The sequence below is a fragment of the Schistosoma mansoni genome, chromosome 1 (assembly GCF_000237925.1).
Source record: "Schistosoma mansoni strain Puerto Rico chromosome 1, complete genome".
NCBI classification, from domain to species: Eukaryota; Metazoa; Platyhelminthes; class Trematoda; order Strigeidida; family Schistosomatidae; genus Schistosoma; species Schistosoma mansoni.
In genome coordinates this window covers 49,653,278-49,797,456 of record NC_031495.1, presented here as the reverse complement: position 1 = coordinate 49,797,456, position 144,179 = coordinate 49,653,278, and the positions used below count along the sequence as shown (strand labels likewise).

Below are 144,179 nucleotides of genomic sequence, written 5' to 3'. Positions count from 1 at the left end.
ACAGTACGCAGAACAAGATAAAGGTTCAGGTACTCGAGAAATACGACCAACTTTCGTACGCCCAACTTGTAAACGAAGAAACCAATAACAGCAAGTACATTTTAGATTGATTTACTTTGTTTCCAGCGTGGCTAGCACCTAAACCAACTGTCATGAGGACGTGTGCCCTGCATGTACATCTGGTAACCTTACCACTGAAAGATCCCCAGTTAATAGCGGCATTTTATGAAAGAAAGACGCTTCACTTGTTTCACGGTGTAGTAACGACAACGTGTGTTCTTAGAAGTCTATAAGCTGAAAATAATAAGTCACTATTGCTCAGACGATCAGAGATACTGATTGCGCCCTCGATAGGTTTAGAGGTTTCCTACTGAAGATACGACTAGTATTCTGATTTTATAACCTGCTACCAGTAGCACTTTCTATATACGAAGCTTTCCCCCGACCAATGGAAATCAGAAGTCAGATGAGAAGAGGTAGGAAAGACATATTTGATATTTTATCGACATATTGCGAAGCGTTTATTCTAAGCTGGTTAGTGAACGTAGGAGCTGTGTCCCATGCTGGATCGAAACGTGATCTGGTGTGGATGCATGACCGAAAGCCTTCAGTTAAACAAGTCCACTTAAACAACGTGGTCAGCATCCAATGTCGAACACTTAGAAAGCTATTGATTTTGGGGAATTATTTACAGCTACAGATCACTCCCCCCCTAGTGAGGTAGTGATGCCCCTAAGACGTGACCAGCCAGAAGTTTAAACCTAACGAGTTTGTCGTTGGTAAACACTCTTCTGATAGCTTGCTATGTTTAGCAGCGTCTGGTCGTCTTTCCTTACACTAAGGGACCATGAGGTAAAACATAGCAATAAAGAAATGAAATACAATGAAAATTTCGGTTCCTTGTGAAACTTCGTCGTTCTTTTGCAGCCGTCCTGGAAAAGAGAAAAAATAGAACGGGTGAGTGCATGTCGAAAATACACTCGTACTTGCGTAAGGGCACAAGGTGAGCGGAAAAAAAAGTATATATATAAACTGATACACTTGCGACAGCGTAAAAGCGATTAGCAAAAAAATGGGTTTTTTGGGTTTATTTTTATAAAAAAATGTATACATATACCCTCATAAGTAAAAAAACGTTTTTTTTCAAAAAATAAATATATAAAAAATAAGCATATTAAAACAATTCTTTTTTTTATAACAAATAATGTAAAGGGAATTCGAGATAAAGTTTGTGTCCTATGTGCAATAGTCGTTTAGATGTTCTGGAAATCTTACTCTTCTTCCAGTACGCGTTGTTTTAGGTTTATTTTCCGATGTTGACGAAGTATCAAGGTGTGTGTCGGCTGTTGTGTGAGGTACTACGAGTGTAGGAGCCATATCGTTCGAATGTACCGAAGGAAATTCGACGTAGCTAGGGTTTGCTTCTAAGTACGCTGCTTTTAGGCGATCGATACTGATGCTATCGTTCGTGCCGTTCTTATCGACTACATAGTACTTAGGTTCACGTTGAAGAACTTTGAAGGGTCCTTCGTATGCTGATTCGAGAGGTCGCCGATGTGAGTCTTGACGAACGAAGACGTGTGTACTATATCGTAAGTCAGGTTGAACGAAAACGTCAGTTGATTGAGGTTGAGTGTGAGCAGGTTTAACTGAACGCATTGCGTTGGCAAGCCTGCTCGTGTAAGAGTTTAGTTCCATGTTCAATGAAGAAGACGAAGGATCCACGAATTCTCCTGGGAGTCGGAGTGTCGTTCCATAAACGAGTTGAGATGCAGTGTATCCAATGTCAGCCTTGACTGCATTGCGGATACCTAGCAAGACGAGTGGAAGAGCGTCTGTCCACTGTGAAACGTTTGTGGCTGATAGGGAAGCTTTAAGTTGTCGATGAAAACGTTCTGCCAACCCGTTTGCTTGTGGGTGGTAGGCGGTCATTCGGAAGTGCGTGATTCCTAATAGTGAGGTCAGACAACGGAAAAGTCCAGATTCGAACTGGCGTCCGCGGTCTGTAGTGATGGTTGAAGGGCAGCCGAAATTTGCAACACATCGTTCATTGAAAGCGCGAGCCACTGTTTCGGCAGTAATTTCCTTAATCGGTACTGCCTCTAGCCATCGAGTGAAACGGTCTACGCATGTTAGGAGATATGAGAAACCGTTTGAATCGGGTAAGGGTCCTGCCAAATCTAGATGAACGTGGTGGAAACGAGCGTCAGGGGTTTTGAAAGAGCCTAAGGGACATTTGTTGTGTCTTATGACCTTAGATTTCTGACAGCTTACACAGGAGCGTGTCCACTCTCTCACGTCTTTATTCATACCAGGCCAGCAAAACCGTTCGGCTATAAGCTTGATTGTTGCACGGACACCTGGATGAGATTGTGCAACGTATTGAAGACGTTGTGTCGATAATATTTTGGTACTATTGGACGATCCCTACCTGTAGATGTGTAGCAAAGTAAGGTTTCCTTACCTGTTCCCATCTGCTTAATACTTAGTTTAAGAGTTGTCGAGGATAACTCATGCTGAAGATCAATGTCTTCTTTTAAAAGCTGAGCGAGTTTAAGAAGGTCGATCCCTTGGAAACTGTTCAAGGAACTTATTCGAGACAAGGCGTCTGCGACTACATTGTTTGCTCCAGAAATGTGTTGTATGTCTGAAGTAAACTGCGAAATGTAGTCGAGTTGTCGAGACTCTCGCGGTGAGTACTTGTCTGAAGATGAACTTAAAGAGAATGTAAGAGGTTTGTGATCGGTAAAAAGCGTGAATTCTCTTCCTTCGATGGAATGTTGGAAATGCTGTACAGCACAATACATAGCTAGGAGTTCCCTACCGAAAGTGCTATACCTAGATTCCTCGTCTAGCAACCGTCTCGAGAAAAATCTTAAAGGTTGCCAAGAGTGGTTAACCCATTGTTGTAAGACTCCTCCGATTGCTGAGTCGGATGCGTCTACGGCGATACTAATGGGCGCTTGAGTGTCCTGATGAGCAAGCAGGGTTGCTTTAGCGATGTGTTCCTTAACTGTGGAGAATGCTTTTCGAGCGGTGTCGTCTAGACTAACTGTTTTGCATTTCCACGAAGTTGGTCGGTTAACGGTTTCATAAGGGATGCGCATTTGGGTATGAACCGTCTGTAGAAACTTACAAGTCCGTTAAAAGTTCGCAACTGCTTGATCGTGGTCGGTTCTGGGTAATCCAGAATGGCCGCCACTTTGCTCCTAAGGGGTCGGATGCCTTGGGTATCAATAGTGTGTCCTAAGAAGTCTAAGGAGTTTGTTCCGATTTGGCATTGCTGAATGTTGACAGTGATGCCATGCCTTTGGAGTCGATCGAAAACAATGTCCAGATGCTTGAGATGCGATTCTCTGTCCGGACTTGCTATTAGACAGTCATCAACATACGCATGTACGAAGTTGAGACCTCGGAAGACGTCGTCGATAAACCTTTGGAAGGTTTGAGCCGCATTTCTTAAACCAAAAGGCATTCGCAAGAATTCGTAAAGACCGAAAGGAGTGATGATGGCGGTTTTAGGAACGTCGTCAGGTGCCATCGGTATTTGGTTATAAGCCTTAACTAAGTCGATTTTTGAAAAGACAGTTGTACCTTTCAAGGTAGCTGTCAAATCGCGAATATGAGGCAACGGGTAACGATCGGGAATGGTATTAGCATTCAGACGCCGATAATCACCAGTTGGCCGCCAATCGTTGCTGTCCTTTTTAGGGACCATGTGCAATGGGGATGACCATGGACTATTTGATGGTCGAATTATCCCTAAGTCTATCATATGGTCGAATTCGTTTTTGGCTAACCTAAGCTTTTCGGGAGCGAGTCGACGGGCTTTCGAGAATACAGGTGGTCCTGTAGTCGAGATGTGATGTGTAACATTGCTGGTTACACAAGGCAATTTCGGTTGCGGTTGATATATCCCGGAGTATTTGTCGAGTAATGATTGGTGTAGGGGGTCTATGGTGTGCTTAATTGTGACTGGGGATAATCTGCAACCAGAAAAAGGAGTTACGCAAACGGATAACTTAGTGTTTCCGTCTATTAACTTTCGTGAACGTGTGTCGATGAGTAGATTGTGGTATTGTAACAGGTCTATACCAATGATTGGCATAGAGACATCTGCAACAACGAAAATGCAGTGTATGGGTTTGCGTAAACCCACGTTAAGGTAAACGTACCTTTTGCCGTATGTAGCGATCGGCTTTCCATTTGCCGCCTGTAAACTTAAAACAATCTCGCGAAGTCTGTCGTTGGGACTTGCTGGAAGAACGCTAACTTCTGTGCCAGTGTCGACGAGGTAGCGTACTTTCGCGGTCACATCCGTGACGTATAAGAAGCGGCTATGTTCGCCGGCTACGGTTGCCGTTACCGCTTGCCGGCTTGGAAGTTTCCCGAGTTCTTTTTCGTGTCAGTCGCCTTAGAGATCGGGTAATTGCGGGGCTTCCTGCAATTTCTAGAAGATTTGCCATACTGGTTATGATACCAGCACCAGTCGGGGTTGTCTGTCTCTCGACCACGAGAGACAGATCGCTTACGTGAAAAGCTTCTTCACGCGGTTCTTGACCGACTACAGTCATTACGAAATGTAAGCTATCGGGTTAGTGTGTGACATAGTTCGGCTATGTCAGTCTGAGTCGTTTGAGGTTTTTCTTTGACTGAAAAAACCTCGGCGCTAGTGGATTTGGTAATTTCTAGAATTCGATCGGCAGATGCAGCTAGTTCGTCTACGGCGTTGTTTTGGGACGAGACGAGAACTGCCTGCACCTGTTTTGGGAGTTTGGATAAGAAAAGTTGTTTGAATAGGCCTTCGTCGAAGGTTCTTTGACCTATCACTTCTCTCATCCTAAGCAATATGTCTGTCGCAGAACCATGTTGCGGGTCGATGTTATGGAGGAGTTGGTCTAACCGTTGTCGGTCGGTTAGATCTCCGCGTTTTAGAATTGATCGTTTAAGACTTTCGTAAGGTTTGGAAACGTCACTAGGAAACATACTAGGTGTTACGCACCTGTTAAATTCGCGCGGTAACGCCTTAACTACCGCGTGGAATTGCGTGCACGAGTCCGTGATTCCGTGTCCGCAAAAGTTAGCTTCTGCGTAGCAGAACCAGGACTCGATATTGTCAGGCCAAAAAGGCTTTAACTGAATCGAAGGTGGGGGAATAGATTTTAACTTAAGAACCTTAGGTGTCTGTTTCGCCATAGTATTATTAGAACGAAAAATATATGATTAAAATATGTCCGAAAAAAGGTATATCACAATATTTATAAATCAAATAAAGGAAAACAATTGATAATGAAGTTTCAAAAAGGAACAGACTCACAGTTTATTCGTTTGGTGTACCAGATCACGTCAGGTTCACCACTGAAGATACGACTAGTCTTGAAGTTTTGCAACTCTAAACCAGTAGCACCTATGTTCGAAGCGTTCCCTAACCAGTTGAAATCAGAAGTCAGACGAGAAGAGGTAGGAAAGATATATTTGACACATCAATATATCGAGAAGCGTTTACTCTGATCTGGCTAGCGAATGTAGGAGCTGTGTCCCACGCTGGATCGTACCGTGATCTGGTGTGGATGCATGACTGAAAGCCTTCAGTTAAACAAGTCCACTTAAAACAATGTGGTCAGCATCCAATGTCGAACACTTAGAAAACTATTGATTTTGGGAAATTATTTACAGCTATTTAAAAAGGACAGTGGTATTTTTCCTCGTTGAGTAAATTCTATTGTTTTGATCGTTATTAACGTATCAAGACTACTGTTTTTATACTTTGATTGAATTTCTTTCAGTTAAAGTATTCTATTAGAGTATCATCTTTGGTATCCTAAATAGTTTTATCGTCGGTACTCCAGAGTACCTTTTTTTCCCATTGTGTCTGTTAGTACTTTGGTCCTAACTGTTTATAGTTTTTTTTCTACTTATAGTCAACACTCACTTTCGCATCCTAAAATGACTGGAAGATGCAACAAAAGCATTTGCCACCGCCCAGGATGTCGATATCCTGTTGATAGCGGCATGCAGTGCGATGAGTGCAAAGGTTGGTACCACGATGTTTGCACGAATCTAACACCTGCAGCTTTCAAGCGGTTTAGTAAAAATGGATGTGTATGGCTATGTCAACAGTGCTGTTTGGATGCAAATAGCCTGCTAACCGAGGCCATTTCAATAGTAAATGCCGCAAAAAAGTGTCTCGGCAAGCGCGGTCGGGATACATCAGTCAGAACTCAATCTGTCGACACGCAGATTGACACAAGGCAGGCCCAAGTGAGTCCAAAAACTGCCGACCCACACCCTACTAAGGAGGAAGAACATCCTCCAAAGAGGACTGTTACAACCAGAAACTCGCGCAAAAAAGTCTCTTCTGTCCCTCGTATCAAAAATGGTACCCAGAAGGGAACTTCAGGAAGCCGAAACCGCAAGGCTCGATCGGTTTCCAGCGCGAAAGATGACCCGATCTCCCAAGTCGTCCTGACTCTTCCGGAATCCCACAGTACGCCTGACGCGAATGTGGTTACCACTCCAAAGAACGTTGGCGATTGGGTACGGGTCGTAAGAAAAAAACGCCAAAATGACGTAAAAGGAAGTCATACCCCCACCAAAAGGGTCGACAAGCCGAGGTCTGATCACAGCGACAGATCAGTCATTCTCCATAGAGTCAAGGAGAGTGACAACTTAGAACCGAAAGCTCGTTTTGAGCATGACATTGTGTTGATAAAACAACTACTCAACCAAGTTATGCCCAAAAACATCCCCGGAGTCACCTTGCTAAAGGTGTATAGATTAGGAAATCTAGCGCATCTGAAACCAAATCAGTCTAGACTACTCAAAGTCGTTTTCAAATCCCCAAACGAACGCGACTTAATCTTAGAAAATGGACACAAATTAAAGGGTTCAGGAGTTTTTCTCCGTAAGGACTTACCGTTGGCGGACCGTGTTAAAAGACGGGAAGCCGAAAAGGAACTACAGCTCAGATTAGACGCTGGCGAAAAAGACCTGAAAATTGTAAATTTTCGGGTTGTGAGGCTTCGACAGAGGATGATGCCGAAGCCACTCTGGGTGAAGCACGAGGCCACCTAAATAGGCTTCGGATCTGTTATACCAACGCCCGGAGCTTACTAAATAAGCTACCGGAACTAGGTGTACAGATTGACTCAACTAGGCCAGACATAATCGCAGTCACAGAAACATGGCTGACGCCGTCTATAGATAGTAGGGAACTTGATTTCGATGGTTTTACATTGGTAAGGGCCGATAGAATACAAACGCGTAAAGGAGGGGGAGTAGCTCTATTCATTAGGAATGCTATTCCATTCACCATTATCGACAGTGTATCCCATGAGAGTGGGACGTATGAATTAGTTTGCTGCCGCCTGAAATGCAGGGGACAAGAGTTACTACTTAGTTTGATCTATCGCAGTCCAAGCTGTGAGGCAAACGAGGTCCTGCTAAGCAGTCTCAACACTTTATCACGAAGTGATCGATGTCTAATCTTAGGGGACTTCAATGCACCCATGGTGGACTGGGGAAATCTTCGGACTGAATCGTCAGCAAACTCCTTCGAACAGGAACTAGTTGATGCGATAATCACTTGTGCTCTAGTGCAACACGTGAAGGAAGCAACTAGGTACGACCCGGGTTCTGCATCATCCTTACTAGATCTTATATTGACTCATTATGAGGATGATGTTGCAAACCTGGATTACATGCCACCCCTAGGCAAAAGTGATCATGCAGTTTTAAGCTTTGACTTCCATATAACTGTCGATCACGAGTACGCTTCAGCTCAATCCAGACCTAACGTCTGGAAAGCAAACATAGCAGACATCATGAAATCAGCATCATTAGTAGATTGGAAATTAGATCCAGAGTCATCAATCGAAACGGCTTGGGACGTATTCCGGAATTTATACTTAAAAGTTACCACCCCCCACATCCCTTGGACTACACCTAAGAGACCGAGAAACTCCCCACCGTGGTTCAGTAGGGAGGTTCGCATCCTTCTCCGTAAAAGAAGGAAAATGTGGGACAGATTTAGGTTACTGGGGACTGACGAGGCGAAATCTCAGTATCAAAAGGCTCGAAATACCTGTGCCTCGACCCTCCGTAAGGCCCGAAAGCTGTACGAAGAGAAAATCGTAAGGGAATCCATAGAATGCCCTAAACGCTTGTATTCGTATATAAGCCAAAGGACAAAAAGAAGAAGAAATGTTCCTTCATTATGGGGAGACAGTACTGCCACATCACTAGTGGAGGATGACTTTGGCAAAGCTCAAGTATTCTCTAAATACTTTAGCGATGTATACACCATAGAAACACCCTTCTCACCAGTCCATGAAAATCCACCCACACAAGCACTGGACAGCGTAACCATTGAAGAACTCGATGTTTTTGGTCTGCTAGTTAAGCTTGACATAGGTAAATCCACTGGACCCGATGAACTGCATCCTAGGTTACTAAAGGAATTAGCTAACTTTGTTGCGAACCCTTTAAGTGTATGTTTTAATCTATCCGTAACCCAGGGTCGTCTACCAAAAGACTGGAAGAACGCCATAGTAAGTCCAGTCTTCAAAACAGGTACAAAACATAAGCCTGAGAATTACCGACCAATTAGCCTAACTAGTGTGGTTGTTAAAATCTTAGAAAAGATTATTCGGAAGGAACTGTTAAAGTATCTCGATGAAAACCGGATCCTCTCGGAAAAGCAGCATGGTTTTAGAACAGGTTACTCTTGTCTCACAAACTTATTAGTCGCTCGTGAAAGCTGGTGCGCTCTTAAGGACCAAAAATTACCTATAGACGTAGCTTACATCGATTTCAGCAAAGCCTTCGACAAAGTTCCGCATAACCGGCTGTTATATAAGCTAAGGAATGTCGGGATTGGAGGCAATCTATTGATGTGGATAAAAGGCTTCCTAGTTGGGCGTCAACAAAGAGTAAGGGTGAACTCCAAGTTGTCTAGCTGGGAAACTGTGCTTAGTGGAGTCCCCCAAGGTACAGTTTTGGGGCCAGTGTTATTCCTCCTGTACGTAAATGATCTCCCTCGTCTACTATCGTCATCGGTCTTACTCTATGCTGATGATGTCAAGATATGGAGAGCGATACAAAGCAAGAGCGATAGCTTAGAACTTCAAAATGACCTGGAGAGATTATCTGAATGGTCCCAAACCTGGCAATTGCCGATAAACACTTCCAAGTGTATTGTGATGCATATTGGCCATCAGGGTACAGATACATACACGATGAATAACACTGAGTTACCTATTGTTCAGGCACACAATGACTTAGGCGTCATCGTTAGTCAAGACTTAAAGACTACTGCACACTGCCGTGCAATAGCCGCCAAAGGTTTTAGGACTTTATGGTCCATACGCAGGGCTTTTAGGCATCTTGACGCTAAAACGTTTCTGACTTTGTATACAGTGTTCGTACGCCCTAAACTTGAGTACTGTATACAAGCAGCTAACCCCTGCCTAAAAAAAGACAGTGAACTCTTGGAAAGAGTTCAGAGAACAGCAACTAGGCTGATTCCCGGAATAGCGAAGCTCCCGTATGGTACTAGACTGACCAAGCTAAACCTATTCCCGCTGTCATATAGAAGAATCAGAGGTGACTTGATTATAGTTTTCAAATTGCTAAATGACAAATTTGCACCTGATATGCCCTCATTTTTCTTGTCTTCCAAAACAGAAAATCTACGAGGACACTCCAAAAAAGTTCACAAGCCCCGAACGAATTACTTGTCAGCTGACTACCGACTTTCCCATCGAATAATCAACGAGTGGAATTCATTACCTCAGCACGTGGTTGAGGCTCCATCCGTCGACTCCTTCAAAAGAAAGTTGGATCAGCTGAGAGACCATCATTGCCAGGACTAACACAGGCCACCAAGCCTCCTGTCCTTTCCAAACTGAAACTGAAACTGAAACTGAATTTCAACACTCTATAGAACTAAGCTGGGTATTAGTTAGGAGGGATATGTAGCACGTTGTGTGCAATCTTGGGCACCTAATATTCAGGAAAATACACGCATTTAGCTCTTTTGCAAAGCTTCGCTAATTTGGTTTCATTATGTTTAACTGCTGTCAATGCTTTTCCTGGCGGGTTCGTTGTCGCCTTGGGGACTACGTATTGAACTACATGTTTGTAACACGTTAATAAACTGTTAGTTTCGCCAGACCGATGCTGGAAAACCTTGGGATGTTGGATTCTCCTTCTGGCGACCCAAATGCTTTGAAGAAAGATGTGTCTGACCTAATGGCAGATGCGCGTAAATCAAGGAAGGCAGTATTCAGAAGAACAATCGATTATAATGCTTCTGCCATCAATTACCTTCAAAACAGGATTTGGGTCAGTAGGGACTTAGACCGTCCAATGCTTCAGCCGGATTACTTGTGGAGTCCTAAGGTAATATTAAATGGTGGCTATTCCTACTTGTCAGTTGTGTCCTCCTAGGAGTTATATGGACTCTCCCATGAATTGCGTCATGTCGAAGCCTGTTCGTACATCTACTAACAAAAATAAATGCCCCATATATTGCGTTTGTGTAAGTAGACACTTTTCTTACCATTTCGTAGTGGACACCTGAAGGGAGGCGGTTGATAACAGGAGCTTTCAGTGGTGAGTTTACTTTGTGGAATGGTTTGACGTTCAATTTCGAGACTATTTTACAGGTGAGGCATTTTATTTCTTCGTGTTTATGACGATTTTACGGGCCCTGGTTTTGTAGTCTTATTGATCCCGAATGATCCTTTAGTCGTACACCGAATTTGTAAATATCACCAGTTCGCTTTTTGTACGTATATTATTGGATTATCATCATGCCCGTTAATGAAGGGTTAGTAAAACTCAACAATATTTCGGTTGTAGAAAGTAGTGCTTATAATCACCTAGGCTATTTTATGTTTCACTGTATAGATGGCTTACAAGGATAAGCACTGCATACGTTGTCTTCAACGTGAAGTTCCTTGCAATTGCCCCACTAGTTGCATTGCTAATTGTATATTCCTGTTGCGCCCAATCCCCGACTCACCGTTAAGATGAAGTTTACCACCAGTCTTGTCACATACTCGTCTCCGTGTCAGATCCATTATATATTTGGACATAAAGTCCAGGGTGATTTTCACTTCGATTGGTTTTAATATTCCTTTCATCATGTTTATTCAGTCTTCTGAAAACCGTTCCCGTTAACCTTTCATCGAGGAAGATCCCATAGTACCAACTAATTCGTCGCATTCGTGCTTCTGATAAATCACCATGTAACCAAAAGATGCTTTTATTAAGCGTATTGAAAACTAAATCCCTACTAGTTCCTCTTACATTGTGGACTGCTTATGGTCGCTGTGTAACTGCCAGATAATCTCTTTTTATATACTTACTAAGAACGACAGTGTAAATCAATCAGTTTGTCCAGATGTACCGTTTCATCCTAAATATGAAGTTCTATGAATTTCAGTCTTCGTTCACTCTTGTGTTATTCTAACAAAATTTTACTACTGGTATCAGTAAGCAGCTGCAGTCTGGACTGTAATCATGTTTCTTATCCGTGTTCCCGCTTGTTTTTATTTTTTATTTATTTTATTTAAACACAAATATTGGTACTAGGAAGCACCAGATAAATATGCGCCTCACAAATCTCATTTGATTTGTGTGAGGCTGTGCTACTGCCCAGGTGCCCAGACTGAAGCAGGTGGTTTTCTTAGGGGACCACACCCCGAGCCTTTGACCTGAAGGTCTAGTCCACAAGGCAGTGGAGCATCTTAAGGAGATGCAGTTCCATGGTAGCCGGTGACCAACGATTGATTCATACGCCATTTGTTCCTTCAGGATACTGTAACCCATGTGCACCCTTGGTTTGGAATTAGGGTTTTCTAACTCCCCTAGATGGACTATACGTGTCCACCAACCCGGTTAAAGCGCCTTACATTCGCTTTTCGTCCTCACAATTTCGTAAACAACAGTAATGCCACGAGAAGGGATTGAGTAGAACTTCCCTGTCAGAGGCTATATATTCGCGTGGCCATGTGAGAGCATTTTGAGAGGGAGAGCGAACTCTCCCCACTCTCGGCCGTACCAGGGTATTTGGAGGCAAAGTGAAGGGGGCACCCGGGTATGGCGGCTTATTCCTAATTGGGTTCTCATTTATTATACTTGGGATGTACTCATAAATTTCATGGAAAGTCATTAGTTCCTGGGACTTGCCGTTCCAATCAAATTTTCACCCAAAAATATCTCTTTGTGAGACTGGTAAAACATCGGTATTTATAATTGCGTGTAGGATGTGATCTTCATGTATTTTGACGCACCACTTCTGGCTCAAAGGACCTAAAGGGGGACTACAAATTCTTTTGTTTCTATCAGACATGCTCATCAGGTCACATTCTGTGACTAGGGAGATACCACTTCAGTAATTTCAGGTTAACATTTTGAAAAGGCAAATAAACCTCTTTTGTATAGGTCATTTCTGGTTGTACTTACCAGAGTACCCATATTTTGTTAATGATTTGGACCTTTTACTGCGCGTATACTATGCAACACAAATAACTGGATTGGCTAGGATAAATAACGATAATTCTTCATCACTATCATAAACCCATTTTTGGGGAGATGTTGAGTAGCTTTCCATCAGATCGTGGTATCGTTTCCTGTGTAAATGCTATGACTAAAATATTATTGCTTATTTAGGGTAATAGCCTAAATTGCATATTCACATATATTTGTTGGGTTACGTATTTTATGTATTACCCAAATGTATTTTCTAGTTCTCATTCCGAGGGGTCCTCACATGTAGTTCTGTTTAGTATTCGCACTAGGCTTGTCTTTGAAAATGAAGTCACCGTTATTCATAACAAATTTGTTTCGGGACTTATAAAGTGTGATAGTTTACTCAAATATTTTTTCTATAAGTGTCGTCTCATTACTCATTGATTTAGCCACCTTGATTTCTTGTTAATTTTACGGTGAAATTTCTTATGTAGTGAGTTATTGAGCTATACTTTTTACCACAGGCCCATGAGTCGCAAATCCGTTGTATGAAATGGTCTCACAACGAAGAATGGTTACTCACTGCTGATCATTCTGGATATGTAAAGTATTGGCAAGCTAATATGAACAATGTTGAAATGTATCAAGCACATAAGGAACCAATTCGTGGCGTAAGGTACGCTTTTCCTGGTTTGGAATCATCTTGTTCAGTTTCAACAACTTTGACTCTACATAAAACGATGACGATATTTAACAACTGTCTAGATTTATTTTACAAATTGTACTGTTTATTTTTAAGCACAAAATACACCAGTTGTAAAATTGTAGGCCTAATAAAGGTCTTATATATATTGCTCGTAGCTTGGGTAGTTCGAGTTTTGCATTACTTTTACGGGGATATTTTGGTAAAATTGGGGAAAGTGTTAAAACATAAGTTGGTTAAGTTATTGAGGTTGTAAGAAATCTATTCACTTTATCACTTTGCTTCTAAAGACGCAAAAGAGTTTTAATGACATAAATACTGGTGTCTTAAAACATTTTCTGGGAGCTAGAAATGGTTCATGTTTTACAGGCAAATCTATTAAAGTATTTCTGAATGATATTACTTGACACGTTTAAGTTTTGTGAGTAAAATTAGACGCGATAGTAGCTCTTGTTTAGTTGATTATCGGAAATGTTTTCTAGCCTGTAGTTACCAGATCCAGTGACTCAGTTAACTGAGATTTGCCAATACTTTTTTGGAATGTATCTCTTTAGGATCATAATGAGGGTGGTGCAATACTATTGCAGTGTATCTAAATGTAACCACTGTGTGCATTTATTTCCCTAGAATCTGTTAAAATGGCTGCCAAAATTAAAACAGTGAGTTGTAAAGGAGTTAGTTATATTGAAGTTGTAGTATAGAAATTGGTTTGCGGTTTAAGTATTCTGTCACTTAAACTAACATTTTATCGTCGCAAGGTTCAAAACAAGAATGTATGATGGTCATTATTTGAATTACTTGCGTTTACCGACCGATAGCTGTGCACTTCTGAATATGTTAGTACTAATTTTTCGTGAGTCACGCTTAGCATATAAAAAAGTTGAGATGAAGTGTAGGTCCATTGTATTTTCACTATGACTATCAGAATATAGGTTGCCAGTATTTGTTTACCATCGGTGAATGGAACAGTTTGTCTTGTATTTTGTTCAATTCATAGAAATGCGCTTTCTGTACAGCATTACTCCTAATTAATATTTCTGTTCTGCAGTCCATTTTCAACCCCTTATTTTGTACTTGTTGTTTATGACTACCGCGTTATACATCGATCACTTTCCTGTTTCAGAATGAATCATCCACCGTTTGCCGTATTAGTAGCTTTTTGTTTTGCAATCGATATAGAAGCAACTTCCTTTTTATATATTTGGCTCGTTTATATAACAGAGGACGTCAACTCTTTTCTGTTATGACATCTAATCTTGGATCATACATTTGTGAGAATGTGAATACGAGGGTTTTTGAGCGTCACTCAACTTCAAACATATTAGTCCCGATCTTTGTAGAGGTGTAAATAGAAATAAATTATCTAAACAGTATTATTTCAAAAGTCATGCTCATCTACAAAGTATAGCTAACTCCTCGTCAATAGACCTTCCGATTAAAGTTTTCTGGTTTTTCAGAACCAATAATTGTAGATTGGTTTCTTCATCCAAATACCAGATTAGAGTTTGTAACGGATCTATTTTTGAACGTTGTATTCCCTAGTCGTCTAGACGTATTCCAAAATTTGCCATATGTCCCCACTTCCTTGAAGCAGTGTCAGCTTTGTCATATATATTCATTTACTATACGCGATAAACATTAATTCAAACAGGTAGTTATAGATGTATATCATTAAGCCACTGGTTTTGTATGTTCGCCGTTAGAATATATGGGTCTCCTTCCAAGTCATATTTTAGAAAGATGAATATAGTCCATGGACAGTAGGAAACTTCCCTGAATTAATTTACGCTTGTGGTAGAGTTTTAGATGACTAGGATTGAATGCTAGTCCGTCCACCATTTTAGGTTGACAAATTTCTTGTTTCAGTTAGTTCATTCCGTTAATGGAAGTGGTTTGTTAACGTTAGAAGTAGCTCAGTCTTAATATCACCAGGGTGTACAATAATTTGATCATTTTGAAGAGTTACGTCACTTAGGCTGCGTTTATCTTCTCTAGGTGTTTTTACTTATTCACACTTGTTTTTCAGGACTAGCATATAAATCGGAACTGTAGGAAATAAAATCTTAATGAAATACTGTCTTTTATCATTTGTAGTTTCTGCCCATTCGACAATAAATTCGTTACCTGCAGTGATGATTCTACCGTACGTATTTGGGATTTTCATCGTTGTGCTGAGGAGCGCGTGCTCCGAGGTGAGTACGGTTAAAATTGTCTTGCCAACATGCGCCTCAAAATCAAAGTCAATTAACTACATTCCTAGCCAGTTTTTATGTTTATCAGCTTTGGAAAATACAATTCAAATAAGGTTTTTGGGATTTGAACTAGTCGTTTGTAAATTTGTGGTTGTAATTGGTAGCATTCGTTAATGCATGAAATTCCAATTTCATGTGTTTGCTCTCAACTCTGCTAAGAAGTCGGGTGCTTTTTAAAAAAATCTTGTTTCAACAACCCGAGATATAGTCAATAATGATGAAGGTTTACGCATTGGTTTTTGAATAAATCAAAACTACAACCAAGATAACAATTTTAGTGTTAGATTGCCTATATATAACTACGTCACACTGAAAATAAGTTTTCTCCGGGGGGGGGGTATATACGTATGTTGTGACAGTTTCAGTCGCAATAAAGCTATGTTTTCCATCCACTGAGAGTTAGATTCAGATTCTCAAATCAGTTGTTGGGATAAAATTCTACTGCTGTTTTCGTATTCGCGTACAATACTTGTCCTTAGTAAGAAAGTTTGACATTCTGTCATTAAAGGCGAACGAATGGTTTTCAGTTGATTAGGAAAAGCTTTAACATACCAACTAGTTGTGGATTGGTGACCATCGTATTATTCAATTTAGAAGTCTTATTTACTTGGTATTTAGCAATTATTTTCCGCCTTTTGAAGATATCGAAATTCTGTATTGGGAATACGGCTGAAACTTCGGCTCACGATTCTTCCCATGTATTCAGTGTCAAAGCTAATCTCTATGGTATTGGTATTATACATTTATGTGCACTCTCAATCAGGTTATCATTGACTCGGTAGTAGCAAAGAACATATGGACGAAGACAGTCCCATACTTTTAGGTACGTTTAATAGACCGTTCTACGTGCATTTCAATTGACTTCAGAACACAAGGAAGTAAACTCTCGTTGAGTATGGTTTCACCATGATAATTACCTCATTGTTTAACTTAGATTCTTTTGATGTTCGAAAACATTCTCGGCATGATAAAGGTGAATGATACGGATAGAACAATATCCACTAAAATTAGTTTCGGTAATATCTTTGTTGAATTTTCAGTTTATAAACTACAAGTTGTAACTAATCTTAACTTGATAAAACTGAATAGTCCGCTATACAAAGTCAAATTTGACGTGTTTTTACCATGAAACATGGTACAGAAAGGAATATGAAATGAGATGAAAGTGTACTTCAAATAATTAGAAAAGACCATCTATTTTGCTTACTTATTCTCCCATACATTCATACTTGTGTAACCACAATAGTTACTTTGATTTTTCCATGCTATAACATAATCTATGGTCTAATACATCAGTTTTAACTGTCCACTCTACTTAAGGTTTGGCAAAAAAAACAGACTAAGACGTGCTACAAATCCATGAAGTCACTGTCAAGTGGACTGAGCCATGTTGATAGGTGTAGACTGCCTGGTTGGGATCCGCGAGATGATAACAACCGATGGTTAGGGAGACCTTGAATGACATGGCTCAAAATCGTTTACAATGGCGAAGGCGCGTCCACTCTTTGTTTTCTGCCAAATTCTGATCTTCTGAATTATCCATGTCCCTTTCTTATTTCTCTTTCCAAATTTATTTCACTGGATTATACTCCTTGAATAACTGTTTATACTCTTACTATTTCTACCACTATGGGATTTGAATCGACAACTGCATCTCTGTGCTAATGTGGTATGGCAACTCGAACTGATGTACGTACGTAAGAAGTTCTACGTTGTGACTGACTGATTGAATGTTTGCGAAGAATATCCAGTTACTTGTTTCAAATCAAAATGTAGCAAATGATCCTTGTTTATCAGCTACTCTTTTTTAAAGTTGACCTCCAATATTACAGCTGCATTCTTTTGTCAATAAACATACATTTTATTTATCATATAAATTCTTTATTAATAAGTGTTCATTTTAGTAGAGATAGTGTTACCATCTACTGCGACATAGTATAGGTCCTATGTGTAGTAAAACGTACGAAACATGTGCTTTTCTTTTAGGTCACGGTTCTGATGTTCGTAGTGTAGCTTGGCATCCTGTCCTTTCTCTCATAATATCTGGTAGCAAAGATGCACAACAACCTATCAAATTATGGGATCCCAAAACAGGCGAATCTGTATCTACATTGTAAGTTATCTCTAAATAAACAAAGTCATTACTCAGATATTGATATGCTTATCTCGAAACAATTAAGAAAAGTTGGACTATTCGACATAAATATTTCCCTCACTTCGTTAGGCGTAATAGTTGTATTTATCTGCTAACATTTTTGAATCCCATATATTTAAAACCAAATGACCTGTGATCAATGATTAAGTTTGGTGAATGATGTGATATTTTATCAAGCTTAATTGTAAACCAACACAATATGACTATTAGTCATCTCTTTTTACGGGGTTTGGATTTTAAAGATTAGTGCCTTCAAATTCAATTACGATGCAGTTACTGGAATTTAGAGTTGTTTGTTATCGCAGTACAGTCTACATCAGAATTTTCAAGTTTCTCTCAATGAATTAATGCAAAAGGTACTACATTTTTAAGTGTTTGCTGAGATGTTGATGTGTATTCTAAATTTGGTTTAGTTCATATGGTCTTAGGATTTAAGTCTGTCGTTGATAAAAATCGCGTTAAGGAAGTGTCTCCAATTATCAAATACTTATGTTACAAAGTATACTTCTGAGTAACTAAAAAAATACATTTCGTTTAACTATATGGTGGTGATTATACAAAATTCATTTGTTCCAGAGGAAATTTATATACATTGTTAAGAGTATCTGGTAGCAGGATCTTCACGATTAACCCCTAGTAGGCCACATTGTAAACCTTGTCTGAATGAGTTCACTTGAACTAAGACAGATTCCTAATCCAAAGTTGCACACTGATTAGGTGTTTTATAATATTTCTCAGCAATTTAACTTTTTCTATCCATCAGTAATATACGAAACAAAAATATAGGTATCACTAATCACACTTAACATGGTTCATTTGTAGGTATGTACATAAAAATACATGTACAGATGTTTCGTGGAATGATAATGGCAACTGGTTCTTAACTGCATCCAGAGATCATTTGATTAAATTATTTGATTTACGTAATCTTAAATCAGAGTTACAAACTTTTCGGGGTCATAAACGTGATGTTATGCGTGTTGCATGGCATCCATTTCATGAATCCCTGTTTGTAAGTGGTAGTGCTGATGGTGCTATTTTTTACTGGCTCGCTGGGTGAGTCTTTTAATTTTTTTCCTGAAGTATTTGTTGTTTCTTATAATCATTCTTTTTCAATCACACCATGCAAAAAAACGAATTTTCTTTAATGTTTATTTGTCAGCGACTTTTCATACTATACCTCAGCAGCACAAACTCCAATATAAAACTACACAATCTTAAGTCTTGAAAATTAAACATTTTCATTGTCTCTGATACCATGCGTGACTCGAACACCACTTAGTGAATGTAATTATTGACTCAGATTTACGCATTTTGTTTTTTTATGTATTTGCTTTTTGTAAAAGTAGACCATCAAACGGAAACCTGGGTTAGCTTAAAGAGTCCAAACAACGGTGTTCATAAGTTTAGTTCCAATTGGAGAGCTAAAAGTAATTACTGTCCAATAGTAAGTACGTACATTACCACAGTTTTCCTGAGTGAAAACTGTACCAAATTTATCGAGATGTACTAGTAATGTGTTTTAGTTGGCAAACGAGTATTTCCAGTAAGTTTTTGGTTTATCATCCGAAGGAGTTATCAGAAACCATTTATCTTAAAAATCAAGTTGATGCACAGCTGTGAAATCCCGCTTATAAAGTTTCTGATGAGCAACGCTTATCTGATTTCTTGCGATTATATCATGTTTTCGTTATATTACAGCACGAACAATTGTTTTGCTTCTGTAGTTAATCTTTTGACAGTCTAGTTTACTATAAATGATTTATAATGTAACTTTGTGAGCATTAGACTAATAAAATGCTGTTTATACAAAGCTAAGAGTCCATATTACAATTCACTCATCAAAATCCAATGCTTTATGTCAATAGATATTGCATAATATACGTGCTATACTACTCCAGATGTTTTTAACTGCGCCAACCAGTGAATATCTGTTAAACTTAAGTGAAAAGTAATTAGATGCAGTGACTAATTTTTATGCTGATAGTTTGTAAAGCTTGTTGATTTTAAAATTTATATCGTTATATTCACCTGAATAGGACGGATACTGAACTTGGAGCTGTAGACAACGCTCATGAAAGCATGATTTGGAGTCTCGCTTGGCATCCATTTGGACATATTTTAGTTTCTGGGGCAAATGATTTTGCCACGTAAGTGCTTTTAAAAATGACATGACTCATCATTTATAGTTCTTATGCAATAAAATACCATTGTAACATAGAGTGACTTAATCGAACCAATAAGATCAGAGTTGGTCAAACTCAACCCAAAACCCAGTACGTGTATAAATCGGTTCAAATTGCCATATTACATAAGCACAGCAAGATGAAATTGTTCATGGAAATCCCATATTAGTATGGCTAGTAACGATATTAGTGGTAATTAAGAAATGAATAGACATCGAAGACACGATTCAAGAAAATATAAATTGATGAAATAAAATGATTATGATGAATTTAGATATTTGGGATCTAAGGGAAGACAAAAAGTAAATGCATGTGCACCGCTGCAAATGATTTTGAGCCATGTTGTTTAAAATATTTAGCCATTGGTTACGATAATCACGCGAACCCCAATCAGGTAGTCTGTACCTGTTAACATGGCTCGGTTCAGTTATGGATGACTTCATGAGGTGATTGGTGACACGTCTTAGGTTGGCCGCCCCTAGCTTTGTCCCAACCTACTCTTGTGGCAAACAACATCGGCCGTCGAGGTAGGTGGAGATTAAGACCAGAATAGAACTGTCAGTTTCACACAGCTTGTAACAATGTCTTTATTTATAGGATCATTCTTTTTTCTGATATTAAGGTTGGTGTTTAATTAGTAACTTATATTTCCTAGTAATTAAATAGTTACTTCCTATATATTTTTGTTCGATTAAAGCATTTTGGATGTAGTGTACATTTGACTTACCTACGGATTGTGATTAGCTGTATATAACTGGTGTATAATGCCAAACATCTTGTTAAATAAGTTCCTGTGTTCTCCATAATTATATCGGAGAAATGTTATGTAACTTAACCAGTCCCTCTCTTTTTCGGTGACGGGTGAAATACCAGTAAAGTAGTCAAAGCCTCACACTGCAAGAGCTTAAAAACTTATAGATAACTTCCCTTCTTGTCTTGTAATAGATCTGTGAGTTTCCTAGCTAGTTATCTCAAGACATCTCAGGTAGCGAGGTAAAAAATCAGTTGAAGAAACACATAACAGCCCATAGGGTGGGAGGTTTTTATGAAGCTACAAATGATGAACACATTTAAGCCGTTCAATTACTTTCTTTTCTTTAACCGTTAAATTCTTTGTTGCAATAACTTTCATTTCATTCGCGTCTATACTCTACTGTTTTCGTCTTCAGGTCACGTTCGTTTCTTTAAAGTATGTTCTGGTTAGTGCGAATAATCCATCAGCGAAGTCCATCGTGTTTCATGTTTAAATTGATTAGTATTATCAGTTTTTTCATACTCAGAGCTTACAATCTCTTAACACTTCTTGCTTTCTAGAAAATTCTGGACGCGCAATCGTCCAGGTGATGTTCTCAAAGATACAATTAGTGCAGTTGGTTCAGACAACCTTGTTCAAGCCGCTAGTGCAACGAATTTGTTAGCTAACACATATTCATTTGGAGACCCAGAAGTTGTTGATAATTCACTTAATATTGACTTGTTTAAATTACTCACCGAGACACCTATCTCCTCCAACCGGATAGATACTCTTGATGATTTAGCATTTTCTACTAATCCAAATGACTTGAGCACAACTGAGATACCCGGACTTAATGAAGGACCAGTAACAGATTTAAACATAACTGATACTGATGATCCTGAAGAGCGTGAGAAAAACAAACTCCGGAGTTCTAGAACTATTCCAAAGGAATTTGCTGCCAACTGGGCAAGTACACGGATCACAGCAATGCCAACTGTAATGATGGCCACACCTAGTCCATCAGCAATCGCTGCTGCAGCTGCAGCGGCGGCTGCCGCTGTCAGCAATCTGAATGCAACGCCGCAGTATTTACCCCCGGTTAAACCACCTGCTTTGAATAAAGAAAGGCTAGCGCAAAGGGCTGCCCCAATCAACCCATCAGAACCGGAAGCTATAGTAGATCAAATACAAGACAGAGGTTTTTGTAAGCCCAACCAAACACCCTTTGTTGAGCAACCAATTGGTGAGATGAGCAATGGCGTTTCCACTCATAAATATGACCAACCACCTTTCTCAGAAACACTGCCACCGAGGGGTTTGGAACAACATGTACCGATTCCTGAACACAATGTAGACATCAGAAATAATACAAGTGAGTTATTTGAATTTTTATATTTTCTGACAAAGTGGATTGTCATATAATATTATTGTCGATCCCACCCTATTCCAACTTCAAGTTATGTAATTATGCAAATCTTAACAATCTAGAACAGTCACTGCTTGCACTATAAAGGCAACTACATTTCTGATTCATTTTTATTACTAACACTAGACCATCAAAAGCGCGTTGCTTCGTGCCTCATAATACAGTGTCTTGAAAATCAGGAGAAATAAATAGCATTAAGTGAGACAAAAGTAACTAGAAATTATGCATCCAGATGTTATATAGGTTACCTATAAGACCTACCGCCGTTTAGTCTCGTTTCCACTGGGGCAGTTAACTTTTTAGATTACACCAAGAACTACTTGCAGTGGCGATCTTTAAAATTACAAACATGATGTTCAATAAGTATATTTTTTGTTATATCCCGATGAGTAGAAAAACTGTATTTCTGAAGTTTTGTGACTTAATGTAAGCCAGTTCTTCAGAGTAAATAAATGACGGAACTGAATTAACACAAGTTTAAGTAATGCACAGGAAACAATGCAGAATATTTTTAGTACATCATATTTATTGGTACCTTTTGTTGTCTTAGCTTTCTTAGCATATAATCATTCAGTAATCTTGAGTGCTGTTAGAGGTAAATTGTAGCTCCAGGAATGACCTGCGTCCACACATGAACTAAGGATAGGGAGTGAAGTAGTTGAGCGCGTCGACAACTTCACTTATTTTGGAAGTCTGACCAACCCTAATGAGTTGGTGCATGACGAAACCTTTGCACGGATTCAAAAAGCTCGTTTGGCTTTTGCCAACTTACGTCACCTATGGCGAAAGTGAGATATCCGTCTATCTATTAAGGGATGAGTATACTGCGCAGCAGTTCGTTCTGTCCTACTTTACGGTTGCGATACGTGGCCTTTAAGGGTAGAAGATACTCGTAAGTTACTAGCATTTGACCACAGATGCCTTAGAAAATTGCTCGCATCTGCTGGGATCACCGGACAAGTAATCGTGAGGTATTAGGAAATGATGGTAAACCAGTTGATGAGGTTGTAAATCTTCATCGACTGAGATGGTTCGGCCACGTGTTACGTATGCCTGAACACCGAGTCGGCCAAACTAAAACGTGACATCAGTGCTTGAAGTCACTAACTCCTAGTCTGAGCCATGTTGGTAGGTGCAGACTAATTGGTTGGGGTCTGCATGACTATCGTGACCAGTGGTTGGAGACTATGTGACAGCTCAGAATCGATCAAAATGGCGTAGGTGTATACACTCTTTATCTCCCCTTAAACCTTGAGATTAAAATTGCTTCATATCTGTCTTCCTTCCTGTACTATATCCTTATATGCAATCTTTCTCTTATACATTACTACCATTAAATTAACTACTTCTATGAATTCGGTGTTCATCTTGTTGTGCTAATGAGGTATGGCAACTTGGGGCGATGCATATATGCGTCTGATCCTTCGTTGTAGCTGACTAACTGACTGACATAATCATTCAAATTGTCCATGTATTAGATAGTTGAGACTGTAATTGCCAAATGGTAATGAGACTGGATGTCCCTCTTATATTATTGTGTAAGCATTTATGAAATGCTAACCAACTTTTCCTACTAGTAGATAACTGAGGTGTAATCTGCTTTTGTTTGTGGTTTAGTGTGCCTAAAACATTTCCTATTCTTGGGATTGATACTAGGTGATAAGTTGGATTTTATGTATCTCATGACATGAACAGCATCCATACTTCATACTGTATTCAAATGCTACATAATAAAGTTATTTTATTTGTATGATATCTGCTTAGCTTACTAGATCAAAACTAGGAAATTTGCATTATTATTTCTGCGCTTACGAATCGTATTGCGTTCAACTATTGTTTTAGACCCATCATTAGACTGGAATCAACGAAATGAAGAGCTTCCTTTACAAAATGAACACAACGTACCTTTACAAACAGAACAACCAAACAATATATATCGCGAGCCGTTTAGTGGGCCTCCACAACTGTATAACGAACAAGAGAACTTTTTGGAACCAAAGCCATTTCCCAGGCATAGAGAAGACAGAGATTACAGAGATCATGAACACAGCGAGCAGTTTAGCCGGCCTTTCCCTGAAAATGACCATTACTATAATGGGCTCCCTGGTGGTTTCAACAGTGGATCATCACATGGCCATCATAATCGTAATGTGATTCCTAGCGATCAAATGCATCCAGGAGAAAGAGGTCGACCATTTTCTCCTAATGTGGAGAAATATCCGTACGACCGAAGGGGTGATCGACCTCCGCCAATGAGGCAGAACTATGATGAAGATAGTTGGGGTAGGAGATGGCCGGATAACAGAAACACTCCTGATCGGTTCGACTATCCCCAGGGTCCACCTAGACGTCCTCCGCGAGAACACAGGCCGCCGCATCCAGATTTTTATCCTGATCCCCGACATCCACTCCCTCCTAACTTTGTCCCTCCACATAAACGTCCACCTCCAATGGGACCTGGTGGTCAACCGCCTGACCATATGAGAAAATATCCCCGACAAGACCCTTCTCGAACCAAACCACCATGGACTGGATACAATCGGTGGTAGCCCAGAATTAAACAGTCCTTGTACAGTCTGAGCAGCACTGATGCTGCTCTTCTCCAGTTACATTTTTACATTCTTAATAAATGCTTTATGCATATTAAATTTGTGTAAACTACTTTTTCACAATGCTAGCTGTCACTGGGATTTTGAACGTACACTTATAATCCGTACTAGTATTGCGTACATAAGGGAGAACAGCATATTTTTGTAATAATGTAATTAGTTAATTGTTTCAACACCGCAAAATAAATCACAAACATGTCTGACGAGGGGTTTTTGGATTGAAAATATGTGGACCCACGGTGCTACACTGTTTTCATCATCTAGAATAGCAGTAGTTTGTTCAAAAACTGACAAATGGGGAGTGGACAAATTCAGACACTCTTGATAGGTTTTGAGCCGTCTAATGAACATCAACTTTCTCGGTAATCCGTAAATTTGCCGTACGTAAACTGAGAATAAGTGTAAATGAGTGGTGTTGGTTTTTTACACGGTCTAAACGCTTTACCAGCGTAATTCGTTTGAGTAGAATGGTAACGATAAACATAACGGATTACTCAGTTACACTGGCTAAGTCGCTTCCCACGCATAACTGTCGTCTGATTGATGTTGTTCTACCACATTTGTGCAATAATTTAAAACGGAATACTCGCAACTTAGATCTGTGTCCAGCTCTTATACTCTACAGCTACTGAGTATACTTCTCAAAGTAAGACTTGTTTTTTAATAACTGGCCACAACCGTATATACGTAAACTAGTTAACGCAACTTAAGAACTTGGAAATACTCGATTAGTTTATTTCCTATCATCAATCTAAGTATATGAGCTGACCAGTCCTTCGCTATCACTCACCAGGTACAAAACATACGCCAAACATAACCACGATTTTTCACCCAAGTGACTGCATTTCGCCTCTGTAATGAGGAACTATCTCACATACATTAGTAATTTCTGTAAAAAGAAAGACCATAGTTATGCAATTACCACTTGCTTTTGCCATATCTGAACCCTGGGTTGATGCGTAAAGATATGTATATATCAGCAGTTTTATAAAAGTGAAGTATCTGTAATGCATATTATCAGAATGGTCAATTTAAATTCCCTTTTATGAGTAAAATGTAGATGTTGCGTTTAAAAGTAAAAGATAGGCTTTTAAGTTTTATGAATGATTATAACTTGACTTATACATGTACAATCAATCAGCTATCGAAAAGTTGGATTGGAAAAGCAGACGTTCTACTGATTTATTCTAACCAACCGTGACATATAGTAAAGCAAGAGAAGGATTGAAGAAACAAGTTGACATTGCTACTTCCTATGAGATAGGTTTCCCTCTTCTATAATGTATTTTGTGTGAGTCCCACGTGCAACTAGCTCCCCTGACTGTTCGTTCACGAATTTGATTTCACAGAAGGCTATACGGTTCCCTTTCTTTAGTATATATGAATCTGACCGAATCCATGAATCCAATTTTCCTGGGTTTATAAATCTTCGATAATTTTTAGTTAGAATATATACATATACAATGACTTACGATGCTTCAAGATTAACACTAACGTGTTTCATACACCCTAATCTCATCAGATCGACAGAAGTTATAAAATCGATAGCCCCAAGGATGTATCCACCATGTAAAGTGCTTAGTGAGTTGGCTTCAGAATTTGTAACTTTGAATCTACATGTTAGGCAGTTATCTGTTAGTGAAACAGCTTGGATTCCTCTGAAAACCTGGTTAAATGTTCCGTGGCTTGTCAACTGTGATATAATCTGGTTAATGACATTCAAAGACATCTGAAATCAGATCACATGCGAAATAAGAGTATACAACTGTTTAATATCAATTTGCTCGATGCGTTTGAAAAAAATACATTATATAAACGCGTCCAGGAGAAAGAGGTCGACCATTTTACGTTATTCTTACTTCTTGTTGAAAGTGCGGTTTCTGTCCAGTAGTTCAGACACCTAACATAAAACTACTCCACCAAGAAACTAAACTTTACGAGTCATCGCAGCATATGTGACAGTCCTCCGAAGCGACTTTACCGGCAAATATTTCGTTAATGTTTGGCTACGAGTTTTTAAATCAAATATAACAATCTCAGTTTATGTATAATGAGAATTCGAGTCTGTATTTCTATCAATTTGATCTCATCTGAGTAACACTAAACGAACAGTCCGTCCGTTATTTTCTTCGATACAGAATTATGTACCACTGAAGTAGTGTTTTTAGTCCTTCATATTCCTAGTCTGTAATATTGGGAATTTAAGTGTTGATAGTTTCTGCTTTATTCCTCGTCTTTTCCAATCTTACTATGGATATTTTATACCTCAATCAGATATGAAAAGCTTTGGGGTTTAAACTACAGACAACAATTGTCGTCTTTCAATGTGATTATTCTAATCTTTCAGATCACTTATATTTATTAGCTTAGTTTCAGTCTATCAGAAACAAGTCCGTGCTTTGATTGCAAAACAGGAATACCAGTATAATGGATATAATATTGCAAACAACGTTGTTTGCTGTACAGCAATAAATCAGGTATTGAGCTTGCTTTTAGATTCAAAAAGTCCTAAGATTACTGAGAGATGAAATGATAAGTTCTCACATGGGCAGTATTTTAAGTTATATATATATATATAACACGTGGAATCAGCAGTTAGAGAACAGCAGTACAGATCTGAAAAACAGCACAGCACACAATGTTAAACGAGTATTTCACACCAAGAGAGAACACAGTGGGAATCACGAGCCTCTTTATTTCAAAATCAAAAGGCGCGGTGCGCGAGAGTACAGCGGGAAGAATCAGTTTACAAAGTAGTCTTATGAGTCATCCTGTAAGCTTAGTGTACATAGGGCTTGCTCTTCTTCCTCTAGAGAGTTTATGTTTGGTCGCCCTGCAATAGAAAGAAAACGGAATGCATTAGTATATCATACATAGCAATTTCAACTCCGTTACATATATATATTCATAAAAGTAACAAACTCTTATAGTTTGACTGACCTTGAGTCAGCTTTCAAAGGTGCAAGTAGTAGGCCGAGTGGTAAACACCAACGCAATTTATTTAATCTAGCATGAATGACTTATTGAATAATTCGGGTCACGCCAAAATTACTTTTAAATGCCGTCATTGATGGCTCATTTGATTAAATATATATGCTACTCAGGAGTAACTGAACAGAATTCCCATTCAGGTTTGTCTGTTAGGGATAGAAAGCGTATGGCTTGTGTCAGTATTTTTCTAACAAGCTTCTGAGAGTGCCTAGTCTCGTTCCGAATGAATCAACTGGAGAGGTGGACGCTACTTCTTTAGGTAACAGGTTCCAAGATCTGATGACTTGGTGTGAAAACCTCTATGACACAGCTTTTTCGTTCTTAGCAGTTGTACTTGCCTACTATGTTCTCTGGGTTGTTCTGGTCTTGTAGGAAGAAAAAGGAGGATGTATGATGTCCAAAATCACTTCTCAGCATTCTATACATCAAAATCAGACCACGTCTTAAGCTGCTCAAGGACGGAGTAAAACAGAGGTCTAGTTTTTCAGGCCGCTCCTTTTATGGCAAACCCCAGAGTTTTGAGATTGCACAGGTAGCTGCACTTTTTACTTCATCCAGGATATCCTAGTCATCTTTTAAGCAGGGGCTAGCAGCCTGAATACAATTTTCAAGTTTCGGACTCACCAAAGTTGTGAATACCTAACCTGGTGAAGGTCTGTCTTAAGACCTATAGGATTCTTAACCCTTTAGCTGAGACCTCGCGGTAGTGATTCGTGGTCTTAAGATCATATTTCACTGCTGCCCCCAAGATCATTACGAAACCGGACTACGAGCTTCGAGTCTTCCTCTTTGTTGTACTATTCACTTTTGTGTCACTTATGTACATTAGCCATTTCTAGGCCGGCTAACCAGAACTTCCAAGTTCGCCTGAAATGCACATGCAGCCGAGTCTCCTGTTATTTATCGCTAGATCTTTACATCATCAGAGTACAGCAGCATCAGGAACTGAACTATACTTTTGGGTTCACTTACATACAATATGAAAAGTAAAGGACCAAGGACAGAGCCTTAGGATACTCCACTAAGTTCTGGTTTCCAGGAGAAGCATTTAGAATTTATTTTTACTTTCCATCTACAACCTACCAAGAAACCCTTCACTCGTTTCAGAAGAGGTCAAGAGATTCTTAGATTTTTCAGCCTCAAAAGTAGTCTAATTTTCTTCTTGTCAAATGCTTTGCTGTGGTCAATGCAAACAACATCCACTGATTTTTCATTATCTAGAGCCTCTATTTATTGCTCTATCGCTATAAGGAGATTTGTTTTGCAAGATAATCCTCCCCTGAAACCCTTTTGTTCGCTGTTTAACAAGCTGTTGATTTCTGGGAGTGCCATTATGGCCTTCTTGATTATTCTTCCCAGTATTTTAACTGCACCACTGGTGAGGCTGAAAAGCTTGTAGATTGATCGCAGTTGTCTTGATACTGTTCTAAGTAACGAGATGACAACTGCATCCTTCCAGTCCATATGCAACCAACCTTGGCCAAGAGATATTTCGAATATCGTAGTCAACGGGGCAGCGATACATTGTGCAATTTATCTCAGGATTTTAGGGTATATTCATTCGGTTCTGTTGACTTTTCCGTGTCTGGGGATCTAAGGGTCTTGAGTACACCTTCTTAATCGAAGTTCCAGAAGGCATGTGAGCCAACTCCATTTACTCAAGTGTTGGTCGATATTTACAGCCAAATAAAAATAAGTTACAGACATGTGATTAGTAAGATGGGAAATAAACACACGCGCTTACATAATATCAGTCAAGTTTGATAAGCGGATGACTGACAAGGTCAAAATGCAACTCAAGAGGGGTGAATAAATTGGCCTGTCTGAAAGCCAGGATAAGCTATGTGGATTTAACATAGTAACCGACAATACACCATCGTACAATTCTGACGCCAACCATTTTTCTGAGATAGCAATGACATAACAGTTTTCTGTGTTTTATAAGTTTTCCAGTTCTGTCATTTTATTCAGTGGGTTGAGAACATATGTATAGTATATTTTTAATTCTGTGAGAAATCTTTCGTGTACCACACAGAGTGGTTTGAAAACGTTCTGCTCCTAACGCCTATCACGTGAGAACTTTTAAGTACAAGGGATTTTTACCTTTCCGGCGACGCTCGTTTATTTCTAACTCTGCTGATCGTTTCTTGATAAGATCCATCAGGCTCAGGTCTACACGGACATACTTTCCAGATCCCACCAGACTGATTGAATTTTTCAGGATGATCGGTTTCACTATTTGACGGAAGCGAACGTATCTTTTCGGAGATGGCTTGCCTGTGCGCTTTCGTAATCCTCTTTCCGTTCTATTCCATAAAGCTAATGAGTGATGACTCTTCTTACGGTTTTTGAAATCAGCTTGGTTATTAAGGACTTGTTGTGACTTATATTGTTTTCGAGCCCAGCCTCCAGTCTCTTTTAAGAAGACTCCAAACTTGTGAAAAATAACTGACCTCTCTGAATGGTCTATTTTGACGAGCTTCGAGGTTTTTTTTCTTGAACTTTTATTTCCACTGTCCAATTTGACAACAGCCTTTCAGGTCTCACTTTTTTCGTCAACGTTATTATTATTATTATATATCCCACTCAGTCGAAAGATGTATAGTAATTGTGATGTCATCACAATTCAAGAATCTTGGTTAACTGATTTACAGGTCGATTGCTCAGGATCACTACGTGATTTCAATATCTGTCGTCAGGATCGATCAAGTAATAAAAAGAGGTGTGGAGACAGTGTAGCCACGTTTGTAATCGTTAACTGGTGTCGATCAACTTTTGTGTGTATCAAGCTTTCAAATGACTTTATCCACTGTCCAACTTTAAGATGCCGTCATAAACACTTGAATAAATACAAATATGTTTATGTTACCCAAATCTACGTGACTCCAGACTGCACATCATCTGCGCTGTCTGTTTTCTCCATTAAGCTCACTTTTTCGTTGTTATTACCTCCAGGGGTTCACTTTAATTTGCATGTGGTATTTCAATTCATGTGGCTGTAGCCTTCTTTAATCACCAGGTTGCCAAAATGTTGCAGGTTTTTCCATTCGTTTGGACGCTCATTTAGAATTCATTTTCACCTATGATGTGGGTACGTATATGACTCGTAGAAATGCTCCATTATCTAGCTTGGATCACTGTATAATTCGTACTCTACCAATAGTATGTGGAAAACATGGAAAGAGTACACCCTAACACCAGAACAAAAGTCATATTTAGGAATTACTCAGAAGAGAATATTCAAAATCTGAAAAACATGTTCCATACGACTAAATGAGAATCGTTTACAGATGATTCCCTGGAAAACACTACTGATGTTATCACTCGGTATCCTGAATTCTGTTTTGATATTTGTTTTCTCACTGACTGACTTACATCTCCACAACTGAAACGACTTCGGAGGGTAAAAGAAGGAATGTACAAGGAGGAAAAACTATTGAATTTCTCAAGCTAAATGCTCTAATAAGCATAGAGATCATCTGAATGTTTTTGACTTAAATAACTCTTTTGTACGTCAGTAATCTGATGTCATGCTCCTCATACCCACAAGTTTGAAGAATAATTGTGTTCATAGGTTCACTAAAACTAATGTCCGAACATGTCTCCAGTCACATAATTCATCCCAATGTTTAGGACCTGTTGGAATCCATAACCTCCGTTTTAAAAGTATGCTGACGTTCTATGTCATCCACTCACGAGTATCTTTAACAGATCCTGCCAAACTAACCTCATTCAGAAAATGTGAAAGAAGATAAAAATAATACTTGTACCTCAGAAAGTAACTGGCTATAAGGATGTGAAATTTAGACCTATAACAGTAACTTCACTTTTCGTGAGGACAATGGAAAAATTATTAGTATTCACACTTCAACCTCCGATAAAAGTGCACATTGATCCATATCAGTTTGCTTACAAACGCAAAAGAAGTACCTTAGATGCCGTTGCTGATCCACATCACAATATAGCGTTCAACTTGAAAAAGGTAAGAAAAAGTATGTTCGATGCACATTTCTGGACTATACTTCTGCTTTTGCTTCCATCCCAAAACAACTTTTACCTAACAAAATATTCAGCCTCAAAAGTGACAGCTGGATAACCAATTGACTATGTTCCTTCCTCTCTTGAAGAAAACATTACACTGTATTTGAAGGAAAGTGTTCAACATTTCTACTGTCTCATGAGTGTGCCACAAGGAGCTGTTCTCTCATCTCTCCTTTTCTCTTTTTCTGCATAATCCGTCATCTTCCACAGAAAATGTCTTTGTGAAGTGTGCAGACGATCTCACTTTAACTATGCTGATTTCTACCACTATACATCATATAGAAATGAATGGGTTTTTGTCTCGTATTGAATGGTGGCCTGCTGTTAATGCTCTCATATTTAATTCGTTTAAGTGTCAAGCTGTTAACTTTAACCTGAGACATGAATAACACCCAAACGCCATGTTGGAATCTCATAATACTTGTACCATTAGAGACATTTTGATAAACACACTGTCTACGGTCATTTATCTTGGTGTGGTCTTTTACTCTTACCTACCTTAGTCTTATCATGTTTTACTGTTATCGCAGAAAGTTTTTCGTTTGACTTGATACATAAAGGGGCTGAATGCTTTTGGTATTACTTGACATTTACTCTCCCAATTTGTCACCTCCGCCTGGATCCCCTCTGGGTTTGCAACCTTTCCCAGGCCCGGACGAGGGAAGAGGGTTGGGCATGCGGTAGCGACCTCATCCTGCAGAAAGATTTCTCGATAAAAAGGGCTAACCTATTCTTGCGTATTACCTATTATAATTTACTGCTTTCAATTATTCTTTTCCGTGCTTTTGAGAAAACATTTCTTTGTATTTTGGAGAGAGCTGAAGACAGTTAGCAAGGTGTGTGGTGAATCCTTGAGGTCATTATTGATGTCATTGTGGATAGACATCTAAAGCCTTGCAAACTCCTGGCCGGTATTATCTTGTCAGATACTAACCATCACCCTCATTCATATCTTTCTCCTTGCATACCTTCTGGTAGGACGAGACGTCAATACATTAAATTCCATGCATGCCAACAAAGGTATAAGAGTTCTACAATACCTCACCAAGCAAATATACTCTGTGACGAACAGGTTGTTAGAGTTGACCTAGTCGATAACCTGCATTTTTAAACATGTCTCTAACCGCAAATTTGTGCAGATTCAGACCTTTTCTCACCTTTTTCTTTTCTTCTTTCTGTTGCTTTTGTTTTGGTAAGAGAAACTTGTTGAAATACCTCGTACTAAGAATTGTATATTGTACCAAAATATAATATTGAATAAATCTTTCGACAATAATAATAAAAAGTAGAATCTAATCGTTCACACCTTGAAGTTTTAGTTTTATCGTTATTTAGTTCGAAGTGTTAAGATTTCCATGTGATCTTACTTTCAGCAAACTACAGTGGGGAATTCGGAGACAACAAGTGTGTCGAATGCTTTTTCTGGATCTTCCAAAGCTATATTTTTGTAATAGCTTCATGTTTTACTCAAGTCAAATATCTTGCAACGATAAAATATGTGATATATGTGGTGTCCGTTCTAGATTGATGGAGCTTCCCTCCCAGAAAAATTACTTGTTTTCATGTGACTTGCAATAGTAGCCCGAATAATCTTTTTATCAGTTAAACTATGGTGCAAGTAGGATAAACTAGGGGATAGTGATTGCTCAAAATTCTGACCGATCACTGCATTCTTCCAAACTGTTAGTAAATTCCATCACTGCAAAAGCGTAATGAAGAGTATTGTAAAATCATTTATCGAAGCTTTTGCACCAAATTCCCTTGATGTAAACACAGCTTTGACTTTTTTGTTGGTTCCTTAGGATGTACATTTCATTGATCATTTGATTCCATTTAAGCTAGTATGATCTTTACTTTATCGTTCGTGTCTTTCTTACGCTTTCACTGAGTTTCCATGCTTTTCCCTAACCATATTTGCGTTGTTGTAGTTAATATTTTGTTGTCCAGACTGCCATATTAGTTCGCTCACCATTTTGGTTGCGTTGCTTGAATCGATTGAAAATGTCCATTTTTGATCGTGGATTGAAGCTCACTATCAAAACTTGACATACTCAGAGTTATAACAGAATCAAATGTTTTCTTTCAAATGAATTCGTCTCTTAATATATAAAATATACTTTTAAGAAGATTCTGGGAATTTTGAACGGGTTATTTTGCACACTGCAACGTAGCCTTACTCATCGAAGCTCCCCATGTGATCCTAGTCAACGTAGATGAACAATGATTTGACAGTGATTTATGCAAAAAAGGTCCGTCATCTATCTAACTGACTGAAAAGCAAAGTGAAACCTTTGAAACTTTTCATGCCCATTCTATTTCACTTTTATTCATCTTAATATATGAAGTCTGCTTATGTTCGTATTTATAATTATTACTGTTATTATTATCATTATTGGTGTCTCGACACATAAGACATTCTCTTCATCTTTTCTTGTCCTTCTAAACATATTTTATTCCTAAACATCCAAAGTCCACAATTAAAAACAAAAAACCCTATGTTACACTTAAACAAATAAATTCTCAGATTTTTATTTTTTAATCTTCACAACATATATGTAACATATAGAAATTTATATTTGATTATCCTTTGCAATTAATTGTGACTATGATAGCATCATTCTAAATTATTATTATTGCACTAATGTTTATACTAATATCCGGTCTCACTCTGTATACTGTTACATAAATCTACATGTATTTATCCGAGTACAGTAAAGGTTTATTATTATTGTTACTATTATTGTTATTATTATTTTTTTAAATTATTCGTTTATCTCAAAAGTCTATATCCATTACACTGTTATGATCATGGTTGGACCCTTTTACTATGTGTTCATTTATTTTCTCTCTTTTTTTTCCTTCTAAATAAATATTATTCTTAAGATTACGAAGCTTTGGATTAAGACAATAACTTGTGTTACGTTGAATTCAACTTATCAGACTCGTTTCATCTTCACAGACCACAGTCAAAACTACCATGTATAATCAGTGATGTTTCTTATCACATCACGACTACAGGACCGCCTGTATTCACGAAAGCTGGCCAACTAGCTCCCGAAAAGTTAATGCTGGCCAAGAACAAACTCGATCATATGATAAATTTTGGAGTAATCCGGCTATCAAACACCCCATGGGCATCTCCTTTGTAAGTGGCCCTAAAAGGACAACAATGATTGGCGTCCAACTGGTGATTACCTCCGAATTAATACGAAAACCACATCGACTTGACTGCTACCTCGAAACTTGCGACTGCCTCTCCGAAAATAGACTTGATCAAAACATATAAACAAACCCCTATGGCTGCAGACGGTAATCCTAAAGCAGATATCATCATACTCTTTGGACTTTACGAATTTCAGTGTGCGGCTTTCGGTTTAAGAAATGCTGCACAAACTTCTCATAGGTTCGCCGATGGCGTATTTAGGGGTCTCAAGTTTGTGCACACGTATGTGTGATGACTGCTTGATTGCGAATCCAGCTAAAGAATTTCTGGATCTTGTTTTCCAACAACTACAAAAACATGGCATTACTGTAGACATTCGGTAATGTCAGGTCGGCACAGACTCCCTCAATTTTATCAGGCATACCATTGGGTCTCAAGACAGTAGCCCTCTGCGAAGTGGAGCGGTGACAATTTGAATTACTCAAAATCGAGCATATTCAGGAATTGGTGTACTTTCAATGTTCTGGCAAGTTTCTATTGACAGTTAAAACTAAATTACACGTTTCATATGAAAACATTGACAAATCAACGTCACGGAGATGTAAAAATTATCTGCTCGGACGATGAAGCGTAGTAATTATTACCTACAGATAAGCGACGTATTCCAAAATCATCTATCTTCGCACATCACGACATGATAAGAATTGTTGGCTCAAGAAAGTCTGTTGTCCAGCGCAAAATTTGACTAGTGCGTCACTCCATGGAGTCTGGAGCGATATCTGTAGCTGTTTCTTTGTTTAAAGAGACTTTTCCTAGTTTGGATGACGATATCTCTAGCTACATAGAAAGTAAAAAGCATTTCATTTGTCACTGATTACTTTAGGTATTCTCACTGAAAATGCCGAGCATTTTGACTCTGAGGGTGATGTGCATGACGCAATCGGCGGAGTTTTAGATGGATTTCACCGTCAAAATAGTGACCAAGAAATAAAAACTTTATGCAAAAAGATTTATCAACTGATGAGACCGTACGTTGTTTTAGTTTAACGTTGTTGGCACAGGTCTGACGGATTTGTTGAAAAACAAATTACTTTGGATGCTCCAGTGCAGATGGCAAGTTTACTGGATACATTCAGTGAAAGAGTGGTTGACAATTCTAGTATCTGGATGATGAAGAAACAAAACAGTACTATCGTTGATTCTAAAAAATTAGAAAAGGCTGAGGCTAAAATTAAAGAAAAGCAGCTGAAGAAAGCAACTATCGGAAGACCTGGTAATTCAGGGTTAGTCATACTTCGTAACTGAATATTAATCCTTAGGAAGGCCATCGAGGTCAAGGAGAATGAACGCGCTACAGTTAGTCAACAGGCTGACCGACGGGAACTAGCCTCATTTTCAAATGTAGTATCTCACGTAGGGGATATTCGTTTGGAAAATTTTGACATTGCTTATGGTAGCAGGTATATTTTCAGAAGAATTTTTAATATAAAAGCCTTATATTTATGTATTTATGCATAGAAAACAGTCATCGAAATTATCTGTTTAACTTGGGAGTGATGAACGTTAATGTTTATCAGCAAAAATAAAAACTCACGGAGCAGTAAAAGTACGCACAACTAGAACTGCAATCATATTGGAACGGTTAAAGTATTCCTGTGGCCTTCTGATTGCTGCCAACTCAGTCATCAGTGTGCACAAATAGATTGGTCAGCAATTGAGTCAGTCACCTACAACATAGGACCAAGCACATATATGCATCGGTCCAAGTTGCCATACCTCATTAGCACAACATCATGAACACCGAATTCATACTTACTTACGCCTGTTACTCCCAATGGAGCATAGGCCGCTGACCAACATTCTCCAACCAACCCACTCTGTCCTGGGCCTTCATTTCTATTTCTATCCAGTTTTTGTACATTCTTCTCATGTCTGTCTCCGTTTCTCGGCGTAATGTGTTTTTTGGTCTTCCTCTTCTCCTTTGACCTTCAGGATTCCATGTGAAGGCTTGTCTTGCGACGCACTTGGGTGACTTCTCCAATGTGTGTTCTATCCACTTCCAGCCCTTCTTCCTTATTTCTCCCTCCGCCGGAATCTGGTTTGTTGTCTCCCACAGTAGCTTGTTGCTGATAGTGTCTGGCCATGGGATCCGAAGTATTTAGCGTAGACAACTGCTAATAAACACATGCAACTTCTGGATGATGGCTTTCGTAGTTCTGCGGGTTTCCGCGCCATACAGTAGAACTTTCTCGATACTTGTATTAAAAATTCTGACTTTGGTGTTGGTTGACAATTGTTGTGAGTTCCAGATGTTCTTTAGTTGTAAATATGTTGCCCTTGCTTTGCCGATTTGCGTCTTCACACCTTCGATTGGTGCATGCTGTATTGTAACGGAGAATCTTGCTTTACCCTTTGTGTATATGAGACCTACTGTTGCTACACTGGTTGTCTTCTCCTGCATTTGTTGTTGCGTGTGTGATGAAAGAGCCAGATCATCTGCGAGGTCTAGATCGTCCATCTGGATCCTAGCTGTCCACTGTACCTCGTGCTTCCCTCCATATGTTGACGTCTTCATGATCCAGTGGATCAGCAGGAGAAAAAGAAAGGGTGAGAGTAAGCAACCTTGCCTAACACCGGTCTTTACTTTGAAAGAGTTTGTGAGTTGTCCTCCACGCGTGATTTTGCAGTTTACTGCATCATAAAAATTCCGTATAATGTTGACTATCTTCTCAGGCTCACCGTAGCGTCGATGAAGCCTCCATAGTGTTGTCCTGTCCACGCTATCAAATGCTTTCTCGCAGTCAACAAAGTTGATGTAGTGTGGTGAATTCCATTCAATTGATTGTTCCACAATGATCTGTAGAGTTGCGATTTGGTCTGTTCACGATCGATCCTTACGGAATCCAGCCTATTGATCTCGAAGTTGGGCGTCTACGGAGTCCTTCATTCTGTTTAACAACACCCTGTTGAAGACTTTTCCTGGTATTGAGAGAAGAGTGATGCTCCTGTAGTTATCACACTTGGTGAGATCGCCTTTCTTTGGTATTTTGATCAGGTGTCCTTCTTTCCAGTCTTTTGGTACTTGTTCTTCATCCCCAATCTTACTGAAGAGAATGTGGAGTATCTTTCCAGTTGCTGCTACATCTGCTTTCCATGCCTCTGCTGTAATGTTGTCTGGTCCTGCTGTTTTGCTGCTCTTGATTTGCCTGATGGCCATGCTGATCTCTTCAATTGTTGGTTGGCCAACAACGATTGGGACGTATGTAGGTGCTACTTCGATGTTGGGTGGGTTCAGTGGAGCTGGTCGATTCAAGAGTTCTTTGAAGTGTTCTACCTACCTGTTTCGTTGTTCTTCAATGTTGGTGACTACCTTGCCTTCCTTGTTTTTCACTGGTCGTTCTGGTTTATGGTAATTCCCAGTGAGTTTCTTTGTTGTATCATACAATTGTCTCATGTTTCCTTCTCTCGCAGCCTTTTCCGCCGTCATTGCTAAGTCTTCCACATATTTGCGTTTGTCGGTTCTGATGCTCCTCTTCACTTGCTTGTTTACTCCTGTGTATTCGGCTTGTGCCTTGGCTTATTCTGCTCTTGTTCGGCGGGTATTGATTGCTGCCTTCTTGTTTCTCCTTTCTTCAATCTTATCCAGTGTGCCAACAGTGATCCGTTCCTTGTGATGGTGCTTCTAGTGGCCCAGAAGTGATTGGCTCCCTGATCCCCTTCCAGTTATTCTCCATAGTAGTTCCCTCTCTATTGAGTAGACCACGAAAGGCCTGGAACCTGTTGCTGAAGGCTGTCTTGAATTTGTTGAGTTTGCCAATATATATATACAGTCTTCTATCGAGCCTCTCCAACGATGGCTATTGGCAATATGGTCTATTTGAGTCCATCTTTGGTTTGGTGCAGGGGGTCGCCATGTTAACGATGTCTCTCCTTATTGCTTAAAATTAGTGTTTGCTAAAAATGTACGATTGCCTGAGCTCAGTTGCAACAGACGATCACCATCATCTGTTCGCTGATTTGAGGTACTAAAATACCCACCTAAATGTCTTTCTGTTTGGTTTAAGCTATCTACTTGGGCGTTAAAGTCACTTGCTACGAGTACTTTATCTAAGCGTTTAGCTTTATGAAGAAGTTCAGAGAGCTTCCTGTGAACGTCATCTTTCACTTCATCCGGGATGCAGTTAGTGGGAGGGTAGGCAGGAACGACGAAAAGGCAACGACATGTGTCCCTATCCTTCCGAGTTCTTACGGAGCCGTTTAGTCGAACAGCACATAGACGACCGTTAACGGGGACCCACTCTAATAGTGCTCATTCTGCTCTCGTACTAAGTGCTATGCATATACCTGCAGGTCCACGAGAACTAGCCATTTATTTACTTATTTAAACATAAATATTGGTACAAGGGGGCACCAAATATATATGCGCCATATACACGGAGGGTGTATCTCGTCGGCTCCCAATTTTGGCGAGGAGAGGTCAAGTGAATGACCACACTAGGACCCTGTATGTGTGTTTCGGAGACACAGCATATGTCAACCGTACGAAAATCTAGGGTTTTAGCCAAGGAGGAAGGGTGTGTACGTTGAAGACCCCAATGTGTAGTTTGGTGAGAGGTTTTAGTAGACCTGGGACAGTGTTTTGCGCACTAGAATCGTTGGCTATGGTGACACTTGAGGAGGAAGTTTTATGTTGAAAGTCGAGGTAGGAGGAATAATAGGAATTGAAGGAGATTGATTATGAATACAGTGATCTTGAGTGCTGGTATAGGTATGAGAGCAGTTATCATTTCCCTTTTGCCCACACCATGGAAAGGTTCTTCTAGAGATGCCTAAAAAGGAAATTGGATTAGAGTTGGTCTTAGTGACCTGAGAACGTGACCGCAGTGCCCAAGGGACAACTGCTTGATGTCGGTCACATACGACTTTTTTGTGAGTAATTTCTGTGTTAGCTCCGTACTTGTTGGGATCTTACCGCCGGAGACGGATATCCGTGGTATAAGGCGAAGTGTGCATTTTCAGGGTCAAAATTTGCTAACCCCACTAAGGTCCCACCACACCCTAGTTTTGCATTTTTGGTACTGGAACTGTAGATGTTCATATTGCGCATTTGCTTATTCTCATGTTTTTTGTCACTACTTCATTTTACTTTACGTTAGTTAACCTTATTATACCGTTTCGACGTAAACTAATTCTTTTTTTTATATTCTGTTTTATACTCGGTTAAGAACCTTCATGTTTTAACCCTAATACTTGAACTTTGTTGTATGTTTCACGGACCATCATGTGAATTAATTTTTGATATTAGTGGCTTCTCACGCGGCCTGTAACTGAACCGATCTTTTTAAGCCTGCACAAAAATGTCATTGATAAATTTGTTCCTTAACCAACATCTACAAGGACTATTATCTTACCCTCTAACTTTAGCTTTTACATCAAAACTTCAGTGGATTTTCTAAAGGACAGTAGTGGTCACAATGTAGATGTGTCATTATAATCCTACTAAAATGTAGTGGACATCCATTTATTTTGTAATACACAGGCTATCCGAAACCTATTCGTTCAGTTTATTGTTTCTGGGTTGTAAAAAGTCTAAGACCTTCATTGAGTCAGGTATACGAACGGCGAATGTATGTATCTCAACTCTATAACTTCTGGGAATAGTCTTTCCCAGGAGAAAACGTTTAACGGATGTTTTTATATGACCGTTTGGTGTACCATACTGATTACCGTAGAGGGAAGTTGAATCATAAAATCAGTCACTGAAGCCATTAATTATTGGTCTAAACCATATAGGGAGATAGATACTTCCTGGTCAATCGTGTTACATAATGGTCATCGTTAAATATTTCCGGCGTATAATACTTTATATGGATTGATGATCCTTGTATTTTCTGATCCGAATCCCTCAAATATGACCCGTATTCGGGGGTATATTGACAAAATCCATAGTTTAAAGTAAAGCAGAGCATTTTAGCACATTAGGAAATAATTCCTCCCTTCATCGTTCAAATCTGTCAAGAGGATCAGTTGGATGAAATAATTCCATTGTAACTAACAAACCAATAGTTTACGGTTCTCTTCTAAATGATTGTCACCGTGGTGGGATTGACAAATAAATATTCGCAGTTTTGCTGCTATATTCAAGTCAAAAATTCTCCTGGTTTGGCTAACGTACTTAGTTTCGCTGTGAAATGATACATTAATCGTTTAATCACTCAGCTTTCAACTAATATGTCACCAGTTGGTACCCAGCATCATCTACGTCAAGTTAGACAACCAGCTAACACCGGTTGTCACAAAAAACGGTGTGGCTTAAAGTTGAGTACATAGATCAGTACTTGGTAGGCGAGTTATTTAATAATTTCTCTTTACTTTGGGATTTTTTCTGTAGGTAAGTTGAATCATAATAGGTCCATAGTGCAGTTAACTATTGGATGCAGCAGTTCTTGGATCATGGTAACTTATACTATACGTTAAAAGAACAAGGCAAACTTAGATTTTCACAATCATGCATACTACTTGTTTTTACGTTCCTCCTGTCTTTTCGCAAGGTTATTCTATTTTTCATATTTATTTTCAGAGTTCTCTTACAAGGTGCCAATCTGTCTCTCACGTATGGTAAGAGGTATGGTCTGGTGGGACGAAATGGTTTCGGTAAAACAACTTTGCTTCGATCGTTAGCCAAGTAGGTGTTAGTTTTCCCTCACTTTTCCAAAGTAGTTTATGTGTTATGTTTTGGATTTGAATTTCATCAATTCACAACGTTCAAATTTATGGTGAAATCAAGTTCAATTGTTGTCATTATAAAGATGTCAATTTTACTTCAGTCCTTGTAGTAATCAAAAAGGCTGAAGCGTCAATTCAAATTTAGTAGCTTACTTTAAGTTGACATATTAATGCTGAGTAAAACTAGATAGTGGCGAGTCACTTCATTAAAAAAAAAAGAAAATACTGTTTTGAGATATAAAAAGATGAATAGGTAGATTGTTTCTGTTCTACGAGTTCTCCAGATTACACGTTTTATTCTGTTATCTATTTCCGTGATATAGATTGATGCTCAGTTCGTATCCTTGTTTTGATGATATTTTGTTTCCAAGATTATTTTGTTATGATAAAAAATTCATCTACAGACCTATTGGTTTTCTCCAGTTAGCGATTTTCCAGCTGGGGTTGTTATCTCTGTGACCGACCCTCTTTCTTTAACCACGTTAGGAGACCGACACTAAGTCCAGTAGGGCTCGGAACGAAGTTATTCTCAAACCTACTTATCTCTACATAGTCCTTGTGCCGTTTTGAATCGATCTAAAGATCAATAACAATCCCATTTTTGAAAAATAAAAGTGGCTTCTTGTACTGCGCACGCACTATTTTGATTTCATCACTTTCACAAGTGACAGTAGTTTACATGTATTCTGGTACTCCAAATTCTCTAAGAATTACTTATTTAGTTTACTTTTCGGCAATTTACTTCATACGAATCCGTTTATGGTGCTGTTATGTGCTTATTGGTTTGTTTGTTTTAATATCGCTCTGTTTACACGTGTCCTAAGTGTATTTGTACGTGACATGTGCATCTGTCATCTTTGTGGTTGATTTAATTAAGCTGTTGGTCAATAATCGCTTAATATTTCCAGTTAGACGGGACTACATTAAAGGGAAAATGAAGTTATTAGTTGTCTACCAGAAACATCAATCTGTGTTTCGGGAAGCTAATTAGAAAATACCATCATTTCATTTGAAAAACCATAGGTCATATGTATTTGGACAATTTTTAGTGATGACATTTTTAATATGCTTCTTTTGTTATTTGCTAATGTATGAAACATTAATTAGAATATATTGGTAGTGTTTATCGATAAAAAAGTTAGCGTTTTCCTTATCATATTTTTGATTTTTACGAGTGGTTAGTTCTCATTCCCCAACCTTTGATCTCGTCTGTTTGTTAGGGAAACTATCTAAATTTAATTGCAGGACATAAACTCATTCTTTTAGGTACTTCCTATGAGCTTATATTAATTGCTTTTTTTCATCTCACTGTAAGAATTGTAAATTGATTTACATAGACTGTAGGTATCCCTTTGATAGTTTATTACGGGTGATAAACTTCATTTTGTGAATATTATCTCGTACTTTGGAAGAAAGCCTGTGAAATTGTGTAGATGAATAATCGTTTTTTAAAAAGTGCAAATATTTACCACCTTTCCTGTACTAAGAGAATTATAGCTACCTATGGGTTTGGATTCTAATACCGGGGTAAATGGTATGTCATATATATATATATATCTTTTTATTATCTTCATAGTTTTAACAACTACTTACTACAATTGGTAGTTAAATTTTTACATTTCTGACCAAAAACATTAAGGGGAGATTTGCGCTTACCACCTGGTGTCCGCGTACTACATGTAGAACAAGAAGTTGTTGGTGATTCCACACCTGCGTTGGAAAGCGTTCTTCAAGCTGATATAGAAAGACATACCCTTCTTATTGAATTGGCTCGCCTTCAGGCTGAAATGAAAACGAGTTCTGGCACAGATCCAGGTTTATCTAATAGCGCAAGCACAATAGAATCTCGGGTTGCAGAGATTTATTCTCGCTTGAATGCAATCGAAGCAGATAAGGCTCCAGCTCGAGCTGCTGTCGTTTTACATGGTCTTGGCTTCAGTCAGGAAATGCAGGTTTGTTAGTATCACATTATTCAATTTTACATCAAAAGGACATAAAAGCGAACATTACTGTTTTCAGTCAGATCTTCATCAGGCTCTACTCTAATAAAGCTATTAGACGAATCGAGGCAGTTTGAGTTAATGATGACAATGAAATAGATTATATAACTAAATATAATACGTAAAATCTACGAGTCGAAAGTACGAAAGTACTAGTTATGATAAGAACAGTAAAGGCTTGAATCAATTTTTTCAACACAGGAAGCAGGTTGAAATTCAGAAAAAAATTCATATATAAACCCGTACATGATTTCCAAGTACCATTATAATTATTTGATGGTGTTACTACTCAGTTATAATAACTAGCTATCATAACTATGAATAATGTGTAGTCTACATTTCAACAAGCTGTTTGCCGTGGTGGCTGATTCCCACCTTAAGACTAAAATGAGGATATCTCAGGATTTGGTACAAATAAAGATCTGATCCGTAAATCCTAATTAATGCCTTGGAATTATCTGATTTCCCGGTATTGAATTATAATAAAGTTTAGGGTGCTGAGAACTATGCTGACCAAGGGTTCAAAAAGTTTTTGTTGTGGTCGAAATTTATAAATTATTTGGTAAATGTTTATAATATTTGTTTAATGGTAAAGGTATCTCATATTATTTTATAGAGTAAGCCTACAAAAGAATTTTCCGGCGGATGGCGTATGCGTTTAGCTTTAGCACAAGCACTTTTTGCAAAACCAGACCTACTTTTGCTGGATGAACCTACCAATATGCTTGATATGCGCGCAATAATTTGGTTAGAAGACTATTTGCAGGTAAAGTTTTTCAGTATTTAGTTTACTTTTTAAATTCGCTTTAACGGATTATGAAATGATATTAAAAATCAAGGTTTAAAGGGTGATAAATAATGAATGAATCTATTGTACAGCGACTAGTTTCAAATCGTGTCACTTAAGGTTTCTAACCAATAAATACAGTACATTCTATACATTACTAAGTCCGATAGTTAATAACTTCGTCTTCCGGTTTGGCTGTCCTTTTTTAGCTAATTAGACAGATGTTAGTCGGGGAATATGTTACAAACGTCCAGCTGCCTTACTTGGTAACCCATTGGGTAAAAGGTAATTAAGGGACTTATACTGCGAATATCATAAGATTTTTTGCAAATATTGAAGAGGTAGCTAGTGTTACTTGATTTACAGATATTGTTTTTACCCAACATGTGTTTCTCATATGACTGCAAGTTGATCGGTTGTTCAGAGCAGATTATGTCTACTGTCATCAGCATGTGGGAGACCGGATTTAAGTTCAAAGACCCAAAGACGTCTGTTCCATTCGAACTTAGGTTCGGTACAATCGGCGACAAAATAATGGACTATACAATGCAAAACGACCGTTTTAAAGAAATAGTTAAAGAATTGTGTTATAAAGAAGAAAACTAAATGTTTTAAAAAGTTCAGTTCAATAAATGAAAGAAATATTTTCAATTATGGGAGGTGGATCTTTATTTATGGGGAATAGAACAATAGAACACATAGGGAGGATCTTCACTGGTTTCTATTTCAAGCCGTTTAATATAATCTAAAGTCACCGAGTTGAACAAACTTAAGATCGTATCAAGAGAATCATAATGCATCAACAAATACCGATGCATTCATTATTTATCTCCTAAATTTTTGGCTTAATGTTATCTCATAATTTACATATTTTATTGCTCTATCAAAAGATATTTTTTCATTTTGTTAATCTCATTGTGTTGATAAAAATTATGTAAACTTGGATTGAAAAATATATATTCCAGCTGTGATTTTTATTACGCACAATTATTTCATGGACTGATTACTTGTTTTTTTCATTAAGTCCTGAAGTTGATAAGTAATGAATTATATTAGTTTTTTTCAAGGAGTATGCGCTATCTTCATCTCCAGCTGTACTATTGTGTTTTCAAGACAGTAACCTCAACACTATCGTTGTAGTTCATCCTGTTATTTACTATTCATCAATTTTTATCCCAATCTTATCAAACCTTTTAAGTTATCCGTCTATTTCATTACATCACTTAAATGTTTGGTGGTTATTTTATTTATTTAAACACATAAACACTGGTACGAGAAAGCACCATGTATATATGCGCCACACAAATCATTCGATATGTGTGAGGGCTGAAATACTCCCCGGGTATCCAGACCGAAGCAGGTGGTTTTCTTAGGAGGCCACTCCCCGATCCTTTGACCTAGAGGTCTAATCCACAAGGCAGTGGAGCAACACCCCCGCGGCGAGAAGGCACCTTGTGGCGGGGGTGTTGTTTACGAAATCGAGAGAACGAAAAGCAAATGTCCGGCGCTTTAACCGGGTTGGTGGACATGGAGGATCCACGTAGGGGAGTTGGAAAACCCTGGTTCCAAACCAATGGTGCACATCGGCTCTAGGATCCTAAGGAAACAAATGACGTATGAACCTTTTGTTGGTCACCGGCCGCCATGGGACTGCATCCCTTTACGTTGTCCTACTGCTTTGTGGATCAGATCTTTAGGTTGAAGGCTCCGGGTGTGGCCCCCTGGGCAGTATTAGACAGCCTTCACACAAAACGAAAGAGATTTGTGTGGCGCATATATATCTGGTGCCCCTTTGTACCACTATTTATGTGTTTAAATAAATAAATAAGTGTGGCCCCCTAAGAAAACCACCTGCTTCTGTTTGGGTACCCGGGGAGTATTCCAGCCCTCACACAAATCGAATGATTTGTGTGGCACATATGTATTTGGTGCCTCCTTGTACCAATGCTTATGCGTTTAAATAATAATAATAGTAATAGAAGGCAGTGAGTAAGACTTCCCTGACAGTGGCTGTATACGCGTGGCCATGTAAGAGCGTTTCAAGAGGGAGAGCTGACTCTCGCCACCCTCGGCATCAGCAGGGTATTTGGAAGCAAACATATTTGATGCGAACATTCTCTATTCTCAATGACGCAGTATAAATATGTGGTCAGGTTTTTCTAATGTGACCTGCAAGTTTAGAATCGGCTATTTTGCTTTTGTAGAGGCTTAATTTCACTGTATTTTTCATTTTACTTTCACTTGATTGTTTATAGTCCTCGTCCAACATCCTTTTGATTGTCTCACACGATCGAAGTTTTTTAAATACAGTCGCAACTGATATAATTCACTTGAATTGCAAGCGTTTGGATGCATACCGAGGCAATTATGATGCTTTTGAGCAAGCTCGTTCTGAAAGATTGCTAAATCAACAAAGGGAGTACGAGTCATTGAAAGCTGAACGAGAGCATATACAGGTGAGTTAAGTCATCACTAAAAACTATTAATCCATGTTTCTAAATAGTTTGTTTCTTACCATCTCACGTATTTTTAGCGAATAAGTTAACCCATTTGTTTTTCATACGGGACTGTTTAATTCATGGTGTAATATATGAAATCAAGTTTATATTGATGTATTTGGTAAATTCGTAAAGTCACATTACTTTATCTCATTAAGTTAGGTAATCTGCAAACCACAATAAATCAGTAAAAATGAGTTTAGTCAGCTAGTCAGTCACAACGTAGAACCTGTACGTATGTATATCAGTTCAAGTTTAACACACTCTGGTTATTTCGTTTGTTTTATTACACCATTTTACCACCTCATTTCTAAAAAAATACTGTAAATACGCTTATACACAAATGTTATAATTGTATTTTGCTAATAAACGACCCGGCTATTCCTATTGCTTGGTATTCTTATGCGATGACTCTCGACAAGACCCCAAAATCAGAACACGTTGAACAGGAACGAAATTGTATTCAAAATAACAATGGTAAGTGAACAGCAATCACTAGTTTGAATAAGGTTCATATATTTTTAGTATATACATAAGAAGCTTCTAGATTTTTCTCCAATAATTTACCAGGGCTGGTTGGTTTAGAATTAGCCAATCAGCGCGCAGCAACACCATCACGCATGAAACATGCTTTAATCCAATTTATGTCCCGCTAACAACAAATAACTGTGAATCAGATCAATATTCTTTGGTGAATCTAATAAATAATTTCACTCAAGATATAACTTCTTCCACTGGAATGTCAAGGGCTAAGTGAGAAGACGAGGAAGATATCCTTCATTTGTGGACAATCATCACAAAGTAGAACCTGGTACGTACGAATATCGGTTCAAGTTGCCATACCCTATTAGCACAGAGAAATGAAATTGTCAAGTCAAATCCCAGAAGAGTAGAGGTAGTAATAATATCAGTGGTAATAGAAAAAATTAGGCTTCGAAAATATGACTCGAGAAAAAAATATAAATTAGCGAAATAAAATGAATAAAGGTTATGAGGAATTTAGAATCTCAGAGTTTGGAGAAAGACAAATAACGAATTCACCTGTTTCATTTCAAACGATTTTGAGCCATGTCATTCAAAGTCAAGCCGACCCCAACCAGGTAGTCTACACCTATTAACATGTCCAAGTCAAATTGTCACTAACTTCATGGACTGATGCCATGTTTTGGTCTGGCCACCCCTAGCTTTCTTCCAGCCTATTCATGCACCACACAAAATCTCCCGTCAAGTTAGGTGGTGCTTGGACATACGTAACACATGTTCCAAACACTTCAGTTGATGAAGATTTGCTACCTCTTCAATCGATTTGTCACCTTTGCCTAGCAACCCACTCCTAACCTAGACATCGCTCACTCCCTGATCGCAAAATACACGATTTATGCTTCAAAGACACTCCCGGGCAGTATTCCAGCTCTCACACAAATCGAATGATGGAGTGTGGCGCAAATACGTTAGGCACCTCCATGTATCAATGTTTATGTGTTTAAATCAATAAATGGTCGAACACTGGTAACCTACGAATATCCTCTATTCTTAATGGCCTAGTTTCACACCTATGAAGTAGAACGGAGCGAATTGCTGCATGGTGAACTTGCCTTTTGGTTGGAAGAGGGATATCTCACCTACACCACAAGTGACGCAAGTCGGCAAAAGCCAATCGAGTCCTCTGAATCTGTGCTGAGATGTCGTCAGACACCAGACCACCAGCACTAATGAGACTCTCAAGATAAGTGAAGCGGTCGATGTGTTTAACTACTTCATTCCCTATCAATTGTTCAACCAATGACGCAAACCAATTCTGAAATTTCATTTTTCATTTGGAGGAGTAGAACCATATCCCGAAAATGCCTACATTGTTGATTAAGGTGGTCAAAAGACTTTATTTTGTCGGCGTCTTTCCCAAACAAAACTATATCATCATGAAAGGCTAGAGCAATAATTGAGGCAGAATAATATGGATTCATTATATTTCGTGGTTTTTCATCAGCTGCTTACAACCATATATGTATTGGAAGGTTGCATTAAGATAAGTGAGAAGGGTTAGTCGTGGGGATAGGGGGATTATTAAGAGATGATGGAGGGATTCGATCGTCAACAAGATGATCTCAAGTACTGATAGAGGTATGTGGGCGGTTGTCACTTCTCGATTGCCCACACTGTGGATGTGGAAGGATATTTCTTCTTGAGGGACCTGAAAAGGAAATCGGGATAGAGTTGGTCTTAATGACCTGAGAACGTGATCGCAGAGCACAGGGGACAACTGTTTGAAGCTGGTCATGCGCAGCCTTTTCGTGGGGAGCTTTTGATGTGTTAGCTCCGCACTTCAAAAGACCTTACTGTTCGAGACGGAAACCTGCGGGGTAAGGTGAGGTGTGAAATTTTCAGGTTCGACCTTTTCTAACCCCTTCCTTCCGTTATGAGAAGGCAGTATCACTGTGGATACTGGTTGTCCGAGGGAAACACCTTACTGCTGTCACACCCCTCTACAGTCAGCAGTACTTCAGACCTTAAATTACTGCTTTTAGCCTTACAGTTCTCCAGTCGACCTGTCTGACATGGTATGACCTAAAGGAACATGTGTTCCAACCAGTATAGCTCGGTTGAGTTATCACGATAGGCGAAGCCGACCACCTTGTCAAAATGGCAGCTACGGTCAAGTTCAAAGCAATATTTCATTCAGTTATTAATGTTCAATTTCGTTCGTTAAGTTTAGTTGTATGTAGTTAATTACGATCTCCAATTTTGTCATGATCTTTCCAACATTTTATTATCATTTATCAATATCCGACAAAATGTTCAGCTGAATGGTGTACAGCTGAAGTGTGTACTGTGATTATTCTGATGGTTCTTGTTGTTCGGTTTATTTGCTTGCTTTACGCAAGTGAATTACTAATTTCCTCAGTAGTTCATACTCTTGATCATTTTAAACGCTTAATGATTGTTACTGATAGCTAAGTGGGGACACAGTTTGCAGCTTTTCAGAGTCATAAAGTTTGTTTGTTGAGAAAAATGTCCCCAGAATGTTATATTTAAGTTTTATCCCTACTGTAGATATTATGAAGAAACCTAATAATCTCATAATGTAACTCTCACCCTCAGGTTATAGTTGGGTATGCTGCTTGACTATACTCTAAAAATCCTTTCACAGTCTAAGGTATGCTTTGGTTAGAGAGCGTTAATAGACCTACTTGTTGATTGATTATTTAGCTGATAAATCCTATTTCATTTGACTAATGATATTCACTTATATTGTAATTTTAATTATTTATATTAGCAATTTATAGATAAATTTCGTTACAATGCAAAACGTGCATCCCTCGTACAAAGTAGAATTAAGCATTTAGAAAAGTTGCCACCATTAATTCCTCCTGAAAAAGAATTAAAAGTTGTGATTCGACTGCCAGATTGTGAGAAACTTTCTCCTCCTTTGTTACAACTTGATGAAGTCTGTTTTCATTATGTACTGGACAAACCAATTTTAAATCATGTCAACTTGAGCATTTCACCAGATTCACGAATCAGCATTGTAAGTTATTTTTCAGACTATGTCCTTTGTTTAAAATATTCACTTTTCATATCAGGTAAGTCACATCGAGCTTCATTGATTAAAAACTGTAAATATTATCTTTTGAATGTCAGTTCGTTAATTTATAAACTTCCTAATAAGTTTTTCAATGAATGGATATAATTCATTTATCCAGTTTCAGTCAGTCACAACGTAGAACTTCGTACGTACGTGCATCAGTTTGAGTTGCTATACCACATTAGCACAGAGATGCAGTTGTCGATTCAAATCCCATAATAGTAGAAGTAGTAAGAGTATAAGCAGTAGTCGGAAAGATTAGGGTTTGAAGATGTTATTGAAGGAGTATAATCCAGTGAAATAAATTTGGAAAGAGAAAAAAGATAGAGACATGAAGAATTCAGAAGATTAGAATGTGGCAGAACACAAAGAGTGGATGCACCCTCGCCATTGTAGACGATTTTGAGCCATGTCATTCAGGGTCTCTAACCATCGATTGCTATCATCTCGCGAATCTCAACCAGGTAGTCTACACCTACCAACATGGCTCAGTCCACTTGACAGTAAATTCATGGATTTGTGCCATGTTTTGGTCTGGCCGCCCCTAGCTTTCTTCCAACCTGCTCCTACACCATGAAACATCCCATGTCGGGGCAGTCGGGCATACGTAACATGTCCCAGCCATCTCAACTGATGAAGTTCCACTACTTCATCAATCGATTTGCCGTCCTTACCTAGTACCCGTTTCCTAACAACTGCATTACTTAATCGGTGGTCCCAGGATATACGAGCAATGCTTCGAAGACACCTATGATGGAATACTAGTAGCCTACGGATATCCTCAACTCTTACCGGCCATGTTTCACAGTCATAAAGTAGGACGAAACGAACTGTTGCGCAGTAAACCTATCCTTTGGTTGCTAGACGGATATCTCGCCTACGCCATAAATGACGCAAGTTGGCAAAAGCTAAACGAATCTTCTGTATCTGTGCTAAGATTTCGTCACACACCAGACCACAAGGCTGATGAGACTCCCAAGATAAATGAAGCGGTCGGCACGCTCAACTATTGATTTCATCTGGTTGCACGAAACCACTGAACTAGGTGAAGCGGGGTTTAAACCTGAAGGCCTGTGGTTAAATGTATTTATTTATTTGAAGTGTATAAATTTTGGTGCTATAGAATTCCGAAAATGTGCCACATAAAAGAAATGATACAATAAAGAAATAAAGGAAAAAATACCAATAAAGTCAACCAATAGATGGACAAGAGTAGTATATGATAAGACAGTTCTATTAAAAATATAGCAGTCAAAGACTTCTTTCAGTTAAGAAAATTTGCCTGACATTTATGCAGAATATGACAGAAAACTAAATCAGGGTTGCCACTGGCTTCTATTGTGAGCCAAGGCATGTCTGATAACGTCTTGAACCATTGAGTTACACCATCTCTAGAATCTCAAATAGTGTTGATGGATTGATCGATGCCAGTTTTTTAAGGTTTTCTTTAATACCGCAGTACCTTGCTATAAACCGACCATCTCTCCACTTTTTTCAGTCAGCCTGAGAGTTGGCAAATAACGTACGATGCGAAAACTGCTGGGATGATACTTATAACATGTATTCGAACTACTGAGGTTGGTGTTTCAAGATTGCGATACCAATCGAATTATCGTCACTGTGCCCTAACACACATTTCCGAATCTCCGCATTACTAACACTAAATGTCAGCAATCCTCCGAAGACAACAATGTTCCTACACGAGGTCGCCCAACATCAACCTGCAAAGACTAAGCTTTGCAGGCATGCAAAAAGCTGCTGTCACCAATGTCTTGTACACCGGACGTTTTACAGTTGAACCAATATAATGATGGTACCAAAGATGACCCAGATTAACTTAATCCACTCTGGCTTTCACTGTGCGTAGATTGATTTTTATCTGACCTGCTACTGCGAATACTCACCCAACCGCTCAAATACATGGACTTGTTGACTACTAACAGTTAATGACAAAGTGAGTGCAGACTACTGGTTGAAATTCACTGAGCAAATATCGACTAGTATTATGGGTTTTAATTTCATTCCTAAACGACACACACTTAACTTGTTTTCATCTTCTAGAATTTTCCTTTTGAATTACTAATGGATTTCTTAGGTCTTATTGTACTTCAATTTGTATTGCTAGTTCATTTGGTGAATTATTAATTTTTGTCAACTGTTTTCTTATTCAGGTTGGTGAAAATGGTGCAGGTAAAACGACATTACTTCGGCTTCTTCTAGGTGAGTTAGAACCGACTTCAGGATTACGCCACGCACATCGCAGTTTACGTATTGGCTACTTTAGCCAACATCATGTTGACCAGCTGGATTTAAAATTAAGCAGTTTAGAATTTTTGATGAGGAAGTTCCCAAACCAGACTGAACAAGTTTATCGTTCTCAGTTGGCGAATTTCAATATAACGGAAATGCTTGCTCTTCAACCAATCGGTAGTTTGTCAGGAGGACAAAAATCAAGAGTTGCATTTGTTGCTATGTGTATGTCCAGGTAAATTTTACGCCAATTAGTGACAGTCATTTTATTTTGGTAATCCCATTAAATGATATTATAATGACTCACTAATCGATTGTACTATGTTAAACTGCCCCACACAGTTTCTAAATCTTCTATTCGTTATTCTACCTTTATACAGCTCATGTGAAATTTTTACTAAGTACTAGTATCTATCACAATGACCGTAGCAACATTCTCCTTAGTCGTTTCTAGTGAGTACATGCGTAATTACTTGATTCACTTTCAGTGATTGTATTACAACTGTACAGTGTAACACAGCAGACCACTGCATTTTGTGCCTAGGAAAGAGAAATACGAAAACACCAAATCTTGCACAAAAGGGCTTTACTTTAAATTGTCGTACTTCTCAAGTTCATAAAGGCTAAGAACAATCAGTAAAACAAGTCGAAAAAATGCCTCAAATAAAGGTGAATCGATGTATAAAGAACAGTATTTGAGAAAATATTAGATAATCTGTTCATCGGAGGTAATGAAACTCTGAAGTTAGGTGAGAAGTTTACTGCTATTATCGTTATCAATCGTAACAATCCAACTAGCAGTGATTAGAAAACTTATTAGATATGAATTTGAACCAGTGATCAAAATTATAAACACAAGCAAACCAACATACTTAACAATGATGCGCAACATCTATTGTATCAAGTCTATTAGTAGTATTGTTTGAATTTTAGCAGGGGTACATATTGGTTAGAAACAAAAAATTTAAACTACTCAACAATAACTGTAGTCTATTAAAGTGCATAGACAAAATAATAATAATATAATACATGTACGGCTTGCCTTGATGAAATTGGCTAGTTTGAAGCAGTAATGTTTTGTAGGAAGAACGTCCTATGCAAATAAAATTAAAAACGTTGAAATGGATTACTTCCCACTGATCTTTAACTAACTAGCTGGGGAATAAAAAAATCAACTGTTGTTGCGACTTTGAACGATGCATACATTTGCTAACTAATTTGATGGGTTTATCGGTCACGAATATTCTGATATCATGTGGTTGTCCTGCATGTACAGTTAACCACTAACTAGGTGAACGTAGTCTTGTTTGTACATTTGGATTTACTTATGTAGAATATTGGTGTATTTCTTGTTATTCAAAAGGACATACCTAAGGAGTTCATTTTCTGTCCTTTCAATTTTTAGTCCAAATTTGCTTGTTCTCGATGAACCGACAAATCATCTAGATGTGGAAACGATTGCAGGCTTATCTGATGCTTTGGTTAATTTTCCCGGTGGAGTTGTACTTGTTTCACATGACGAACGTTTAATTCAAGCTGTATGTAATGAAGTATGGGTGTGTACACGCATGGGCTTAAGTCCTGTTGACAGTGCTAAAGGAAGTCGTGTGCATTCATTACCAGGTGGCTTGGAAGAATACAAAAAAGCTGTTCGAGTTGAACTGGTTCAACTAAAATTGTAATCTATTAAGATGAAATTTGTATGAAATATTCTGACATTTTATTATTATGCAATTCTTCAAGATGGATTATAATTTTGGCTGTGCTTCATTATTCTTCACCTGTTTGCTTTCAGTGAAAATTTTTTTACTTGGAATAGATATGGTTTATTTTTTTGTTTGTTTTACTTATTCGGCTGCAGTTGTTTACTATCTTTTGTTAAGACACATTTGGCTGTTTCCTAATACGCTGCGTCTTTTGTACACGTCCGTCAGCTAGTTTATTTAAAAACCGCAGTTAAAAATCTCATTTGCCATGTAAAGGTTTATGTGACCAGCTTTGAGTCACATAGTTTACTAGAGGACTAGTTAGTGGTACTACCGGGTTGCTAAAACTGAAATAATGGAGGGGGTCCAGACGTTGGACTTGGAGTCAGACAGTAACATTCAACATATGCAAACTAACCGTAAAGTCGAAGAGGTATGGATATCATTATTTATCATATAAGAACTTGTTAATAATGCATAAAGTGAAGATGTCATAGCGTAGAAAACTTTTTTTTCGAATATCTCATTTCCAAGATAAAACCGTATTTAAAATTACTTTTTTTATATATAGTGGGCTGTAATATGAATAAAGAGCTTAATGTGTCATTAACAGAGCCACTGAAAGTCGGTTAGAATTTCAAGCTACGTGATCAGTCAAATGGTATTAATAATGAGATAACATATAGAAACGAGATGTAAAAGATTATCCACCAGATCATAAGGAAAATGAAAATATGGACGGACACGAGTCTATTATGCATGTAAAAAATAACCATAAGTATCATTGTACAACCTCAGTGAGTGATATTATCGAAAATAAAGTTTTCACTGAAAAGTTTCGATTTTGTTGACTGCTTCAATGGTTTGTTTTCGTTATTTCAAAACCAAAAAGTCCTTAATTGTGCTACTGCAACAGTGGTACAGAGTACAATCATCGAGGAGTTCCTAACCACAAACTCTTTCTTATGAATACCATATTCAAATAGAGGACTCTACCAAGGATGGATAAATTAGTATACTAGACAATAATCCCAGTAATCCTATGAGATACCTAGGTTATTTGGTGTATACAACTTAATATTATGTTTCGTTTTTTCTCAGTTAATAGCCGAAATTATTGATTTACAATCCTATTGTCGCCCAGTCGATAAATAAATACATAAAAAATTTGAAATATCTAGAAAATTTATGCACAGGAAAGAAACTGTTGTTCATTATCATTAACAAGCTTGATAATTGTACACAACCTACTAGATACTCAATCTGGCCTTTGTTTTTATTGTTTGCTGAATAAATAAAACCATATCATTGAAAGCGTAATTTAAAGGGAGAACAAATTAAGCTGAAGAATAGAAAATAAAAGTGAAACTGAATGGAATTGATAACAATAATAACAGCGGCAACAACACTGCAGAGTGAAAATAGTAACGAAGAGAGAGAGCAATAGAGAAAAATAGAGGTTTTATTCAAGTCCTCAAAATTTACATCCAATGTATTCTCATAAATAATCGGCTGAGGATTAAAAATAAATGAGAAAATAACGAAAGACATATCAGTTAAATAGTTGAATATTCATCCCAAGTTAATTAATGGGCGAAAAAACGGTTTAGAAGTGCACCATAACAGGAGAAAGGCAAATAATTGCTTTGAAATTAACAAGTTCTCACTTTTCATAATTTACACACTTTTTAATGTGCTTATGTGCAAGCTGAATAAATAAATCTACCTTTTGTCATTTGTTACATTCTTTTTTTATAAACCATAAGTATTCTTCCACTTTTGTTCATCCTCAACTTTAGCTTCAGGTCTAAGTTGGTTACGTAAACCCCCGAGAATATTTGCTGTTACCTGTAAAGGTAAGAAAAAGCGATAATGACAATGTCATTACAATATTTGAATGACACTAAACAATTATATGGACAAAAAGTACTTAGTGATAAGATTTACGGTAACAGATTACAGAACTTAATGATTCTCATTATATAAAACTGTTGTACAGGTGGTAACCAGAAAACTAGAAGTAATTCTCAGCCTGCCAGGTTCTAGCTCTATTCGATACTTTTATCATCCTGAAGAAAGAAGAGTTGTTTTCACTACGATACAATTGATCATCTGGATAAAATAACCAAATTTAATTTATAGCTTATGTTGTGCGGTCGTACGAGTTCGATACTCATATAAAAGCTTTCTATAATGAGAGCCCGATCAGCTGCTTGAGTGAAAAATCGAATGAGCAGGAAGCCTTTTACTGATTAAGCGACTCGATTATAGGTCCACCGCTGTCTCAGAAACGTAGGTACATGTCCTTTAGAAAGTGAAGCCATACTTTCAACTAGTAGCGTAGGTTCGTCTGATTGACCAACCGTTTCAAACTTCCTTAAAAAAATCTGGTTATTTGGATTTAACTGTAGGTATTGGGGTGGGGTGCGTCAAAGACAGTATTTCAAAAGGGTGATTGAAAAGCACTAGTGAAAAGGTCATACTGGGAAATCTTGAAAACATGCAGAACTTCTACGCATCCAGCAATGAACATTTCGGTGAATCATACAAACAGCAGTATAAAACTCAAAGCACGAAAAGAAAAATAAACCAAATGTAATCGTTCAGTTTGTTGCGCTTACTTCACAGCTGGCCACTATGGGTGTAACCATAGTTGGTGGTATTTGACGTAACACATCACCAACCATCCCCACTGGACCTTTATATCCAATTTCAACCTCTGATGGTAATGCAGTAGCACCACACAAATCTTCTGCTACCATTTGAAATCCTCGTGTCAATACATTTACAGCATTACCAAATCCTTCGCGTATATCAGCTGGTTGTCTTAAATATAATCGTCGACTACGTAAAGCTGGTCCTGGTGTGACTAAGTCGTAAGCTGTCTAAATTGTGAAAAGAAAAATAGAATGTACTTTATTATGATGTAAAAGAAACGTAACTAATTCCTATTTAGCATTGATCGCTAACAAACAAACCGTAAAAGTATTTAGAAGGTACAAATCAACTACAAAAAGGGGGTAATGTGATGTTAACAATTTACACCAAGATAAATATTGTATCTATTCCAATGAAATCGATTATAATTTTAAACTTGTACTTTCGAGATAAATTGAATGTAAAAACGCATGGGTGAATTAAATTAATCTTTCTTAATTCTTACAAGAAAAGAAATATGGACGGAACAGTAACTTCAGTTGTAATGGTTTTTATCCTGTTAGTTGCAAAAGTTGTTTAGTTAAAACCTTATTTAACAGGGGTAGAAGATTGTGTTCAGCCATAAAATACAGGAAGAAATAGCATACATTCATGAGTATCTTTTTAAAATGGATATCTAAAGAAATTTATTACGAAGTAGGGAAAAATGTCTGGAAGGAAGTAAAGTGTTCGCAAGTGCGACTGGTGGTGTTCCAGTCAGATTGCTTGGCAAAGTCTTTTCTGAGGAGGCCTGTAGGCCCTCCTGGAATGGATTCTGTGTTCTCAAGGCTAATAAACCCACTGCATGGATGTGATTTTGTGGAGAACCGCGGACCCGCAGGTCTTTGCTTGTATGTACGTATCGTGACATGGAGAGCAAGTAAAGGATTTTTTGAAGTTTTTACTTACCCTGGATAGGTATAGTCTACATGCATACTAAGTAACACATGAACTTTCATCCGAGTGTTCCTTGGTATGCATGCATACATACAGGTATACCTACTCTGTGAGCAAATATACGCTACATGCACGTCGGTAACACACAGTTTCTATCCTATGCACCCTATTGCATACATATTGGTGTGTTCACCACTCCCTTACAAACATATTTGCTACGACAGACTGTCTCTTACACATTACATACATATCATTCAGACTATGGCTACCGCCCCAGTCCTTCCTGACACACATAAGCATAAGTGAGATCACTAGACATTTAACGGATAGTGGATACTGTTATGGCTGTATGGCCTTGTTAATATACCATGTGATACAATCCGCAATTAGGAAACACCGAATTACTAAACGGACCAATGACACATAAACCTATACGAACAGCCTAGAGTTCTTAATGGTCCTGTGAGATAGTAGCTTCTCTCCTGACCCAGCCGGTTCAGTCCAGAACACCAATATCAGCCTCCGTTAGACGAACCATATATTTCAGACGTACTGGGTTTATATACAAACAGACAAGACCGCATCATATCATACGATAGGAAATAACAATCATACAAGATCAGGCAAAAAAAGTGGCTGTGGTTGTGAGGAACTGTAACTAATAAATTGGGAATAACTCAGGAATAGTAAATCATATAATAGTAGCCAATAAGTCAGACGGAAGCTTATAATAAAAGGAATATGAATGTACATATAGTATAGTTACTTGATAGTTATACAATAAGAATACTCTTAATATTAGTCCATTTATTCTTCCGCATACAACAGATACGTGAATATAGCAAAAGCGTTTAAAACAATTCGGAAACAGTAAACGCCACTTTTACTTAGCGTTGCATAAGCCAGTTCCATGGAGAACTTTCGACCTGACCTTTGTATACGGAATGTCTGATAAATCTCTCATTGCTATGTTAAGATAGCTAAATTATTTTGATGTTTGTCAGTCAATATTTTTAATTATAAACATCCATTGATAAAAAACGGAACTAGAAATCTATTGAAGAAGTTTCGAAATATAAAACAGGAGTTTAATGTCCACTTTTGTACATGCAAAATTAAAATAAACTAAATCAATAAGAAACTCACTTCTGCAATAGATTGAACAGCTCTTATACCTTGAATACTCAACTGTAAGGTTGCCCACAGAGTACTTGTTGAAAATGATCGTGTGCCTCTTCTAAGACCATGAATAATTCCACTTCGACTGGTACCACAAGATGTATCTGTAAGCATATATTCTCTACTATGACAAATTTCATTACGAAGCTGATGAGGTTTTTTAAACAAACCCAATTTACAAACAGCTGTACCAACATGACCAGAGTCCAGTGATGTATTAGGTAGTTCAGCCGTCCCATAGAAGCTGCAAACAGGTTGATAGACTAGATCCCATAAACCGAGAACTGGAATATAAGAATAAGATTTACGTGTGTATTACGACAGTACACGTGAAAACCAATAGTGCACAATTTGAGGGCAATGATGTCCTTGTCAACTAAATTTAACGTGATAGATACTTTGTTGAGACAAGTTCATATAACGACGTAAAAATCACATTAGAGTGATTTTTAGAAATAACCCATTAGCTTTAATATACAATGAGAAACTTAATAGATACTTGGAATGATAAGAAAAAAGTCTGATTTATCCATAAGATACATTTAGATCTTGTGTTATAAACAGACGGTCATGGACCAATATTTGTGAACTTAATAATATTTGTTCGTTAGTAATTAATCGATTATGCTTCACCTTTAATCATCAAAATGTGCTCAAATCAGAGTCTATCAGTTAGAATTGTTTTAAATAATTTAAAGAAATTATTCCCTTTTATAAATTTCGATAGAACAATTAGAAGACGGAGTTGATCTGAAAAATGTAATGGATTTGCGCAATACATTTCGAACAATCTGGTCACATATATACTTGTCAAGGCATTTTCTATGAAAATAATAAAGGTCAATTAAATGAAAGTTCAAGTAAAAAGGTAAGAAAGGGGAGAGAAACATTTTAGAAAGAATAAGAAATTGTCGCGTTATCCTAGGTCATAGAATGAGTTAAGGATTACTGGGGTAAATTCAAGGTTACGACAAATTGTTTTTGTACACATAAGGGGGTTTAAATTTACGAATAGCCAAGGCTTTAATAAACCTGAGAATGCGTCCTCGACAATTTCTATACAATGTTTTAAAAGCTGTATTAATGTTGATTTTGTGCCCCGTTTCAATGAACATGGTTTTCTACCTCGCACGTTGATCGAACCCTTTGACACTAATTGGTTTTGAAGCCACTTACGCACGTATTCAATGACCCTTGATTGCATCGTTCGCTTACTCCTCTCTATGTATGTGTGTCCACACAAACATGTAAATTGGTAAATAATTTAATTAAGAAGTTGTTATTAGTTCTAATTTACATAGTTTTGACCCATTTAGATCAGAATAGAGTACAGTCAGTTAGTCAGTGTGAAAGGGAAAGCAACTATAGTAACACAAAAGTAAAATAATCCAGTAAGGATTGAAACTGTAAATAACTGTAAATGAATATTCAATCTTCCTAGGACGATGATAAATTATTTCTATGGAGTACAATTTAGACAACAAAAGTACCACTTAAATAACGTTTATTACTTATTTTTCATGTACAAAATATTATTCGAACGAGAAATAAAATATAGGCAATTAATTCAATGTAGCTTACGAAATTGTGTGACTTCATGCATTGGACCAAAACTAGTTACAATAGCATGAGGTAGTTGTGCTGAGATTATAGAACTTAAGTCTTCTACAACTTCTTCAATTAATCTATCGAAACTTTGATAGCCACGTTGATAAATACGTCGAGGAATAGTGAATTCAGCATTTGTTAATTGAAGAAGCATTGCAAGTAAACCATGAAATGAACCCTGTTAAATAATACAGTGTATAATGTAAACTATTGATTGGTTGAAAACAACAAAAAAAATAAAGTAAAATATATCGTAGCTTATATCTGAATTCTATGTGAATTCCATTCTGAAACTGATTTGATATTGATAAACTAATAAACGGTATCAATAACACATTGCATCTTGATAAAATCGGTGATTTTAACAGTTCCTACTATAATGTAAAATACAGGATTTTTCTATTTAGACACAATATAATACAACAAAATGAACTGGCCACTAGACTGAACGACCATGTGATACAGTTATACACAAATTCATATAATATCTGACCGACGACTAAGAACCAAATTATAAGATATAGAACAATTCATTCATACAAAGTACAAACAGTTCATATACAATGAAGCGCACGGAAGAATCACAAACGGAAAGAAATTCAAAACACTAAGTAGCTCAGAATCGATCACAATGTTGCAGGTGTATACACTCTTTATCTTCCCTTAAACCTTGAGATTAAAATTGCTTCATAACTTTCTTCCTTCCTATACTATATCCTCATATACAACCTTTCTTTTATATACTACCACCACTAAATTAACTATTTCTATGAATCTGGTGTTCATCTTGTGCTAACGAGGTATGGCAACTTGGACCGATGCATAAATGTGCCTGGTCCTACATTGTAGCTGACTGACTGACTCTCAAGTAATAAGTAGAGTTGACAGTATATCTTCGTTCATTAGCCAATCATTATTCATCATAAAATCAATTTCTTCGGTATATAATGGACTTTGAGCGTGTATTATGCTGAGACAAAAACAACTATTTAGTTTCCACTAGTTTATAATGCTTCTTAAGCAGTTACTACAACCCGATGAAGGGAATCACTTTTAAATTAAACATATTTTCAAAGACAAAGTAAAATCGTAGGATTCTTATATGAAGAAATATTTTTCAACCTGTTTATGTAAATAAGATATTGATGTTCAAAGTTTTCCAATAACCATATTTCCATGCTAATCTGGTAAGAGTAAATTTTAAATAAAACCCCTTCAAAAGCTAAACTACTTAAATAAACAGAAGTTATTGATTACACAATCGATAACCGATAGTATAAATATTTACCGAATGATTAACAAACTAACAAGGCTAATTGCTGACTTGTAAGCTTTTGGTAAGCTGTATTCTATCAGTAGCGACTATCTTATACAAAAGCTGTACCTAATAACCGCATTTATGAAGTCACAGGATATAAGTAAAAATTAATGAAAAAAAGAATACTATAACTAAACCAATCTTTACTGATTACAACCAGATTAATAATAATAATAATAATAATAATAATAATAATAATAGGAATTCAGATTTCTCTTGTTTACCCCACTTAAATCCAATCGCCTCCCATGATAATCAAGGTGAATAGATAAGTCAGGGTAGAAAGTGAATTTTCTGAAATTTGGAAAAAAATCAGAAAAATTTTATTTATTTGAATAATTAGTTTATTAAAAAATTCTTTGAATAACTATTGATTATTGGGTAATTTTAACAGTTGAATTTGTGAGTCGATGTAAACTAGATCACCATTGAAAACGTGGAAGCACCGCATGACAGTTTCGTCCTCGTATGGGACTCGTCAGCAGTGTGCATCCATTATCCCGCATGCGGGACTCAGGTCTAGCTTACATCGACTCATGAATTCAGCCATTACAATCACTACAGTCTCCACAAACCCATATTCTAATATTGGAGAATTCCCAATAATATGTTTCGAAGTATAATTGCAATAAATAACACTAACTATACATTTGACGTAATGTTCATGTTGTGAACTAACTTAAGTTGTGCTTATGAATTATTAGATTTCCCAATGAATGGTTGAAAAAGTTATATACTCACCATGTGACGTGAATTTAGTCTACAGTGAGATTATTGATGAACATTGTTCCAGAGTCTTAAACGATGATGAAACGCTTATTCAGTACTTGCTGGTTTTCAATGTTTATTTAATTGATAACAATCCGTGACATAAACTATCTCATCATTTAAATTCACTATGTATGAATAAACTGAACGTCAATATTGAAGACATTTATTATTTATTGATTAGGGTTATTCAATGTAAAATCTTGTTATGAGTACACAGGAATCGGTTTACGATTATTAAGTAATGCAATTTTCAGAGATCATGAGATATTCATTATTACATTAAGGATTATAATCGCACGGAATTAGTGAAATGAATGAAATTGAATTAAAGGTAAATGACAGAGGAACATTGTATGCATTGCATAGACACTGTTTTCACAGTATCAGATGTATACACACACAGACACGGTAGGAAAAGCTAATAAGTACTTCTGTGTTTAGGTTTTCTGTGCTGATTGAGCAAATATTATTGATCGATATTTTAGTATCATTAGTGCATAAAATATGAGTTTCTCTGTGCCTTGCTTCTACCTGATCGTGGTATCATTACATGAATTTGTCAATTATAGTTTTCAGAGGGTTCAGGCTAGTACGAAAATGATGTTACAAATTTTCAATTAACTGCACGTAAACAACAGAAGTAACAATTGAAATTTTAACCCTCTCCAAAAAAACAAATACTAACCTTATAAATAAAACAGGCTGATTATGTTCGATAGGATCCACTGGAAGGTAAACTGGACGAACTAGATTACTCTGTGGTATAGAAACTGTATTAACATTATCATTGTATTGTTTTAAATGAGACTGTGTTGAGTTATTTGGATTGATATTGGGACTTGAAGCTAAGCCATACTGAGTTGGAGATCGAAACTCCAAGCTTGATACAGATTGTCCCATCTGAAAGTTGTCTGATTCTCTTGAGGAAGCAGTGAGCAACCTTTTGAAATTTTCTTGATATTCATATAAAAACAGCAGCGTATACTAAAGAAGATCATAAGAGTGGAAGGGAGAAAGTTAAACCAATAAAAGTGTTTACCTAAATGAATGTAGTTGTAGATAAGTACAATGACCCAGTTATTATTGAAATATTTCAGTGCTAATTTCCATAGTGCATAGCATAAATAATGATTCCTTTTAGGAATCTGACTACTTTAAATGTTATACAAAATACCACACAAAGTCTTTGTATTTGTTCAGAGGTTTTGTACTACTGTGACTTAGTATGTAGGAATAATGTGCCGAAATTCGATTGAGCACTAAATTGACAACCTATAAATTTTCAGGAGTTTATTAACGATATGAAAACTTTGTACGACTAAAAAAGGAAATTGCAGCCTTTGGATTAGGTAGATATTTTACAGTGATATTAACATACATGAAAACACAAGGAAAGTGTTGTGTTGTATCAAGGCATCCCTGATAGTCAGAATTGAGTGTAACAGCTCAATACTTAATGTATTCACTAACATACATGAATACCTTCAGAGAAAAATGCCGAATGAGATTTAGACGAAAACCAAACATTTCTTCGGAGAATATGAATAAAAAGTTACAGAAAGTTTACGTAAAAAGCTTATGACGAAACTCAAAAAATGATGATGAAATTGATGAAATTCTTAAAAATTAGAAATGAATATATTCTTTTGTTTGTTGACAGTTTAAGTGTTAAGAAGATGAACTATAATTATTAGGTCACCCGACAAACGTTCTCGTATTTAATTTTTACTATTTCTGATAAGTATGGAGTAACATAGTTGTAGTATTCATCAATACAAGCATCCAGATGTGCGAATTCATACTTGGTTTGTTTCTCTTACATGTCTCGCTTAGTAGTTTTATATCTTTCATTTTCTGTGATATACATATATATCTTCAATGATATTGACTTATCAGTATGAGGTTGTGGGGATTGTCGAATTCATAGAAATCATGGATCGACCTAAGCGACACCACTACTGAAAACCTGGGAGCACCGGATGGCCATTTTGTTCTGTTACGGGACTCTTCATTAGAGCACATCCACAACTATGCACACAGGAATCGAACTCAAGACTCTCGGTCTCATACGCAATCTCTCAACCTCTGAACCGGCATTCCACGATGTCAGTGTCTAAATTCAATCAATCGACGACATTGGACGAACGTCTTTTATTATCTTCAGTGAGTTTCACACTCGAAAGATACTAGTGTAGTAATTATTTTTACAGATAAAGAGAACTTATAAAATAAAAAGAATTCATTGTGTAGGAGTGGATGGATGAGGAGGGGACTGATAAACAAACCTTAATTAAATTAACCAATCACTCTGACAACACAATAGAAGCTTACTTGATCCAAATTAATTTTCAATGGTTGAATAGACAGTTTAATTTCTACCTCAAGATTGTTAGGTTGTGGTAAATAAATATAATCGAAATTTTTCGTAGATTGTAATTGTGTTATATTCATTGAACAATCATTTGATACATTATCTTCATCTTCCGTATCATTATTAACATCAATATTAACATTTTCTCCTTTTCTTATAAATTTTTCGTTGTCAGCTTTGCTTCTTTCTACTACTTGTTGAGATAATAATGAAATATTATCCTGCTCTAAATGACTTGGTATAACTGGCCAACAGACAACAACCATACGTAACATTGGTGTATCTAAATTATGAGGTAGTAAATTGATACTTGGTGAATAGTTCCGATTATATGAGTAAAGTAATTGATTGACATTCGAACTACTGACACGATCAATTATTACAATAGATGGGATATGAATAATTAAACGTTGAAATGGATCTACAGTTAGGCTGAATAAACTTTGTGATGAATTCAGTTGTTGTTCTTGACGTTGATGAATAGATTTTTTCATACGAGCTGGGAATTTCGCTTGTCGAAAGTATAATTTTGAGATATTGAATGAAATACACTATGAAAGAATTAATAAGATAGAGATATGTTGCAATGTGTATCACAAGTAGATCATAAAAAATATTATAATGACTCAATTCAATACAGAAAGAAAAATATATTTCGACGAGTGACTAACGATAGAATGTATATTATTCTACTTAACACTTGTGTCAATTAGATGTATCTAAATCTTAATCCCGATTTCCCTAGTGCGATTTACACTTAGTGACCACCGATTCTAGATTGTTATCCACTGAACTATTGAGTCATGATAGCAAATAACTTGTTCAGAGGGGTGTGGTATTTATTATCAATTGTGAGGGTTTGTATTCAAGATTGAATTAAATAGCCTCTGTTGGCGTGTAAGCTACTTGAACAAGTACTTCAACATTACTTCTATTTAGATCCACTTCTGTCAAAGATTCAAAATAAAGCCTGAAAATGCAGACGATATCAAGGCATCTGTTCATGTAACTCATTTATCCGCACAAACTGGCCGCTTTATTTACTGAATAACAACAGCGAGAAAAATGTGTTCTTACAATTAACAATAAACAAGACATAAAGGTTATAGATATGGGTTCTTTGAAGAAATAACAGAAAATCCCCTTCTGATAAAAGTTACGTAACTTTGACCAAAGAAAGATAAATAGGACTGTACATTGAAATTAAAATGCAAGATGAGTGGTGTGAGTGACTGATTGGTTAATGATTATTATCTAAGATAGGCTTAGTTGAACTGAGAGCGAATACGTTCTACTGGTATACAAGCATGTCAGTATGGACGATCCACTTAGGGGAGTTAGAAAATCCTGGTTCCAAACCACTGTTGCACATGGGCTCGAGGATCCTAAGGAAGTGAATGGCGTATCAATCAATTGTTGGTCTCAGGCTACCATCTGAACAAATAGTTAATAGAAAAAGTACAGACTTTCAAAGCAACTCATTTTATATAGTGATAAGTAACAGATGGTCTCGAGGATCTTGAAGGGGACAAACGGCGTATGAATCAATTGTTGGTGTCAGGCTACCATAAGACTGTATCTCCTAACGTTGCTCCACTGCCTTGTAAACTAGACCTTTAGGTCAAAGGTTCGGGGAGTGGTCCCCTAAGGAAACCACCTGTTTTGGTTTGGACACCCGGCCAGTATCCTAGCCCTCACACATACAAATTGAATGATTTGTGTGGCACATATGTATTTGGTGCGTCCTTGTACCAATGTTTGTGTGTTTAAATAAATAAATAAATGGTAAATCCAAGGTGTTGTGAACACAGTTGTTCACTGGAAGAATAACACAATGATACCAAACAAGACTGAAACTATCAAAAACGGCGTTAGAGTTCATTTAGTGACTCAAGATATCTGTTTTGACGGCTACATTTCAATATGTACCAATAAAATGTGTGTGTTTAATTATTATACGATGATTGTCAACGTTGACCAGTACAGAAATTACATAATTTCAGGATAACAACTATAAGTTTCATAAGTATCAAATCTTACTCAAATGACGATAACTTAACGAAGTGAAAAGACAGACAGACATAACGTAGAACCTGACAATAGTGTTAAAAAAGTGGAACAATAATGAGTATCTGTTATATCTTATGGACTAATGTATTTAAATTCTTAGTAGAAATACCAAAATGAATAAAGATAAAACAAACTTTCCGGGAGTTCTCAAAAAAAGACCGAGTAAATTGTGTTATCATTGTGAATCCCAGTCCTACTAAATGAAGATAGTACATTGAAAATTGAACGTAGAATAAACTTGAAACTATTTGTGGATTTTATTTAAATTAACATCAGTCAGTGGTTAAACAGAATGAAACAACTCTCATTTTGCAAAATGTAGGAAAAAGTTCAGATCAGACGTCCAATATCTCCAGCTATTGGTTATGATAAACATGCTGACCCAAACCAGTTAGTTTATCCCTATCTACACGACTCAGTTTAACGGTCTAGGAGTTCATGGACTGATACCAGGTGTTGGTTTGATCGTCTCTGGCTTTCTTCCAACCTACTACGACGTCAGAAAACTTAGTGAGTTGATGGAGGGCTGGTTAGACATACGAATACATTTTCTGAAAAAAACTTAACTACTGAGAATTCACTACCTCATCAACCGAGTTGCAATCTTTGTCCAATATTGTGCGTCTGACCTAAGCATTGGTCATTTTGGATTTGAAGGTATCAGTCAGCCATAAAGTAGGACCAGGCACATATATGCATCGGTCCAAGTCGCCACACCTCATTAGCAAACCAAGATGAACACCAAATTCATAGAAGTAGTTACTTCAATTGTAGTAATGTATAAAAGAAAGATTGTATTTAAGGATTTAGTACAGGAAGGAAGAGCTAGTTCGTAGAAAGAAAGGTATAAAGCAATTTCAATCTCACACTTTAAGGAAGACAAAGAGTGTATACACCTATATCATTGTGATCGACTTTGAGCCATGTCATCCAGAGTCAACAACCATTGGTTACGAGAAGATATCATGATCAAGTACTCGTAGTCTACAAATATCCTTTGCTCTTAAGGGACACATTTTAAAATTCCTAACTGAAACAGAGCAAACTGTGTGCAGTATACGTGTCATTTGGTCGGCAGAGCTACATCTCGTCTACACCACAGGAGACTCAAGTTGTTTTGCTACGAGCTTTTGGAGAGTTTCCATTGAGTGATGATTGGACGAAGACTTTCCAGACTCGCAAGAATAAGTTAACAAAATTAAAGTTATTTACTAAAAAAGCATATCAACTTTTGTATATTTGAAGAGAAGTAAAACTTACATTATCTAGCTGACGTCCTAGGCCACCTTGTGAGTACAACGTTAGACGAGAACGGATACCTTTTGAATCCTTGGGAGATTGTAATGAAATATTTTCCGAACGTGATTCATTCGAACGTATACGAACAGGACCACTGGCACCGACACTACCACTGCTACTTGGTTTATTAATAAGTGGTTGACCATGACGAAAACGATAACCAGGTTTAGGACAGGATTTTAACATTTGATTGGGTGAAATATTCCCACCAGATCGTATATTTGTAGCATTCTTACTAGTTAGAAGTGATTCATTTGAACGAGATGAAGTTGTTGTTAATTTTTGAGTAAGATCTTTAAGTGGTGATGAAGAAGATAATACTGGGGATTTATTATGTGGTGGAACAGGGGTAGATATCTCATTGGACGGGATATTGCCTGAAAAATGAGTAATGCAATCAAGTTTAATAATTAGTGAAGAAGGATAAAAGGACATGATTTCCTTGTGATCCACAGATTTTCGATAGTAAACACCCTGTAAAAATTTAACTAGAAGGTGGGAAATTAAGTAGAAATCGATTGGGTTAACAAGCCTAAACTTCAGTCTATTCAAGAAACTTGACAACCAAGTGAAGATTTATGTACTCGGTTTTGAGCTCCAGTTCATATGTGAAAGCTAATAATACTGCTTGACTGTTAAAACTGAGGTAGACAAAACAGGATTCAGACCGGAGAACACTGATGACTCACAAAAATCGGCTAAATTGACACTACGATAATGAGAAATCCAACTCAAAGTAATCATTATTACCGACTTGACTTAATGAATGTAAATAACTGAATACGAACTCATCGACTAAATGGTACAGGACTTAGTAGGAAAATTGAATATCATTCTCTAATCATGTGTGAGATCGTACTATTAAGGAATTTGACAATAAGACGTAATAAATAACTAGGTTTTCTTGGTTTGTACTAAACTATTAGTTTGAAAAGAAAACAACCTTTGAATTAATATAACTTTAATGAGAATCAAACCACAAATTTACTGGTTCAATACAACATTGACAAATTAGTACACATTTGAACTGAGTAAAATCTAGGCTAGTTTTACTTCGATTTGTATAGCAATCTATAGTAAAGATCAGTCTTGTTTTAATTTCGTTATAGTATGGTTTTCTGTCGCTTACTTGAATATGATATTATTGTTTCTTTTTGTGTAGCTCATTTCTTAATATACCATTGTACCAAGAGTTCTCTTGTATTATGAATGAAATATAATAATGAAACTTCTATTTTATTTTGATATTAGTTATTGGCTAAAAACACTTTCATATGATTATATCTATTAATTGACATAACACTGTGTCATGTGAAATCGTATCTTCGCAGTCGTAAACTTTTGTGTTACAGATTAAAATCTACTAAACTTTGACACAGGTATTCAGTTAGTATCATCGTTATATACACATAATCTAATGCACAAACCTGTACACGGTCAAAAAGAATTTCTAGTGTTATATAAACGTATCTACTGGCGTATGAGGGACAGAGAAATTATAAATTGCCACGATGCCCTAATTAGAGTACCGTAGCGGTCACAGTTAATGAATAACCTTAGGAAATATAGTTTATTAACCAAGATGTTTAGAATAGGTTAAACAAATAAGCATCGTTGAAATACATTAATGTTAATAATCTAACAACAAGTTAACATGTTCAAATCGACCTAAATATTCATGTATAAGAGAAAATACAGGATTCTTTTACCTAACAATGGAGTTGTTGTTACTGACGAAGTAGGTAACAAATCATTGCCGCCATATATATTCCATTCACATGAAACATCATACAATGTTATAGCTAATAAAGGACGTGGATAAATTTTAACAGGATCAATGAATAAACGATTCCATCGGTTAGCACGATAATTTTTAAAATTTGTAGTAGAACTAGGTGGAGAGTAAAAATTTTCATGAATATCAAAACTTATCAATGGTGATGAAGTTTGATCATTAGTAGTGATAGTGGGGCTTGAAAATTGTTTGGTTGGTTGAAGTAAACAACGAATTCTTTCTTTTGGTGTTATGTAATTCAATGCTGGATCAATGAAAATGAAATCATCAGAAAGACTTGATGGTTCAGAATTGTGTGAGCAATTTGACAAAGATTTCACTTGGTCAGATAGATTTAAGTATAGTTGATTTTTACTTTTATCATCCATAGATGTAGTATCATTAGCAGTATTAATGGGACAAGGACTAGAACTGCATGATTTTATATTATTATTTATTGAAGTATTTGATTTCCTTTTACTACTACTATGTACAGTACGACATGGTTGGGGAGTTGGACAAGTGTTAACAGTTAATTTTTTCTCTACTTTTCTTGTTAATGATTCATTGTTTTTACTGGAAGTTTGTGAAATATTTGAAGGAATATCCACAGCCGATGATCTTTTTATATTACCAATTTTAAATGGTGATGAATGAACCTGAAAAGAGAAAATTACACCATTATTACATCGGAAAGATGTTTTGCTCAGTCTGATGAGTACACATAACAGCATAAATACCATTATAGAGATATAACGCTTCAAATAGTTCGTTAGTCATCATGAAATAATGATAGGTTAAAGCGTGCACAAATAAACGTAGATCTTTAAAGGGGTAGGAAAACAAGGTGTTGTTCAAATCCTTAATCATTGGTATCAACTATAAATGGTATGTCATAAAATTACAATGATATGTATCAAACATTAATGTCAAGTACTATCACTCCCAACCTTTGTTCGCTGCATGAATGCTTACTTCTTCGCTGAAAATGTTTTAAAAGTGCCTGCGCCTGTAAATATATTCCGTCCCACAAGTAATATCATAGAGTTTTTAAGTGTTTAATCGTTTTTATTACTGAGCCCACTAATTAAACCTTATTACCTGCAGATACTTTACACTAACAAATCATTCAATTTGTGTGTGTGAGGGCTGGGATACTGCCCGAGTGGTTTTCTTAGGGGACTACACCCGGAGCCTTTGACCTAAAGGTCTAGTTCACAAGGCAGTGGGGCAACGTTAGGAGATACAGTCTTATGGTAGCCTGACACCAACAATTGATTCATACGCCGTTTGTCCCCTTCAAGATCCTCGAGACCATCTGTTACTTATCACTATATAAAATGAGTTGCTTTGAAAGTCTGTACTTTTTCTATTAACTATTTGTTCAGATGCTATCTCAAAAGTAAACAGATACTTTATCATCACTAAATAATTAATAATAAATGAACCTCAGAATGGTATAGGTACATTCACTATTTATATTTCATTAGACCTTCAGTTCTAGTATGCTTTCGAATGAACTTTCTCGTTCCGTCTCTTCAAACTATATTCTTAATGTTCCTCAGTATTATTGGTATTAGATTATATCGACGTCTTTTACCACTTGTTATTTAAATCGTGTCGTACTAATGTGGTATGGCAACTTAAACTAGCATACATTTCTGTCTGATTGTGCATCGATTATGGATCATAGCTTTATGAAACAGCTATATATACTGAACAAAATGATAATTAAATGAAGAAACAACAATCAGACCTATACTGATAATCAATTTTAAATATTATTACGTTTCTTAGATCAAATATAATCTAACTGCTACATATTCCAACATACCAGAGAATTAAATAGACATGTGATTTTAAATGGAACATGAATATTTTAATTCTCATCTGTAAATGTATTGTATTGACACGAGAACTTAATTCAAGAAGTCTATGTTTAAGATTATCCTGATAAATAAACAGTAACAATCCAAACTACAATTTTGTTGTCTAAGACTGAGAGAAAAACTAAAGCAAAATAAAACAAAAAATGGATTACTCACAGAATCTACATCAGAAATTGCATCTTGTATAAGATCAAGGCTACTAACTGAACCGCTCTTACATTGATTATCATCGAGTATATTTCGAAAACAATTCTGAAAGAATAATGACAGTAATATAAAACGATCACTTTATATATATATATATATATATATATATATATCGGTGCAAGATTACTTATAGTTATATTATTAAAATAAAGACAACAAATGAACAGAATAAATTTTGAATGATTCTTCACGCGTTTAGCGTTTAACCAATTATAGTTCATGGATTACCGTATTATGTTCAAAATGCCACAAGTATATATACAATTTATTGCAAGGGTTTCTAATTCTCTGGATCTTTAATTACGAGATGGATCACCATTGAAATGAAAGTGAACTCATTTTACGAATTTTAAGACAAAACCTGTATCTGGGATTTCATTATTCAAAGTAAAGTACAAACATATATTTATTTTAATAGTTGAGATCACGAGTCAATTGATGCAAGACCACCGTTGAAAACCTGGAAGCACTGGACAGGTTTACTATAATATCCATAAAAACCTCTTCTGATATGTTTATTTGTTCAATAAAAGCATGCACTCGCTTATCCCTATAAACGTCTCTATTATTGTGTCAATTATGATACTATGCATTGTTGACTTCTTGTTTTGATGACAAAGTTCGGTCATCTTATCAGAGAAACGCTCGATAAGCGGGTTTATAGTTGGAATAGTATTCTATGGGAAATCAGTGTCGAAACAAATCTAATAAATAACTTTGTAAGAGTAGATGGACGAAATTTAACTTCCAATCCCCTTATTCTTCTTAATAACATCGTGGAGCGACAAAATACACCTTTATCCAATTTCTTAACTTCAATTAGAACTACATTCCGTAAGCGAACATTCGTATGTTCGACTGTTTAGTAAGTAAACATGAAAAAATCCAAAGATTCAAATTGATAATGTTGTGCCTGTTTATTTAGAGAAAAATACACTGATATCAAGAAGTCACAATTAAAACGATATTAATTAGTTTGACATAAAAAAGTCATTTAAATGAATAAGACAGAAACTAATTAACTCAATTTTATAACCTTATGACAGACATTTTTTCAAGGAATAAATAAATAAGAAACTATTGGCCATCAGATGATATTTACTAGAATTAGGTATCACAGTTTGATCTTTTAGTTATTCAACAAAGTAACTAGATGAACTGGGCAAAAAATTACCGTCTAATTTATAAATAACAAGTAGAAAGAAAAAAGATAAAGAGAAACATACCGAATAAACTGAACCAGATGGAATTGGACTTGATGCATGGAATTGTCGACATAATGTTGGATCTACTTTTAAAGATGATGTATTCTTTACATGGATTGGTGATGAATGTATTCTTGATAAAGGAGTAGTTGTATTATAATTATTCATATCATAAATTGTTAATAATTCAACGAATTTATGTAAAATGACTAAAATATCAGCACATGTGTTAATTTTCAATAGGTTATTTGTAATACGCATATCGAACCGATTAGTAATAGTAGGGATTGTAGAATTTTGATAGATAAATGACGACTTATTATGATGAATATCATTATTATCATTATTATTACTACTACTACTACTATTATCCTAAAATGATTAGGAGAAATAGAGAGGTAAAAAGAGATTACTATGATTATGAGTTATTTTTAGCTGATGTCAATTGAATGATGAAAACTGTTTGAAAAGTATTTAATAACATATTAGAAGACTCAAAAAACCATATGAGTATATACTTATTTGATATTTTGAATCAATTAGTCATAGACAATATAAATTTTGACATGAATAGGTTGTAGTCCCAGTTGTTACACTGGAGTAGTACAGTAAGAGAAAGTTAACATAACGAGGAGAAGAATGAAATTAATTATTCCAATAGTGATAGGAAAGCAAGATGTATTTATTTGGCAATAGAAATACGTGATTTTAAAATTTTAAAAAATTGACTTACAGTGGAATCTGCGGTGTACGTTTTGTCCCATTTGGGACTCGTGAGACTGGGTGTACCTACATCCGAATGCTGATGCTTCAACTGGGATCTGAACCAGATAGCTAATGCATACAGGTAACCGCTAACTTGCTTATTAACATCCAGCTGAGTCTTAAATAGGACCATATGTCCCTTTGATATTTTACTCTTAGATACAGTTTAAATTTAATAAAATTTGTGACTAAAGAACATAACAAGAGGGTCTGTTTAAAATGTATATATGGTAATGGAGACTGACCGATTGCAGCATCAACATAATTGTCAAGTTTGTTTACACTCACTGTCCTTATCTCTTTTATTCAACTTCCTTTTGTGTATTACTCCATACTACTTAATATTGAGTAAACCATCTCATTCTTAATAACTTTAGAGCATGCACTTTGACGTATAGTTGATTTCTTGTAATGTTCTCGTGTATTTACATGAACTAATACTATTCTATTCATCGATTGTCGTGGTTAGGTTCTTGCAACTTTGGTAACAATTGATTTTAGTTTATGTGTAGTTTTTAGATCCTGTTTTAAATGAAACAACTTCCATATCTTTGTGCTCTTAGTCTCCGTTCAATTGCCGATGGTCAGAGTTGATTTTAGGCGCAGCTAACAGCGGTCATTTACGCTATCATATGCTGTAATTAATCTTCATACAACTAATGCAAGAAAAAATTTTCCTTCTGCAGATACATATCTGTCAACTTCTACAGATACCTCATGAGTTGGAGATTATAATTAATTTACGTATATTTTGTAATAATAGAACTGTTCTTTAGGTAAACACAGGATAGGATCATGACATAAAAACTAAGCAACTATTTAATAAGGAAAATATATAGATTGTTGTGAATTCGAAAACGATACGACCACTACGTAAATGACATAGAATTTTCAATATAACATCATGTAAATCCGGTAACAGTAATTACTAGAGGTAGTAAACATACGGAACTAATTTCAGTGATAATCACCAGACTTTTGAAAATGTTATTTAGCAAGAACTTACAAACACTTGTTATTCCTTAAACGTTCTAAAGGATGGGTAGAGAGTAACTTAAAAGACTATGGAAAGAAGGATATTTAAAAAGAAGCCGAAAAGAAGAAATAGAATAATTAACAAACCATATACCACGTACATTGTCATTTTTAGTAACATTATGAAATTTTTAAAGTAGGCATAATCTCACAGGTATCAAATTCTGAATTTTAATAGAAACACATGATAATAAAAATTCTGAAGTAGGTATACGTTACCGCCAACACATCACATTCAACAGCCATACATACTGTTGTTATACAATGACACATGACAAATATATTTCGTGTTTTTATCAAATCTATAACTGTTTCATTTTGTTGAAAAAAAACAGTAGTTTAAAAATCTATTTTACGCTAATGCTAAACTATTAGTTAGTCTCTAAGATTATTTTCTTCTATTTTTCACCGATGTTAACAGAAATTCAATCACAAGAACAATTCAATGTATCGATAGTTTTATCATCCAATGAGGATCAACTTATCACCACCATCATCCTACAGGTTTTTGTCTACTAGAATGGTGACAGGAAAGAAACAAACAAGAAAAATGAGTTTACTATATTGTAAAGCTTACTTATATGATGACAGTATCTCGTTAACACTATGAAAGTTAAATTTTCACGTATAGAAACACTATATGAGTTATTATTTCTAGCTATTCAGTTGTGAATTAGTGCTGTATGACAATTATCGACTATTTTTGGTATATTATTACTTCTAACTCTTTCTTGAAATTACCTTCATTAAATAAATAAAACATATATAATGTCAGAACAATGAGCAAACAAGGTATTCGCTTTTCAATCATTAATTCTAAGTTCAAATGATTGAATCCAAGGAAAGTTAAATGAACTGTCTTTAGTCGCTATGGAGAACGTTTTTCTTCAGTTGAATAATTTACATTACTGATTCCCACATTAAAACTGAGTAAATTCCCTTCTTTTATTATACCTGCAACTTTGTCTTTTGAAATACAGTATTCTTATAATCATTATCTAGTACTCAAGATAAATTATGAACTACCTAAAAGAATGTGTTGTGTGTTGAGAATCCTCTTCGAATAATAAGCTTATTTGTGAAAGTGCTAATCTTTTTTATTTACTTATCGTATGCTGAATGTGTAAAGCGAAGAATCTACACGTCATTCAAAAACTAGGTTGGATATTTGAATTCAATCCCATCTAATTCGGTTTGAGCATCTGGGTGATAACATTAGCGTTTGATCTCTAATCCATTGAGTATGAAATTCGACAATTAATTAACACTCAAATGCCATGCCTTGAAGAACAAAATGAAAAAATTCGTTGTGGAAATATTAAGGAATTATATATAAAGCAGAAATTTACTAAATAATTCTCCTAATTCATGCAATAACACTCTGAAAGAGTGATTTCATAACATAACTCAATCGAAATCTATTAAATAAACTTACAGCTGTATTTGTTACAATAATTGGCTCAGAAAAACATTTTAATTCCAAATGATCTAAGCTTGTTATACAAACAGCTCTATTCAAATCGAATGTATTAAGCCAATGACGAAAATTAATTAATAATGGATGAGAAGAATTGATATCACATAACCGAGGGTTCAATGAATTTGAATTGATTGACTAAAGTTAAGAAAAAAAATGTTAGAAGATATTGACTTTACAATAAAATCAAAGTAATGATTATAATCTGTTATTTTTCTTCAGAAATGTGTTATTTACCCAGTTTTACTAAACGATGAATGGATGTTAAATACTAAAATACAATATATTGTAGTGCCGTGCTTCATTAATAGTTCGCTTCGATAACCGTTATTAATACCAATCTTAACGGTGCATAATATCAGAAGGCAAAAGGAAGCGGTAGCTACATTTTTATTAACAAATGACGTAGACCAGCAAGCTGTGAGCACATGAGCAAATGTTAGCGAGCGAAACGAAGATAATGTGTAGTGGAGATGGCTGGGAAGTCAACTTGAGAGCGAAGCGAAAATAATGCGTATTGGAGATGGCGGGGAAGCCAACTCATTTTAAGCAAGCGTTAATCAACATTTATAGTCAGACAAAAATGAATGACAGACATACGTTGAATAAGATACGAAGTGTGCACACATATACGCTCATATAAAAATATAGTCAAGGTTAATAAGCGAATAATGAACAAAATATGACTCGTAATGTATAGGTTAATTAGCTTGGCCAGTAGCTAGAATAAAGTATATGGGCTTAACATAACAACCGATACTACAATATCAATAGTGTTACATGAAAGTAGTTATTTATTTCACGTTATTCGTTTATACAACTTCTGAGGTGTTAAAAGTTTTATTAAACATGTAAATTTACATACGAAATTGAGTTTAAGGAAAGAATATCAACATAGTGATTGGTTTTACAATGATGGTCAACTGTGCAACTTTTAAAAATGGATCGTTTTGTGAGAATGTAAACAGATAAATATACAGATAAAAGATTAATTTTGTTCTAATTTATGTGTTCATTAACTTTAATTTGGCTTAAATAAATGACAATTTGAATAGAAGACTTTGTATAAGATCAAGCGGAAAACAAGATAAACTATTTATTGAATGATAGGGATCGTAGCAGTATTATTTTTAAACAGTAGGATTATTTGAATCAATTCACTGATTTATGGTGTCTTAAGATGATACAGCTATTTAAGATTATAGTGGTGGGAATTGTGATAGGACTTTCTCTAGAAATCCAGTCATATTTGAATTCACTAAGCCTCGAAACTATAAACTGAGACCATAAAAGATACTAGAACTAATCAAGTTGTAAAATGTTATCTACTACATAAAATCAATAAAAATTATCATAAGTTGATAGATCGTGAAAAAAATAGGAATAGGTATTTACTTGCTGCTAGATCAAATTAGGTTTTTACAAATGCAATGAACGTATCAAAATACATAACACGAAAGATGGCTAAGTACAATTGACTACTCATGCAATACCTGATATCTCACTGAATCTCACGAAATATCAGAACATATTTTATTTATTTAAACACATAAATATTGGTACAAAGGGGCACCAGATACATATGCAACACACAAATCTTATTTGATTTGTGTGAGGGCTGTGATACTTCCCGGGTTCCCAAACCGAAGCAGGCGATTTTTTTAGGGGACCACACCCGGAGCCTTTGACCTAAAGGTCTAATTCACAAGATAGTGGAGCATCGTAAGGAGATGCAGTCTCATGGTAGCCTGAGACCAAAAATAGGTTCAAACGCCATTTATTCACTCAGGATACTGGGGCCCATGTGCACCATTGGTCTGGAGTTAGGATTTTCTAACTCCCCTAGGTGGACTCTCCTTGTCCACCAACCCGGTTAAAGCGCCGGACATTCGCTTTTCGTCCATTCAATTTCGTAAACAACAGTAATGCCACGAGAAGGCAGTGAGTATTTAGTTTACAGCTATATAGAATCACTATCAATTAAAAATATAAGTGTTTGTTTATATTTTTAACTAACCTAGAATTCTAGCGGGAAAATGGTGAGACATTCTGTGCCGTTGTGGCAAAACAAAATAATTCAAGAACATGGATAAAAATTTAAAGTATAGACATTTCTAACTTTATCCCAATTGATAGTCACTTCTTATCAATCATAAACTTTACCATTTTCTACTAATGTACTTTTATATCAAACAGGAAATAGTTTTTTTTTAATTTGAAAAAAAACAACTTACAGTAAATTTAAATGGGAATACAAATATGGCCAGATTATTAATAAATGCCATAACTAGCATTCCAGGTTGTACATCGACTTGATTAATATCATTATTATTTATTGATGGACAAATTGTCAACATTTCCATAGCTGTATTTACAGTAATACTAGCTGATTCACAACCAATCATAAAGTGTAAAACAGGCATTTGGTAATTTACAGAAGTCGGTTTATTTGTCGATAAGATAAAGTATTCTGGATAAGGCATTGAAAATGTAGCTGTTAAATGTTCAAAGTGTAAATGTTGAGAGAATAGGCAAGCTGGTGCATAATAACTCGGATATTCTTCTGCAATGAATGACAAACTAGGAGTTTGATATAAACTACAAAATCGAATAAACCAATTAGGTAAACCTGTTAAATAATTAAAATTATTGTTAGTATTTGTAGTGGTAGTAGTAGAATGTGAAGAATTAACTGGAGTTGTTAGATTGGGATTGCCAATATTTGAAAAAATATCCCAACGATTATTTAAACTGAATAGTGGCCAATAAACAAAACAAACGTCTTGAATTCGAAGAGTCAAAATGAATTCGTCATCATACGTTGAATTACCTTGATAAAAAAAACAGAAATGACTATAAATATAGCTGAAGTATTCCCAACACTCATTCTAGAATTCACCACTGGATACCATCCAAATACATTAACATTTGTGATGAATAAATTGAGAAAATTCGCTCAGGTTATATATACATATATATCCTGCTTATGTTTATCTATTTGTACCATTGTAGTGGATACTAAGGTTGAAATAACTCATTAGCATATAAAAGGTAAGTGTTAATAATCCCAAGTAGCTTCGAAATTTTTTAAGAAAGATTATCACATAATGTCAGGCGATTTAATAAACTACATTAATCAGTTCATCTAGAGATATGAACACTGTGTGCACGGTTCAATGTCAGCAAGAACTGCAGTAGTATGTATTTGTTGGGAAAATCCTGCAAATTTCTCGCAATAGACATGACAAGCTCAGGAAACACTAAGGAGCATTCTATCCAATCAGCGTTTGATTAGAATTTTTGCTAGAAATATCACAAGAATGAAAAGTCACATGTAGAGGTTGTGATTGGCTGATTACTACACTGCTACTATGTTTAGTAGTATTCTAGAACTTTCAGGAAAACCCAAGGGCTTCTAAAATACTATAAAAATCCTATATTTTCTGTACATAAAACGAACCTTTGGAGTAAAGTGCTTTCCGCATATTTGTGCCTGTTCTCTCGTGTTCAAGTCGCTGTGTAGTTCTAGCTTGGGGGTTACGAAACTAGCTTAGGATCCGAATATAGCGTTCAATCATCAAGACGTATCAGTATTCATTTTGAAAACAAACATTTGGTGATAAATCGCGAAAAACACTTTCGGGTGTTTGAAGAAGTACATTACAATATGACGTGACAATGAGCAAATCACAGAAGTACTTTCACATTGTTATTGATTAACATTTTACCAATAATAGTGAAATGATAAGTTTGGGAAATTAGAACAAGAAAAAAGTGATATGTAAATTTATAATATGTATTTAGAAAAAAAATTAAACATGGATAAGTTTCTAACGTTGACTTTTGTTGTAGTTAGAATAATCAATCATCCAATGAATTGGAATAGTTATTTAGTTAATTATTTTTAAATACAACAGATCAATTTGTTTGTCACATCCGTACAAAAAACTACATATAGTTAAGCACCACTTGACTGAATCAGTGAAAATCGTAGCTAGAGTTCTATGGATAAAATGTTATAATGAATGATGAGGACTGTTAATTATAACTGAGTGACTTTTTCGTTTTAATTTGGCAGCCTTCAGCAGCACACGCCTGAGACCCCATCAGGAATTGGACTTGGAAACTTTATATCAAGTGGCAGGGGCTTTACATTTTGAACGTTAAGTTAGCAGTCAGTAACGTATAATTTTAACTTCAATTAATTAACAATATTGAGCGATCATCATATTTTGCAATAGACGGTCAAAGACTGTTGATTACAGCTTCTTATTAGAACTTTGGAAATTCTCCTCAAAGTCGGTCACTAATGAGCACATGGTTATTAATGTTAAGATAAGAGCTTAGTGGGATTTCTTCATCGTGAAATGTTTTCAAAGGTTCAGGGGTGTAATTTATTTATTTATTTTAATACATAAATATTGGTACAAAGGGACACCGAATACATATGTGCCATACAAGTCACTTGATTTGTGTGTGTGGGAGCTAGGATACTGCCCAGGTGATTTTCTTGGGGGACCACACCCGGAGCCTTTGACCTAAAGGTCTAATTCACAAGATAGTGGAGTAACGTAAGGACATGCACTCTCATGGTAGCCTGAGACCAAAAATAGGTTCAAACGCCATTTATTCACTCGGGATACTGGAGCCCATGTGCACCATTGGTCTGGAGTTAGGATTTTCTAACTCCCCTAGGTAGACCCTCCGTGTCCACCAACCCGGTTAGAGCTCCGGACATTCGCTTTTCGTCCATTCAATTTCGTAAACAACACCCCCACCACGAGAAGGCAATCAGTAGGACTTCCCTGGTAGTGACTGTATACGAGTGGCCATGTGAGAGCATTTCGAGAGGGAGAGATGATTCTCCCCACCCTCGGCCGTACCAGGGCCTTTGGGGAGATGTAATAATTACAGTGCGTCTGGAAAAGGTTTTGAAGATTAGTCTTAAAATAAAAAATACAAAATTTCCCAAGTTTTATACCTGAATCAGATAAACGATGAATTTGTCTATGTTCTAAAGCCATGCTAAAAGTCGGTTCATTCGATGAATTCGTGGTAGATACACCAACTTGATGAAGTGTTGAACCATACGGATAACCAATAGAATCCCATGAAAGATGAATTAAGACTGGCCATAAATTCACTGACGAATCTGATGATGATTGGTGAGCGTTATCAGCAGAACTATGTTTATCAGAATTCGGATTTTGGCTACCTAAAGGATTTCGAGAACCATTTAAAAAAAGATCATTGAAAACGCTGGTTAAGTTTTAACAGACAAGATTACTTAGAATAAAACGAGTTGAAGATAGCAATATTTCAGGTTATGGGGTTAGTATAAAAATCAATGAAGCTTACAGCTGTGAAAATAGACAAACTTGTCTATATGATTGTTAGTGGTACGGTAAGGATAATAGAATTGAATACATTTTAAAGGAGAACACCGATTTTCAGCTAAATCATCTAATCCCAAACAACTGTTTATAGTTGCTTTGTGGAATTCAATGAAGGTTTCACAGTCTAATGTCATGTTATCGTTTGTTCACTCATAGACTTATATTAACCAATTCTTGTCAAGTGAAGAAATGAAATTAATCAGTTTCATTCTAATCTGAAAGTTGTAAATGTTTCGATAGTCGAAATAAACTACAAATTACCAATGGTCAAATGGAAGTTCTATTCGTAGGTACGTTGACTGTTATATGAAGAGTTGCTTACTAGAAGATATGAAGTCAAAATGATATGAATTATTATATAGTTATGAAACTTGGTAATAACCTACATATTTATGTATCGAAAAACGAAGTAAGAATAAGATGTGATCTCAATTATTACTAAATGAATGTCTACGGCGTAACAGTTCAGTTAGAAACAACAATGGTGGTTTAATAGCAGGATGAAAAGTGTTTGAAATGATGATAAGACTAACCACACAAGCAACTCGAAAACTTTTGAAGATTTAGGGCAATGAAACAGTGAACTAAATATGAATATAGCTACTAGTGCTTCGCTCAAGTTAAAAATTTATAACTAATGAACATTGGTAAAACATTATATGTGAAAAAATTATATTTGAAATAGTCTCAGCGATTGAAATTTAAATAATTCCAACATTTCGTCCAGCTAACTTGTCCAGATATTGTAATAAAAATGTGTTATGGACGACTACACAATGTAAATCGATTTAATTTAATAGGCAACAACGTCTACAAGTAGTTGACTAATTCACCCAGAATGATGAAATAAAAACAGTTGGTTCAAACCTGTAACTCAACGGCTGATTGGATAGAATTTTGAAGTAATGGACGAAGTTTACAGTGAAAGGACAATAATTCAGTTCCAGATAAAGGAACTGTTAATACGGAGAAAAAATCTACACATACACTTCCAAAACTCTCGTCACGAATTGTAGAATATACTCATTCTGGTTTAACTGTTACTTTGCTTCTTTGAATGGGTTGTTAATTAGCTCATGTTAACCAATTGAGGACTATTATGGATTGATTGTCATTGTCAATTAAGCTTATGTACAAGTAAAGAACACTGTAATTGAACGGTGTTTTAATATTTTGATATTTTCCTGAAATAGTACTGTATGTGAAAGTAAGATGCACTACTCTAACTCTAAGAAAACCAACAACAAAAAACCATAACCAGTTGAATAATGTGAAAATATCTAACAAATATGATACTTACAACTATAAGATATATCGAATTCACCAACTTCCATTTCAACATAGTTTAAATTTGGATTGGAATTATGCGAAAGTTCAGTAAATAATGTTGTATTAGAAGCATTTATAATCACTGTTTCAGTCAGTCGAATTCCTCCCACAGAGGATGATGATGATTCAGGAAGGAATGTTGTTAATTGTAAAGAGTTTATATCTAATTGCAAACAAATAGAGGATTGAAATTGAACAGATGTATTCGTTAATGGTCCTAGCACTTTATGATCTGCCCCATGGGTAGTGCTATTGTTAGTACGATGATCACCAGTAAATCGTTGACGATTTTTATACAACAAGGAGTGTTGGTTTAAATTTATATTATTCCTGTCTGTAAGCGTAGAATAGAAACAAATAAAGGTAAACACGCTGATATTTCTGAAAAATAAATCTATTTGGATTGTTTCCAGCCATTCAAAACCATGATGTATTGCTGGTATGAAGAAGATGGATTGATACATTCTATGAAAGCCTCTTAAAGATAGACAATTGTGGTGATACTTATATGGTAAAAAATTTTATCTACTAAGGAGGGTGTGATAAATTATCCCATTAAAAATGTGACCTGACAAACTACTAGTGACTGAGGTGATCAAACTGATAAGTGCTCAAAGAGCTGATCTGTGAAATCTTAACAGAAAAGATAATAGAAAACTAAACAACTGGTATTCGAGTTGTCATTTCTATGTAGAGCATTCAACCAAGTTAGAACTTAGAAAATATCAGATGAAGAACATAGAGTAACCAATGATTCTTTAAATATAACCATTGTACTGAATCCAGCCAATACAAGACTAAACACCATATAGACCACATTATTTGATTCCGGTCAATCAGAACATTCAAGTATAGAAACTTAGCATATAAATTTATGTTACACTGGACTGAGAAAAATCACTAAACAATATTTCTAAATAGACAGTTGACAGAAATGTAGTTATATGAATAGTTTGCACTAAGAGTAAACATTAATAAATTGAACATATACAGTTTAAGGTATGATCACTAAAATGACTCACTGTTAACATTTCTTCGTAAATCATTTGACCATGAGATTTTACTATTAAAACGGTTTGCATCCTCTTTATTATATTTTGTGTAATGATTGCTAATAGTATTGTCTTTGATATTAAAAGTATTATTATATAATTCGTTTAAATCATTCTCAGCATAATCACTATCCTCTTCTTCATCACTTTTAACTGAATGGTAATGTAAACCACTTGGGTGATGATTTACATTATAATAACCAATTGGTGATATTGCTTCAAGTTCAGCGGCTGCTCGTGCAGCATCTGGATGAGCATAGATAGTGGCTAAAGGAGCAGGATCACTTAAAAACCAATAACGATGATCCGATTGTAAATCTGTCACAGAATCTACTGTTTGACAAGTATGATTTGGACGTTTTAATGTTGCACGTAGGCGACGATCATTAGGTAACAATGATTGCCATAATAAAAGATCATACATTAGTCTGTAAAATGTATAGAAATATACTTAATATATATATAACATAACAAAAACTAAATTTCCATAACTTTTATAAAATAAAATAAATTTGAAAATTAACTGAAAGTAATAAACAATCTGATCTGGTTATTAGTAAGTTTGTAGGCATCATTACCAAGTTTTGATTTGATAATTTTGAATAAATTGAGCATTGGGTAGATCGTTATAAATAAATTAATATATTTGTAATATCCCAATGAGTAGAAAAATTAGATTTTCTGACGTTTAAGCCACTTCTTCAGAGAACAAATAACCAAATTAATATTAATCCAAGTTTAAATAGTACAACGGAAAAACACTAATATTATGTGATCAATCATAAAACAGGTTTGAATAAATCACTGTCATGTCATTTAATAATTTTCCTATGAGAGTAATTAGAAGTATACTAAAACAAAATGGTTCAGTACGTTATAATAATAATTAGAATGAAATGCCATGGATTGGTACTGCAGTTTTACAATACCGTCATTGCACAACAGAAGAATCTTAAAACAACACAGAATTAAAGTATATTACAAAACAACGAACACACTTCGAAATACTTTAGTTCGATTAAAAGAAAAAATCCCATTCATGTCTACACAGAACTGCGTCTACAAACTAGGTTGTGTCGATTATGATGCCTTCTATATCGGAGGGTCATCTAGCGAAATCTTGACTCGTGCCAAAGAACATATTAGGTACATAAAGAAACCTTCTAACAATCCCTTAGAACTGGATAGACTTCAAATTAAATCGGCAATAGCAGTTCACGCCATTTTCAAAAACCATCAAATCGATTTTAAATATCTCAAAATATTACAAAAAGGCTTTTCCAATTACAAAGAAAGGAGAGTAGCTGAAGCGTTCTATATAATCCTTAATCCTACTTCTCTCAATAGAAAGGAAGGCCTTACCATACATCCTACTTGGACTATCTATTCTAGTCACCTAGTCTGATATTATTTAAAATTCACACAATTACCTTACAAATTAAGCTCTATCATTTGTCATTATAAAAGTCACACATTTTTCATCTTTAACAGTGCACACATACACAAATTTACATACATGTCGCTTATGATCACCTTGACCGAAATGAAATGACATGACATTGATTTATTCAGACCTGTTTTATGATTGGTCACATAATATTCGTATTGTTCCGTTGTACTATTTAAACTTGGATTAATATTAATTTGGCTTTTGTTCTCTGAAGAAGTGGCTTACACTGAGTCACGAAACGTCAGAAAATCTAGTTTTTCTACTCATTGGGATATTACAAATATATTATTTATTTATAACAATCCGATCACATAAAAATTACTGAAAACGAAAACAATGTTTATATGAACGTTAAAGTGAAAAAAATGTTTTATGCATTGGCAATGTTAACAAACTTGAAAATGGGGTTAGCAACCCATCCCGTAGAAAACTAACTCGCTAAAAAAACGCTGACCAGACAAAATAATTCTAACCATTTCAACTCTGCCCTCCGAGTTCAAAGAAGAATTATGACGCCTCATGATGAAAGCCGAGATTCTTCGGAAGTCACGAGGCCGATGCCCCTTCTAACAACCACAGCAACACTCTTTATAGGTACACGAAACGTCCGAACAATGTGGGAGACCAGGAAGACCAGTCAAATAGCAACGGAAATGAGGAGATACAAATCGGCAGTAGTTGGAATCAGTGAAACTCATTGGACACAAGCTGGACACTAAAGGCTAGATACGGGAGAGATGCTGCTGTACTCCGGTCACGAAGAGGAAACTGCTCCACACACTCACGGAGTTGCTCTAACGCTGTCCAGAGAAGCACGAAATGCACTTGTAGGATGGGAATATCAGTGATCCAGAATTATCAAAGCATCATTCAAAACAAAGAAGAAGGCGATCACATTAAATGTTATCCAATGTTATGCACCCACCAATGATAGCAACGAAGATGATAAACACCAGTTCTACTCGAGACTTCAATCAATCATAGCTAAGTGCTCAAGAAAGGACCTCACAATCCTGAGGGGAGATCTAAATGCTAAAGTCGGAGTGCACAACACAGGACATGGACTAGGAGAGAGAAATGAAAATGGGGAGAAATTTGTAGATATATGTTCATTCAACAAATTGGTTATAGGCGGCACAATATTTCCATACAAACGCATACACAAATTACATGGATCTTACCGGACCACACCACAGAGAACCAGGTTGATCATATTTGTATCAACAAAAAATTCAGGAGGATAATGAAAGATGTGAGAAGCAGGAGAGGAGCTGATATCGCTTCACATCACCATCTGGTTGTGGCCAAGATGAAAATGAAGCTAAAGAAACACTGGACAACTGGGGAAACGGCATAACAAAGGTTCAATACAGCCTTCCTTCGAGATACTCACAAACTTAACCAATTCAAGATAACTCTCAACAACAGGTTTCAAGCTCTACAGGATCTACTGAAAGAACAAGAAACTACGATGGAGAACAGTTGAAAGAGATCAAAGAAGTACTAACTTCAACGTGTCAGGAGGTTCTTGGTCCTAAGAAGCATCATCATAAAGAATGGATCTCTATGGGAACCCTGGACGAGATTGAAGAAAGGAAGAGCAAGAAGATAGCAGTTAACAATAGTCGAACACGAGTAGAGAAAGTCAAGGAGCATTAAAGCGGACAAGCAGGAATACATGGGAGAACTAGCAACGACGAAGCAAAAAGCTGCAAAAGAAGGGAATATGAAGCAACTATATGATACAACAAAGAAACTAGCAGGAAGATATGGCAAACCGGAGAGACTAAGCAAGAACAAAGAAGGAAAGACAATCACGGAGATTCAAGAACAGAGGAAAAGATGGGCAGAATACTTCGAGGAACTGCTGAATAGACCAGCCCCATTGAATCCACCGAACATCGAAGCAGCATACACAGACCTTCCCATAGATGTCACTCCACCTGCGATCGAAGAAGATGGCCATCAGACAAATCAAGAGTGGGAAAGCGGCAGGACCTGACAATATACTGGCTAAAGCACTGAAGTCAGACATTGAAGTAACTGCAAACATGCTTCACCTTTTATTCAAGAAGATTTGGGAAGAGGAACAAGTGCCAACGGACTGGAAAGAAGGATACCTCATCAAGATACCAAAGAAAGAAGATCTAAGCAAATGTGAGAATTACAGAGGCATCACACTGTTGTCAGTTCCAGGAAAATTTTTCAACAGAGTGCTGCTGAATCGGATGAAAGACGCAGTAGGTGCCCAACTTCGAGATCAACAGGCTGGATTCCGTAAGGATCAGTCATGCACAGACTAAATTCCGACACTACGGATCATCGTGGAACAATCTGTTGAGTGGAACTCATCACTATACATCAACTTCACTGACTATGAGAGGGCGTTTGACAGCGTGGACAGGAGAACATTATGGAAACTTCGTCGACACTATGGAGTTCTTCAGAAGATTGTCAACATTATCCGGAACTCATACGACGGACTACAGTGCAGACTCGTGCATGGAGGACAGCTGACAGACGCATTTCCAGTAAGGATCGGAGTCAGACAAGGCTGTCTACTCTCCCCCTTCCTCTTTCTTCTGGTGGTTGACTGGATTATGAAAACGTCGACATCTGAGGGGAAGCACAAAATACAATCGACATCCTAAAATCAATTAGACGATTTGGACTCGCAGATCACCTAACCCTTCTATCCCATACAAACGAACAAATACAGACGGAAGTTCACAATCCGTTTTGATTTCTGAAATCGATTGATTGTGTACATGATTTTTATAGGAGAATCCGAAAGTAATTAACCATTCAACTAGAAATAACTAAATGTTAACTTTTATACAGAGGTAAAAAACACTCTTTCACTATGATGTAGCCATAATTTTATGAAAATTGTACAATAAAATGAGCCGAACTAGATATCTCACTACAAAAAACAATTGTTGGCTATTACAGCATAAAACTATTGCCCCAGGTTTTACTAACTTTTTATTAAATGTTTCCAACATTAATATTATTCAAAGCATTCTCATGGATCTATGGACAAAACTAACTCCATTTTAGTTAGAAATAAAGATATTAATTCCATGGCTTATAGTCTAATATGAATTCATTTTATCGTCTGTACTTGTAAACAAACAAAAATTCATCAAGGAATCATTTCAGCATAGACATTGAGTAAAAGTTGAACTAACCGTAGACAAAGTAGTTCTACTGTTTGTTTATGTTCAATTACGATTTCAGCCACAGGTATTTTAAAGTGTACAAATAAGTGAGTATGTATACTAGCGGATTGACGATAGGCGGACATATGAGCTTTATTACCAGGGTAGTAAGTTATCTAAATAAAGAGAAAACAACGAATAAAAACACTGGGAGAAGTACATTTTTAAAAACAAGGTCTGACTAGTCTAGTAAAAACAAGATAAAATAGACACTATGTAGATAGTCTAAAACAACGAGGAACTAGAATAACATAACTCCATCTCACTAATCCAATGCTCTATATTTCACCCTAACATATCACTGATGTTTTGAGAAATACATAAATATGTTTATGCAGTAAATCATACAGAGGTATGTCGAAACAAGTTATGACATTATAGCATGTAGAACAGAAAGAGAAGATCCGTATAGGTAGAAATAGAAGTGGTAAATTATCGCAACTAGTTCACTACATCCAGTCAAATTATAGGAGGATTAACAGAAGTTTTTGAGGATTATTCACAATACTTTACAGATAAAACTATATAACAGTTGAGGGTTTTTTTATATCTAAAACCATGTTGTTCAATGACATGTCTAGTATTGACTTTATAATCGTTCTACCACCAAGACTAATCTAGGTACAGAAAACGTGGGTACATCTGGGCCGATAAGTGGCCATGATAGTTTAGAAAGTTTCAAAAACATTCTAAAATTAGCTACAAAATTAGTATTTATCTAATTAGGATGACACATAGTCTTTCGTTTTTCTAGAATTCTCTAAGTGCCTGTTGAACTCTGACTGGACAAAATATTCTCACCCTTTTAACAACTCGCTAAATTTATCAATTTTATTAATGTATTACATTACATTCATTAAATTTTATGAAGGATAGGCTCCAATTACTTTTATGGCTGTGGTGCTTTGACCACACATTTACCGAAACTTAGTAGTGAAGAAAAATTATATAGTTGTCGACGCTTAATGGTAGAGTGATAAAAAAAGTAATAATATGGGTGATTTTATGATCATTTCAATCCGTATACCTTTAATAATTTGTATATGTATCCTTGAGTTATCAGATTAGAATCGTTGATTCACTATCACATGTTCAAGGTTGGAGTCAGGAAACGACCAATCAGTAATAAAAAACATTTCTGCGAGAATTTTTATCTGTTTGACAGAACAGAATAATAAGTGGTTATCAAATTATGCAGTCTTATGACTCGGTGGCGCATGTAAATCGTACGGTATGCAGGAATCAAAACATAGACATATGTTTAAAAAACGACGAATTAAATAAAGAGTTCAAATCAAGTAACTTCACAAGTGGTTTCTGTCATAGAAAATATTTATGCAGAAGTAAGAAAACATTTTTGAATATTTGATAAATCTTAGGTTTTTTCAATAATCTAAACAATATTAAGGTCATCTATTGTTGAATAGACAAATAATCACTTCATTATTAAAACATTTTCATGATAGCAACCGAGTTACGAAGTGAATAATACATGTTAACATCTTTATTGAATTGATAATTAATACGAGACTAGAAATCACTAACCTGTTTAGAATGAGGTTTTGGTGCATCTTGAGCAAAGTTCTGTCTGACCACCAAAGGAATAAAACAATTTTGTTTAGGATTAGCTTGATTCCATAATGACCATTCAACAGAATGATCATGATTAAATCTGTTTGGATTATAAAATTGATCAGATGATGAAATATACTCATTAAACGTTGTTAGATCAACGCCTACTTCAAATTGAGCAGGTTGTTCTCTAGATGTTGTCTGTTCGTCAAAATCTTTATTCATTGGATTTTCATTTACACACTCGACAAGATCAGTTTGTCCACTGGGAGATATGCGTATATACACTCTGAAAATCAAATTGAATACTGTATAACTGTGTACATGATGAGGTATTACTCAAATGTTCTGTAATCAGTATTTACTTCAAAATACAGTGAACTAGTAACGCAATGCAAACCACGTTGCATTGTAATCAAAGCTTTTTACTGAAATGCTAAAAAATATTTGATTAAACAAATTTATTAAGTTGCCACAAAAAATTAACTTGACGATGTTGACGAAGTTTACTAACTGACGATCTAAATCTACGGATGTTAATGTGAAGTTATCAGTATTGTTATTTCATTAGTAGATGGTTTGAGATTGCGCCAGTATTTCCAAGAAGAAAAGGAAAAAACTTGTTAGATAGCTGAAAATCATTGTTTCTAAAAGTAATGAACATCAATCAGATTCACTAACAATGAAATGTCTTAAGGGAAGGAAAGAATGAAGCCGATTCATGCATCAATGCTTTGAAAATTTCCCGGAAGTATATAAACCGACGGTTCGATTAAAGTTAATTTTAGACGTCAGAAATTCATTTTATTACTTGTAGTGAAATAGTAACTAGTAAGAAATAACATTTTCATTCCTCTTACACCATTACCGATTATTTCAGAGCATTCGTAGCATTTATTTAAAACAATTTTTTCATGCATTTCTTAATACCTGCTCAAAAAATTGATTTGAATAACCCTCAAATGCCATAGTACGATCGAGAGTAGGGGGAATCAACTCCCTGTGGAAATCCTCTTTCATGGCCACGCGTATATAACCACTGTTGGGAAAATTCTACTCGAAGTGGGGGGTCTTCTTCAGGAAATTGAGTGGACGAAAAGCGGATATCTGACGCCTTAATTCGGTTGGTGGATATGGAGGATTCAATTAGGAGAGTTGGAAAACCCTGATTCCAAACTAATGGTGCACACAGGCTCCAAGATCCCAAGGGAATAAATGATGTTTGAACCTACTGTTGGTCATCAGCTACCACGAGACTGTATCTCCTAACGTTACTCCACTGTTTTAAGGATTCAAGCTCTAGGTGAAAGACTCGGGAAGTGGCCCTTTAAAAAACCACTTGTTTCGGTGTGGACACCCGGTCAGTATACTAGCCCTCACACAAACAAATCGAATGATAAAGTGTAGTGAATACGTATTCCGAGCCTCCTTATACCAATAATTATATGTTTATATAAAATGAATGCTCTTATCCTACGTTATCTATATATATTCATTTAAATATTCCTCACCATTCCAAAATTACCAAAAAAAATTTTAAAACTTCATAAATCTAAAATATTAAACAAAATTATTTATTCATTTTACTAAAATAATCTGAAACTTTAACTGCAGAACCTAATAAGAATGAATGTGGATTGGTTGAGGTTAGACATTAACACCGTTGGATGCCGGCTCAGTGGTCTATCGGTTAATTGCTTTGGCGCGAGACTGTTAGGTCCTGGGTCCGAATCCCACGAGGCGGGATCGTGGATGCGCACTGCTGAGGAGCCCCACAATAAGACGAAACGGCCGTCCAGTGCTTCCAGGTTTTCAATGGTGGTCTAGCTTCAATTGACTCATGATTTTAACTATATAAGAATGAATGTATTGAATATAATGTGATTTTATTGTAAGTAAATAAGAATTATAGTTCAAATAGAAAATGAATAAGATTAAAAGTGTGTGAGAGAGATAATACATAACTCAAAATTTTAAAGAATTTAAACCATGAATATCAACTAAGGTTTAGTTATCGATTTCAAATAATATCAGTTAACATTTCCAAGTCAAGACAATGACAGTTACAATTGTTCTAAATAAGAAATATAAATATCTACCGTATAATTCAAAACCATTGTTCAATAAATTCACCTTATAATTATAAGTTCTAAAAAATTTAACTTTATTTAATGAATCAACAATAAAAACTAATCACATAAAGGTATTAAAATGTATTGAGATGAAGTAGTTTTGAAGACATTGTCTTAATTTGTGGGTGATATTTTTGTCATCTATCAACTTTAGATAAGGTATCATTGAAAACCAAGAAGTACTGGACAGATAATTCGTCCTACAATATGACTTTTCAGTAATACGAACCTAAGGTCCATGACTTCCGGGTACTATGATGCGAGCTTAAATGTTAAAAGCATAGAATTGGCGTTTAAGAGGAGCACATTTTTAATCTCAATCAATTTATATAAATCATTATCTTCATCAAAGGTAGCATCGTAACGTGTTTTTAAAAAAAACGTGACTGAAAAAGTAAAGATATATTCTCATGATTATTGTATATATATATATATATATATATATATATATATAAATTACACTTACTTGATTGGCTCAGGAATAGGATTCATTTTTGTTGTGAAATATACGATGGGCATTGATTGTATATTTAGATCATCATTAGCCAAATGTACTACATATTAAAAAAAGAATTATGTTTAAAGAAACAAAAAGAGAGATATTTGTGAACAAGAATTATGATGATCTGTGATACAGCAAAGATGCATAATACCTGGGTTTGAAATTTGGGAAATGTGTTCCTTGCTTGATATTTTTAAGAATTTATGATAGGAGAAAAGAAACTATTTAAGTACAACTCTATTGTCTATTTTTAACGAGTGAAATAAGAAAAAAATAGATGTGATGTTTAACTTGCATCTTCTTGATTTGTCGCCTGTTTTCATTAATTTATCCTAATAAACCTTTATTTCCGAACTGTTTAATTTTCTGATCTCAATGAAAGAAAAAAACAACTATTGGACATTTCAAAATGATCTAATTATTTCAAATCAAAGACTTGTTCATTTAACTTAGTCCAATGTTAAACGTGATTCGGAAGTCGCACAACGTAGTAGTCAAGTCCAGACAAGTGTGCAAATGTTAGTGCTAATATATTTAAAAGTGAAAGAAAATGGAAACAAATTTTACTAGACATTTTTTTATCGACTATCTGTATAAACCGTTAGTGAAATGAGTGTTGATAATTAAACGATAAATTCATACCCTATTGAATTCGTAGAGCAGTACATATATGAAGACTTGATTTCAAAGGTGACATAGTGAGTGACATTTTCGCAGGTCCACTGAACCGATACATGAAAACGACGTTCAATTCCGTTAACTTTCATGCTATTTTCTCATCTAAGTCAGTATTGAAGCAATTAATCCACGATAAGATTCCAAAGATGGCCTGTTTATTAATCCAGCTGTTCCTACGGAGCTAGTTACACAGACCGTACTTAAAAAGTTTCAACCGACTTGGACAATTAACGACTTAGAGGGATGCGATTGGTTTTCAATAGTACCCCTATTAAGATCAGTCTGTAGAGAATACGACCTACAAATTAAACCAATCTGCTTTAGCGAAACGATAATAATCAGCTCATTAGAGCCTTAGATCAGCATGTACTTGAAGTTTTAGTGAGAAATCAGGAGCGTAGCAGCTGTCATCAACTCCATAGGATGATCGTCACATTAAATCCCGAATTGGGGTTGGAATTTTAATACTGGACACCGATTCGGCGTTTCGAATGGTTGAATGTTCGACGCAAAAACCTGAAGGTTATGAAGTTTGGTCCCTGATGAGGTCATACGTGCGCATGGTTGAGAACTATCATACTAGGATGAAACAGTTGTCAGATGCTTCCTGCTTTTCTTCGATCCTTGAATTGAGATCAATCTGTGAAGCATGTATAATACAAACTATCGTTCTTATTAGTACTATTATCATTATAATAACAACCAACACGTAATATTTTCCAATTCATATTAAATTTTTGCATAAAATTCTGATCAGTTGATGATTAAAATGTCAGTTATAAGAAAACTCTTCCCACTCCTTCTTGTATGACCCTTTACCTTAGTCGATAATGGAGTTTATTAGTTTTGATGTTGGTTTGTTCTCTGAGCTGGATGGTTTGGTCGTGGAGCTTTCATCGTCCTTCTGAACGACATCATCAGCACAAACTTCGGGTAGTAGTGAAGTGTTTGAATTTCTCCACATGTGATTAGTATTTAAGACCTAATCAACCTAAGATTGAATAATTTTCAATACTGTATTTGAATAGAAAACTACCCAAAATCATATAATATCGTTAAGTAATAGGAAACATATTAATACAAAAAACGATGGAAGTTATTGAAAAAGAAGATATTTGTTCACCTGATATGGATCCTATAATTAATTCTAATTCTTGCTCATTCCCGTTATGCTTTCCAATCTTAAAAGGTGAACAAATTTTAGATTTTGTAATATTTTGTAAACGATCGTTTGATCTACCAAATGGTTGTAATTTCGAGGATAATTCTTTGGAGTTATCAAAAGTTAGACGAATTTTTTTCATAAATATAGAAAGATATTCTTTACGAACTGTCCTAGCCCACCATGATATACTTTGTACAGAATTTGATTGATTCGAGTTGTAGACTGTCCCGGCACTCCATAATTTTGAACGGATTTCTGGAATTTTTTGACCAGAGGTCTTTTTTGAAGAAAATGGGAAAAATAGTGAACTGTGTGCAAGAGAAGAGGTTTTCGATATGCTTACAGAAATAAAACCAAAACTTAATAAGAAATTTCCAAGTCATGCTCGTCTTTCAATACGTAAGTTATTATGTCTCTTGAATCCTTAAATGACTTCTACTTGGTGCTAGAAACCCCGAATCCGAAGACGCGCAGTAAAAACACAAAAAATGCTGATGTGAATTTATCTGATTCCAGAAATAAGTCGAAGCAATACATAAAGAGACACATTTCTACACTGGTTTTAATTACACTTGATGATTAGTTAACAATTATCCAATATAAAGGAAATAAACAGAATTGCTACAATAACCCAAGCTACGAATTTTTTTGATAAAGAAGTGATTGCATTACGTACATATTATCAACTTGACATGTCAGCAACATAATATATGATTATAATATGTTCTGGAATGTCAAACTGTAATTTTATTTAAGTTACTTCTTATTACATTTATAGTTTAGTAAAACAAAACATCGTTACATACTGCAAAGACCATATGGATCAATGTTGTGATTACGAGGTATTATATATATAAATCTGGACATAATTATTTAACGTTAGCTGTAAACAATGGGTACATTTAATTTTATACTGAGTTCAGTTTTATGTTGATTCTAATACAATTGGAAAACACAAAAAATATTTATATGATAGTACTAATAATAGTAAAGATAATAAATACGATACAATCCAACCAAAAACAAACCTAAACTCTAGGCAATGACCCATAGCATATAATATTGTGGTAAAGTTAATGATATTTCATTTGATAGTTCGAACAGTGATAAGTGATACAAAACAATCAAACACATTAAAAGATCATTAATCCCTGAAGAAAATGTAACTTCTTAATGATCACATTGAGATACGGAGAATTCAAATGACAAGTCTTAAGTAGGACGAAACATACGTTCTGTATTCCATTCTTAGCAAAATACTGGATATGCTAAAAATTGTGACACAATGCTATATCAAAGTAATCCGCGTAGACAGTATACATGGCTAAAGAGACTGATTAGCAATCTTGAATATTAGCGATAGTCAGTTATGAAATACTAAATGTAAAGAAAATAATCATTCGAAAAGAAATATAATGGTAAATAAATATAATTGGATTGGATGTTGTTAGAGATCTGAGAGAGCAATTATTACTTTTTTAACCCTCCACACTATAGAAAATACTTTTTTCCATCAAAATCCCGAAAAAATAAACTAGTTTATAGCCGTAGATTTCATCGATATGCCAAAGAATGAAACCATGAAGCAAAAAGGACAACTCTTCAACATAAAGATCATAGACAGTATTTTGGATTACATAAGTTGTCGATTATAAAGTAATAGATTAGCAATTTTACACAGCACCATCAGTAAAGAAGATTTATAGGCCTGTGGAAAGGATCGATACTTTTAGAGAAAAGCTTTTATAATTTTCTTAAGTAAATTTTAGAAGGCAGCACCGGTAGAAATGTTTTTTATCACTGAGAATGTCTTACTTCTGCCCCACTCCAAAGTGATGACTGCGGTTTGAAAAGTTGGTTGAAAGTTTACTCGATATTTCACAGACCACCTACTGACTAGACAACAAGTGACAAGATAATATCGAGAAGTTGAGAAAAAAAGTAGAAAGCTAAAGGATCAAAGAAAAAGAACGAATAAAAGAGGTGAGTTCCTTTTTTTAGTGTTAGGTGGAATCGCACTGATTACTAACAACATAAATCGATAGCCAACAGAATATTCGACATTTGTTGCATGAAACTTGAGAACAAAACTAGACAGAGAACATAAATGAAATGGATTACTTGGATTGCTGGAGTAAAAACATCATCAAACGCTAAAAAATTTATCCTTATCCTTAAAACCAGTAGAATTATAATGAAATTAATTTATAGCTCACGTCTTACAAGTTATTAAAGGTTTTTGTGATAAGAGCCTGCAATGTTTATCGAGTTGTTTCACAGAAAACAAATTATCATATGTTTTGATTGTAAACGCTAACTTTAAAGTGATGTGATTCAATTGGAAAATCAAGTATACGGTTAACTGCGTCAACAGTATTCACCAGTTCAACCATAGTATTCGTATGATAGATAATAAGGGTTTTACATATTTTAGACATGAATCATTAAAAACCTTAGGTGAAGTAATCAAAAGCTAACCATTACCCTGACACAGATAAACAAATTTTTCAGATAAGTGAATATCTGGAAAATTTGACAACCATTTATTTTCCTATACTACTTCTAATCAAGCTATTAAGAAGATCAATTGCAAACGAATGAATATTAAACGTTTAAATTTATCTGACAGTAAGAAAATGATTTGTACACATTGATTTGTCTTTACACTGAATGGGTAAATGAAACTCTCTGTATACCAGAATTTTCCTATTAGTTAATTTTGTACACATTGAAACACTGCTACATAATTTTTATATAAACGTATATCTTTTCTATATAATTCATTTGCGTCTACTATCTAATATATTTCCTTTTCCCAGATCGTCATATATGAATTGAATTAAGCCAAGCTGAAGGACATTGGTTAAAGGATAACAGATAGGGAAGCTTATAAAACATGTTCATTTTTTGATTATCATATTGATTTGATTATATTTGTATTGTCGTGAAGTACAGCAATCATAACTAGTGAACTTGTTAAGTGGGGGTCTTTTAACTGACTGTCTGTTTATTGATTATTATGATTACAGACACGAATTGAACGAACAACAGCCTAATTATTACTGTTCATCGTATACAAATTAAATGAAACTTACTGTTTTTATTGCTTCTATAGGGACAGGAAAGCGTAAATTAAGTTCAAAACTGTAACATTTCACCGTCATATTCGTTGATGACTGAAAATGCCTCAATGAATCTAACTGATTTGATTGAAAATCGGTCGAAAGAGGGATGTTATGTGTGAATGAATTTTTGGATTTATTACCTGAATTCTGAAAAAGGTAATAAACAACAAACCACAATTTGTCATTTCAGCAGTTGACATGTGTTTATTATATATATATATATATATATATATATATCCATTGAACAAATATTATATCACTTTGTTCCCATGACCTTGTTTGTGATACGTTGTCTTCCTAATCGATGAAAACTTAATCTATGAGATAAACCGGCAAAGATAATCGACATGGACACAATGGAAACAATAAAAACCACGGAGACAGAAAATCGCAAAGTCATGGGGACGAAGTGATGTAATACTTGTGTAGTAAATGGATAGCTCATTTCGACACAAAATAGGAGCCAATGTTGTTGTCCAGAATGACAATGAAAGATCGGCGACTAAAATATTTAGTTCAGCGGATACAGCACTCCCAAAAATGTTTAAGATTTCATGAAGGTGATGGAAATTGGGCGAGAAAAATAGAATGACTCTGAAGTCAGGATTCAAAAGAAAACAAATGATGAATGCAACTATGGATGTCATTTTACACCAGTTAGTGTCTCCAAAAAGCAATTAACATCTTACCAGACAACTAAAACCGACATTCAGTGACTCTATGAATTAATGCCACATCTCCATCTGACCAGTCATTATTTACTTTTACCAATTTAGTGTTAGTCACGTTATGCGTCGGGCTAAATTGTAGCTAGATAGGTGACAAACGTGACACGTGCCAACCAAATTATTCAGTGAGGGTTAACAGTCTTGATAACCGATTTACCATTTTCCACTTAGCAAAATAAGTTTGATGTGTACATTACCCACTTAGAAGTAAAACAAGGTGAGTTATGTTTTGATTACACATATAATCAAATAATAACAATATATATATTTTATTTATTGGTAATTAATAATTTTCTGCTGACACGTAATTATTTGAGAAAGTCCTGGGTTCGAATCTCGCGAGTGCGGGATCGTGGATGCGCACTGCTGAGGAGTCCCATAACAGGACGAAACGGCCGTCCAGTGCTTCCAGGTTTTCGATGGTGGTCTAGCTTCAATTGACTCATCATTTCAACTGTGAAAATACTAAATTCTCCACAAAACCCCCTCTGATCTATAATTATTAAAAGTCGTTTGGTTAATCAAGAACAAAGTAAAACCTGGCATGGGTTCCAGTTTCTATATCATATTAACACAATGAGATGAAATTATTAAGATAAATACTAAAATAGTAGAAGTAGTAATAATATAGGTGATGGTACAAAATGGAGCGTTTAGCTTAGAGAATATAATTCAAGAGAAAAGAATAAACTGGTAGAATAAATAAACAAAAATCAATTCTTGGTTATATATATGATCATCGTTTACAAAAAACTTAACATTCCTTTTTAAAAACCGCGTATTTATGTAGGAGTCAGTCGAAAATTGATATGAAATAGAGAGACACTATAACTTACCAGCTCTACATGATGATCACCAGACTTCATTGTACCTGGGATATCATTATTTATATCTGTATCACACCATTCTGCGTGATGGTTGAAATCAGACGGTCTCAATGGTGATAAACGGCTGACAGCTTCCGATGCAGCTGCCCAAGCATCGGTAATGCGATGTATACGATCCATGATACTGATATCCAAATCCACACAGAAATGAGTAAAATCAATGTGAATCTCATTGGTAAAGTCTTGGCATATCTAATTATAACAGAGATTATTCGCGTAAATTAATATTGCTTACCTGTGAACCGGAAGTTATCCTTGAAGGACTATCTACATCTATATGAAAAAAATATAAATTCCCATGTAATTTTATAGCAGGCTCATTTGAAAGAGATCTTGTTGTGCAATCGGATCCTGGTAATGACGATGTAGAAGGGCATGGGAAATGAAATAGCTGAAACAAATGTCCAAAAAATAGAGACCAGTAATTAGGTGATAAAAATTACAAAACCAGTTATGATATGCAAGAGAAACATTTTTAATTACTTTCATAAAAATAAGTATATGGCTTCAACAATGGAACTTTTGTCGATATTTTGCTGTAAAAACTAATCTCAATAACAGTAAAACAGACGCTCATTCGTTTGAAGACCTCGGTTTCAAACTAGTAGGTTGCAGGTTTGAATATCCCTCCGCTTATTTCAGTTTAAGCAAATAGGTAAACCTTACAATCGATTGATCACAGAGCAGTGACCGATAACATGTATGTCATATTCTTTTTAGTACTCATTAGATTTTGTCGATCAGGTTGCAGTGCAGCTACCAGTCTAAGTGAATCGACACCGCATGCACTATGTTGAGATGTACGATGGTGGCTAATGGTAGCAGGCAAGAAACCCTACATTATAAGCTCCTTACACACAAATAAAGTGACTGTATGATGACCACAGAGATCCTTGTAATTGGTGAATGAATCACATTACATTTACACCAAACACTGACATACAAAAAAAGCTAAACTTGTACACCTTAGTACCTTCCCATCACAACCTCTTATCAAGTCAAAAAAACGTTGAAGTTGTTCACAAATTGTTAGTGATTAACTGGGTAGGACAATTGTGAATCATAATTAGATTATACCTATTGACTTAATAACGCCAAACCTAAAGGAGAAAAGAACACGATCTTTTACAAAACAGGTTGATCTAGATTTCATGTATAAGTCAGTTACTCCTTTACTTGAATATATACTTGCTTGGAGGCACTTCATCCTACAAATATAACTTATAAATAATAAATAAGACGGTTTATCAACAAAATAAATATTTGAAAATAAGAAAGTTATTACAAAAAGTACTGTTAGCTGGAAAGAAGTTTAGATAACTAAAAAAGTAATATGATTCGGAACTACCAAGATGTCAAAATAGTAGAACTAGTGGATAGTTCTTTGATAAATCAAGAGTATCCCGACCTTAATGAGAAAAACGAATATATATATATATATATATACAGTAGTTTCAAATTGTCATAGCGAACAATAAATGAAGGAATAACTGTATAACATTGATGACATGAGCGTACATATACCTCTTAGCTCGAAGTGCAATGCTAGCAGGCATAGATGTGAGTTAGAACAAAGGTAGGAGTGGACGGTAAATTGTTAATGACTTCATAGAAATTCCTGGTTGAGATACAAGTAGTTGTAACCGTTGGTTAAGGAATTCGGGTGACATGATACAAAATATTGTATACACGTATAGTCAATTATTTCTACCTTCCAACATAAACATTAAATAATAAGAATATTCACGTAATTATCAACCAAGTTACTCTGAATTTCACTATGTAAAGTAACACTGATATTAAGGAAAGAGGGGAAGTGGTGTCAAAAGAGCGGATTTCGACACTTGTAAATCATACAAAAGTGGTCTATTAATGAAATTAAAAAAAGGTTTACTGCAAATGTATCAATATATTCACTTGAAATTAAATACAACAATTTAGAAATTCAACATCCGTATAAACCTCATTTCGATAATTATTTACTAGTTTTAAAATAGTAATAAGAATCTACTTAAGGAATTGAAATTATCTTAAATTCATTGCAATTTTTTTATATGAGAGCAAATATAACATTACTCGACTAATTAAACTAATCAGAATAGTTCTGGAAAGTAGAGTGATGTAACCATTGCTAAACTAATGATAGATGAGATTATTATTCAGTCAGTCAGTTACAACGTAGGACCAGGCACATATATGCATCGGTCCAAGTTGCCATACCTCACGGTTTAAAGGAAGATAAAGAGTGTATACACCTACGTCATTGTGATCGATTCTGAGCCATGTCACACAGAGTCTCCAACCATTGGTTAAGATAGTCGCGCGGACCCTAACCAAATAGCTGCATCTGCCAACATGACTCAGATTAGAAGTTAGTGACTTCAAGCACTGACGCCACGTTTTGGTTTATTCAATTTGACTATTTTATTATTTGTACTGAAACAGTATAAACGATGAGATTGAAATACGAGAAGAAAAAGCTCTAAAGTTCTCAATGAAGTAAATAATATAGAATAGTGTATTATCGAAAACAGATATATGATGAAAACTTTTTAATTTCTGTCTACTTATTTTATGAAAAGTTAGCTGTTTTTGTCATAAAAACAAGTTATACTAGTTTTTATTTGTAAGGGTTTATATATATCCCTGGTATTAACGTTTATAAACGCAACTGATCGATGTCTATTGTTAAATGTATATCGTGGACAAATCAGTGATCATGCAAACTCAATACTTCAGTGGATAACATATTGATGTTTAGAAAGTAAAATAGTTAGTTAAAAGATTATCGTGACTACCAAAACCAGTAGGAAGAAATATTCAACTGATGAGTGCTGGACAGAATGAGACCCAGATTGTAGATTCGACTGCTAACCTTGATTCAAATCTAATAAAAACTATGCGAGTGGCCAGAATGGAAACTGATCGAAAGCACCAAGCGATACATAACGACAGGAAATTTGCTAATCAGTTTTTAACTGACATAAGTATTTCAATCTTACGGAGGGCAACTTCAGTCAAAATAACATAAAAATAACTCCACTGATCATAACATTGGATAATGCAGATTCGAAAATGACAAGGACCATCAATTCCTGCAACACTACTAGTCAGTACAAATCAACGAGAACTGCCTGAAATGTTCATAGAAATAATAATCTAACTCGAACTCAATTAGTCTAATTTATTTATTTAAACACTAAATACCCTGGCACGGTCGAGGGTGGTGAATCCGCTCCCTCTCTCGAAATGCCGTCACATGATCACACGTATACAGACAATGTCGTGGAGGTCCTACTCACTGCCTTCTCGTTGTGGGAGTCTTCTTTACGAACATAAGAGGTATTTTAACCGGGTGGGTAGATACGAAGGATCCACCAAGGGAGTTGGAGAACCTTGATTCCAAACAAACGGTGCACATGGGCTTCAGGATCCTAAGGGAACAAATGGCGTTTGAACCTATTGTTGGTCACCGGCTACCATGAGACTGCATTTCCTAGCGATGATCCACTGTTGCGTGGTTAGACCTCTAGGTCAAAGACTCGGGGAGTGGCCTCCTAAGGAAACCACGTGCTTCGGTTCGAGCGCCCGGGCAGTATCCTAGCCGTCACACAAACAAATCTAATAATGAGGTATGGCACATATATATTCGGGGCCTCCCTGTACCAATGTTTATATGCTTAAATAAAATGAATAAATTAGCCCAAACCATTAAACGATATAAAATGTGTTAGCTTTAGATAATAGATTAGTGTTGTGAAACGAGATATATTCGAGGCATCTCTACAATGCAGTTATTTTGAATTAAGATACTACTATGAAGGGCGGAGTATATATGATAATCATAACTAAGGTAAAAGTACACCTTTTTATGAATCATCAGAACAACAACAAAAAAGTAGATCATTCCTATCACAAAAGGTTAAAATAATGAAAACAACAGAAAATACATAATACTATTGGATAACTAGTCACAAGTATTTAGACATTACTGATACCCTAAATTAGATGTTAATGCCAGACAGTAGTTCGTAATCGTCAAACTTAAGAAAAGACAGTGATTATCAACCAATCATTTCATAATATAAATCAACATCATGCACAATCAATAGACCAATTAGAATCTAACATAAAATTGTGTATATAACTAAGGAAAGTTCACTTTCATATCAATCATTATGAAAAGCTATGATAAGGTAGTGTGAACTGTGACTACTACGGAAATTAAATATCAAACACTTAGTCATGAAAATATGGAATATTTTAATGTATAAATATCTGAGAAAATGATAGACCAGTAATCCAATCGATATGCAATCCCCATTTTATCTACATAATAAATCAATTGTACTTTCTTTAACACCAATCATGTGATCGATAAACCTAAGTAAATATTCATCATGGAATTAAAATGTTTATTTATCAAAGAAAGCAACTAATCTACCTGGTAACATTATGTTCGTATATTTATGGTATGTTATTATTTGTAACCACAACATATGCAATCAAGTTATATAAAAATAATTCATTACAATCTAATCATCATCTTGTAGACTATTTACATGAATCGGAACACTTTCAACCATGTATTGAACAATCAGATCCAATATATCCAACTGCTAAAATGATTATTTGTAGAGAGGATATTACATCACAGTTTGGCAATAGATTACCAATGATAATTCAATCCGATAATAACTATTTAATTAGTATTATACATATTGAAAATAATCCCAATATTGAAATATGTACATCTGGTACATTTGAAAATATCATGAAGAATAATAATCCTAATGATATGACAACAAATCATGGAATTATTGAACGTAAACTTATTCTGAAAGGATTATCGTTACATATATTTCAACATGGATGTCTTAAAGGTTTATCTAATCTGGATGTACTTTATATTGAAAATTATTTCAATGGAGAATTGAAAAAATTATCTGGAAATTTATTTCAAGAATTAAAAAATCTACACAATTTAAAATCACTTCATTTAGAAAATATTGATATGTCTATTGGTATACCACAATATGCATTTTATGGTTGGATAAAACATTTAAAAATTTTAACTATGATAAATAATAATTTGAATAGAATACACAATGAAGCATTTCCATCGGATAATTTAGAAAATAAACTTTTAAAATTAAGAATAGAACAACAATCTGGTGATGGTTGGAAATTGTTAGAAAATTCTCATATATGGGCAAAATATTTATATACATTAAAATTATTCAGTTTGGATGGAACAAATTTACAAATGACAATAGGTAAAACATCATCATCATCTATTAGTGATACAGCAAATGTAAAATCTATGGAAACCAGTTTAAACTTACATTTAGGTGATTATGTTAATAAAAATTTAGAACAGTTAAATATTCAAAATTGTGGACTAACTAATCTAATTGACAACAATGATAATAAAGATTTATCTAGTTTAAATTTATTTCATTTAGGTAACCAATTAAAACAATTATATATAGGTTTTAATCAATTTCCTAATTTCAACTTTATAAATGCCATTAAAAAATTTCATAATCTTCAATTACTTAGTATTAATTCTAATCAAATACCATTAGAGAAACTGCCTGAATCATTTAGTATACAATGGCCTTATTTAAAAGAATTACAAATAACATCCATTGGTATTAATTATATCCCAATGAATTCAATATCCAATCATTTACAAATATTACATTTAAGTGAAAATCCATTAGAATTATTTAATGATCACTGGATTCAATTAAATGATCATTCTAATATAAATCAAGTTCAATTAAATGAATTACATTTAAATTCTATACGTTTAATAAGTGTTCAATTAGAAAATGGAGAGGCTAATTGGGAGAAAATATTTCAACCAATTAAAAATAGTATTGAACATTTAAGTTTAATTAATTGTCAATTAGAAGCTAATATGTTCATCAAATCAATATATTATCCAAAGAATCAACATAGTAACTATACTATACAAGAAAATGTAAATGAACAAATTTATTTAAATTTAGGTTTAACACATTTAAAACAATTAAAAAGTTTAATATTATCTGGAAATTATTTAGAATATATCCCACCTGGATTATTTAAAAATTTGAATAAATTAAATAGTTTAGTATTAACACAAAATCAACTTTTAACAATACAAGAATATAAAATAGAAAATGATATTGAAGAAGAATATATATCCAAAGATGAAATGAATCATTTATCAAGATTAGATTTAAGTTATAATCTTTTAATCACTATGGAAAGATGTGCATATGCATTAGGTTTTAAAAAACCATTTGAAAGTATTATCCCTTTGGAACCAACTTGGTTCATTGAAAAAGAATATTATCATGATAAACAAGAATTATCAACGGATAATGTAAATGATGATATAGATGAATTAAATCAAATTTATTGGTTAGGTGGTTTAAACATTATTGGAAATCCTTTTGTATGTGATTGTCGATTAGCATGGTTTCGATATTTTATTAATCAAATGAGTAAACAATTTATAAAAAGTGAACAGTTACAGAAACAAGAAGAATTTATTACAACAACTAATATTCCATTTGGATTTCAAAAATATTTAAATGAAGCAATCAATTTTACATGTTATGGAACAAATCAATGGACTGGAAGAAATTTTTTAACATTAACACCAAATGATCTTTATATGGAAGAACATACTGATTGTAAGATTAGACCAGATATTTATGGTAAAGATATGAAATCATTAGAGACATTAAAACCATGCTGGAAATTAAATAAAACACAAAGTCCAAATTTAGGAGAAATTTTACAAACACGACAAGAAATGATATTTCGAACTGGAGTTAAAAATACATTATACGGTAGTCCATCAATTATATTGGAGAATGCAACAACAATATCGAATGAAGCATACACTTTAATTATTTTAGCTGGAATAGCTGCATTATGTTTTATAATCATTAGTATTATTATTATTATTTGGTTATGTATACGATTAAAACGAAATAAACATCATAAACATATAATATCATCATCTGTCAAGCATAGAAAACTCTTTAATAGACGATTAAATAAAGTAAGTGAATCATTTAAAAAATTTGAATGTTATTCATTATCACCAAGTTGTAATTTATTTACATCATGTAGTAATTGTACAAATAATAGACGACAACAATGTTCATTTTGTGGTTGTACAATGCAACATTTACCTTGTATATCAAGCACAAATCAAACTAGTCATCAATTAATGCGACCAAAATCACATAGAAGAGAAGATAGTAATGAAACACAAAATAGTATTTTTGCAAATCATGCAAATAATGTACAAAATTTGAATAATGAAAGAATTCCTAGCTCAATTTATTCAGAAATGACTGATGTAGAAACACAATCATTAAATCGATTTATCAACATTAATAATACTGATAAGAAATCTGTATTTAAGAGCAAAACACAGAGAAACCGAGATAGAAAAAGATCTCATATTATTGGATCGAATCGTGCTTCTGAATGCTCCGATGATGAGAAAAAATCAATTTTACAAGTAAGAAAAAATAGTCAACCAGATTTGTCAGTTAATTCTCATCTGAGGGGACGGAAGAGCCAGAGAAGCACTTACATAGATGGAAAACCTTTACAGGCGAGTGCAAGTGTTCAAACTCTTTTACAGATTGATAATAATCAGTCAGTGAGAGCACTTAGACAGCCATTTGATGCTCTACTGCCACCATTACCTGCACCGCGTAAAAGCAAGAGTATAGGAGATTTACATCAGAACACAAGAATTGAATCACCAACACATTTATCAACCGGAATGATGTCATTTAATCTACGAAGAAGTGCTAAGCAATTAGCCATGAAGAAGATGGAAGAGCAACCAATACAACAACCAACAGAAGCGCCAGTTTATTTATTAAGACATTATGATACAAAGAAGAAACGTTCACCTGTATCTGTTGATAGCATTCGTCGTAGTGCCCTACCATGGAGAGACAAAAGTCTAGATAATAGTGATTTTGCAAGTATCAAGGCTGGAAAATCCATACTAACAAGTAGTAGAGCAAGCCTAAAAGGTGTGTTTAGAAGAACTAGACTAATAGTTTCCGCCCGAGCTAGACTAGAGAATAATGAGAAGAGTAATATAAACTTAAGAAATAACTGGTTATCTGCAAGTCGACGTAAAATTGAACAAACATGTAAATGGTTGAAGCGTGATCGAATGTCCAAGAGAGACAGTCATCCACTATCAACACCAACACAACCGAAACCAAGACAAGTGCATAGTGAAAGTGATGTGAAATTTCTAGGTCCTGAATTGCCGAAACCTTTTTTCTTATTACCTAAAGAGCCAGAATACGCTACACCATTCGTAGAACCACAGCAGATTAAACATACAGATTATCTACCAATGTACCATGATAAGTCAATGATTTTGTCATCCGATGAGACAACAACGGAATTACTCAGTAATCAAATGAAATCAATCACTAAAAAATCACCAATTGACGAATACGTCACTGACTTAATACATATTGAGCCGATAAATTATCCCAATATGATATTAATGAATCCATTCAATTCAACACCGCAACAACAACCAACTCCGATCGCTTCAGTAAAACCACCACCTACAAACACTTTGAATACTATTAATAATAATAGTACCAGCACACTACCTCATCCTATTTCTAGTAACCAACCAACTGGGATAAATAATAATAATGATAATAATAATAACAATAATAATAATAGACCAATACGACCACCGAGACATCAAAAGCTTAAAATAACAGGGGATAATACATACAGTATTCAAACATTTTCCGATAACAAAAATGACAATAAGAGTAAAAACAATAATCCCACACGAAGATCAGAATTGAACAAAAACAAGAAATCTGACAAATATTGGCCACTAGATTATGAACTGCCATTACCACCGCCGCCGCCACCACCTCCACCATTCATCCTCAACAACAAACCAAAATTAATAAAATCGAACGGTAATAAAATATTATTATCAAATATTGAGTCGAATGAAGACAATACTGAAGTGAATAATAATGCAAATAGTTCATCACTTCATTCATCTTCGCCTCCTTTCTCAACATTAACACTACAACCATCACTGAAATCAAAAACTATAAACCTTAAACCATTAAGAAGTGCCAGATTTCCACAGTCTGCAGCAACAATGATGAAAGAAGATAATCATTCGAAGTTGAATTTTACTACTGAACAAAATAGTAACAATAATAATAATAATACTGTGAATAATACTAATTACAAACTCATTGAGAAAGCCTTAAAAAAACCAACCCCAAACAAATGAACTCAGTAATGATAATATTAATTATATAAATGGTGAAAAAAGATGTAAGAAACCATCGTTTACACTATGAAGCTAATTAATAAAACAAAGTGAACACACTATACACAGAAACTTCATTGATACATACATATCTAAAGATACTGTTGACAAACGCACATACAGAAAGTACAATGATCTCAACTTAGCATACCATCTATTGTATTCATTTAGCTTTATGTGCTATATATATTTTTTCTATTATCAATTTACCCGGAACACCACGTTTTTTTTCTCTACTTACATCATTTTATCTACAATATGACCTTCTAAGACGAATTGACCAGTGTATGTAAATAGTAGACGATGTAATAAATTTTTTATTAGCGCTAAAAAAAAACTTTTATGATTACCTTTGTTTGTACAAAACATCGTTGTATCAGGGTGATAAATGATAACATTATCACATAGTGTAACCTTATTTAAGAGGTAAACTGGTAAACTACATTTATCATCATACGCAACAACAAATTTGTTTGGATAGCGTAATAAGATGAAGATTATCAGAACTATGTGGTAGATTTGTGCAGTGCGTTTCGAACACTGATCACATATATACATGTTAAGAACATTTATACGTGAAAAATTAAAAGGGTAAACTAGACGAATGGAAGCATGAGAGGAAATGAAGATAATAATCAGCTTCCTTTCTTATACACACTTATAAGTAGAAGATATGGTTAAATGGGACGATCCATTTTTAGAAAGCCAACTTGGGTAGACCAGTATCTTAGTTATCATAGTCATTGCACAGTTCGATAAAAAGGGACTTGATAAAGGGTCGATTTATTAGGATTGGTGTTATTTGTACAAACGATACTGTTGATGATGAAGTGAATTTACTGAATAAAACATTGATAGAGAATGGTTATCCTTTAGAATTTACAAATGAATGGGAAGGTTATAGTATAGTGAGATCTACTACAATTTCGTAACCGAAAAACCTGTCTACATCACCCTACTATTTCAGAGGTGAGCCAAATAGCAAAGTTTCAGATCAGTTGTTAGTAAAACGCACTATGCAGTAAAGGTAATTATTGTAGAAAAAAGAAGAGCCATGCTTCACCAAAGACCTAAACGGCATGTAAACGACTGCGCCACGTCTTACCGAGTTTATCAGTTTAAGTGTATAAGTGGCCACATATACATAGAGAAGAGCAATCGTGACTAGGAAATTAGGGTGAATAATCATATACCAAAGTGATTGTTAAGGCAAATAAAATCAAATGACCTAATAAGAGATGATCATAAGATTGACCTTAACTCGGCTTTTGTGTTGTACAGATGTGATAAAGGACGTTGATTAAATTTGTTTGAAACCTTGACGATACGAAAACTTTAACTTCCCTCATGTGTTCAAAACAATTTGTTCTTTAAACCTTGGTAATATTGTTTTATCATCCAGCGTGATGAGTTTCACATTATTTTCTTTATGATCTATGTTTCCTCGTATACTTTCATTTGTCCAGTTGATCTTTTAATTTTACACATATAAATGTTCTTGACAAGTATATGTGTGATTAGATTGTTCGAAATATATTGCGCACATCTATCACATAGTTCTGATAATCTTATTATAATTACACCATCCAAATTTATAAAAGGGACTAATTATTTTAGACAAATATGTAGTTATGCTTTTCTATAGGTATTAGGAGATTTGACATATAATGACAAAAAAACCCTACTTCACCTGTCCATGTAGATGATGTAAATAAAAGCTACTAGGACGACGTATCGGTCGACATTTACATATTCACAAACAAGGAGTAAAGATTAACGGACCGTAAACAATATTTTGAAGCACAATTGATTGGGTACAATAATGAAGACTGGATTGAATTCCTAAAAAGAGTTTACATAAATTTTTATAAAGTTAAAACATACAATTCATTCTCAATTCAAGAGAAAAAAGATATTTTAAGCATTTAGCACTAACTTTAAAAGTGTACTACAAAACGTGGATATTTTTTTCTAGAAGTAAGGAAAGGAAATTAGAAAAGATAACAGAAGAACATCTAACTTAAGTAAACCACATTAAATATCATATGCAGGCTAGAACCCAAATACTGTCAATGAATATAAACAACTAGTATCAGAATACATTTTTTGTTCTATCACTGAGAATGTCTGCACTTATAACTGAATCTCTTAGTCTTTATAATGTCCACTCGTTATTGAACTGTGCAATTAACATCATACGTTTGATGACTTGAGTTTTATTCTTTAAAAAAATTCTAGTCTATTAAACCCAATGATGACAAGTCGATTTGATTTGAAAAGAAACTAGAAATACGTTCATCGAAGTAGTTGTCGTTATTCTTATTGATCTTGATAACCCACTAAATTGTATTTCACTCAAATCTCACACACAACTGGTAAGGTTCGGAGTCAGAAAATTTTCTCAGGATAGTGAACAAGGGTAGGGAACTTAGAAGGACTTTGACTGATATCATACGTATACTTATAATACATCTCAAACCAAAGAATTAGTTGTTATTAATCATAAAGATAGTCACTTGTAAATCAACACCTGAGACATATGTGTACCGTTTTACGTAATCACACCTTTAATTAGCAAACTAATATGAAATAAATGAGAAAAAAGTTAGTGAATGACGATTATAACAAAAGTGTATGATTAAAGATAAGTTGAGAAAATAAGGAGTCGGAAACGAAAGGTAAAGAAGAATAAGATTCAGGTGAAGATAGTAGAGTGAATGAAGTTGTTTAATGACAATTAAGTGTAAGACACAAAACTGATAACTTCCAGCAATATATTATGGTTATGCTATAACTTGTGGCCTGGATGCTCTGTTAATGTAATATACCGCCAAATTAGAGAGCAGTGAATTATCGATTGGACCAATGACACACGAAACCCGTACGATCAGTCTAGAGTACTTATCGATTCCATTTTTTGCCTAGCTCAGCCAGTTAAGTCCAGAACACCAATCTCAGTCTCTGCGGTATGAATCATTTATTTCAAACATACCGGGTATATACCAAACAGACAGACCACGTCGTACCATAAATAGGAAAACAACATTTGTACAAGATTTAGCCACATGTGACTGTGAATAAGGGAGATAGTAAATGATAAAGCATAATTGAAGAATGGTAAATTAAATAATAATAGTTCATAGGTCAAAGTAAAGCCTATGATAAGGGGGACACGGATATGAATAGTTTAGTTATTTAACAATTATACAATAAAAATACATGTATCATATTGGTCGATAAATAGTTCTCAAAAGTTATCATTTATAATTCTTATCGGGACATAACAGGTTATTACGCAAATACCGATCAGGAAGCATACACATCCCCTAAGCTACTTAATCAACAACCAATGAAACCAAGGACTCATACCTGATTGTGATGCAACCGACCTTAGGTTTCTTCCAACACAATGGTAAGTTAAGAGTATAGCATACTAATTTGAAACTATTACGTGGTGCTAACTACACATCTTACTTTAGTCTACAATAATAAGATACTGACGACCGTGACTGCATGTTAAATTTTCTAACCAGCCATTTAGTCTTACAGGTAAAAAGTAAAAAAAAAATGTGTATACGAATTTCTATCGAGAAGTTTGCTTTGAGTACGGTTTAAAATTGACTGCTATAAAATCTACAGTATAGACTGAACATTAGAATCAGCAAGTTCGAAGATATTTTCTAAACGAGAGTGCCTTCGTCAGTCAAAATCATAATTTCTCTTAGTCGTAGTCTGTCATATCATCAAAATTCATGTATGATATGTCTAATATCGTTTCGAAAAGTATTATTATTACTAGTGTAAAGTGTGTTGTGAATGAAAACGAATTATTACACAATTCTAGATCGAAAAAATAAAGAATTTTAATTAAACTAACTTCAAATGATTCCAATTTTATATTTTGTGTCCTCGGTTCATTTGCTTTCTTTGTTGTCGCTGTTGTCGTTATGGTTTGACTAGGAAATAAACACTCTGATAAGTGAACTCCAAAAAGTTGGATATTAAAGCATAACTGAGTGGAAGAGTAGTATTGATTTATAGATCGACTATTTGGTATAACCAAATAATTATTAGAAAGTTCCACATGCCATAAACCACCGACGAAACTGTGACACACATAAAGATAAATATATGCCATGAAAACAGACAAAACAAAGAGAGCATAAATACAATTAATTTACAAATTGATTTACAGTTAAAAAGTTCTTTACAAAAACAATACAAGTGAATAAACCTGGATTGAAAAGTGTACAATTTTGTTCTAATGAGGATACAATATGAAATGACATGAATATTTTTGTAAGGTGCTTAAAACGAATTCATTTGTTTACTCGGAGAAATGAATGGAATGTTTGATTTGATGACTTTAACAGTAAATTCGATTATGTATGATAAAAATCATTAAATTATTTCTGTGGTTGAAACGTAACTAAAAATGGAGGGTAAATGAAACTGTAACTTCAAATTAGTGAGGAATATTGGTTACAGGTGATTGTATTCAATGATGTATATGAACGATTGTCTACACACCTAATCTGCTTACTAATCCCTATGATGACAAAAGTATTGATGTAAAGTCGATGTCCTACCCAACGATGAATGTAATTGCAAAAGGCATAAATTGAAACTCAAAATTAAGTCAATTTTAAAGAAAGAGTTTTGTCTTTAGTGTAAAATAATTTATGGTTTATTTGTAAACTACACGAGACATAGCAGTAATGTGTATACGCTAATGTTATCAAAGCTCAAATCACCACTATGAATGAAAATTGAAAGGAGGAAAAGAAAAGGAGAAAATAATGAGAGAAAGATAAACATATTATGGAACTCGAACCCAGCATTCTGGTGCAAATGCTAACGCGTTATCCACTGAGCTACTAGAACCTAGTATGTCAGAAGGTAGAGCGTTAGTGTGTGAACCAAAAAGTTCTGGAGTCTGAATTCACTGTTGACATCAAAACGATGATCTAGGTACATCCAACTGACAAGCCACAAATAGGATGAAACGCACGTTTTGGATTTCACTGCTAGTCACATACTAAAAAAACGTCACTTGTGAGTAAAGGTTATATCAATGCAACCTGTTCAGCATGCATATATATCGCCAAAGTTCTGAATGCCAACAACGATAAATTACAAACCGTTACTAATAGGAAATCTTGTTTTATTGGGACAACTGAGATTAGAGAACATAACGTACAATAAAGCACTAAACTTAAAATTCAGGGAAGTCAAAGAATGCATTTAAAGGACTGAAGATGAATCAGGGACATGGCACCAAAGATCTATAGCCACAGACTGAGTTTAGAATTGCTTCTACAACAAAACTCAGAAACTATATACAGGCTTATGTACACAAATTCGGTCTATATTTTTTGTATTATGACTACCAATAATACATAGCTAGAAAAATCGAAGCAGATGGGTCGGAGTTCGAATTCGAGATGTAACACTTGAAGCATTAGCATTCATTTTGAAAATAAGGTTTGTACGATGAAAGTGAAATCTTATAGTAAAACAACAGTCATCCATAGTTAAATAATGTGCAGAGTTGGAATTATTATCTTTAATTCCTAACAAATATGTAATATTTAACAACAGGATTGTGAGTTTCAGGTTACACAAATTTGTACGATCACTAACATAAAACCTAATTACACCCAAAAAGTAGTATATTACAAATTAGTCAGTTACACTGTTCAATATATATATACTATCCATTCAGTAGTGTATCTAGTTTCTGTTTGCACGTATCGACCGTACTTCAAATATTTTATTCTCATTGTTTAATTTGGTTCTGTATTAACTCACACTGGTTCCAATCGAATGATCTTGGGTTCATTATTTTAGACAAATCCCCATCTCAGATTGTCATTTTTCAAGATATCGGATTTGTTACACAGTTGGAACATACTTGTTTTTATTTTTGAGTTCAATTTAGAGCTAAACATAATCTAATAGGTTTGAATTCTGAATTCACGAGCATTACAATTGACTAGTTAGGGAAATGCTGAACAGATTCAACATAGGTCGAAATAATAGAGAACTTACGAATCTTTTATAAAATAATCTTTATTTCTACTAATTTCGTTAACTGATTAAAATTAGTCTCAGTAGCAAAGTAAAAAAAACCCATTTCATTTATTCAGTGAAAATAAATAATTTCTAACCAACATTGACCAGTACATGTTTTTTTTACCGCTAAAAATCTTGACTAATAACGATAATAATCAAAAACGAAACTACACTTTTTCTAATCAATGTATGACAACAACAACTAATATTCATTGAATAACTCAAAGATTCTTTCAATTATTGATTCTTAAAAAAGTAGGATTCAATAAGTCAGTTTTAGCGGTAACGGATCATGATAACAATAAGTGAAATAATTACACTACTATTTGTCTAGATAAATCAAAACATTATAATATATATGTACACACAAAACAAGTCATACACCAATATACTGGCGTGATTCATTATATCATGTGTATAGATTGAATCGATATCTGATTTAAAAAAAATCAATAAATATCTACTGAAACTAATTTGTTTTTCAATACAAAACACAAATGAACACAAATATGCATATATAGATGTGTACATATTAACCATGAAATAGTTTTCACCTTACTTATTATAAATAAACGTTTTAACTAAAAGTTGAGAAAAGCTATTCATTCATATAAGAAAGTATTAATTTTATTAGTCACAGAATAATAATAATAATAGTAATAATAATAATAACAGTAATAATAATAATAATGTATGACATAATAAGCAAAACAATAACAGAGATATGTTTTTTCTCTTGAGATTGAAATATTGTTACTAACTGAGTTCATGATCATCTATCATAGCGTATTATATATAGATTTGACTTTTAGATAGATGAATGTAAGAATTTTTCATGAATTATTAGTAGTTATGATGATTTTGGTTTTTGCTAGAAAACCGTAAGAAGTCAAACAAGTTTCATAACATGAATCTCTCTTTATATTCAATTGTTAGATACGTTATCATTACAACAATTGTAATTTACAATTGGAGACGTGAAATAACATTCCATAATCAAATAGGTACGTTTATTCTTCAGACCCAAATGTTATTGTACGGTCGAGAGTGGGGAAAGTCTACTCTCCCTCTTGAAATGCTCTAATACAGTTGCGTATTTATACCGCAAGTCAGCAAAGTCCTGGTCGTTGTTTTGACCTGGTGAAATGTTATTTACTGTTGACATCCATCAAACTCCGCAGATTGTATGAAATCTATGAAAGACTAATTCGCGAACAGCATACACTTGTAAAGCCACTTATTTATTCATTTAAACATATACTCATTTCAATGTTGTTTAGCCAACCTTTTTAAATTTCCAGACTATGGGTCAAGTTTAATGATATCAGCTCATTTATTTGATTAGTGAATAAATTGCCAAGTATTAGGTTTAAATTAGATAGCTATATAATGCTCGTTATTTTCGATAAGAAAAACTAATTTTATCATACTTTTTACGGATCTTATCAACCAATAAGTATAATTGTAACTGTTAGTGGGATATAGATTGGATTAAGCATGTTTTATGCATGATGGTGTTGCTGCGCGCTGATTGGTTAATTTTAAACCGATCAGCCCGGGCATATTATTGCAGAAAAATCTATAAGCTTCTTATGCATATACTATAAATATATGAACGATATTTAAACTATTGATTGCTGTTCACATACCATTGTTATTTTGAATACAATTTGATTCCTGTTCAACGTGTTCTGATTTTGGGATTTTGTCGAGTGTCATCGTATAAGAATACTAAGCAATAGGAATAGCTGGGTCGTTTATTATAGCAAAAACCACAAATTATAACAGTGGCGACGGGGAAAAAGGAAAATTCATTCAAAATGCCTATATCAGATGACCAGCTCAGCCGAATACTACAGCAACAGCAAGCACAACTTGACGCACAAATGCGCCTGTTAGAAACTCTGACGCAACAGCTTAACATACACTACTCGAGTTCACATGCTACTACAAGTACTTCTTCTTGTGATGCAGTTGCCAGCAGCATCCCAGAATTCTATTATGACCCCGAATGTGGCAATACATTTCTCACGTGGTTCAAGCGTTGGGAAGACACATTTAGAATAGAGTTCTGTAATCAAGACGACGCATGGAAGACTCGACTGTTGATGCGCAAGTTGGGAAGTCATGAACATGCACGCTATGCTGATCATATATTACCAAAGTTACCTCGAGAGCTCAGTTTCGAGGAGACAGTATCTCAGCTGTCAGAAATATTCGGTGAATCTTCCTCATTGTTTAGTATTCGCTACCAGTGTCTTAATTTGGTGAAACGAGAAGCCGATGAATATGGTGTTCTAGCAGACATCGTCAACAGAGAATGTGAAAAGTTCAAGTTACGCTCGTTGACAGAAGATCAATTTAAATGCCTTATATTCATCAAAGCTCTCCAGTCACCACAAGATGCTGAGATTAGAACCAGACTTCTAACTCGTTTGGATCAAGATCCTAACATCACACTCAGAACGTTAACAGATGAGTGTAAGCGGCTACAGAACATCAGACACGACAATCAGTTGATTGAACGGGTAAATCCTAATTATACCTGCAGTAGTGTCAATGCTATTACGAGGTTAAAAGTTCAGAAACCGAAAACAAGTGGTAGCAAACCAACGACTGCATGTTGGTTATGTGGTGATTGGCATTATGTACGATTCTGCCCATTCAAGAAACATAAATGTCAGATATGTAACAAACGTGGGCATAAAGAAGGTCATTGTCCTCCAAATCGTACGTCCCAGCCTAAGCAGAAGCACAAACGTCCTCGACACATAAAGTCAGCCGAATCTAAATCACTTTCTCTGGTAGCAGCCTTTCAAACAGACTATGACATTCGGAGAAAGTATGTTACGATCCAGATTAATGGTATAGCGGTTCGTCTTCAAATTGACACAGCATCCGATATTACTCTAGTGTCTAGAGAGACTTATAACTTGCTGGGAAAACCGCCAATGAAGCCATCCAAGAAAACGGCTAAAAACGTATCTGGAGGTGTACTGAAGCTAGTTGGTGAATTACAATGTGAATTTTCCTTCAATGGAAATAGCTGTAAAGGAGTATGCTATCTAACAGAACGACCAAACCTTGATCTACTTGGTCTAGATATGTTAGAAAAGCTTGGATTAATGGATATACCCATTAACAGCGTGTGTAATGTGTCGTGTCCATCATTAGACACCACCTCATATGCAAAAAGGACAGGTAAAAAGGTTCCAGAAATACGGAGTGTAGCAACAGCGGCAATTCGAAACACTCCAGTGTCGTCAGATGAAGTCAGAAAAGACTTTTCAGAATTTTGTCAGCAGAACGGAATCAGGCACATCCGAACACCTCCATTCCATCCGCAATCCAATGGTCAGGTAGAACGTTTTGTTGGTACGTTCAAAAATGCTCTAAAAAAATCAAGAGGGGAGGGGGACACCGAAGAGATCTTCGAGAGGTTCTTGTTTATACACCGTTCGACACCGAACCCTCAGACAACAAATGGAGTCTCCCCAGCGGAAGCGTTACTTGGCAGAAAAATACGTACACATTTTGACAGCATTCGTCCGACTCCAGCTCTTAAGCCGCAACGAAACGTGATGATGGAGAAACAGTACAATAGTCATCATGGGGCACAAAAACGATTGTTTAGTGTGGGTCAAAAGGTACTTGCTATGGACTATCGAGGAAAACATCCTACATGGATAGCTGGTCGGATCGTGCATAAGAAAGGAAATGTGGTTTACGAGGTGTCCGTTGGTTCAGAAATCTGGGTGCGTCATGCTAACCAACTGAAATCAACCTCGATCTCCAACAACGAAACGCAGCATAGATTACCTCTTGATGTTCTGCTAGACACCTTTGAGATCAAAACACCTGAAACAGACAGGATAGTCAAGGTGCAAACGAAGGATGATACAACGTCCTTATTACCTAGAAGATGGACTAACCGGAAGCGCAAACCAGTAAAGCGGTTGCAGTTGGACCCTAACACCAGATCCTACGAATCTGCTCAAGGGGGAGGTGTTAGTGGGATATAGATTGGATTAAGCATGTTTTATGCATGATGGTGTTGCTGCGCGCTGATTGGTTAATTTTAAACCGATCAGCCCGGGCATATTATTGCAGAAAAATCTATAAGCTTCTTATGCATATACTATAAATATATGAACGATATTTAAACTATTGATTGCTGTTCACATACCATTGTTATTTTGAATACAATTTGATTCCTGTTCAACGTGTTCTGATTTTGGGATTTTGTCGAGTGTCATCGTATAAGAATACTAAGCAATAGGAATAGCTGGGTCGTTTATTATAGCAAAAATTACAAATTATAACAGTAACTGTGGTAGCTATGAAATTTGTAACCACTGACCAAAAACTGATCAATTCCTATATGACGATCATTTTGCTAATTACTTATAAATACAAGATAATTTCGATGTTATTTTTTCATCAATTGCTGGCAAATCAAAACAACTGAAGTCAGGAATATTAAACGAATAGCAAGAAACCACTATTTACAATGTAGATGCGATTAAAGTTTTGTTTGAAGTACAGTCAATATCCTCATATCTTAAATGCAAGTTTTCACACTAATATATTTCGATATATTCTGTCAATATTCAAAAAATTACTACTATTACTAAGCGCATGTGCATCAAATACCAATGAATCAAAGGTAAAAGCTTATTTTTATAATTAAGAATTTTATAACTTTGTTTTAATGATGTTAATTAGTGATGTTACTACACAACGATTAGACTGAATAAAGTTAAAATTAACTCATTCACCAGATATTCGAGTATAAGCGTGAGGCGTAGTGATACTACGCAATTGCTCAAATCGAAGTATGTGGTCATAGTCTCAAACCTGGGGCTTAGTATCTGAAAGTTGAAATTCATAACCACTAAGCTGAAATTGTTACGATGAATATATGATCTGATTCTTATGCTTCGATCGTTTAATATTTCGGTAAAAATTTAAAATGGAAGTTATCAAATGTAAAATAATCTTTTCACCAAACAAACACAACAAAACGAAGGATGACCCTGGTTTATTCATGTAATCAAGTTAAAAATATTCAAAAGATCCAATATTTATTTAATGAAGTGAAAATCAATACGACAGCTTGATATAAGCCGATAAGAAATATTGTTATTATTACCATGAATATTTATTGACAGAATCATAGGCACTGCAAAAATAATATTATAGAAATACGAAATTCCGCAAACATGTATACAAATGAAATTGGAATAGAATTAGTTAAGCTGGAGATGAATAGTATAATACGACCCGCATTTATTAGTGAGTATTAGTTACCCCCCCCGCACCAGTTGAAGTATAAAGAATAAGAAGAGACATGATGAACTTATTCAACGTTAACCATTGGAAAATAAATCAATAATATAAACAAACAAACAGCATGCAAAACAACCATAATTAGTTACATTATTATAATGAATTAATTTTCAAAATAGTATTAAATTAATTTAAATTCTTTATAAAAATCGACTTGTAAAAATGTTTCATCCGTTTATTAAATGCATTTTTCTTTTCAGTTTCAAATGGATCTATAAGACTCGTGATAATTTTGGTAAAATCTGATCAGATAATGATTGAGTGCTTGATAAATACTTTAAGAAAGTAAGGCTAACACATTGAAAACTGATGAATGGATACATAAAGTATATGTAACTATTACTACTATAATTATTCTACACTTAATATCAGGAAATTTTATAAATTTTCGGCAATTTTGTTTTGAGTGTATAGAGCAGTTGTGTATATCAGTTACGAGTAGATATTGTTTGGAAAGCAGATATGTTATCACTGTTGATATTTCATTTTTTGTTGTTGTTTGGTGATTGCATGAGAGAGAGAAATAAGTGAAGTTTTCAGATTGTTTGTGTGCCTTTTTAATCTATATAGATTTAGGTAGTTAGCGTAACTGTTATTCTTCCACATATTAATTACTTACTGTATGATGCACAGTGTAGAAATAATGCATAGAAATCAAAGTAAGGGTAATACATATCTACTAATTTATTCAATGTTGATTAAACTTCTATTGGAATTTTTTGGTATTCTGTAAGATTACTAGGCTGTAGTAAGGAACACACTTCAGCTTGGAATAAAATGTGGTGTAATAATACTGTAGGACTAAGACACTAAGAAATATTTTTATTCTGTGCACAGCATAAAGAAGAAAGCATATAACTCATTTATCAAGTACAGGTTTATGTGCCCAAATTTGTGCTAAACCGAAATAGATGAAGCGCAGTTTCAAAACTACAATCTAAAATGATTCAACCATTAATCTACTACTCTTATGGTCAGTTGAACTTATACATGTGTGTGTCCAAGCCCAATTGACTTGGTAAATGCAATGGATTGTTGATGCTGAAGGCTATATAAAACCATGAGTTACGTCCATTCAGGAACGATGAATTTAGATGAATAATCTACCATTACCAGATAAATACACTATGTTATATACAAACTTTCTTTTATATATTACCACCACTAAATTAACTATTTCTGTGAATCTGGTGTTCATCTTGTTGTGCTAACGAGGTATGGCAACTTGGACCTATGCATAAATGTACCTGGTCCTACGTTGTAGCTGACTGACTGACTGAACATGTGTTAGTTATGCTGTTACATATGGGAAAAAGATACAACTTATTCTAAAATTGGCAACTAATGGTTTCAAATTATGATTTATATTCCTCACCAATAACTAATTCGAAATGTAATTATTGAATTAAATAGTTATTGTCATGATATAAATTAATTAAAACTGAAGTGATAAAAGAGTCAATCACGTCAAGAATAAGAAAGAGACATAAATGATCATATTCGATCATGTTTAACAAGACGGATATACAATACGATTGCACTGTCAGTAAAATTTAGAAAAGAAGAAAAAAGCACGTATCAAAATTTAATGTCACATGTAATTTACTAAATATGAAAAAGCATAGAGAAAGCAACCGATAATAATGTCAAGAGTCCATCTAAATAAAAAATGTTTGAAATCTATTGAAACAGATAATTAGAAATGAAAATTGTCATACAGTAATGAATTTTTATCAGTATCATATAAAGGAGTAAGAGATTATTGATCAGAATAAATGTTATGTAATATGCAATAAATGATTTATAATAATAACTGTTAATTTTTCTACCCATATACTACTTATAACGTTATCATCATTTAGAGTAATAAGACTAATTAAAAGTCAGATACATGTATAAATCCATTAAACTAAACTCATTAATCAATGTAGACAGTTGTTAGATCTGAATATAAACCATGAATAAGTAAAAACGAGTATTTAATATCAAGTTTACAGAATGGAGAAAGAATTCAGTCATTGACAATGTAGAACTTGGCATATGTAAGCATTGGTTTAAGTTGTCATATTATATCAGTGAAACCAGATGAAATTATTAAGATGACTACCAAAGCAATCGAACACAGTTATGGTCAATAAAGTCAAAACTATTTTTAAAATAATGACATAAAATCAAGTCAAATTTATTGTAAAGATAATCCAATTGATAAACTTCTATATAGATTGTTTGTTATAGCTTAGTGTAACGATTTTAATCGAAAGTCTTGGTTTCCTGATGTGCTTTCGTTTGACCTATTAGCTACCATAATACGACATACTATTCTTAATTTATTCCCAATCTATTAGTTACAGTCTCCCATACTCACAGCCACTTTTGGTTTGATCTTGTCTAATTATTGTTTTTCATTTTATAGTATGATAAGGTATGTTCTGTTTGTATATAAACTACGTATGTCTGAAATTTTATTATTCCATACACTGCAGACTGATATTCTGTTCTGGACTCAATGGGCAGGTCTAGGCGGGAAGCTACTACATTGAGGACCAATAAGTACTAAGAGTTGGCGCAAGGTTGCTAGTGCTGGTTGACATGTCATTGGCTTGGCACAGGAACAAGATCATAGAAATCGGTATTCTGATAAGCGATTTTGTCACTTGCTTGAGGCAACACTAGACAGAGATGATGGATTCGGTTGAAAACATTGTGAACCTTAACCAAGTTATACATTGCACATGCCTAGTTAACGTTTGACACGATATCGCATACTAGTCAGCATAGGGCTACGTTAGCGATACGCAAAAGGCGATCAGACGAAGATATAACATCCCATCACTGTGATTTCATGAAAGTGTCTTAAGATAGTAAATCACTATGCAAACAAAATCAGTTTTTGTTTCTTACATCTCAATGGATTTGAAAATTCCCCTAAGATTTTAAGTAATTATTGCACATTGACTATTTAACCAGCGTAACTACAGAATTTCTCCTTAAAAAATTGAAATGATAATAAACTAACATATTCCTCCTCTTGTATAAATCAATAAAACAGCACCTGTTTCAATAATTAATCAAAATTCATCTGTTTTCTTTTGTTTTCGTCCACTGTTTTTATTTATTCTTTTAGAAAAAGACATAAATATATCCACAAAGAAAAACTAGAACGTGTGGAAATTGATTAAATCACATGCCATTAATTCATATGTATGCACCTGAGATCAATGTTACAGGACAAAGGAGGAAATATATACTATAACATACAATTAACTCATTCACCAATTAGTTGAGTATGAGCCATACTCTGATTGTAAGGTCTAATAATACTATTCGGTTGTACAAACTAAAATAGGTGAGGAAGGGTTCGAACCTGGGACTCAAAAGCTAAAAGCTGAGCGCCTTAACTACTAAATGTTTTCATTAAAAAATGACGGGAGCAATCTTTATATGAATTACTTATTACTTGAGAATAAATAATCAACCTAGGTCGTATATTTATCTGAATAATTTACTCTAATGGGATGATAGCGAAATCTGTGAATAGCAGTTATTCTTTTGGACTGTATTGGTTGGAATATTATTTTTAACCATAGATTCTGGTATGTTGAAACTCAGTTAGAAGAATAATAGGATCTAAGCAAAGTAATATTGTGGTGTCCAAAGCAGAGTGTGAAGAGAGTTTGAGTATGTTGATATACGACTCGTTGAATTATGTGACAATAGTTGGGTTTCAGCTTAAAGTTGATGATACCTGAGTAAGACGAATCATATGTGCTAAATTTTGTAGCCAAAGGTTAACAAAATATGTATGTGTTGACGGATTTACAAAAAATAAAACTTAGGATAATCTTAGTTGTTTTAATCACACTTTATGGACTACGTGAATATATGGTTTGATAAGTGTCTTTTGTGTTTTTCGTACAAGCATAAAATTATGCTTCTTTCTCTAACGTCCTACTTAGAATGACTTACAGTTCTGAGTAATTGCTAAGTGTTTCAAAATATTTACACTTCCACGGAAAAGATGAACTCCCCAAAAATTATATAATTTCTTACAGTCTCATAAAAAAAGAACAGTAAACTTACCATAGATGATCACGAGGATAAGCCATATTGGAAAATTGGTATTTCAAATGTGCTACCCATTCTGAAGGAGACATACGACCTGTATCAACATCTTGACGGTTAATAGTCATCGGTTGGCATTTAAAATGCAGCATATCTACCTCGTCATCGTTATCATCTAATTGATTGCGACCACTATTAGATTTTAACCGACAATTTGGAGTTGGTATGAGACCATGGAATCGTCCAAAAAATATTGATGGTCCTGGTAATATCGCTGTGCAACCAGTTGTTGTGGAGTAAGAGCCAGGAGAATTATCATTATTATTATGACTATAATATTTATTATCACTACAATTACGTGATCGATGTTCTGGTAATGTACTTGTATCATTTATCTCATCAGTATTTAGTGAATCTTGTTCATTTAATTTTAGTGAATCATCTTTTTCTAATAACTTCTCTTCATCTGATCGAAAATTATGTACAGAAGAGTTCATATTAGATGATGATGCTGAAAATAAAGTTCCTTCAGCTATTTGTTCACGTGTCAATACAGATTCATCTTCATAAAACGCTACAAAAGCTATACATAGTATATTTAGTGACATACTGCATTTTGTAGCCACTTGAGCTGAATCATGATTACCATCAGATTTTGGTAAATAATGATCATCTATTAATAAAAAAACGGTTACAATTAACAAAAGTTCTAAGAAAACACATTAATACAAAACATAAAATGAAGTAAATTATGAAAAGCCATTATCTGGCTTGCGAAATCCATGCGAACCGATAGTTACAGACACTGTTGTGCACTAGAATTAAGTTGACCAGTTAGTTGTGTACAACGTAGGACCTGGTACACATGTGTACATCGGTTCAAGTTATCATACCTCATTAGTATAGTGAAATAAATTTATCAGAGTAAATTTCAGAACAGTATAGGTAGTAACAATATTAGTGATAATAGAAAAGATTAGGCATAGAAGATATTACTCTTGAAAAAAATATAGATTAGTCCAATAGAAAAGAAATTGTAAGGTAATTTAGAAAGTTCGAAACAGAGTGGACGCCATTCATTCGTCATTATTGAAAATTAACAGATTGTTTCAAGTGAAATAAATCACAATGATTATAAACACATCATTCGATGGTTTGCATTAAATTCCAAGTTTTGGACAACTAAAGAAATTTTTGTTCAATTCATTTTATCTACGTCTGAATAATGTGATTAGGTGAAAATAGTCCATATACTGACTAGGATTATTAATTACATGTTAGACCGTATTGTTCTGGGTTTACGGAATTTTGGACAGTTATTTGTTATCATTAAAATTTATACAATAGACTTGAGAAATGGCTTTAGTTTGTTTATAAAATCAGTCAGTCAGCTACAACGTGGGACCAGGCACAAATATGCATCGCTCCAAGTTACCATACCTCATTAGCACAACAAGGTGAACGCCAAATTCATAGCATTAGTTACTTTAATGGTATTAATATATTAAAGAGAGATTGGGTATAAGGATATAGTACAGGGATAAAGAACTAGTTCGTAGAAAGAAAGGTATAAAGCAATTTTAATCTCAAGGTTTAGGGGAAGATAAAGAGTGTATACACCTACGCCATTGTGATCGATTCTGAGCCATGTCACCTAGAGTCTCCAACCATTGGTTGCGATAGTCACGCGGACCCAAATCATGTAGTCTGCATCTACCGACATGGCTCAGACCAGAGGTTAGTAACTTCAATCACTGATGGCACGTTTTGGTTTGGCCACCCCTAACATTCTTCCAACCGTCTCCGACATCAGTCAGTTAGTCAAATCATATTTTATTTTAAAAATAACGGAATACTATTAAACAATCATCGCGTTGGTACAGAAGCTAAGCAGAGTTACAAATTATACAAAAAATGGTAGTTAGAAGAAAAAAGTTTCTAAAACATGTCAGCACTGAAATCAATTTAAATAATCCGCTTTCCTTAATATTGATAGAAAGTAAAACTTGCCATTTCAACTATTTAATAATTATATCAACCTATAGTCTACAAGAAATGCAGATATAACTAACGAAGGTTTGTTATTTTAAACTTTCATACGGTAAATAAACTAGATGGTAATAAGTCGGTAAAACGGTAACTGGAAAGATTTGTGTCTACATAATGATAATTAACATGATTTCGATTCTGTTGCTGTTAACGGTGGACTGACTTTATCAAAGATCCTAATAATTTGGAGTAAGGAATTAAAATCAGACGCTTTGTTTCATTTAAAATTAAAACAAAATACTATTCACTCCATAGTGAAATTCCAATGCGTATTTTCTGTGAAAAACTTCAAAATAATAAACGGGTAAATATTAATTAAGATTTTAAAAGTGAGAAAGTAACTAACCAAAATGTTGGTTTGGAATGGCGTTATCTCCATACATAGTGGTAGTTGAAACATCACTCAAACAGGAGCGGAATAATTCACTATCTGAATAAATGTAAAATAATTGGTTAGTCACAATGAACGAATAATTGAGATATTTTTCGCGTTAGGTTTAATACTACTGTTTCAAAAAATAGTAGCTTTAACAAATAGTTTTCATTATCTTGGACAAATGTGTATATATAGTAATAGATCATTTATATGACTTACTCAACATTGTAGAGGTTAGATTTTGAGGATTGATTGTGCTTGGTGTTAAATCTAAGTCGATTAGATGAGCTTCTCTAGGTTTAGGAGGCAAGGGTGAATGGGGTTTTTGATGGTCTCTATGATCTGAATAATCACCAATATGTTTATTCTGAAGGATAGGAAATAGAATGGAAAAAATGAATGAGTGACTCACTGATTAGTATGCAAGTGTTTTCTTAGATGACAAAAACAATAAAAAAACTGATAAACGTGTACAGATGCATGTACATTTATAATAGGGTGAAGTAGGGAGGGAGGTTAAATTTGTTAGCTATAGTTTCATTTATTGGAGCGTAAATGACTGACACGACTTGTATAAACAATTGGATTGTGTTGAGTTTTGTAAAATGAATTTGTCACAAAGATATCAACGTTTACTTATTAGTTGAGCTGCTTATTGAATTACATTTACCTAAAGAGGCTACGTCAATGGATCAATCTCCTGCGATAGCCATTTATCCATAATCTATTTGCGCAGTGCTTCCTGGTTCTTAATGGTTATCCAACCAAAGTCAGTCCATGATATATATATAATCCCATTTAAAATGACTTGAGGATTGGAGTGACTATAAACTAAGCAGCTAACTTCAAACTTACATAATGGAATATGATGAAACCTTGGCCAATCTATTACAATAACACAGTGAAACTGAAGTAACGCATAAACCAACACAGAAAGAATTCACTGTACTTTAAATGATTCTTGCATTTGAATCAATATTGCACAGAATACAAAAAGTACTAGCTTCTAAACGTTTATACGATACATTTCGAAAAGGTGAAATCGCACGGACACATAAAAAATGGATTGATTGAAATTTGAAAATAGCTTCCCAAGATTTGAAAACATTTCACAAAGTTTCCTGTACATTCTTCATATGATATCTTTATTGTTGGCAATGTAAATACTGAACACATGATAAATATCATAGTCACACTAAACAACTGACAGAACCTACGTAGTTTGATATATAAAAATAACAATAATGAGACAAACTCGTGACATATATATATATATATATATATATATATATATATATATAAATTCCCGTGAATCATTTTACTATTGGAAGTGTGTATTGATTAAAAAATATTACAACAGGAACTAGTGAATATGTTTAAACAAAGAAAAAGTTTAGTAAACATATCATATAATATAGTTATGCCCTGAAAAATCAAACAATTTAGGCTTGTTTTAAATTGTCAATCTGAGTGTTCTTCATTGAGCAGGTAAAAATTCGAGGTGAAATCTAAAAAAATTTTGCATCCCCGGTAGTTTATTCACAAAAAGAGGTTTATATTTTTATAAGTATTGAATTTCAATACTTTATGGGAATGAAAAACACACATTCATGACATGATTGGTTTAAATCATTGCTTTGAGGATTTAATGGCAGAAATAAATACCTCGGTGCCAGTAGACGGTTGATTTGTGTTACTCGGAATTAATGTGGTTAGCTCAACTTCATGTTTGAGCATTTGTAGCAAACAAGTTCTATTATTTAAGACTTTAATGGCGTAAGACAGATACCAAAAATGAGGAGGAAAGTGATTGGATTATTTACTGGTTGCTTATAGGGATCTCTAAATATCCAATGATAAGATGACAAATTAGTAGATTGCTAGTTCTGTTTAAACATGTAGGCATCCCAATATTTGCTTATTCATTTAAATGGATGAAGATGCGTTTTATGTAAACCAAAATAACAACTGTACGATTGATTTATTGCTCTATGAATAAGTTTCTGATAGAAATAAAACTGGTCCAACTTCATTTTATAAGATTATCTACTATGCAGTACATTCAATGAGCTCTAACAAACCCTGAAACATATTTTTGAAAAATAGGGTGTTTTTATTGACAGTATTAAGCCTTTAAAAGCTGAGGAGACTGACACATGGTTCTTGATTAAAACCTGGAAAGGTGACACTGTAGTTAATCACTGCTAAATAACATACGCAACGTAGGACCTGACACATGAGTCCATCGGCTCAAGTTGACATTACGATAGCGAGATCAATTTGCAACATGGTAATTTTCCATCACGTTAATACTTTTATAAGCATTCTATACATAAATAACTATTCCATTTTCACTTCATAATGTCATACTATAGTCGTTTCGGCATTTTAATGCACAAAACTTCCTTTAACTTCACTAATTTAACCACTTATGTTATGAGTGATACAATGAATTCTGTCAAATAAAATTCAGCACCAATAAACGAATCCAGTCGAAATGAACTAAGTCAACTCGGAGCTGATGCTGTTTCAAACAAAATGTTTCTTTGCAAATCAACGGATGTTATGTTATTCTCCAGTCAAGTATTGAGTCATATATCTCTACTTTTATTAAGACTATTCAAACAACTGCTTAGCTAACCCAATAGGTAAACATTTCAAATTCTGAAAAGTCATTGATTAAATCGGAATTTTCATTCTGGATTGATTTTTTTTTACTTAAGTTACATAGTAATTTGATACTAGCTGAGGAATGTATGGAATTATAGTAAGAATATTCTATATATTTACAAGTCTAATTCAACTTCTCTGAAGTAAATTCAATACGATAAGTGTATGATAGTAAAAATCGAAATCAAACAAATGTTCAACGATAACAACCTCGAACTTGATCAGTTTGAATCGATTAAAAAAGACCTGAGAAATATATATTAATATGACACTAGGTGTTTCGTCTATTAGTTAAAAAATACATCTCAAATGGTTGTTTATTTAGACTTATCGAAAAGGATTATTATTATCTATGACTAATGTAACTAGATCCACTTGAGTATTTAAATAGGTATACATACGTTGATGATATTATATCTTTAATTTATTGTGTGAATAGTAGTTCAGTTGACTTGATATGCAATCCAAAAGCAGTGAGTAATAAATCATTTGGTTTGGATTCACCTTCGGTAAAAGTAGACGAAATAATCTACCGGGAACTAACTTATTAAAATAAGCTGGAGGGAGTGACAAGTAAAACTTACCAAAGTTGATGTAGCCACATTGATACAACCATTCTCATCTATTATATTTGACAAATTATTATTTGTTAATAAATCAGAATAGTAACATGTCATATCATTTTCTAGTTTAGCTTGTTCTGATATCTTTTTACTATGTTCTATATAGTCGTCATAAATATGTAGAAGTTGACCGATCATCATGTGTAACCAGTAAAATTGACTAGGATAAGCACAAGCAACAACAGGTCCCAAGTCCACATGTAAACGTAACTGAAAGTCTGACATATTAGCCAACTTGGTATTAGAGTTGCTAGTATTAGTATTAATCATTCGTGGTAGATCATCAGACTGTATAGTTGAAGGTGTAGGGCTGTGTGACACATTCAATGCGGAACCAACACGTAAACTCAATCGTGCTGTGTGCTCTGAACCAGATAATGTTAGAAGTTTAGCTGATGAGACAAGTGTATCAGCTGTTGGGCCACATGTCTGTAAATACATAAAGAATAAAATATAAACAGTATTTTATGCAAAACGTTGAAAGCAATCACACGAAATACACAATGGTCGATGTTATCAAATATCTTAATCGATTTTTGGTCATTTTAACGAAACTAATCTAACAAACCAAGATAATTAGCGACGTAAAAACAGAAAAGATATTTTATAATATCATTACTTCTATATATATATATATATATATATTTAAAATATTAGGTATACCAACTTATTACTAGATCCATATCACCATACACACATTGAAGTTAGAAAGTTTACATAGGAACCGCGGTTTCAGAACAACTGTTTGAAATACTTGACGATGCACGAAACGAGTAAATAAATAGCCGTCCAATAATCCAATAACGAAATATATGTGGACGTCAAATATGAGAAAGTAAGGAGGTAGCGATGTTTTTATTTTCACAAATGAGTAACAGTGTGAAACTATGGTTTAACAATGTTTAATTTATTGATCTAGAAAATAAAAACCTCAAGAAAATTGGTTCACATCCATGGCATGAGATGGAAACCAGTGTTTTCAAACTGGATAGGTGGCTTACTGATCAAAGCACTGGTGGCGAGACTTAAATATATGGACGACCTATGAACGAATCTTGAGTGACCTTGAGAAATATTAGCCAATCAGTAAGCAGTCAGCATAGAGTAAAAACATGTTACACAAAATCAAAGAATTAAAGTGGATACACTTCTTTTATATGATCCAAAATCATGTCAAGGTTAGAAAAAGGTTCAAAGGTTCTAAAATCGTAAGGCATAAAGTAGAGGAACTCATCCATATGGCTCCATAATAGTCGGTCTCTGGAGCCATTATAAGGTCACAAAAACCCTCTCAGCCGAAGTTTCAGCAACATCTGAGATTATTGCAGCCAGTGTTGCTGGCGCTTTTATTACACAGTTCGCGGCAATTATTATAATATGCCTTAGTTTCAATCCGGACCGAGTGAAAAACGTTCCTATTCTAGCAAATGTCTGGCTTCAACATATGTTACATCGAGGGACAACATCACGGTAGTCTGTAGAAGGTCTACAAGTCATTTGATTACTGCAATTACAAATGAAGGAACGTCTTAGTAGTCACGTTTACTCTAGGCGCTTAATTGTCGAGTCTTCTCTAAAATCCCCTGTGAACCATCAGGTACTGCAATTGGCGCCGTGAACTTGAAATCCTTAAAACGCTTCTGATTGGCTCGTCCAAAAATTATAGTCTCGCCTCTACACCCCATTAGCACGGTGAGATGAAGTTATTAGGTTAAGTAACATAGTAGTAGAGCTGGGAACAGTACTAATGGTAATAGAGAAAACTGGACATAGAAGATACGATATCAGGAAAATATAAATTAGTAAAATAAGATAATTATGAGGAATTCAGAAGTTTAGAGTCTAAGGCAAGACAAAGAATGGATGCACCTGCGCCAATGCAAACGAGTTTGAGCTATATTATTCACAGTCTCTAACCGCTGGTTGAGATAATCATGCGAATAGTTTTGAGAAATGATTAAACTTGCTAGTCACTTTGGACAGAACCTCGCATCAGTTGGCTACTATTAATAGTATTTTCTTCAAAAGTAATCATGACTTAGAAAAATGATGTGATTCGACAATATTTAGTGTGACTTAATGTATTAGATAAAAGACAAATGGAGATTATAAAAAAAATATTCAGTCTTAAGGTTTATTTATAAAGCAGTAACTTTTTACAGTATTCACCTTGTTAGGAAGTGGAGAGCATGGAGGTTGGTTTGGATCTAGGGAACTACACAAGCTTGAACAACCTTGCACATGACCAGAAGTACTCCATAAATCCCAGAACAAATCAGCCTCTTCCAAGTGGATAATTTTATGCAACATGGTTGATAAACTTCCTGCCGGCGTAGAGGTAGAATTAGTAGATGAGGCTGATGATACAGAGCTATTTCCGGTAGCTAGAAAGAAAAAAAGACTGTTAGAAAAATATATGTTTAATCGCCACAAGAACCTAAAGGTTGGGCGCTCGTCACGAAACTAAGCCCAGTGCTAAAGCCCCGGTGTAGTGAACAGAACACCGTTGGGGACAATCGAATGTATTCAAGCAAAAATTACATACTATCTCACTAAATTCTGATAGCCATACAATGAACAGTTAATTTGCAAAATAACCATCAATTGTGTCAATCTTTACTGTTCCTTCTGTAAATACCAATCCATCTTCTCTAATTTCACTGTTTGTGCATTTTACTACCAGTCAGTCAGCCAGCGACAACGTAGGACCAGGCACATATATGCATCGGTCCAAGTTGCCATACCTCGTTAGCACAACAAGATGAACACCGGATTCATAGAAGTAATTAATTTAGTGGTGGTAGTATATAAAGAAAGGTTGTATATAAGGATATAGTATAGGAAGGAAAAAAGTTATGAAGCAATTTTAATCTCAAGGTTTAAGGGAAGATAAAGAGTGTATACACCTACGCCATTGTGATCGATTCTGAGCCATGTCACCCAGAGTCTCCAACCATTGGTTACGATAGTCACGCGGACCCCAACCAGGTAGTCTGCATCTACCAACATGGCTCAGACTAGAAGTTATTGACTTCAAACACTGATGCCACGTTTCGGTTTGGCCGCCCCTAACTCTCTTCCAACCATCCCCAATACTAGTCAGCATTGCACGTCGTGGTAATTGGTGTCCATGCATACATAACACGTGGCCCAACCATCTCAGTCGATGAAGATTCATGACCTCATCAACTGATTTACCATCATTCCCTAATACCCTGCGTCTAACCTCACTATTACTTACCCGGTTATCCCAGCAGACGCGAGCAATATTTCTAAGGCATCTGTGGTCAAATACTAGTAACCTACGAGTATCTTCTACTCTTAATGGCCATGTTTCGCAGCCGTAAAGTAGAACAGAACGAACTGATGCGCAGTATACTCGTCCCTTAATTGATAGACGGATATCTCGTCTTCGCCATAGGTGACGTAAGTTGGCAAAAACCAAACGAGTTTTTTGAATCCGTGCAGAGATTTCGTCAGACACCAACACATTAGGGCTGATCAGACTTCCAAGATAAGTGAAGTTGTCCACGCGTTCGACTACTTCACTCCCTATCCTTAGTTCAGGTGTTGACGCAGGCCAGTCCTGGAGTAACAATTTACATTTGGATGGGGAGAAACGCATCCCAAACATCCTGGCATTATTACTGAGTTCCAACAGAAGACTCTGAATTTTGTCAGCGTCTTCACCAAACAGGACTATGTCATCTGCGTATTCTAAGTCGATAAGTGAACCTCCTGGTAGAAGATCAATTCCTGAAAATTCAGTCGACGAGAGTGTTGTTTCCAGCAACAGGTCTATAATGAAGTTAAACGAAAATGGGGATAGTGAACAGCCTTGACGGACACCACATGAGGTTGTAAAATCATATGATAGTTCGCCATAAGCTCTCACTCGACTGGTAGTGTTCAAGTAAAGAGCCTTCACAAGGTTTATGTACTTCTCAGGTACACCTTTTAATGACAGACACTGACACAGAACCTCTCGGTCTACAGAGTCAAATGCTGCTTTCAAGTCAAGAAAAACTATCATTGTCGGACGCCGATAAGCATGTCTGTGCTCTAAAACTTGACGAATGGTGAATATGTGGTCGATACAGCCACGACCAGGTCTGAAGCCAGCCTGATTTTCTCGTGTTTGCAGTTCACGAGTCTTAGTTAGGCGCCCGATAATTATTGAGGCTAGTATTTTAGATGCTATGTTAGTCAGACTAATACCTCTATGGTTATCACAGGATGATTTTGGTCCCTTCTTATATATTGGGACAATCAGTGATTGTGACCAGTCGGATGGGATTACGTCCGTCTCCCAGATTTTAGCCAGAATATTAGTCAACCTAATCGCTAAAATTGGACCACCATATTTAAAGACCTCTGGAGTCAATCCATCAGGACCAGCTGCTCTTCCTCGTTTCAGATTACTTATAGCCTTTTGAACTTCAAGTAGGGTCGGGGGGCCTACTTCAATGTTCCATTCAGGTTTTCTGGGAATAGTGGGTAGTTGTGCAGTAGCTGAGGGCCAGCTAAACTGCTCCTTAAAGTGTTCCGCCCATCGTTCTAAACGTTTGGGTTGAGAGCAGATAGGGGTTCCGTCTTTTTCCGAGATTGTCTCACTTACACTTGACTTCTTAATTCCGGTTTCTTTTATTAGTCTGAATAGTTGCCTGGTGTTGCCTACAGCCACTGCCTTTTCCATCTCTTTTGCTTTCGTTGCCCACCACTGCTCACGATCGTTCCTTAGGTTTTTAGTTAACCTAGATCTAATTTGTTTACGCTCTTTGTTGTGTTCAGAGCCTGATGGGGTGAGTTTACGCGAATCCGATTGCGCTTCATTTCAGTTCTTTCCTTATCAGTCTTCTGCCAAAATACATTTTATGTCTAACCATCACCATATACTACTTATATGTATATAAGTAGACCACACCACACCGGTACCGTCGTGGATGTGTGCCACTGAGGAGTCTTATAGTGAGACAAAATAGCTGTCCAGTGTCCCCTAATTTTCAATGATTGTCTGACTAAGGTCAGTCCGTAATGTGAAATATACTTAGATGCTACTAACATATCGTTTAAAATGAACATCTAAGTAAGATATAGACAATTTTTCAATAGTAAAGATCTGGTAATTAGAACTAGGTTGAGCAAAATAAAAACAGAAACATCGTAATTGTATCCACAGTCTAACTATTTTTTTTACCTTAAACTGAATAAAATTTGCAGCTTCTGATTTTTATAAAAGAGTAAACATTGACAGTACTAGGAAGGAATAATAACAGGCAGTCATAAGCAACGCAGAATCTCACATATACGAATCGTTTTAAGTTGCCATATTAGGTCAACATAGAGAGATGAGATTATTAGGATAAATCCCAGAGTAGTAGAAGTAGGAGTAGTATTAGAAAATATTGGTCATAGACAGTATGACTTTCAGGAAGAAAGAATGAATTCATGGAGTAAAAAGTACTAAATAATTTTAAAACTCAAGATCTAAGGGAGGACAAAGAGTAAATACTTCTGAGCCATTAACACCGCTTTCGACACAAGTCATCCAACGTCTCCAACCATTGGATAGAATGATCGTGAAGAATTTAACCTGGCAGATCACATCTGCTAACGCGGACCAATCCAACAGTTAATGACTTGATGGAAGGATAATAACACAAGTTGGAGATAAAGTAAGTGCTGATAAAATTATCGATTTCGATGATCAATCTAATGTTTACTGAACTAGTGTTAAGGTCCAGTAGTTGAAATCATTAAAACAATCATTTAAATAATTTTATCAAATATCACAGTTACAGAAAAACTAGAAGCATTAAAATGTACAGATTCAAAACAATACCATCAAACTAATAAGATATTGGTTTTCTATTAAGATTCATCAGAACCATGTCACAATTGCAAACACTCACAGTCATCGATATTTCAAAGTTTATTTTTTATTCTGATATATAACTATCTACTGATATTTATGAGTAGAATAAACTGATCTCTGATTTTAAAAAAATATCATATATATTGTTAGATTAGGCTATTTCGAGAGTATGTAGTCCAACGGTCAATCTGTTCACGACAGATAGATACTCAATAATGAAAATAATAATGATAATAACAATAATACTAATTATTATAAACGACATGAGTTTATCATTAATTTGAAATCCTTATATAAAATCAGTTTCAAGTTATCACATTTGGACTGATCGATCTAAACAACAAGTGATATGGTAAAAAATGTATCTTAGTATCCAACTGATCTTAGAATTCGAAATTTATTTAAAAAATGTGTAGAAAGCATATCACAATGCAGATGAAAACTATGAAAAAAAACTGTCTAAAACAACCTGCATTCTCGTACATAATAAATCATTTTCTATTTACTAGATTTCGAAATAACTCAACAAGACAGAAAATTGAAGAGAAAACACAACATTCTGAGATGGTGTTCTAAATAACCGTTTAGATTTAAATCATATGTGTTGTTTCACGGATGTAAATTGTTTACTGATAACTAGTCAGCATTGTCAAAACAATAAATTTAACTACTGTACATAGTTATTATCTTATATCTCACAATAACAAAAACTCTAACGTTATAAGTTATACATAAATAGATAGGAACTGAACATATATAGGAGGATAACGAATGCTGGATGGCCGTCTAAACAGTTAATTCCAAAATTTGAACAGTTCAAGATAATATTTATTCCATTGACTTGTTTATCAAGCTAAATAACCTAGTATATGTTTAGATAAGTAATTGATTTAACATTTGTGTAGTATACAAGAAGAATGAATGTGAAGAAGTAAAGTTATATCCAACTGACCAAAATGTGAATAGGTTTAAACTTGCGATAGTAACTAAACTAGTCTTTATCATCTAAATCAAAATGTTATCCCAATTAATACAATATTCATACCAAATTTACATCATAAATACAATGAAAAGGTAGGAGTTTTAAAATCTTACAGACGTTATTGTTGTTTGAGCTTTGCCACCACCATAACCATGACCAACGACCACTACTGGATGTATTCGATGGAGATGATTGTTGTTTTTCTTCAGTCTTATATTGATTTGAAATAGATAAATGTTTAATGGTTAAGGTTAATCCTGATGCACGATCTATTCCAGGAAGTCTTAATTCACATTCAATACGAATACTAACATCGCGTAGAACTATAGTGGTTTGTGCAATCACTATAAAGTGTAAGGCAGAAAAGAAGAACAACACTAATATAATGTTTCATTAAAATAATAAAAAAGGAATGTTAGTGATACACATACAATATATTATTCAAGTGGTCAGTACGTTTTACAGTACTACGGACAGAAAATTTTGGTCAGCAAATGAAATAGTTTATAAAATATAAAGGGGAACATGATCAACTTTGAGAAATAAATATAGACCGAATATATACCTCTAGATTCTACACACTTCCTATTACTAGTAATTTAGTAGATGGAATACCAATATTATTTTTGAATTATGAAAAGAAAGAAAAGAGTTCATATAATTTTGTGGTTTATAAAACTTAATGAAAAATTGTGAAAGAGTTTTATATAGATGCTATTAAAATGTTATGCCCGGCCCGCAGCGATCGATACTATATATGATGTTAGCAATAAAACAAAAAATATTCAACTGTCTGTTTGAAAGAACGCTTTACGAGGGTGAATGCATGAATGAAGTCGTACTATTTAACGATTCAGCTTAGTACTACTAACATTTACGAATACATACATCAATTACTTGGTAATAATAATGACTATTAAAATATCCCATTGTGTCATTGAACAAAAATAAAGAGAATTCAGCGAAGAACATTTTCTTTTCGATAAAATCATTTACTTAAGCTGTACATTGGAATATATCACTTTATGGTGTAATCTTTTCTATCCTTCTATAGATACATAGTTACCATACAACTATAAATAAGAATATACAGCTTGAGTAAATGATTTCGTCGAATAGAAAATTTTTTTGTCCCTACCCTTCCGAGTTCTTACGGAGCCGTTTAGTAGAACAGCACATAGACGACCGTCAACGGGGACCCACTCTAACAGTGCTCGTTCTGCTCTTGTACTAAGTGCTATGTCTACACCTGCAAGTTCACGAGAACTAGCCGTCGGGTCGCCAGATACACAGAGAATGTATCTCGTCGGCTCTTCATTTTGGCGAGGTGAGGTCAAGTGAATGACCACACTAGGATTCTGTATGTGTGTTTCGGAGACACAGCATACATCAATGGTATGAGATTCTAGGGTTTTAGTCAAGGATGTTTGCTGGTCGATTTGACATTGGGTGCGTACGTTGAAGGCTCCCACGTGTATATTAAAGTGAGGTTTCAGTAGACATGGGACAGCGTTTTGCGCACTAGAATCGTTGGCCATGGTGACACTTGAGGAGGAAACCGAGAGAGGAAGTTTAATGTTGAAAGTCAAGGTAGAAGGAATAGTAGGAATTGAAGAAGGAGATTGATTATGAATACAGTGGTCTTGAGTGCTGTTAGAGGTATGAGGGCATTTATCACTTCCCGGTTGCCTACACTGTGAAAAGGTTCTTCTAGAGGTACCTGAAAATGAAAATGGATAAGAAGTGGTATTAATGACCTGAGAGCGTGACCGAAGTGCCCAAGGGACAACTGCTTGAGGTCGGTCACACACGACCTTTTTGTGAGTAATTTTTGTGTTAGCTCCGTACTTGTTAGGATCTTACCGCCGAAGACAAATATCTGTGGGATAAGGCAAGGTGTGCATTTTTAGAGTCGACCTTTTCTAACCCCGCTCCTCCTTGTGAGAAGGCAGCATCTGTCATGCTGGTTGTCTGAAGGAAACAACTTACTGCCGTCACACTTCTGTACAGTTAGCAGTACGACTTTGGCCTCGGACCTTGGGTTTGCTGATTTTAGTCTTACCGTTCTTCAACCGACCTGTCTGGCACGGTAGGACCTTGAGGGACGATTGTTCCAGCCAGTATAGCTTAACTGGTTCGTCACGACAGGCAAGCCCGACCACCACGTCAAGGTAGCAGCAACGGTCGAGATGGTAAAGACGTTGCGTGTATGGTAGAATTAAAGAACTTAGCACATGAGATTCCTATGCACCATACCTAAAGTGAAACGAGCTATGTGATAAATATTCAAATCAAAACATATGCGGAGTGAATTTCCGACCTATAATTCTATGGATGAGCGAGTTTAAAATTTCAGACTACTGATTCACATTCACATAGTAAAAAGTTAGGTAAGCTGTCGTTACCAAGCTTATTTTGTCATATGCACCATATTGTGTTCAAATAAAAACTTGTAAACGGAGATAAGATTGGCGTATATTTCAAATGTAACTTATGTTTGACGCTATGTTTGTCAACTATGTCCCGAAATTTCTGGTCTGGAAAGTTGTAGTTGATCGAAAGACGGTAAATTTGAGCTAATAAGTTCGTTTTGTAGTACCATTCAATAAAATTATCAGACGTTTATCGAACTAGTTTTCCAATTGAGAATGAATATTAAAACACCCGAAAAATTATTTAGTTTGAGTAGAGTGGTCCTCTATCATTCTGTAGGATGTTTTCAAAGCTTGGTAAATTAGCCACAAAATTATATGCCACGTGGTTTATGCTACTGACAGTTTCAATAATATGAGCCATAAGAACATATTAATATTATTAACATATTAATATAACATATTAACATCTACTTCTATCCGAAGTTTGTGCTGATGATGTCGTTCAGAAGGACGATGAAAGCTCCACGACCAAACCATCCAGCTCAGAGAACAAACCAACATCAAAATCACCCACCTGAGCTACAAATCTTCTTCACCATCTCACATATTAATATCACTGAACGTTTGCAGAAACAACTTGAATGGTAATATAAGTTGATAAAAACAAGAATTATTCTAGGAGACAATTAAACATGGCTTCGGTATAGTTTCAAATTATAAGATCACTCATTCAAAGTTAATAGTTATACTTACATGAATCGATCATATGAGCAATTCTTTGCTTACTGTCCTGATCAACATAAGAGCTTGCACCTTTTGCACCAACATTCATAGTTTCGGCAGCAGCAGTGAGATTTTCGAAAAATTGATAAGCTTGTTCTTGGAAACTTTTTGGAATTTTTTCTTTATCATTAAGATCAATATTATCTGATGTACGAGTAAATGTTTCCTCGAAAAAATTGTCAGGGATTGTAGAATCCTTCGCAACTTTGGCTACGGCAAAAGCTGCGGTTGATACACTAGATATCATTGAATTGAACAGTTCATCTGCTGAAATAAAAAAGCAACAACAATAGCACAAGATTTTAAACTATTGAACTTGATTAACAAACTCATTGACGAGGGTATATCGACTTGTTTATTAAATGCCACGATATGGTGTGGTACTTTGTAAAGCGTACGTTCTAGGTGTCATATTTAACACTTAACCGTATGCCACTATCATGGTGTAAACACTGAAAGAACAATTCTGAAGTTAACACTGTCCGAGTACGAAAACGTAGTTTAGTAAATTATAAAATTAGAATAGCGACAAATATACTGAAAATCTAACCTTTAGCGAAGTTACGGAGGTTGTAATTAATTTGAAGCGAAGGAGGATGACAAATCCAGGAGACAGAGACAAAAAGAAGTTTATTTTGAACAAGAGTAATTCTTAGTCTGAGGTGTGCAGTAATGTGAAGACCATCTGTTTGGCTACAGTGGGGGCAGCTATACTCAACGGTTGGAGATTTTATATGACCAAAGATCGGTTACAATAGAGCGAATTAATTTATCATTTATCTTCCTCAAAACCTTAAACATAGTATTGTTCATATTTTTCATCAAATGTTCCTCGCGTTTTTCTAGCTTTCACTACTTCAGTCAATTTCCGTTCACTGCTTTCTTTCTTCCCTTGCATTATAGTTCATTCTAGCCTCTTTTAGTGAACACATTTGTTACGTTTTACTACTTATGCGTTTATATAGTGTTATATTTTTGTGTGGACGCTCCTTTAATCGGTGCTGAACTGATCTTTCTTGTGTCTGACAACTGTCTCAACTTCGAAACCACTTTCCGAAACATACTACTTAGAAACGATCTTGTGAGCAGCGTAGAATACAGAATAGCATAGCTCAAAATCGTTTGCAATCAAACAGGTGCATTCACTCCTTGTCTACCTCCAGAAATTGGATCGTGAAATCTCCCTATACCTTTTCTTCTATACTTAGTCTTTTTCCGCCACTATCACTGATACTGTTCCTACTTTTATAACACTGAGACGTCTTGAAATAATTTCATCCCGACGTGATAATTTGGCGCAGGAATTCGAAACTAAGCACATATGTGTCACGCCCTACGCTGGGCATGACGATGACTATTCCTCCTACGAAACCAGAAGCCATGCAAACCAGCAACCAACAATTTTAAGGTGACAGCTAAGAAAGTAGGCATTAATCACAACCAACTTGCTTTCTACGGTTGATAATTTTTAAATAAGTTTACTCACACCTTAAATAACTGAAATTTTTCACTATTCTCTTATAGCAAAATAGGTGCTCAAGTGCCATAGTATTGGAGATCCTGACAGTACAAAACCGATGAGACTATAATTTATGGACGACTGTTGAACGATGCTTGAATGAGCTTGATAATGTCCACCCACTTACTAGGGTTTGATAAAGGTTGTAAACTAGTGTGAGGAATTAAGATTAAAATTTACTTTTGAACGTTAGGGTTTGAAATTAGAGTTGGTTTTTTCGCAAGCTGACATCAGTTATAATGACAAAATACTATACAGACATACAGATGAATGAAATTTGCGCGAAAAACCGAGACCAGTTATCTTAAATTTGATTGAAAAAAAATAAAAGAGTGCTATCAAATGAATGTGAAATGTCCGGAATTTAATTGAAGCGACAATAGTATTTCCAGTATTAATTGTCATTTCAGTTGATTTGTGTGTGGGCTGTGATACTCCCCAGGTGCCCAGACCGAGACAGGTGGTTTTCTTAGGGGGCCACACCCGAGGCTTTTGACCTAAAGGCCTAATCCACAAGACAGTGGAGCAACGAAAGGAGATGCAGTCTTATAGTAGCAGCGACTAACAACTGGTTCATACGAAATTTGTTCCTTCACGATATTGGAGCCCATGCGCACTATTGGTTCGAAATCAGGGTTTTCAAACTCCCCTAGATGAACCCTCAGTGTCCATCAACCCGATAACAGCTCCGGACATCCACTTTTTGTCCTTCCAATGTCTTAAACAATACCCACGCCACAAGTCAGTGAGTAGGACTTCCCTGGCAGTGGCTGTACACGCAAGGCTATTTGAGAGCATTTCGGTGAGAGGACTCTCCTCATACTCAACCGTACGAGGGCATTCAGAAGCTTACTAGGACTCCCCTTTGTACCAACATTAATGTGTCTAAACAGATAAATAAAATAACACTGGTTGGTTTGTCTATAAATTAAAGCCTCGCCACAAAACTTGAGAAACTATTTGCTACTTCTAGTCACCAAAGTCAGACGTAATTGTTGAAGTGAGAATGAGCATTAAGATGTACTGGAAATAAACTTTTAAATTAAACTTTTGCCGTTATATTATGGTGTTCTTTGGACAGTACATTGTGACTGTTCCTGGACAATGATTACTTTAGGTTCCACAAAAGCGACCGACATTCTCGAATAATTACAAGTTGTACCAAGTAAAAACTATTAAGTAAATCAATCAGTGTTTCCGTAAAATTAAAACCTATGATGGCGGGTTCTAAATCGATACCTGAGACAAGTGATCAGTGGTCAAAATGGAGTTAGTTTAACCAAGTTACAGTTTACGTGTTACTGAATGTTACTAAGAGACATGCTTTACAAATCATCACTACGGCAGAGAGTATCGTCGATGAAATTTTCATAGGACATTGAGGTATAAGTTAGCATCACTTACTTCCAGATGGAGAGGAAACTTCTGATATTGCTTGGACAACAAAATCGATCCCCTTGATTTCGACACTCCATGGAAGCGAAATAACAACTTCAGCAATATAAGCCACGCAGAAAACCACAGGAATCCCACTTTCAGATAATAATGCATTTAGTTTCTACAAAGTATATTCATAATTATAGAATATCTTACATCAATGTTAAAATATATATCTTTACATCCAATTCCGTTAGAAGTTATTATAACTTGATCATCTTCCAAAGGTTGAGAAAGAAACTGTCCAAATGTGAAATTGAGAAATAACTTGACAGGCTTTTTCGCCAGTCCCCAAGGTGGCATTACATTACAGAAAAGTTTTTTGAAAGAGCCTCTTAAAATCACCTGATCAGAAATTCACAATGCGCTCACAAAATATTCAATATCGAAGAGCCCTCTCATCTATGCAGTTTCAGATCAGAAAGGATTAAAGGCTAGGTGGCCTGTGTTAGCCTTGACAATGGCGGTCTCTCAGTCGACTCAACTATTTTCCAAATACGTCGACAGATGGAGCTTTAATTACGTGTTGAGGTAATGAATTCCATTCGTTGGTGAATC

At 35.2% G+C, this 144,179-nt stretch overlaps 3 protein-coding genes across 3 annotated transcripts; 2 read left to right on the top strand and 1 right to left on the bottom strand.

Moving 5' to 3' along the window:
• Window positions 1-10,176: 10,176 nt before the first annotated feature.
• Smp_049510 (putative wd-repeat protein) lies at window positions 10,177-24,580 on the top strand (the record flags this gene model as incomplete). Its single annotated transcript, XM_018794720.1, has 10 exons — window positions 10,177-10,401; window positions 10,436-10,540; window positions 10,572-10,667; window positions 13,002-13,153; window positions 15,275-15,372; window positions 17,419-17,545; window positions 18,410-18,643; window positions 19,627-19,737; window positions 21,088-21,881; window positions 23,778-24,580. 10 exons carry the CDS (start codon window positions 10,177-10,179, stop codon window positions 24,482-24,484), a joined length of 2,649 nt encoding a protein of 882 aa, XP_018649104.1. The 3' UTR covers window positions 24,485-24,580.
• Window positions 24,581-35,457: 10,877 nt separating this feature from the next.
• Smp_049500 (putative atp-dependent transporter) lies at window positions 35,458-54,265 on the top strand (the record flags this gene model as incomplete). The annotated part of the gene is made up of 11 exons (XM_018794719.1): window positions 35,458-35,587; window positions 35,623-35,767; window positions 35,801-36,022; window positions 36,059-36,199; window positions 41,320-41,424; window positions 43,105-43,417; window positions 44,082-44,231; window positions 46,508-46,708; window positions 50,025-50,276; window positions 52,505-52,818; window positions 53,989-54,265. The coding sequence occupies exons 1-11, from the start codon at window positions 35,500-35,502 to the stop codon at window positions 54,263-54,265; spliced, it is 2,208 nt and encodes a 735-aa protein (XP_018649103.1). The 5' UTR covers window positions 35,458-35,499.
• Window positions 54,266-55,459: 1,194 nt separating this feature from the next.
• Smp_148650 (hypothetical protein) lies at window positions 55,460-143,955 on the bottom strand. Its single transcript, XM_018794718.1, has 33 exons — window positions 143,778-143,955; window positions 143,589-143,742; window positions 140,696-140,932; window positions 137,621-137,851; window positions 132,820-133,034; window positions 130,612-131,079; window positions 127,577-127,724; window positions 125,315-125,605; window positions 124,951-125,206; window positions 113,324-113,552; window positions 100,324-100,479; window positions 100,038-100,280; window positions 98,444-98,620; window positions 95,307-95,625; window positions 93,470-93,557; window positions 90,845-91,160; window positions 89,270-89,415; window positions 84,599-85,056; window positions 83,548-83,910; window positions 81,833-82,066; window positions 79,086-79,681; window positions 76,810-76,989; window positions 73,596-73,946; window positions 72,319-72,414; window positions 70,209-70,932; window positions 68,461-68,876; window positions 65,091-65,681; window positions 63,445-63,743; window positions 62,213-62,282; window positions 60,644-60,848; window positions 59,030-59,346; window positions 56,911-57,174; window positions 55,460-56,137 (listed from the first exon to the last, which is right to left on the bottom strand). The coding sequence occupies exons 1-33, from the start codon at window positions 143,922-143,924 to the stop codon at window positions 56,042-56,044; spliced, it is 9,081 nt and encodes a 3,026-aa protein (XP_018649102.1). The 5' UTR covers window positions 143,925-143,955; the 3' UTR covers window positions 55,460-56,041.
• Between the last annotated feature and the right edge of the window lie 224 nt (window positions 143,956-144,179).

Coding starts and splice junctions, on each gene's coding strand:
- Smp_148650 (XM_018794718.1), bottom strand. CDS start 143,924: ATGCCACCTTGGGGACTGGCGAAAAAGCCTGTCAAGTTATTTCTCAAT. Junction 137,852..140,695: donor TATGAATGTTGGTGCAAAAG/GTGCAAGCTCTT, acceptor TACACTTTATAG/TGATTGCACAAACCACTATA. Junction 127,725..130,611: donor ATGTGGCTACATCAACTTTG/GTAAGTTTTACT, acceptor CCTATCCTTCAG/AATAAACATATTGGTGATTA.